We start from the raw sequence: 141,504 nt of genomic DNA on the forward strand, positions 1-141,504 counted from the left end.
GGGTAAAATGACTTTTGAGGCAGACTTGTCCCCCTAAACACTGCGGGACATCAACAGTAACGAAAAAGGAAGAATTTTATTTTTATTTTATTATTATTATTTTTTAAAATGTTTTTATTTATTTTTGAGACAGAGAGAGGCAGAGCATGAGCAGGGGAGGGGCAGAGGGAGAGGGAGACACAGAATCCGAAGCAGGCTCCAGGCTCTGAGCGGTCAGCACAGAGCCCGACGCGGGGCTCGAACTCACGGACCGTGAGATCATGACCTGAGCCGAAGCCGGACGCTCAACCGACTGAGCCACCCAGGCGCCCCAAAAGGAAGAATTTTAAAAAGGGAGTGGCACGTGTGGAAAACATGATTGTTGAGGTGGGGTTCATCTCTTCGCAATCAGTGCATGTATTTAAAAGTCCTCACATTTTAAAATCAGAAGCAGGTAGAATGCTTCTTCCCAGGAACTTCTTTTTGGTTCCAGGAGCTCTTTGCTGAGCAGCCAAGCGTGTGTTTGGGGCCGCGTGAGGGGTGTGTCTGGGGGACCTTCCCAGGGTCCCCAACACCCAATCCTGGAAGACCTACGTTTGTGGGAGGCGTGGGGGGTGCACAGCACTGGGCCTGGAGGGCTCTGGCTCTTGTCCTCTGTGTCTGGGCAGGTGCCCGAGGGTCCTGAAGAAACGTTTTCAGGTCCTCAGGGCTCCCCGTGGAGGGTCCTAGCTAATTCCTACCCCTTCCTAGGCTTTGCCTGTGGGCCTGGGACTGGGTGGATGAGCGCCCACCCGGCTGACCGTGTCGCCACCTGGTGGCCCCTTTCCCACATTGCAGCTATAATGGGAGCTAGCCCAGGTGGGAACTTGGGGGAGGCCGGGTCTCAGTGGAGGGAGCGGGCCGCATGTTAACAATACCTGAGAGCGGGGCCCTGATGGGGTGAGGTTAGCCAAGTGATAGGAACAAGGAAAGGGAATGTTAAGAGTTGAAGAAACCACTTGGAAAGAAAGCAGCACAAAAGCCCCCGGCAGGGGCGGGGCAGGAGAGGGGGCAGAAGAAATCGGACTGGGTGCCCCAGGGGGCCTCACGGTTTTGCTGGCCTCTCCTTCTCTCCTCACGACTTTAATTTTTTTTCTTAACGTGTATTTATTTTTGCGACAGAGAGAGACAGAGCATGAACGGGGGAGGGGCAGAGAGAGAGGGAGACACAGAATCCGAAACAGGTTCCAGGCTCTGAGCTGTCGGCACAGAGCCCGACGTGGGGCTCGAACTCACGGACCTCGAGATCATGACCGGAGCCGAAGTCGGACGCTTAACCGACCCAGCCACCCAGGAGCCCCGTCTCCTCACGACTTTAATAACAGCTGACATCTACAGGAGGCTCCCTGGGCACTAGATTCTCTTCTTAGCCTGTCGGTGTGCATTCACTCATTTAATTCTCAAGCGTGTTTCTAGGGTAGGTACCCCCTCACCCAGACTTTATCCACAAGGAGCTCGGGCACAGAGAGGTTCAGGGACATGCCCAAACTCGCACAGCTAAGTAGGAACTCAGGCAGCCTGACTCCAGGACACCTGTGTTCCTCTCTGTCCCCTCCTGCCTCTGAGGGCTGCTTTCCGAAGTTCACCACAAATTTTCCAAACAACTTTGGGAAGACGTCCCTAAGGTCCTCGCCTGGGAGACGTCCCCTGGGGAGGCAGCAGAGTGACAGGGAGCCCGCACCTTCAGAGGGAACGCTTGCTTTGAACCCCACCCCTGCCCTTGTCTGGCTTTAACTCTGCACCTGTTTGCAAACATGGAAACCCGGGAACCACGCACCAGCTCCGCAGGACCGCTTTGAGAAGTCAAGTTCATGCCCAGCAGGCCGTGGTGAGAGCCGACACGAATTGGGGACTATCACCATTTACACTAATTTTACATTATAGAACCCCACGACTGGATTTCTGGACTATTCACAAAGTCAGAGACTTATGCCGACTTTGGATCAAACTTGGGATTCATCCACGGATGTACCTGTTTATTGGGAAGAGATGAACCCTACCTCGCCCACCCTGGGCCCCGGCCAAGGCTATCTCATTCAGCGACTGTCTGAAGCGGCCGATGCAAATCTCCTCGGGCGGGCCTCCTGAGCGATTTTTATTCTTGACCTCACACCCCTTCTGACGGCTGGCATGGTCAAGTCCATTTGGCGGATGGGGCAGCGGAGGGTAAGAGAGGTGAGGTGGTTCGCCATAGTCACACAGCAGTGAGAGTCACGGTGGCATTTGAGAGGCTAACGCTCTGTGCTTCCTGAACCTCTGGGCACTTGGTAGGGACGGACGCAGAACCAGGAGACCCTCAGCCGGTGAGCCACTGGGGCGTTTTTAGGCCGGAGCAGAACCCCTGACCGGAAGCTGTGGGGCAGGGGACAACATGAAGGCATGCCCCGCCCCCGCCCAGAAACACCACAAACACACCCAAACGATAAAATAGCTTTTTTTTTTAATTCACTTTGATTTGGATCATTGGAAATGTCCAACAATAAATAAAACAGAGCAAAGGCTGAGGAAGGCGGACTCTGGCTAACTTCATTCCAAATGCATCCAGATTAGCGCTCGGCTACAAAACAAACACGAGGCGAGAGGGAAAAGAAAGCAAATTTTACGACGACGACGAGGAACCCAAGGAGCGGAAAGCGCTCGGGAAACTTTGGCTTGGACGTGAGTTCAGCGACGTGCTGACGCGGCTGGGGAGGGCGCTCGCCTCCGGGGGGGGGGGGCAGGGGGCGAGGTGGCAGGTTAGAGCTGGCATCGGGGTCACGGCCATCCGCAGGTGGACACAAATGGGAGTTCTGCCCAATGAGGGCGGCTGAGCCAGGGGGTCAAGTTCAACACCAGTGCAGGTCTCTGACGGGCTGAGAGGGAAAGTGGGGGGTGGGGTGGGCTGGACGCTTGTGGGAAGCACATTGCCGCTCGTCTAATGAGCAAGGAAGCTGCTAATGCCCAGATGCCAGCTGTGAACGCCACTGTGGGGGGGGGGGGTCTCTGCCCCTCCTGCCACAGCACCTTCTCTTCTCTGTGCCCCAGAGGCGGAGGTTCTTCAGGACGAGAAAGCGGAAAGCTGACTCCGTCTCCCAGACCACATGGCCTGTGGGCATGTCTGCTTCCAACCAGATGTCCGTGATGGACACAGTGCTAACCCCGAGCTCTGGGGGGCGGCAGGGGGGTGGCACAGGGGCAGCTGCTGGCTCCTGATGGCACGTGGCCAGCGGCCGGCCATCTGTCGCTGGACAGCGGCCACTCGGGGCTTGTCCTTCCCTGGAGGAAGCGTTTCTGGTGCTCCCCATGTGGGGGACGGTGAGCTCTTTTCCGTTTCCCGTTTTTGCGTTCGGGCTGCCTTGACAAGAACACTTAAAGCAGAGGTCACGGCTCGAAATACTCTCTGTGACTCCACTCCACCCTTGACCCAGACGCCCAGCCCTTCTTGCCCCCAGCACTTACAAGAATCGCCCTCCCCACCTTCTTGTCTGGCCTATTTTAAGTCCTGTTTCCTTGTATCTGGCTTCTCCCACTGAGCACAGCCCGTGGGGTTTGCCCGACGACACCCGCTGAAGCCAGAGTCTCAAAAGGCATGGGTTTAAGAACTTTCTTTGCTGCCCGATGGCTCTGGGGGCCAGACGCTACAAACCTGCCCTGCCTTGTGCCCTGACGGGGGGAGGGGGTAAGGGCAGGGGCTCCAGGGGGGCCTGTGGAAGCAGGTGCTGGTTTTGCAGGAGGTGACTCCTGGCTCACTGGGGGTTGGAGAGAGCGCCGAGATCTCTCTTCCTCCTCAGCCGCCATCTTTCTGGCTTTAGGCTCAGCACTGATGACTGCGGGTGGGGACACCTCTGCTCCATGCCTGGGGCCCGGGGCTGGCCTCCCAGGAGCCCTGTGCCTGGAGACCCGGCAGAGCCCTGGGCTGGGAGTCCAACAGTGAGTGGGGTGGACACTCGAGAGCCTCCTCTGGCTGGGGGTTTCTTGTTATCCCGCCCACAGCACGCTCAATGCTCTGTGGGAAACAGTCTTGCCCAATTCTCAGCCATCCTTACCCCGGGTAGAGACGCTAACTGGCTTAAGCCAATCAGCGCATTCGATCCCAGTCCCAATGATTGGAGCGCATTGGGTTTAGACCCCTTCGCCAAGCCAATGAACACAAACATGTGCTGGGGCACTGGGAGGAGCAAGGTTTCTCCCCCACTGGGGGGATGGCGGCAAAAGGCAGACACCAGGGCTTGCAGGGCCACCATGGGCAGCCTGGGGACGAGCCAGGTGGGGAGAAGGCAGAGGCCCACCCCCCATCACAGTTCTCTGAGATGCTGGATGGAACCCAGCTGGGAAAGCCCACCTCAGGATGTTTTAAACAGAGAGCCGACGATTTCCTGGTTTTGCTCAAAATGGTTGACTCGTGCTGTCACGATTGTTGGTTCACTTTTGCAAGTCGCTTCCCTTCCCTGGGTCCTGCTTTTCTGATCTGTTAAATGGGAAGGCAGGCGGGCTTGAACGGGCCTAGCGGGAGGGCGAGACGGCCAGGACCGGGCAGCCGGGCCGGACAGCCTGGGCCTCCTCCCCACGGGGACCTGTTCTGACTCAGCAACGCCCAGGAGCCGACTGCGCGCCCTGAACCTGTCACCCCTGTATGGACCCAGGAAGAGCTCGGGAGTTCACCCTGCTCCCTGTCTCAGTGGCCACGGTTCTCAAGGGCTGTCCCTGGGCTCAATCAGCCAATCGACAGATGCCTGCTCTAGTCTCTGAGCGTGGATGATCAAGATGACGACCTCACAGTGACTGATGAGCCTTCACCGGTCACAAGAGTCTCATGCTTTGGAGGACTTTAAAACAGGCACACGTCGTTTGTGTGTGTGTGTGTGTTTTTTTTTTTTTTTTTTATACATCACATTTTGGATTCTGAATCTCTGAGAATCTAATAAAGGCTAAGGAATCTCTCCCGGTGACGATGCTCATATGCACAGGCTTGGGGGGAGACAAACGCGGCATGCCATTTCTGGGGACCCCTGGGAACTGCCTAATACCACCTGCGGCCCCGGAGCTGACAACATGCTTCCTTCCCTGTTTGTAGAGGGAGAGGCTGCAGCCGGGAGAACGGGGCTTGCCAGAGAGCCACGAGAGCGCAGGAGACAGGCCCCGTGGCTTCCGAGACTGGCATGCCTCACGCTCCCCCAGGAAGCTGTCACGCCTCCTCAAGGTGGCATGGCCTGTTAGCAAACGCTCTCAACAGGAAAAGCGGTTTTTTCTGATTAAGGGTCAGTAACTAGAGCCAACAATCACTGTCCTCCTATACGTGTGACCCCACTCCCCACCCGGCCCCAAGGAAGTCCCGCTGGCTTTTGGAGATTCTTAGCCCGAGACTGAATCCAATCCACAATGACGAGGAAGGAAGGTGGGGCCGAAGGGAAGGAGGTACGGAGCGCCCCGCAAAGCTGCCAACCTGAAACCCTGGGATCGGCCCACCGGCAAGCCCCCAAGCCCTAGACGCCCCCCACCCCGAGTCTGAAGCTCCCCAAGAACCTAGATTCAAGCTCCCCCACTCCCCGGCTGCCAGGCGAAGCAAGAACAAGCTCAATTAAGCCGTCAGGACCAGCCACAGAGCCACAAAGTGCACACGACGTCAGCGGAGTTAAAAGAATCAATCAATAAATAATCAGGAAGGCTGAAGAGGAAAGATCAGAGCAGCCCGGGAGGGAGAGAATGAGGTATGTCTTCTCCCGCTCTGAAACTCATGTTCGTGGGATGGCCCTGCAGCCCTCAGGACACCGTGCAGGTGGCCAGCAGGGACGTGGCCCAGAGCGTGGGTTTCCTGGGGAAAGTGCCGGCTGGTGGAGGTTATACGCGTGGCCTTGGAAGGTCATGGGCGCCACATCCAACGGTCTGTGAATGTAAGCAAGAATGATGTTCCGCGGCTGACGCGCCTCTGGACAGCACTGCCCGTCATCCCAGCTCTGCTCCAACTCAGGCGCTGCCTCACGAAACTAGAAAAGATGCCCCCGAGCTACAGGGCAAGGGGGCGGCATTGCTGGGGCTCCCCTCTCCCGAGTCAAGGCTTTTGCCTTGTTTCGGCCAATGCGCGTGTTTCTCCCCAGACACAAAGGCACGCGGAAGTGGTCAGATCTACTCTCAGCCAGGGTTACAGCCACAAAGATCCATCGCTCCAGGGACGTCGGCTGGGGAAGAAGACATCTGCCGGGGCCTGAAACGCTCTGCCACGAGTCTATGAAGACCTTCGGGGCGGGGAGCCTCTCCGGCCACCGTAAATGAGCTTTGGGACGACAGCGGGGCGGCGGGGGGCGGGGGGTTGTCGAGCCGAGTGAGGGAGGGGCCGGGCATCGTGCAAAGAAAGGCGCCATCTTGCCCCCAGTGTCCACATGGTCCAACACGGCTCTGTCCTGAGGTCTTCCCTGGGTCCCCGGGCAGAGGAAAAGTCTCCGCCCATCCGTCCCGGAAAACTGTCCTTTCCTTTAGAACACAGAGTCCCAAGTATCTGCCCCCTCCCCAGAAGCCAAAGGGACCTCGGTGTTTGGAGACTGGACCCTCCCCCGCATCTCCCCACCTCCCTCCAGCTCCGGGACAGCAGTGAGGGGCCCTCTCCATCTAAGACCAGTTCTGAGACTTCCTTCGCAGACCCGGCGGGGCTCGGGGACCTTGCTGAGCAGACGCTGCCAAATGTTGGCTCGGGGGAGGCCGCGAGGGGCACCTGAACGCCCCCACCCCCGAGGCTGGCCCTCAAAGCTCCCAGGACAGAAGGGCCCCAGCGAGAGGCTGGGGCTGGACACAGAGAGGCGTGCCTCAGTTCTCCTTTGCAGCGTCATCTCCCCTTGAATATCCGGATTTTATTGATGGACGCCAAGGTGGCCGTCACGTTGGACTCAAAGTCTCCATCGTGCACCCCGGTCTTGCGAAAAGCCCCCGCCGATGGGTTGTTCTCCCAGTAGTGATGCCAGTTCCCCTTGCTGTCTGCCCCGAAGCCGTACAAGTCTACCTGCGGGGGCAAAGCAAAGGTCAGAACCAGACGGCAGGGCCACAGGTAAAACCTCTAAGAAGGGGAGCCTGCAGGCATCTCCCGAGTCTGTAAGCAATGCTTCCCAAGACTCCTAGAAACCCTTCTCCGTAGAACCCGTCCGGTTCCTTACTGGGACTCCCAGGGGCTCAGGGAAGCAAAAGCAAGTTCCGTAAAAGTCAAGTGTAACGCCAGAAGGCACGACGGGAGGCCAGCGCATGGGTGGCCCCGAGGGTGCCGGGGCAGGACAGCCTCTTCTCAGAGGGAGGCTCCTGGGACTGGGGAGGGGGAGTGGAGTTGCCAGCAGGGCTCCCAGCTCTGCCTGGCGGAGCCAGCGAGCGCCAAACCGCTATTCTGAGCCTCGCGTCCCTCATCCGGAAAATGGGCCAAGAAGAATGACCGTGTTGAGGCAGGTGGTAGGTGCTGAACTCTTTCTTCCCTGAGGCTAATATCCATGCGGTTCGGGAGCCCTCACTGGCCCGTGGCCAGGGGGGCCTTTCCCACACGTGACCAGCATTTACTGAGCACTTACTCTGTGCCAAGCACTGGGATAGATACATCAGAGTTCATCACCGGGGCCACCTGGGTGGATGCTGGGGAAATCAGGGACTCAGGAGTCAGGTCTCAGACCTTGGAGCCTGTGACTTACCACAAGCACCAGTGAGGGCGGGGGCTAACGTCAGGGCTCCCGCAGCACAGAGGACAGCAGGGCCAAGGACGCAAGGGATCTGAGATAGCAGGTGACACTTGAATTGGGTCTCGGGGGAGGCGTTGAAGATGTCCAGGAAGGAACATGCCCTCCAGGGAGAGGAAATGCTATCCGGGCTGCGGCAGCGGGGAGGGCAGAGTTGGGGGGTGGGGCCCCACCGGGGGCAGGAGACACCTCGGTGGCCAGCTGGCCAGCACAGCTTTCTTGTGAAGGCCAGCAGGACCACAGTGGCCCCGGGGCAGGAGGGAAGAGAAGGGAGTAGCATTTCTGAGGCAGCCGGGTGGAGGTGAGGACGGGAGGTGGCTTCTGGGAGAGACAGCCCAGGCTTCTGGCGACAGTGCGGGTTCACGGGGAGGGTGGTGACAGAACAGTCCCTCCCCCCTCCCCGGATGTCCCCCAGGATCCAGGTGGGGCAGGGGCGGGGACGGCTGCATGTGACATCTGATTGCCCCGCCTGACACAGGGCCAGGGAGGAAGAAGGGTGTAGGTGTTGTGGCCCCCCTGCTCCTCTGCCCGGGGTGGCAGTGAGCACCCCAAATCAACATGGCTTGGCGGACGGTCAGGCAGACCCACGAAGGGAAACACAACACGTGCTTGGCAAGATCACTGGTTCTCAGTGTCGGTGAAGAGTGGAAGCCCTGGGTGCCTGGTTTCCACCCTCAGAAATTCTGGCGAACACGGGCCCGGGCGTGGTCCGGGTGCTGGGATTTAGCTCTGGAGACGATTCTAAGAGCGGCCGGGATCGAGACCCCAGCTCTCCCCCGTTACGACCTGCTCCGTTATTCTGCCCCCAGATCCGAGCCTCCACCCACCAGCTGTGACTCGGCCTCCGGAGCCTGCACAGAGCGAGCCAGAACGCTTGTCCCTGCCAACGTTCTCGGGAATGCCCAGAGCGGGGAGATAAGGAACGGGAGCTTCTGGGAGAAGAGCTGCGTCGGGGCCCGGGTGAGGCCGGGGGTCGGCCTGACTGCAGACGCACTCCCGGACGCTCAGAGAAACGCGGAATGAGGGGCTCCCCCCGGGGTGGGGCGGCCTGGCAGGCACGGGGGGCGGGTGTACCTCATCGCAGACGTGCAGTGAGAAGATGACGGACAGAATGCCGGTGGATGGGTATCGCCCGTGGCCCTGCAGCCAGTTGTCAAAGACGTATTTGATGAAAGCCGGATGATAGATCAGGATCTGCGGGCAGAGGACAGGGCCCCTCGTGAGCACCTGCTGGGTGCCCCCCACGGTCGTGGCCGTGGGGGACAGAGCAGCTAACAGAGCCAGCAGCCCTGCCCTCGTGGGCCTTCCCTCCTAGTGGGAAGGACCGGCGGTGGCCTAACCACGGAGGCAGAGAGTGCTAGATAGAACACAACTATGGAGCTGTGGAGAGAAATGAAGCAGAAAGTCAATAAAGTACGGGGGTGGGGGTGGGGAGAAGGCTGGCTGAGAAGAGGACTTCCGGTAACATTCACATCAGGCCAGGGAGGTTGCAGGGAACAGCATGCGGCGGGGTCAGGGATGCCTGTGTCACGGGCAGGAAAACGCAGGGGCTGAGCCGCCCACCCGTCGAATGATCTCTGTGCCACGACATGACCCCACACGCTAGCTTTCCCTCTCCTCGTGTTATAGATGAGGAAACCGCGCTCAGAGAGCCTAGGTGATGTGCCCGGTGTCACACAGCCAGGGTGGCCAAGCTGGGAGGTGCCTGGAATCAGACCTGCCCTTGACTCCACCCCCACGGCTGCTTTGAGGACAGCGAAGGGGACGTCTCAGGCGGTAGAGGGAATGCATGTCCAGGAAGCCTAAGGCCAACCCCCGGGAATGGACTAGAACAGAGGACCGTGCAGGTCTCTGGTCATCAGTCAGCCAGGCCTCAAGGGACTGCCATCTCTGGGAGGCTTTCCCTTGTACCCACTGGGCCCACATAGGGCTCCCCCCATTCCCTGGGCGGTGCACCCGTGCAAATGGCAGGGGCTGGAGGCCCGGGTCCAGCCATACCACAAACTGGCTGTGTGTTCCTGAGCAAGTTACTCGACCTCTCTGATCTTGACCTCACCATCTGAAGAGGACAGCGTATGCAAAGGACCAGTGGGGTGGACACTTCACTTCTTCCATCCTTCCGCCCTTTGCCCACGTCTTGGCCAACCCCCCCTACCAGGGGCCCCCTGGGGACGATGGAGCTATGGAGGCAGGAGGGGAGGTCTGGCTTTGAGAAGCTCACGCCACACAGCGCTGGGTCTCAAAGAGCAGGCGGCATCAGCATCCCTGGAGGGCTGGTAAAAGCCCGGATCGCTGCCCCCTCCCCTCCTCTTAGAGTGTCTGATTCAGCAGGTCTGGGGTGGGTCTGAGTCTCTGCAGCTGTGACAGGACCCCAGTGACGCTGCTGGTCCGGGACCCCCACTCGGGGACACTTTCCCGGTGTTTGTGGAGCAGGGGAGCTGAGTGGGGGCTACGGCCTCCGCGGGCCCGGGGGGCCCAAGGGCTCTCTGCAGCCAGGCGCCGGCAGAGGGGGGAGGTGGTGCTCTCCAGCCTCGTACAGCTCCTTCGAAACGAGCCTGAGCTCAGAGGAGAAGGGGCCGAGTTCGACTCACCTTATTCTTTTTCACTTTGATCTTCGCGGGGACAGGGACGTAGGTGCTACAAGGGGAGAAAGAGCGGTTAATGCGGGGGCGGGGGGGGGGCAGGCTGCCTGCACGCAGCTCTGGCTGGGGGACACTGGAGAGGGAGGGAGGGATGAGGCCTCCCCGCCACAGCCCCGTCCCCCTGCAGCAGTGGCCACCTGTAGACACCAGAGGGCGCTCGTGGCTAATTCAGGAACTTTCAAACCCCCGCCTTTCCCCCAGAAAGGTGGGGGGCGGGGGGCGACTTTCTCCAAGTCCCCACACCACAGAGCGCAGCAGAGGCCAGAGCGCGCATTGCCACGGCTAGGGCGCTGGCCGATGAGCCCCACGAACGCCCCCTTTCCATCTGCAAGGTTACGTGTGCCCCAAGGTGAAGGTGTAAACGCCCCGCCACCCGGCCTCATGTCCCATCTAACGGGGACAGGGTGGGAGGGCAGCCGAGCCCAGGCCTGGCCCCCTCGCTCCTCCGCTGCTTGAGCCCACTTCCCTCAGCGCCCTCCTGGGAGGGCGGCCCCGGGCTTCCTGCACCCCAACCCGTCAGGCTTGCTGGCTGGTCCTCAGACAGGAGGCTTCTGGCCTTGAGGACAGTGAAACCACTTCCTTTAAGGAAGAGGGAGGGAGCTAGGAACCCGAGACTGGCTCTCAAGCTAGGACAGCATGCTCAGGGCAGGCCTCTGATCCCTCATTGGGGGAGGGGAGGGGAGGGGAGGGGAGGGGAGGGGAGGGGAGGGGCCTCTCCACCCCAGCCCCCCAGGGGACTCACTGAGAGATGGTGCCCGTGGTGGTGGCACTGACCACCCACTCCAGGTCGGTGGTCTTGAAGGGGACCAGGACCATGCTGACGTTCTCCCCCAGCTCCCTGAAGCTCTCGGGGTACACCAGATGGTGCGTGGTCTTGCTCCCGACGTCGGCCTCAAAGCCCGCTGTGGGGGCCTTGTTCATTCTGGGGGACAAGGGACAGAAGGTCGCGCGCCGCATCCCACGGGCACGGGTCAGCCTTAGCTCCACAAGCCTGTGATGCCACCTCTGGTGCCTCACCCTCCGTGGCTGGGCCCCAGCTTCCCGAGCTGGAAAAGGGACTCAAGTCGTTAAGACGCGGCGAAAAAGCTTGCGTTGTTCGTTGTTCGTTCTCTCTCAGTTTCTCTTTTACGACCTCACAGGAGCCTGACCATCGTCTCTGCTGATGACCTAGGAAGCACAAGGCACCACCCTGGCCCCTCAAGGCACCTCGTTAACACCTTAATGGTAATGCCAACCACGCCTGGGAGGCGTCCTGAGGCCCTATTTTCCGGTGGAAGAAACCCGAAGGCAAAGAATTTGTCTCAGGACACACAGCTTCCGGGTGGCAGGCTCCAAGTCAGGTTTGTCTGACCCGCTCCCCCTCACCACGAATATTCCTGCTGCACACCTGGCACACTGAGGCTCCCAGAAGCCAGGCGAGGGGTCTAAGGGCATAAACGCAGAGGCCACGGAAACGGGAGACTGTTCTAGAAGGCCCCTGGGGAGCAGCAGCCCCCTGCTGCCTGTCCTCGCTCTGAGGCGCTTGTGACCCCGGGGGGCCGAGCGCACAGTGTGGTGGAGATTATGACAAGAAACCCAGGATACACGTCTTCCTGGAGGATCTGCTTTTACTCGGTGACGGGGAAACGAATTGACATTAAAGACATGCGGTTTTATTACGGCCTCGACTGCAAAACGGGACTGAGCTTTCAAGATTAAACGGGAGTCTTCAAATAAACCTTGCCCTCTCGCCAGGCGTCTCCGTGCCAAGCTCCCGGCCCCGCTGGCTTCCTCCCGCGAGTCGTTTCCCATCTGGGCCCAGAGAGGCGCTGCTCGTCCGCTTCCCTCCCACGATGCATGGCTGGGGAAACTGAGGCCCGCGGGGGGCGGGGGGGGGTGCTGGGGTCCGCGGGGGAGCCCGGCCATGCCAGGACTGGGGTGTCTCGACCTCCTGACCCTGGGCCGAGGCGCCTCTAGTAGCTAAGGGGATGGGCGCTCACCTCAGCACGAAGTCGTGGCCGTCTATCTGAGGCCCGTACCAGGACTCCCTCAGGTTCCCGGAGTTGCCCACCACGGCACAGCGCCGGCAGCCCCCCGACTTCTTCTCCAGCAGGGGGTCCACGTTCCCAGGCACCACCTGGAACAGCTCCTTGATGGTATCGTTCAGGTTATTGGGTTGCTTCTCCCGCTGGAGCCTCTGCGGGCCGAGGACGGAAGGAGACAGGTCAGCCCAGCGGTGCTGCCTCTGGCCGCTGCTCAGTCAGCCGGCTGCTGGGCCCCCAGCGCCCCACGTGTGCTCGCTGGGCCCCGAGCCCCTCCCCGCTGTGCTCACTGGGCACCAAGCTGCCCCCTGTGCTCACTGGGCCCCTAGCTCCCCACTGTGCTCACTGGGCCCAGAGCTCCTCCCTGTGCTTACTGGACCCAGAGCTCCCCCCCTGTGCTCACTGGGCCCCAAGCCGCTCTCCGCTGTGCTCACTGGGCCCCAAGCTGCCCCCTGTGCTCACTGGGCCCCAAGCCCCTCCCTGCTGTGCTCACTGGGCCCGGAGCCCCTTCCCTCTGTGCTCACTGGGCCCCTAGCTCCCCCCTGTGCTCACTGGGCCCGGAGCTCCCCCCCCCCCCCCCCCGTGCTCACTGGGTCCCTCCCTGGCACCTTCCTTTTTGCTGGGCACCTGGAGACTGAGGAGGCTCGGACAGCTCTCTCCGGAAGCCCAGGAACCCCTCAGGGAGGTGGGAAAGATCACTCACTCATAGTCCGCAAATGTTTATTGAGCACCTACTGAGTGCGAGCTACTCTGCCAGCCACTGAGGCATTGAGACCCGGTAATATGAGAAAGCCACACGAGAGAAAGGTCAGGTGACCCTCCGTGCCCACCACCCCCGCCTCTGCTCCCTTCCTCCTCCTGACCACCCCCCACCCCCCACCCCCCAGGGACCACTGGGCTCCAGCAAGACTGAGAAACTAGCCCTTGGCTGGACGCGTCAAGGCCTCCGATGTCTGCCTAGCAAATCGCTTTCACCCTTTAAGACCAAGCTCGAGACTTCTGACTTCCTCACTCCTGGTCCTAAGGAGCAACCCATCGGACTCTGTCACCATGTCACTGTGTATATATCACACCACACTGGAACGTCGGTGAGAAGGATGTTCTGGGGCCCAGCCTGGTGGAACCACATGTCCCAAATCCAAACCAGGATTTGAACCCAGGCTTTTAGAAACCGAACGTAAAGTCTCTCCCACAACACGGCCCCTGTCTCAGACCCTTGGAACCCAGACCTCGGGAAAGCCCAGCCCCTGGGCTTGGGGGAGGTGGCTGCGGGGTGAGTGCCACCAGCCTCTCCCGGCTCCAGGCCCCGGGCAGTGACTGGGAAAGAAAGGAGGGGTTAGAGATTGCTTTGGCCGTTGTCCAGCACATTAGTGACAGGGCACATAGGGAGATTCAGAGGCACGCAGGCCCCCACCGCCCTGTGACGGAAGGAATCAGATCTCCGAAGGAGAGGCCCATCGGTAAGCCCAGATGACTCCTTTAGTTAAAACCCCCAGCCCGTCCTCCGCACCTGCCACGGGCGATAAGACCGGGACCGCTCAGCACACACCCCCCCTAGGAGGGTTATAATACATAAAACACAGAGAAAGAAAATAACATCCGTTGGTGAGGATATGGAGAAACTGGAACCCACATACGCCGTTGGCGGGGAAATGGGGTGGCCACCGCGCATAACAAACACAGACCTACCCCGTAAGTCCGCAATCCCATCCCAAAGCACGTCCTCAAAAGAACGGAGAGCAGGGTCACGAACAGACACCCTGCTGTTCACAGCGGCATGATTCACAGCAGCTGTAAAGCGGACGCAAGCCGAATGTCCACCGACAGGTGAACGGATAGGGCAGGTGTGGAACATCACTCGGGTCACAAAACAGAAGGAAATTTTGATAGACGCTACAGCATGGGGGGGGCCTTGGAAACCCATGCTTGGTGAAGTAAGCCGGACACAAGAAGACAAATACGGAGGGGTCAGATCCATAGCGACAGAAGGCAGAATGGTGGTTGCCCGGGGCCGGGGGACGAGGAAGAGGAGTTAGGGTTTAACAGGAGCAGGGTTTGGGGGACACGGTGAAGAAATGCTGGCTATAGGTGGTGGTGAGGGTTACACAACAGTGGGAATGTGCTTAAAGCCACTGAATTGTACGCTTACCTTATGGTTAAGGTAGTAAATACTGTTAGGTACATTTTAACACAGTAAAACAGAATAATCTCCAGGTTAAACACCTGCTTCTGATAAGATCTCCTGGGAAGCTCCCGAATCAAGGAGCCCGACTCAGTAGGGCTGGGCTGGGCCCAAGAACCTGCATTTCCAACCGCTCCCGGGCAATGCTGGGACAGGCAGAGGGCCCCAGCCAAGCTCTCCTTCAGGAGCCTCCATAAACGGCCCCACCCAGGAAGGGCCCCTCTGCGCCCAGCACCGCGAAGACACGCTCAGGACCAGCGTCCTCACGTTGTGTCATTACCTCGGGGGAGTCTGGCACAGTCTGTGGGATTCAGGGGTGACGTGGCATTCTTCAATCCAGCGCTCGGCAGTATTGACTGAGCACCTAGTATCTCACTTGTGTGCGTGCTTTGCCTCGGAGGCCCCGGGGCTTGAAGCCGGCAGGGGACGTGACTCGGGAGCACAGCACAGCATCCTCTTGAGCCCGGCTATTACTGACTTACTCATCATTCATGACTCATTGCAGGAAAAAAAAAAAGAAGTAAGTTCATTTTAAAAGGAACTCTCACATCCCCACCACAAAGGGACAGCAAGGATTACTTGGCCGGAGAAGAAGAAAAGAAGAAGAAGAAGAAAGTAATTGCAGAAAACAATGAAAACAAAATAACGTTATTTCATTTGGGCTCATTCGGTTGCTTGCCCCGGGCAAGATGCCCACCCTCCGTTAGAAGGAAAGCCGGCAGGGGTTGAAGTGCAAAAGGAAACATCGGGTCAGGTTCAAGTCCTCGCGACTGCAGACCCAGCGAGACAATGACAGCGGACTCCCTTCCTCGCTCTGAGATGCGCGATTCTGGAACCCTCGCGTCTGACGCCCTCGCATCACCTAGAATCACGCCGCTGGCCACGCACAGGCGGCACATGGCCCCACGTCAGCAACTCGGGGTCCGCTGCAGGGCTTTCCTGGCAGCGCTGGAGACCCCGAGGCCCCGAGAGGGGAAGGGGCCAGGCCCTTGGGCGCGTCAGCCGCACAGCCGGGAAGAACTTGGGGGAGGAAAGCCGGGCTGTGTTTCTGCAGGTTAGAATCCGAAATCACCCACCGGCCAGCTGGGTCAGTCGGGGCAGGGCACTCAGTGCTGCGTCCCTGCTCCTGTCCTCCTTGGGAAGGAACAGTCTGTCGCGTCTCCCTGCCTTTTGTAAGTAACAGGAAGGGTGCTACCAGGTGCTGACTTGTGCATCGGAGAGAACGTTGCATTCAAAGTTCACCCTCCCCCCCTCGCTCATCCTGAGGAGTTTCCCAGTATCCTTGTCTGCATCCAGTCCGTGCTCCGGAGGCACCTGCCAACTGTGGACGGGGAAACGCATGCGACTCAGGGCGGGGCCGGGAAGCAGAGGTCAAGTCCGGGATGCGTCCGCGAGGGGCGGGCGCTGTCCGCAGCGAGGGAGGGCCGGGCACGCCGGCTCCACTGTGGGACCCCCCTCGGCGGGCTGGGACAGGGAGGCGCACATCCTGGGCACACTCAGGCTCGGAGCACGGTCTGGGAGAGCCTCTCTCACTGCACGTGCCCTTGCACGTGATCCCACGGGGATCTTGGGGGCGTGAACCACAGCACAGACAGTCCAGCCTGGAGGCGTGATGTCTGGCCTTCTGTGCCCCCTGTCGCAAGCCCCCGTGTGTGTTGCAAAGAGGCACCTTCTCCTCCCATCCCTCCTTCCTTCTCCATCCAGTGAACCCTGCTCCTCCTTCCTGGTCCAGCCTGCCCTGCGGCACCTGGGAGGCCTCCCACGGCCTCCCACAACCCCCCACGATATTGGTCCTGGCCCTTATGCGTGTGCTGGGAACCTCGGGTCCCTCAGCACAGGCGTCGTGTGACCCGCAGCTGTTGTGGGCTTGTCTGTCCGGCCCCCTCGGCATCCGAGCCACAAGCACAGGCGTGACATTCGGTAGCCTGCTCCGTGTGCCTTTGCTATGCTTGCTGAATACGTGAATGTCCTCTACCAGGGTCGACACACGTTCACACACCCATGGGACCCATCGCTGCTGAGCCCCCATCGTGTGCTCGATGCCGTGTGGCGTGGGCAGGTTAGAGCAGGGACTTTTGCCGGACTTTGAAAGCCCATCATAGGTGGGGGCAAGCATTGTTTTTTTTGTTTTTTTCTTAAGTTTGTGTATTTATTTATTTATTTATTTAGAGGGAGAGGCAGAGAGAGAGCGAGCGAGACACAGAATCCCAAGCAGGTTCTGCACCTGAGGCAGAGCCTGAACTCTCGAACTGCAAGATCGAGACCTGAACCGCGAAACCAAGGGTCAGAAAGCTTAACCATCCTACGAGAAAGGTGATACGAGGCACCCATTTTACAGATGAGAAAACTGAGGTGCGGTGAGGTGGAGTGGGTTCCCCAGGGCCCCCCAAGGTATGAGTACCCGGGCCTGGCTCCAGGGCTTAGGCACTAGAATGTGATGCCACTGTGCCCCTCACCAGTGAGAAACGGAGGTTCAGATGACCTCCCGGGCTGTGGTGAAGTCGGGGGGCTGGAGGGCAGTGCCTGGAAAGCTTGGCCACGGTGGCGCTTGGCATTGGATGGGGGCTGCGATTATCAAGTGCACTGAGCACAATGATCGGGGCCGAATAGACGTCTCCTGTGGTTGGGGCAGGACCCCGGGCCCCACGGAGCGGGAGGGCCCAACACCGTGTGGCCTGTCTCAGGAGTGGAAATGTGGCCGGGACACAGGGTGCCTGGGACAGAGGCGGGAGGAGAAGGTCACCGGGCAGGCAGATGGGGGGCGGGCACCAAGCCGGGGGGGGACCCTGTGCGATTGCCCTGGTCTTCCTGCTCCCGTCGGGGCTACATCTGCCTTGTGTTTTTCACCTGCCGGGAGGCCCCTGAGGCCCACGGGGACCTTGAAGCTCAGAGACGCGGGACCCCACAGTTCTGGCCTCAGAGTCCCCCCGGCTCGGCTGGTCGGCCCCGGGCCCCGACATCACATCCTCCGCACTTTCCCAAAACCTCGGGGAAGGAGGGACGAAGGGTCTGTGGGCCCGGCTCCCCCACTGGTGGCTGAGTGGCCTCGCCTGGCTGGGTGCTCCCTGGGTACGGACCGAGCTGGAAGTGTCGACTCCAGCCGTCGGCTCCACGCCGGGCTCCGAGGGGTCTGGGACGCGGCGAGTGTGGGAGTCACACGGTGTGAGCCACCTTCCGCTGGTTCCCTGCCAGCCGAGTGCCCCGCAGCTGGGCTCTGACCGGGCTCACGACATTTTAAAGGCACGGGCTCTGTGGTTGGAGCCCTGGGTCTGGATCCATCAGGGACATCTTGCCCCGGCTGTCTGGGGGCCCACAAGCCCAGCCCTGACGCATCTTGGAATCCCTAAGCTGCTTTTGATTGCAAATATTCCGGGCCTCCACCCACAGAACAGGGGTGCCTGTCAGACGTCGTGTCCTGCATCTTCACTCCAGACATGTGGCCCGCATCCCGTCAAGGAACCCGGAAGCTCTAATGCCCGGCTCGTTGCTATCGATTTCTGTTCACCGGGGGCTCCCTCTTCCCAGCGCCCATCTCTTCCAAGTGGCCACCAGGGGCTGAGCTGCAGAAAAAGAAGGGCTGTGGATAAGAGCTGGGGGTGGGGACGTGGGAGGACAATTTGATAAAATGCTAACAGTCACTTGGAAAAATGTTCAGCCTTGATAAGCGCTGGGGGGGGGGGGGGGCGGAAAGCAAATTCATTATTACTTGCCCATTCAGCCAGCAAAATAAATAAATAAATAGAAATGTTAGCAGCTAGGGGCGCCTGGGTGGCTCAGTTGGTTGGGCGTCCGACTTCGGCTCAGGTCACGATCTCACGGTCCGTGAGTTCGAGCCCCGCGTCGGGCTCTGGGCTGACGGCTCAGAGCCTGGAGCCTGCTTCCGATTCTGTGTCTCCCTCTCTCTCTGCCCCTCCCCCATTCATGCTCTGTCTCTCTCTGTCTCAAAACTAATAAAATAAACATGAAAAAAAATTTTTTAAAAGAAATGTTAGCAGCTAATGTTTGCCGTGTCGTAGAGAACGTGGGCAAGGCGGCCGGTATAACCTCAGTCTGAGACTCGGCAACATGAAGAGGTTCACTCAAAAGCACTCTTGGTAAGACCTAGAACGTCAGGAGCAAAAGCCAGGGACCGTGACGCTACGCCCTGATTTCTAAGTCTAGAAGGCACAGAGCATGTTCTGTGAAGATACCTAGGGTATAGCGAGAAACTGGTGTGGTTTTCTTACACCTTTTTGTACATTCTGGGCTCGGCCCAGCCTGCGAATTTTAGAAGCTGCCCTCCCTGAGGGCCTTAGGGAAGGAGGTCGATGAATACCATCCTGGCTGTCCACTCTAGAAGTTCCCTGCCAGGGGCATCTGGTAACATCTGGAGACGTTTTGGTTCTCACAGCTGGGGGACGGGTGAGGCCGGCATTTAGTGGGTAGAGGCCAGGGACACTTGTGCCAAACGTCTTACGATGTGCTCGACAGTCCCAGAAACAAAGCGGTATCCAGGCTCAAGTGTCAAGAGTGTGAGGGCGAAACCCTGCCTGGCCAAGCTTTGGTCCACTGCCTCCTTTACTAGACTCTGGAATCTTCGAGGGGGTGTAGACCCTGCCTGCTCTGTTCTGTCACCTCCCGGGAACGCACCCCAGGTCCTGCACACTGATGTGATCAACACAGCTCAGTGAGTGAACCAAGGCTTGGCGCAGGCATTCCGGTTCACTTCTTCGGAGTCATTTCAGCCTCTTCTCAGCTGTCCAAATGGACCACAAGCTCCCGGAGTGCAAGAGGTGCTTAAAGAGGCGCGCCTGGGTGGCTCAGTCGGTTAAGCATCTGATTTTGGCTCAGGTCATGATCTCACAGCTTGTGAGCTCGAGCCCCATGTCGGGCTTTATGCTGTCAGCACAGACCCTGCTTCGGATCCTCTGTCTCCCTCTCTCTCTGCCTCTCCCCTGCCCCGTGCGCTCTCTCCCAAAAATAGACAAAAAACAAAAAACAAAAAAAAAAAAAAAGAAAGAAGAAAGAAAAAGAAAAAAGAGTTGCTGAAAGGGAAAGTCGGCTTCTTACAGGAAGCCCCCCCGGTTTTCTCAGCCTTCACTCAACTCCACTTCATAACAGGATACATGAAGGCCTTCATGAGCTAACGTCAATGGCCTCATGGCTCACACCCCACCCCCCCCATTTGCATTCGGATTTTAGCCAGGACGCTCTATGCCTCCAGCAGCCCCACCGGTCTTTCTCACGCCTCTAGGCCGATGCACCAAGCGGTCCCTCTGCCTGGAGAGCCCTTCCTCCGGTCCCCACCCGGACAACCTCTCTGAATCTTTTATGATGAGCGTGGCCACGGTCTCCTCCGACAGCCCCAGACCCAGGGTGGGGTTTGACGCCCCTCCTCTGCACCTGCGCATCTCCTGCGCTCCCTCCCAAGTACCGCTCTATCGCCCTGGCGTGCGGCTGTCCGTCTCCTCCCTCGCCACCCCCGCAACCCAAGAAAGGGAAGACTTTTCCATCTCCATATGCTGGCGCTTGGCATACAGGAAGTGCCCAAGGAATCTCCAAGGGAGGAATTATTTCTTACTCCCCTTCAATCCACTTTGGGGCTCAACACCCGGAATAACCTTTCAGACCACTAGACCGGATCGCGGACGCCCCTGGCTAAGCTCCACGGAGGCTCCCTGGTGCACACAGAACAAACCCGACGCCTCACCGTGGTGCCACCCACCTCCAGGCCAGCACACCCAGCGGGCGCCACCCCAGGGCCCCTGTGCTCGCTGCTGCTGTGACTCCGGCACGTTCTCCAGACCCTTCCGTGGCCGGCGCCTCCTCTACCTCTGGGGCTTAGCTCAAGTCCTGCTTCCTCAGAGACCTTCCCCGACAGCCGCATGATAGGATCCCCCTGGCCCTTGGCTTCTCTCACAAACCTCCTCTGGTCTTCCTCAGGACACCTCCCCCTGAGCTTGGCTTCTCCGTCTCGGATCTGTCTCTCTCGGCCAGAACAGAGTTCCAGGAGAGTAGGGACCGTGTCTCTTTTTTGCATCTCGGTATCTAGTGGGCAGAGCGGTGGCCCTGCACAAACGTTATGACCACGTCCCAGCTCCCGAACTTGTGAAGGGGCCCATGTGGAAAAGGGTCATGAACGAGCATCCTGGATTTAGAGGCCCCTGAACCAAGTAACAGGTGGCCTTAGAGAGAAAGGCAGAGAGAGAGAGACCAGAGACCCAGAGAGACCCAGAGGGGAGGGTCGCGTGAAGATGGCGGTTGAGCCTGGCGTGATGTGTCTGCTGTTTCAAACCACCCGGTTTGGGGCAGCCGTCTACGCAGACACAGGAAGCGAACGCAGAACGCTCTGCTCTGATCTACGCATCGCGGGTCCCCGTCCAATAGTTGTCGGGTGAATGAATGGGAGCCTGGCGGGGCCCCCCGGGGGCCCAGCCTCCGCCCAGTCCGGACCCACACCCAGTCCCCGGCTCTCACCAGCCACCAGCTGTAGGTGTCCTCCTCCAGGAGCGCGTTCTGGGCCGTGAGCAGCGGCTGCATGGACCGGTTGAACCTCTCATCAAACCAGGGCGAGACCCTCTGCTGCCCGATGCAGCGGGCGCACGTGCAGGGCCTGTGCGCATACTTCATGAACTTCTTGAAGTTCTCGGACAGCTCGACGACCATCTGCTTGGGGAACCAGGTGGTGGCCACCGTGGTGTGGGAGTAGTTCAGGAAGAAGGAGGTGAGGAAGATGAAGAGGACGAGGAGGGTAAGCACTTTGAGGGTCCTTTTCCTCACGGTCACCATTTCTGCTCTGTCCGGAAGGACGCCTCCCAGGGACGGGCTGGAGGAAATCACGCCCGGGAGTTGGGGGAGGGGGGGACGCGGAAGAAAAATCCCAGGGACGGAGGCTCGGTCACAAGGCGAGGCGGGGACTCCCAGGGGGACTGCGGCCGACTTCGCTCCCGCGGGCCAGCGGCCACCCCAGTGTGCCGGACATCACCCTGTGACGGCCGGCGGCTAAGTGACCACTCGGGGTGAGGTTGATTCCCCTCGCATATAATCTGTCTTTCCAGGAGATAAGCAGGCGGCTTGGTCAGCAGTCCTTAAACAGCCAATAGTGTCTCTCGAAGCTTTAATCAAACTTAATAATATGATTTCCGTTCCCATCCAAAGGGGTTGAGGGGCAATTAATCTTTGTGACAGATGCAGGGACTCTTGGAGGGGGGAGGGTGGTGAGGACCTCAAAGGAAGGGTCACGGTGCAGGAGAGAGGGAAGGTGTCTTTGCCACCGTCCTCCGGAAGGGATGATGTGTGCTGATACTTAATTACAACCCGGTCTTTCCCACGCTGTCACCATTAAGCAGCCTGCTTGACGAAGGCACTGAGGGCCGTCTGTCACCTGCACGGAAAAGGAGGAAGAAAACAGGGTGAAATCGCATTAGCTTGTTTTAAAAACCCATCTCTCTCTCCTCACCTCCTCCAGGATGAGCTCCGTGATCTCCCACTCTGTTGTCAAGCCAAGAGGTGGGAGGCTACGGAGGGTTTACTCCCCGTCTTGAGCCTCGGGGTGTGCCTGGGGATAACGGGATGTTGGCGCCTATTCCGCCAGGATGCTAAGGGACACAGAAGTTGCCCCCCCCCCCCCCGCCATCTCTCCTGCAGCCAGAGCCTTGTACATGTAAGCGTTCAACCGAAGTTTGTGAAATGAGTCAACGATGCACGAACAGCGCCAGGCACCCAAAGACTGCTACGTACGGGCTCCTTTCTCGCTCCTTCACTCTCCTTTGGATTCTGAATTCAACAACAATTCTACGCTTCCGCGCACCCTGGCATGCACCCTCTGCCGGTCAGCCTCAGCCCTATGAAGCAGGCTTTCGGTGGCCCAGGTTCAAGTTCTGGTTTACCAGCCCTGTGGTCTTGGGAAGTCCGTCAGTCTTCCCGGCCCTCAGTTTCCTCTTCTGTGAAATGGGAAAACAACACCTCCACTCAGAAGTGGTTAGAAAGGTAAGGTAAAATGCGACAGGCTGAGCTTCTGGGATCTGTTAGGTGATTGTTCAGCTTTCCTTCTCCTCTTTCCACGCACGATTGGATGAGGATTCTTGGACGATCCACTAAGAGCCGGACACGATGGTCGATCATTCCTGCGTACCTATCTCGTCCAAGAGTCCTCAAAGTGTACTGCCAGACAAACGGGGGTTCCCCGTTTTGTCCTCAGAATAAACAGGCTCAAGGAGACCGCATGGCCCTCCCCAGGTCATGGGGAAAGGAGGAAGCAGGTCCTGAATCCAAATCCACACCCCTCTGCTTCCACACGCGGGGAGGGGAGTTCCAGGATCAAGGACTCTGCTCGGGAAGCGATACGCTACCTGGCAACTGGTCTTCGGCTGGAAGGGTGTATCCGAAAGGGGGAGCAGATCTCATCAAAGGAAGCCAACAGGGACGCCTCGGATATGCATAGCACAAGTCCCCGGACGTCCCTGACCTTATGGCGGTCACACCTCTTCACTTGAGCTTGCTGACTCTGGTCTTTGCTTAGCATGTGTCCCCTGCCCCAGCCCCAATCTCCGTCGGGTCAGTTCCTCCCCATCCTCAATGTGTAGATGCCACAGGTGCATTTTTTTTCTAGGAAAGTAACGGTTGAAGGGCTATTGATTACTATAGAAAAAAGGGGGGGGGGCAAAAATCAGATTAAATCTATAGCGCATTCCTGGAGACATCCAGGGCTCCAATGTGCTACCGCCCTCTACGACCTTCCCGATCTTCAGCCCAGTGGGCAAGGGGACATCTTGATTTGCCCAGTGCACCACTTGTCACTGTTCAAAACAACCCCACTTGTCTTGGTAACCTACGGGTGTCCAGAATTGTCCCTTCCGCCCCCCCCCCCCCCCCCGCCCCGGCCGGCTCTTCCAGGAAGAAGCAGCTCTGTCACTTGAGTTAGATTAACCTGCTTACCGTCAAGGGCAGGCTCGGATTTGACTTGGCTGGCAGGGGATTCCCGGCCCTCTCGGTGCAGGGATGGATGGGTATGTGTGCTAAGTCCTCCAGTCAGACTGAAACCCCCTGACTTGCAGGAGGCGAAGAAACTTGATTTTGCTCTGGCTGTTTGATTTTTGGACATAAAAGTCAAGGTCGTGCCGGCCGGTTTAATGGCTCAAGCGGACGAAGCGAGGGCTGAGCAGGACCGGGGCAGGTGGTGCTGAACCTGGTCCAGCCTTACCTGCAGTCCACCCTCTGCCTTAACATCTGCGTGACATGAGACAGGTAACAAAGCCCCTTTATTTTGTAAAGCAGATTGCTTCTCGCTTGAAGCAGTGCGATTGATCCACAGGTCAGAGCTGTCCCTGCCTTTGGGCTCCTGCCCAGGCTGACCCCACTGTGCGGAAAGACCATCCCGCCCTGCTGGACTCCCACTCATTCTTCAGGGATCAGCTGGTGCTGACTCCTGGAAGGAGGCCTGCCTCCTCCTGGCAGGAGCAGCCTCCTCTCTGGCTTCCACAGCATCTGGCTCCACTCCGGGGGTCCTGTTTACTCATCTGTCTCCTCCCTGGGCCGGGAGCTCCACGAGGACGGGAACTCAGTCTCACTCACTGGTGGGTCCCCGTCACCTGGCACACACACACGGCACAAAAGGAACGCCGAAGCAGATGCCAGGAAAGACAAGGGCCAACCATCCAGAGGGGAGAGCTGGGCACAAAAGCACAGACGGAGAATCAGACGACGCTGATTCTCAACCAGGCTGTACCGCCCGTTTGCTGTGTGGCCGTGAACAAGTCACCTGCCCTCCCTGAACCGTTTCTTCAACTGGAAAATGGGGCTGGTATCACAGATTCTTTCCACTTTGCTGGGCTGTCACCCAGGCAAGGCTTGTCCAGTCATCTGCTCCACGCACTGCATGTTTTCTAGGGCTCTGCGATGCTCCAGGCTCTGGGATAGGTGGTTGGGACACATCAAGAAAGAGTGTAAGGTGGGAGGTTCCCAGGCAGATGCAAGGCCCTGGTGCCTTTGGGAGAAAGGAGGCTGGTCCACCCGGATCGATGTGGAGGAGAGGAACAGGCATGTGTGAGGGTGGGGTGGAGAGCACGGGGCTGTGGAAGCCACTAGAAAGGCTAAGTTTGCTCAGAGTGACATGGGGACCCGCCGACACCAAGGGCAGAGACAAGGTCACTCCAATAGAGGACTGTTGGACCGCACAGATCAAATAAAGTTCTGAATGAGCTGTCAGGGTCCCTACAAGGTCCTGGCTCCATGGGACAGATATTCATGCTCTGAGCTGATGCTGGGCTGGAGTGAGGGGGGGAACAGAGGGCAAGGCTGGGCTGCAGAAACAGGGGAACCACAACACCCTCCTCCCGTCCACTCGGCACGTCCCGGTAGCCGCATCTCCGAGGCCAGAGCGCTCGCCCGGATCCCATCCCAGCAGAGACCTTCTGTGCCAGCATCAGTGAGTGCCTTCCAAAGCCCTCACGTACACGGCAATGGAAAAGCGAGAACACCCTTCCACCCCTTCCCCAGCCCCGGGAAGAAACAAGGAAAGCGTGACTGCCCTGTACTCCAGTAAGTGACGCAGCCTGTGACACACGGGCGAAAGCCAGCCCTGCTCCCGGGAGCGGAACGCGGACCAAGATGCCACGGGCCTGAGACCTCCGCACGCGTGTGGCGAGGGAGGCCGGCCACACCTCCCCGGGGACACGGCCCCCTGGCCCGCCTGCAGAGTGACGGGCACTTCTCAGCCACGTGCTGGAGGACAAGCCCGCTCCCTTTAGTCGCACTTTGCAGATACCGCGTCTCTTACGAATTGGACAGTGGCATCCCTGTGCCTCGCCAGCCTATCGGTGCCGTTTCCCAACAGTGTTCGCTCACGTCGCATCTCTGCGTGACATTTTGGCCATCCTCGCGATATTTCAACCTTTTTCACTATTAGATTTGTGAAGATGGCCCGTGATCAGTGATTACGGTGGGCTGAAAGCTCAAATGAGGGTTAGCACTTTTTTTTTTTTTTAATTTTTTTTTTCAACGTTTATTTATTTTTGGGACAGAGAGAGACAGAGCATGAACGGGGGAGGGGCAGAGAGAGAGGGAGACACAGAATCGGAAACAGGCTCCAGGCTCTGAGCCATCAGCCCAGAGCCCGACGCGGGGCTCGAACTCCCGGACCGCGAGATCGTGACCTGGCTGAAGTCGGACGCTTAACCGACTGCGCCACCCAGGCGCCCGAGGGTTAGCACTTTTTAACAGAAAAGGATTTCTACGTTAAGGTATGCACCTTGATTTTTTAAGGCATAATGCTACTGCACACATAATAGACTCCCCCCGTGCAAGTATAACTCCTGTACGCTCCAGAAAACTCATTTGTATCCACTGGATCGTGCTGAACTGAACTCTCGAGATCCCCACGGTATGCCTGTACTGGAGGAAGCACGGAGAACGTGTATGTGACAGTCTAAACGGGTCACTGGCACCATGGTGACACATGTTAGCACCTTTTCAAGGATCCAGAAAGTCACGATTTCCCTCAAGAGGGTGCTGAGCAAGGATAAACCTCTCTGGCAACAGGGAGAGGCTGGCGATGACCAGCCACTGACAGATGAGCTGTTTTAAATGCTTGGAAAGCCTGGTGAATGAACCGCACGGGTTTCTGTTCCGTTCACCCCTGCCGCGGTGCACAGATCCCCCAAGGCTGGGATGCCCCCGGCTCTCCGCAAAGCTCCCGCAGGAGAGTTGCCAGTGAAATGACCAAGGGGGCGAGTTGATGGGTGGGTACATCAGCACGTCGCGTGAAGAAGTCAGTGCTGCCCTCCGTGTGGACCCCCTCCGTGTGGACCCCCCTCCGTGTGGATCCCCACACAACTGGGCCAAATGGATAATCATGCTTATTTTCCTGACATGGGAAACTGAGGCTCAGAGAAGGCAAGCGACTCGGCTAAGGTCACACGGAGAGATGGTGGCAGAGCCAGCACTCCGCCCCCACCTTCTGCTGCTCCTTCTAGATCTTTCTCTACAGCCACAGCTACTCCTCTATTTCATCAACACCTGCTCTCATCTTCGTTACTTCCTTTCTTGTCATTTCTTTGGGCTTGAAATCTGTTGTCTTTCCAATTTCTTGAGACACATACTACCTTGCCATGCCCTCTCCCTCTGCATCTAATGTCTTTGAATTAGGTATTGCATTCATTTCAGTTATTGTATTTTTCAGTTCTAGAATTTCCATCTGAGCCAAACTTTTATGGGTTCTTGTTTTCTTCAGGTGAGATTCCCCCTCTTGTCTATCATCCTGCAATTATTCACCACAGTTATTTTAAAGACCATCGTGTCTGTCCCTTGTGACATTTGGAGAACATGTGGGTCTACTTCTATTGTCTGTTTTCTCTCTTTATTTCTCTTCCATCATTTGGTTCTGTCTCCCGGCATGCCTGGTAACTGTGCATACTGTATGTGCCAAAAGCACAGAGGCCCTGGAACAGGCTGTCCTTATTCGGAGAGGAACGTGAGCAGGGACTTTGTTCCAGTTGGTGACTGGGATCAGTGGGGCCACACTCTAGTTTTCACAGTGACTGGTCATTTCTGGTTTGCCCTCACTCAGAGGCCCTTCTCAAAGGATAGCGGGGATGTCTACCGAGGCCCCTCCTCCTTGCCTGCTTCACCTCTGATTTCTGTCTCCCCTGCACTGTGAGGTTATCAAAAGCGGGGTCCAGCCTTTTAACCTCTTGGCTGCTGTTTTCGGCTTGGTTTCTCGGGGTCTGGTCCCATGCAACTGAAATACTGGTAAATGCCTTGGAAGGAAGAAAAGGTTCGGGACAATCCCTCTTTTCTCTCTGGTTCCTTTTGCTCTAGGTTCTTGGTCACTTAGGGCTGGGCTGACCTGGTGGTCCCGAGTTCCATTTTTAATTTAATTAGTTTTACTCCCAGCCTTGTGAGATGGCCCAACACGGAGCTGTTGTTCTCTGCTTGTCTCTGGAGCCTCCTACGAGCCAGCACGTCCCTCAGGCAGGAAGGCCACAGGATGTAAGACTCAAGCCCTTCTTCTTCCTTCTCTCTCGATCTTCCTCTCTCAAGTCCTGGCTGCCTTGGCTGCTCTCTTAACACCTTCAAAGAGCTGGATTTCTTTTTTTTTTTTTTAATGTTCATTTATATTTGGCAAGGGGGGCACAGAATCTGAAGCAGGCTTCAGGCTCCGAGCTGTCAGCATAGAACCCGATGCAGGGCTCAAACTCACGAGCTGTGAGATCACGACCTGGGCTGAAGTCAGACGCTTAACCGACTGAGCCACCCAGGTGCCCCTCAAAGAGCTGGATTTCTGTCTCAACCGGCTTTGATAGTCCTCGGTGGGAGAAATGGTCTACAAGCTTCCTCCACAGCTGCAAGTGGAGGCCACAGTCTTTCCTCTGCTTCTCTGATGCCTGGTGCCTGGCACAGCTTCCTGGGTGCATCAGGTGCTTGGCAAACCTGGAGGAGTGGGTGGGGCCCAAAGAAGCCCCAGAGGTGCCACACAGATTACATCGCCTCATACCAACGGGGTGGGCAGATGGACAGGTGAAGGGCCACGGCTGCCTCTCTCATCTGCCACCCCCTTCCCCGGCTCCGTCTGCTTTCACTTGGCCTCCGCACACACCAGCTTCAGGATGCACAGCGAGGAGGACTTCCCAGCTCAACCCGTCCCGAGAGTATGACGAGCGGTTACGGGGACTTAACGTCCACGAGGCTTTGGGTCATTGGAAACTGGCTCCCACTAACGTCCTGGCCTTCGGGGGTCCCGGCGGCTTCGCCTGGGGGCCCAGGGTGGCATGAAACAGGAACTAGCTGGTGAAGGGTCCCATCACTTCTAGCAAAGAAGATCCCTTCTCCCCTGTACTGCTACCCAGCCCCGGCCTGTTCACTGGACACTTGGAATCCACCTCGTCTGGTTCTGTGAGGCACCTGCTAGTGACCTATGGTCAACAGCTGTCGGAAGAACGACACGGACAGACCCGGGTTCGAATCCCGATTCCTTCCATTCCTGCTCGTGTGCTCTTGAGAATTCCTCCTATTCCTGGTCGTGTGCTCATGGGAAAGGCACTTCGTTGCTCTGATACTGGTTTCTGGATCCAAGAAGCAGGACTAATAGTGCCCACACAGGAGGGCTGTGGTAGATTTAAAAGGATGCACACAGAAGCGACCAGCCGGTCTCGCACAGAGGCGGTGCATTATAAACATCAATTCTCTGCCCTCCCTAAGGTTCAGGCCTTCATTTATTAAAAAAAAAAATCCGACAGAACCCCTGGCTTGCTCTCCTGGCAGGCTTATTTAAAAGAACAAATGAAATCGGGCATGAACAACCCCGGGGGCATCATGAAAAGGATGCTTCCAGCTTGCTGCATTCGTGACGCCCATTCCTTAAAGGGTTGCTCCCTATTCTACTGGCCACGACCCCCGAGGACCTGCAGGGAAGGGGTCCCAAAGCCACGAAGGGGATAACAGCCGGCAAAGTATATGGAGTCCACACAGCCCCAATTCTCTGTGCAAAGGTTAATCTGTAGAGCATCAACCTTGTCCACACGCGAGGGCATCCTGCTGTTTGCACGGCCCGCTAGGCTGGGTCCAGTCCACTGGAGCGAGGACTCTTTCCTCCCTCCTCAGTGTCCCCCCAGGGCCTGAAAGTTTGGGAACCACATTTCCCAGCTTCCCCTGCCTGTAGGGCTCCGGATGCGGTTGAGATTCGGGCCAGTAGTAGTTGGACGGGCAAAAGGGAGGCAGGACCATCCTCCTTCCCACAGGGATGGGTGCTGCTTCGCAGTCTGAACCTTGGGCCCCGAACCACCTGCCTCCCTCACTTCCGGGCTGCAGATTTTGCCTGACTTCCTGTAGTTTCCTGGCCTCTGGACCTCGGCCTGGAGGAGAAGGGCCAAAATACCCAAGGACTGGGCTCCTGTCACCTTTCCAGCAACTTTGCAAGCACCAGATCCCGCGAATCCAACCCGCCTGCTTAAAACTTCTGTCCGTCTTCCCCTATGGTGTGGGGATAAGCATGGAACCTACCTCTCAGGGCTGGACCGAGAAAAACAGGAGTCAGTGCAGGTCAATGGCTTAGAGCGGCGCCCAAGCACATCCCGAGTGCTCTCTGGACTTTAGGGTTTATTCCTTCAGCGGGTTCCGTTTTCTTGCACGGACTACACCCCACCTTACATCTCTGCCCCACTTCTTCTGACAGATGTAGAGGCTGAGCTCGCAGAGGGGAAATGACTCGTCCAATGACACAGGGCAATGGCACCAGAGCTCAGAGGAGAGCCAGGCCCCAGATTCCCAGACGTGCCTGGTTCCGGAGACAGAAGCGCTCTGTTCATGCAGCGGCGCTGGCGAAAGGAGCTCGGAAGGCGTTGCGGGCTGAGCCCAAGCAGGGAAAGAGCCAGCAGAGGCCCAGGTGGTCCAGCTGCTGCAACCAGGGGCGAGGCCCTGCAGGAACATCCGAACCTGAGCCCCTGGGACGGTGACCCCAGGGACATTACGTGGGCTGCCTGAGCTTCCAGTCTGCCGTCTGTAAACGGGGGGTAAAATGCAGCCCGGCCTCTGAGGTGGTTTAACAGGAAGGAGGCATTCTCTCTGCCGGACCCTATTCTAAGCAGGACGGCAGGTCAAACTGCCCGAGCCCACGACCCTCCTGCCGCCGGGACGGGGTATCATCTCCATCTTTCCGAGGCGGGAACAGAGGCTCGCAGCAGACAGGTCACCTGCCCCAGACCGTCCACTGGTGGGTGGTGAAGGGGCAGGCAGAGCCCGGCGGGTGGCGCCCAGGGGTCTGCCCTGCCCTGAGCCTGGTGTGGGGGGTGCAGGGGAGGGTGAGAGGCCCCGCCAGGCAGGGGAGAGAGCGAGACCTCCCTGCTTGTTTGGTTCTCTCCCTGGTGGGCTCACTCCAGCTCCTCTCCACCCACTCTGAGTCACCAACAAAGCTGGCAGCTGTATCCCCACAGCCCGGCCGGGCCTGGACTGGCCCCAAGCCTCTCCCCTCCCCTGGGGCAGGAAGGACCGACCAGCCAAGCTACAACCGTTCCCTGCACAAACTATCAGCCGGGAGGAACCGGGCCACGACGAGCGGAGGCCTGAGTGGTGGCCCCGGGCACGCAGAGGCAAATGGGGGTCATGACAGGCTCCCCGACACGCAGGGTAGGGTGTGGCTATTTCTCTCTTTGCGGAGTAAAAACCAGGCCCGATGAACCCGGCCAGCAACTGTGCTCACCTTGAGGCCTCTCTCCCCGCTCTGGGCTTCCCAGAGGACAGAGGACGATGGAGACACCCCCCCCCCCCCCACTCTGGGGCAGGAGCCCTGCAGTCCGGCAGTGACACTGAGTCACCTCAGGACTTCAGGCGAGTCCACATCCCTGGGCCTCAGTGCCCCGTCTGTACGACGGGACAATGATGCAGCCCCTGCACACCCCACACTCAGTGAAGAGAGAAAAAAAATAACGCACACGAGGTCAGCGTGGACAGCCACTTCCCAAAGGGACGGGTCGCCCCCACGTTACGAAAACGTTACCCAGAACGCTGAATATGTACCAGGGATCAGAATCGGTGCTAAGGGTTTAAGGATATAGAAAGCGTCCAGAATGATCCTGACCCTCAGTAAATGCCAGTCGTTACCAACATTAACATCAGGGAGATTTCACCCCGCCCTGGTGTCATCACACGTTTGAGAAACCAAACAAGCATGCGTTGTGAGGGGAGGGGTGGGGTTCAGATGGGGGGAGCGCCCTGTGCGGAGCAGACGCCTCACTCCGATTTGCACCCCGCCACCTGCCGTGCAGATCCCGTCTCCCCCTCGGATTCCCTTATGCAACAATAACTGGGCACAGGCCATGTGGCCGCAGCTCTGTTACGTGCCGGTCAAACCAACGGTTCGGGAAAGCCAGTGACCTTCATCCTCGCCCTCCTGGAACTTAACATTACAGAGTGGGGCGGAGGCTGCCATTACCAGGGAATCACCCAGGGAACTGTGAAAAGGGGTGGTGGTTCAACTCTGTGCGTCCGCTCAGCTAGGCCATGGCGCCCAGTTGCCCGGTCAAAACATGAGCCTCGGCGTCGTTGGGAGGGCGGTTTAGAGACGTGGCCGCCATCTATCATCAATTTGACTTTAAATAAAGAAGATCAGCCTCCAGAACGTGGTGGGCCTCATCTAATCAGTTGAAGGCCTTCAGTGCAAAAACGGAGGCTTCCCGGAGAAGGAATTTTGTCTCAAAGCTGCGACAGGGAGAGGCGCCTGGGTGGCTCAGTCAGTTGGGCATGCAGCTCTTGAGTTTTGGCTCAGGTCACGATCCCAGGGTCGTGGGACTGAGCCCTGCATAGGGGCTCAGTGCAGAGCGTGCCTGAGATTCTCTCTCTCTCTCCCTCTGCCCTTCTCCCCCACTCTTGCTCTAGACAAACAGACACACAAACAAATAAAGGAAGCCTGAGGCTTCCATGACAGATGGGTAACTAGGCAGAGAAGACAAGAGCCTCCGGACTGGGGAAGCTGCAGGTGCGAAAGGTGTCTCGGGGAGAGCAGGTGAGTCTGAAGGAACTGAAAGAGAGAAGGCCACGCAGAACAGAAACCCAGAGCGCAAGATGCAAAACGGAGCTGGAGGGCGGGCGTGGGCCGGGCCCAAGGGCTGGGGCGACATCCCGGGAGTCGCAGGAAGCCCCTGCAGGGTTTGACACAGTGAGGCTTCCAGACCAGGCTCAGGGAGGTCCAGGCTTGCCTAAGTCCCGCTGCAAGGAGGCCAAATCGGGGCTGACGGAACGGCCAGCCCCTTTTGGCCCTGCAGGCCAGGGAGCACAGAACGCGTGCCCCCAGGCCTTCTGGGGGTTCAGGCGCAGAGCTGGGCGTCCGGGCTTTCCCTCCAGATGTTTCTTCCACCTTCCCCACGTGTTTTGCGCCGGGGGGCGGGCCTTAGGGTCCGCATCTATGGGCTCCCACTCCGGCTGGCTTCCTGTGGGTTTGGCCCAGGGGAACGAACACAGGCAGGAGACTGGAGGGACAGGGGGCAGAGATTCGGGGCTCCGGCCCCTCCGTGCGTCCACCAGCTCTGTCTTGGGATCTCGGCAACACCTCCGTCCTTAACCTCTCCCCCACTCAGCCCTAGAGCTGGAAACCCCCCACTGTTTCCATCCCTGGGGACAGCACCGCCCTGTGGTCTCTCTACCCCAGACCACATCCTGGTAAATAACCTTTCCCTCAAGCCGCCCTCAGTGGCCCACGTGGAGTGCACTGCGTCCTGCTGGCAGGTGCAGCCCTCCCCACCCCGGCCGGTCCTGTACCAACAGCCCCAGGAGGTGCCCCATGGGCGGCCCTGCCCCCCACTTCTAGGAACAGCCCTGGCAACCTCAGAGGATTCGCGTGAAGGGCTGGTTGGGGCCAGCTGGATGCCCAGAGCCTTGGCAACCCTCCTACCTTGGGTGGCTGATCTTTCTGGAACCTTCCCAACCCCGTTCCCACTGCTGCCCGGGAGCTCACCCATTGGGAGGTCTTCTGCGGAGATGGCCTATGGCCAGGACAGAGCCAGAGCCCCCCGGGCTCCCCTCAGGCTCCAGGCTCCCCACATTCCAGGTCCCATTAGGGGGCACTCTAACACACCCAGGGCCCCAGGGGGCTCCCCAGCACTGCCTCCTCCAGGAAAATGCGGCTTCTGCAGGCCAGCCACAGGGCCAGGCCCCTCCAGCCCCAGGCTGCTCTAGGTGGTGACTGCAGCTTGCCCCCCGCCCATTCCGGAGCCCTTCTCTGCCAACGGGTCACCTGCCTCTCCCATCTGCCGGCCCCCCGACTTGTGTCACACCCCAACATCCGGCTCTCGGAGAGAATCCTCATTGTTTTGCCGTGGCCCCGGGGGTGTCTCCTCCGTATCTCGGGATTGGCTTGGCTGCCTCAGCTGCCTCTCTATCTTATCCACGCACAGTCGGCCCGGCCCGCAGCGTCGATATCTGACACGTTTTCCTGCTGGACCCCTGGCAAGGTGCCCAGCGGCTCTCTGGGGGCAGGTACCCTCCACTCCGCTTTGCAGGGGTGGGGGTAGTTAGGCTCTGAGACGCTAAGCTTTCCCAAGGCTGCACGGCTTCTTAGGGAAGCCAGGGTGTGAGAGAGGCCGTTCCGGGCCCTTTGGGGAAGGTACGACTATCAATACCATTTTGCAGACGGGACAGTTGAGGCCCTCGGCCTTAGGATACTGTCTCAAGGTCACAGGGCTAGGAAGGGCGGGGCTGACGCCCGAGGCCGCTCTTCTCTTCAGTGCTGCTCTGCCCAGCCTCTCACGGGGCCTCTTACCTGTGGGGACACCTGTACTTTACTGCCCACACCAGGGGGCCTGTCTCTCTTCACCTCCAGACGGCGAGGCCAGACTGGGATCCCGCACGTGGCAGTTCATACGTGTAACTCTCTGCTCCGCACGCCCAAGGGCCCCGGTGACTCGGAAGTGCTGGGCTGATGACAACCGGAGAAAGAAGGGAGGCTCCATGGAGGAGGCGTCCGCGGAGACCGAGGAGGGTGGAGAGGGTGGGGTCCCAAAAAGTGCACGGCGGCGGTGGTGATGATGGGGGCATCTCGCGCAGTTACGGAAATCAGGGTGCCCTTCTGAGTGGCTGCGGTGGGGGGGTAAGTCTTTTGGAATGTAGACTTGAGACAAAGGCATTGGGAGCCACTGATGGTTGGTGAGCAGCACACAGCAGTGATGCGACTGGCATATGGAAACGAGACTGCATGGGGTGCACACGGCGTCCCCTGGAGACTGAAGACGAGCCCTGTCTCTATCTTGGTGGCTTTGGAAGCTCATCTCCTTTGGGGCCTGAGTCTCCCCGCCCCTTCCCGCGCTGACTCGACGGTTCGCCCGGGTCCCCCACACCCAGGCGGTGCTGACAGGTCGAGAGAGCCCCCTTCTTGCGGATGGAAATCCTCCTCTCCTTACCCCTGGTACCTCTTGCCTGCTCCTTCGCTGGGGGGCGGCTGGAGGGGAAAACACAGATTCCTTGGAGCACAAACAGTGGTTCAGAATGGGACGTTTGGAGACGTGCCCGTGAGAAACACGATTAAGCGGGATTAGGGTCAGACGAGAAGCAGTGGATATATTTTCATATTTTCAGCAATGCAAATCCGCAAATCTTCTTATGCGTGTAGACTGAGCCGTGCTCAATTCAGAGTCTGAAGACAGCCACGCAACGTGCAGAGCATGTAACACGGTTGGGGCTGCACGTCGAGGCTCACGCCTGCCCCCAGAAAGAAAGAGATCTCCCCGATCTAGGTGGTGCAGAAGTCCCGACAAAGGAAAGACTATTCAGGACTCTGAGACCCCCGCCCCAGCCCCGCCTCGGGGGTCTGTCGCTGGTTCTAAAGGGCTCCTGGGTACCTGACAGGTGGAGTCCTGGCGGGTTTGGCGGGAAGGTTTAGACAGCTGACAGGTAGGTACCTTGAAGGGATAACTTTCCTCCTGGGCTCCGACTTCCAAGGAGAGATTTTTTTTAACTCTTAATGTGCAGGGGCATCACGAAGACTCCTGAAAGAGTTAAGGTGACGATCTCCAGTGACATCCAGAATGGGGATTCAGACTACAGGATAAACCCAGCGGCCAGTATGGCGAGAGGAGCCCAGCATCCACCGGGGTTCGGAGACGGGCAGGAGCCCTAGGCAAGCACGAGCCTGGCACGAACCATCCCCAGAAAACAAGGGTTGAGGGGTTTCAGGGTGGCCAGTGGGGTCACTGGGATACAGCTGTCCTGCCTCAGAGCCCCACCGGGGAGGAGAGGAAGGGCAGCTGTCATCAGGAAGGGCCACCCATTCAATTCCACAGCACGCTGGGCCCAAGTCATCTGTATGGGTCCCCCTACCCTGAGCCCGCACTGGGGGTTGGGGGGACATCTTGCCCCGTTGACAAGGGACTTCGGAGCAGCTCACGGGGAGGACTGGGAACACGGGTGCCTGCAGTAGGTGGGTGAGGATCACATCGTGGGCTGGAGGGCCTTCGGTGCAGCTGAAACCAGGCAGCACCGGTGAGGCTCAACGCAAGAGTCTAACGGCACTGGGCGGCCGGGGGCAGCAGAGGTCCAGAGAGCAGGGCACAGAGGCCGGGGGTGACCCGGCACACGGTGGGAAGGTGGAGGAGGCGTCCCCAGAGCCAGGAGCAGCCAGGGCAGGGGATGAGATACTAGCCTTGGCGTCCCGGAGCTGGTGAGTCGTGGAGAAATCCACACGAATGCAGGTCGGGAAGGAGGCCCGGACACCTGCTGCTGACGTCCACGACGTGTGCCGATAGCCGGTTGCACGTCTCTGCCGGGGCTCATTCAGTCTTCGCAACAGCCCGGCAGAGCGATGGTGTTTCACCTTGAAGGCTGAGGGCACGTGCTCAAGGGCAGCCGGCAAAGGCTGGGCTCCAGATCCGACCTGGACTCAAAGCCTGTGCTGTGCGTCCTGTGCCTGCCGCGATGCCACACCCTGTGGTGTTCGTATTTGAAACCGCGTAGGGAGATGCTGGGGACGGGGAACACCCAGCCGGCTCTCTCCTCTTGTCATCGCTTCCCGCCTCGCGTCATCGGCCATCATGAAGACGCCTCATCCTGTGGCACCTGTGGGCCACACGGGCACACACAGGTCAGGGGACCTACTCGGGGCCACTCACGTGGCCAACAGTGGGTGGAGCCAGAGACCTCAGGTCTAGATGCCACGTGGGAAGCAGCTCCAAGACCTGCTCAGCCGTGCGACCTCGGACAAGCCACTTGGCCGCGCTCAGCCATGCCCTGCCCTTGTGCGCAGAACCAAAACAGCAACAGCACATGCCTCACGGCTTCTCAGGGGGCGGCACGGGACAGTGAGGGGACGGCGGCCCCCACGGGGGCCGTTAGCCCATGTGGTCGCTGCTCTGTATTGACCCTCTAGAGAGCAGGCACCAACTTGGTGCCAAGGGCAGCTCGACAAGCTGGTCTGAGAGTTCTTTTCCTGTTAACTCACTGACTGCGTTCAGATGTCCATTTTGTGGATGAGAAAACGGAGGACCAGGGAGGTTAAGCCGCTTGGCCCAGAGTCGTACATTTCAGAAACGTGAAGCCCAAAGGTGACCCAAGCAAGCGCAGCCACAAACCCGGAGCTTTTCGAGCTAAGTATATACCCTTCAGGTGACAGAGCCCATCACCTCCCCTGAGGGTGCGTCCACACAGGCGGGGGGACTGTCTCCACTCCGGCCTACTCCCCCTGACCCCCCACAAGGTGCACACAGCTGCCACTCACCCTCTATCCATGGAGGAGGCAGGCAGGGCAGGAGAGAGGGGACGAGCGAGCCTCGCTGACCCACAGGACAGAGAACGCCCTTGCGGCCGGGGTGCCAGGTGGGCATTCAACACTGGGAGTCCCCCGCCCACCCCCCATCTGTGTCTCTGCTGAGTCCTGGGGGCGGGAGACTGCACGGCTCGTCCCCGGCTGCCCATCAAAGGGCTTCCCACTCAGAGAACACAGCACCTTTCCCAGCCCTTTCTTGTTCTGCCCAATTTGCTTTCAAACAGGTGTCCTTTCATCTCCTCCAGGGCAGCGGTGAGAGACGGATGTTGAAAAGGCTGGGGGCCATCCCGGGGTCTCAGGAAGACCAAGGCTGGATGGGGGGTGGGGGGGGGGGCCCGGCACGATTCTGGGCGTAGTGGAACATACACAGCACGGGGCAGGAATGGCGACCCAAAGTGCCAGCCCGCAGATTCTGCCAGCTGGGGGACCTCGGGAAGCCTTCCTTGCCTTGGTGTGTCTGCAGAGGGGCTGTCCCACAGGCTTCCGTTCATACTTGTCTTTGGCCTTCTGGGGTCCTGACCCTTTACACCTTCTCCTTCCCCGTCCCAGTGAGTGACCAACACTGTCCTTTACTGGGGAAGACAGTACCGGGTGGATTTTGCATCTGTGTGTGTGTGTGTGTGTGTGTGTGTGTATGTTGTGGACCACAGCTTCATAGCAAACATTTCTATGATCCATAGAGAAAAGGAATAATCATCAAAAACCTGGAAAGAGGAGCTATCACGATGGGTTTGCTTCCTCTTTGCTGTGTATCGGCATGTTATGGTTTCAAACCCACCCCCTTATGATTTCAGCAAAGCTCTTTTGACCTCAGGGTGGGTTGCCTTCCACCGAGAAAGCCGTGCCAGGACGCTGTCATTCACATCTGCTGGCCGTAAGCACGCGGGAGCTCACGCAGTGCCCAAGTTGCTGGGGGCTTGGCAATAAAAGCATAACGGAGCGGCGGCTATGACATGATGGGCATTTAAACTTCAAATACCAAAGGGACGCCTGGGTGGCTCAGTCGGTCAAGCGTCCGACTTCGGCTCAGGTCATGATCTCGCGGTTCATGAGTTCGAGCCCCGCGTCAGGCTCTGTGCTGACAGCTCGGAGCCTGGAGCCTGCTTCGGATTCCGTGTCTCCCTCTTTCTCTGCCCCTCCCCGGCTCACGCTCTGTCTCTCTGTCTCTTAAAAATAAACATTAAAAAAAAGAAGTATTAAACGTTAAATATCAAGAATTGCGAGGACTCACTGAGTGTTTGGTCCGGGCAAGGCTCCTCTTTGCTGACCTAAGGAACTCTCCGGAAATCTTGAGATACTTGCTCCTGCCTTGGCCGGGCCATTCCCAGTTGGCAGTGGCATTAACCCGGCAGCCGTCTCAGGAGGAGAAGGGACATCTGTTTCTGCCTTGGCGAGGCTTCTCCTCGTGGGCAGGGGTGCGAGCCACAGAGCTGTCCCTGGGCCACTACGGAGCAGCCCCTGGACCAGCTGTCCCTGGACCTATGGAGGAGCCCACCTCGCCTGTCAACACCGGTGCCCTCACCGCGAGCTACGTGCCCCGGCATCGATGGACCCAAGCCGGCAGCTGGTGCTTGGAAGGCCCGACTCCACAGACAAACCAGCTCCTAGCAAGGTGCACCTCAACTGAATTTGGACTCTATTCCTCCCATCGCCCCTGTGCCTGGAACAACAGTGTAATCCATCACTGGTTTGGAGTATGTTATTTCTTTAATGGCTTATTAAGAGACATCATCCTCTGTCCTACTGGCTTGTGAAATATTACTATTATAAATTAGAACTCCCTCAGTGAAGCCGTGTTAAATTATTGGCAGAGACAGTCTCAGTCTCTGAGCAGAACTTGCCTCGAATACAATATTCTTGCTAATGCAGATAATAAGCACATGGTCTTTAGGTTCAACTTCTATTTATGAGGCTCTCACAATGTGCCCAGATGCTAGTCTTCTCCCTCTTTTCCAGATAGGTAGCCAGGCCTGGCGAATAAGGGACTTCTGGTAAGCTTTGGCCTGGACCCGGCCCCAAGAACCTCCACTCCCTCCTGTTTTGGGAGCTCAGCATCTTGAGCATTGACCGAGCTATCATCCTGCCCCCAAATTCAGAAGGGGAAACTCTGGGCCCGGGTTCTGGGCAGAAGAGGTGTGAGATCTCTCCCATTCATAACAGGCCCTCGTCCACACCCAGGAGCCTCGCGGCGCCTGCCGCGATCCAAGCAACGATAACAGGCTAGCTGCTCAGTTAACGGGCGGCGATAAAAAGCAAACCCCGGACCAAACATGCTCTCCTGCTCCCCCATGCCCCTCGACGCCTGCGAGATCCTCCTAGAACTGGTCCTTGCCTACTTTCCGACCCCACTCTCCATGCCTTCCCTTTGCCCACTGTGCTCCCCAGCCCCGTGCCCCTTTGCAAGATGACAAGCCCAGGACCCGTGCACAGCCTGTGCGCCCTGTCCGGATGCTCCTCCCACAGACAGGACGACACCCACCACTTAACTCAGGATGCTGGGTCCCGTGTCAGCTCGTCAGAGAGACTCTCCCTGAACCTTCTGCACCCCTGAATCACGCCGTCTATCACCCTCTGCACCTCGCCCACCTCGGTTTTCCAATGTTACACGCTTATGGATAGCTGAAAAGGTTCTCCATGCAATTAGGGTCCTTGAGCTCAGACTCCGTTTTGTTCCCCGTCATGTTCCTGCGACAGCGATCTTACATCATCGTGAACGATCACCTGAAAGGTAGCTATTATCCCATTTTACAGATAATAAAACTGGGGCTAAAGGACACTGAACAGTTGCAATTTGCACAATCTCACAGTCAGTAGGTGTTAGACCTCGGGATCAAATCCAGACTTTTTCTGTGCCAACCTATTGTCAAGAGACACTCCTCCAAGGGTCTCGTGCATCCCCACACGTCTTACTGGGTGGGCTCAGAATGCAAAGCCCTGACCAGTCCTTTATCTGGATTGCTTTTCAGGGTTATGTTTGCAGCAACCAACTGCACGACCTGAGGTAGTCTGGGACCAAAAGAGGGCTTGCTTACCGTTTGCTACAAAATCCTGAACTTTATAACCAGTAAAATGCCCTTGTTAAGTGCCTCGTTGCCCACGAGCAACTTTCTGGCCACTTCCCTTCCCCCCAAATTCACATGAGACAAGGATGTGTCGGAAGGAAGGAACCAAAAGAAAACGGATTTGACTGAAGAAGGCTAAGCTGAATTCGGCGCAGGCATTGTGGAAAACAGATAACACTGACAGGTGAAAGTTGCTCACATGTTTACATCTTTGTGACCTTCAGAGTCAGCTCAGCCGTGAAGTGTCTGGAGTTCGACCGAACGAGGAAAGTGGTCAGGCTGAGCCCGAACGGTCACTGAGAGCACAGCCCATGTCTCATTTACTTCTGTATCTCTGGCACTGTACCCGTATGGGGGCCTGTTTCATGGGCCGAACGATAACAGCCTTGCTGGTCGACTCCCACGCTGACTGCTCGTCGGGGAGGAAGCAGGAAGGGCTGGGCTCTCTTACATACGGGAGTTTTTATTTTTATTTTTAAGTTTGTTCATTTATCTAGAGGGAGAGAGAGAGAGCGAGCGTGGGGGAGGCACAGAGAGGGAAAGGGAGAGGGGAAAATCCCAAGCAGGCTCCGGACTGTCAACACACAGCACAAGGTGGGACTCGATCCCACAAACTGTGAGACCATGATCTGAGCTGAAATCGAGAGTCAGATGCTTAACCGACTGAGCCACCCAGGCGCCCCCAAACGGGGGCTTGTTGAGCGTTCCTTCTGGGAAACTTTCAAGGAGTTCACAGGCCAGTAACCAGGCAGAACTGCTGTCTGATTATTCTTTTTCCAGCTGAATGAGCTTCAGTTAATGGAACACTTTAATAAGTCCTTCTGGGTCCCAGGGAAAGAGAGACGTTCCTCTGCTCCTAGAAATGAATTTCTAGTTCCACAGCCACAGGCCCCACACCAGAGAGAGGCGAGGACTGCTTGAGGCTCTTATCTGAATGCCCGAGGCAGGATCACCGAGGTCGTGCCCCCTGCACTGGGCATCCCTCTGCTGAGAGTTCCAGGCTCACAAAATCAAAAGGGAGCTGCTGGAAGGCTCTGTCCCGATGCCTGACTGCCGCCTGCCTCGGAGGCAAAGGCCTGTGGCATTTCAGGATCACAGAGGAACGGAGGGAGGGCCCTACCTCTCTGCTTCCTTTTCCGGGTGGGGAAAGCAAGGCTCAGGGACGTGACTTGTCCGAGGCTGTATAGGCGTCTGTGGTGGCAGCAAGACTTGAACTCGTGGCCCCTAACTCTCCAAACATGTCCCTCCTTCCAGCACACCCCACCCGTGAGCTGCTTCAGCAGGTGCCAGACAGGTGTCATTACCAACCAAGATGGCAGAAGAAGGGACCTCCGGGCGGGAATGGAAGCTGCCCAAGATTACAGCCTGCTGATGGCCGTGCCGGGCCACAGGTGGGTCTGCTTCTGCCCCCCCCCCATACCGAATACGAAGCTACTTCAAATGTCAACCAAGAATGAACTGTACAAAATGGGTTAAGGAATCAGATGAGTCATTTCCTATTAGATATACATTTTTCTTCTGCTCCACTCAATCCTGTTTGATTTCTTCTTCTTGTCTTTTTTCTTCTCTCTTTTTTTTTTTTTTTTTGCTACATAGCCATGACCCCCTACCTCACCCCTGCAGACACTTGGAGGTGACAGATGGAGGAGACAACAGAGACTAGTAGCTGTGTTGGTGGGAGGGTGGGGAGGCAAACATACGGAGGGTCGAAGAGTGTTCTGGTACAACAGTCACATTCCCTGCCCCAGGGCCTTTGCACCTGCCACCCTTCCTGCCCCGCCTAGAAAATTCTTAGCCTAGGGGCGCCTGGGTGGCGCAGTCGGTTAAGCGTCCGACTTCAGCCAGGTCACGATCTCGCGGTCCGTGAGTTCGAGCCCCGCGTCGGGCTCTGGGCTGATGGCTCAGAGCCTGGAGCCTGTTTCCGATTCTGTGTCTCCCTCTCTCTCTGCCCCTCACCCGTTCATGCTCTGTCTCTCTCTGTCCCAAAAATAAATAAACGTTGAAAATTCTTAGCCTAGAATCCACATAGCTTGCTCTCTGGCTGCATTCATGGTTCTGCCCACATGCCCTCCATGGAGGGGCCTTCCCTGATCCCCCTAAAATCGCATCGCTGTTAGTGCTCCCTTGCTCGGCTACATTTCCCTTTGCAGACTCAGTCACAAAATGACACTTCACTGTACACGGTATTCCTTCTCTATTTGTCTCTCTTCCCCCACTGGGGGGGGGGGGCAGGGACCTCACCTGCGTCCTTTACTGCTGTGTCCCCCATACTGAGAACAGCGGTGGGCCCTCAATATGTGTGGGCCGCACACAGGATGCAAAGTGCTCAGAGCTCAGCGAGCAGAGGTCCCTTTGGGTTTGTGTAGAGTGGGAGGTGGTGGGGGAGGGGGAGTTCTGGGTCATTTCTGGGCCTCAGTGTCCTCATATGGAAAATGGGATGGTGACAGTGACATCCTCAAGGCAGGGTGGCCCACGGATGGCCCAGGGCAAGTGTCCGGCTCAGGGCGGGTGCCCTCTCCGATCTGAGCTCTGTTGGCCCCGGACCGAGCAGACCAGTCACCTTCGGGGACGGGAGGCAGAGCTCCGCCTACAGACTTCCTCTGGCTTTTGCAAAAACAATAAAGCCAAAAATACTACAAAACCGCACTCTACATCTGTGCAGGCAGCGAGAGCTGTGGCGAGCAAGTGTGCATCCTGCCTCCTGGGGTCCTCTGTGGCGAGGCAGGATGTGGGGCTCACGGCATGGGAGGGGCACCCGGCCCTACCACGGGGCCCACGGGTCTGGTTCCCGGAGAGCCCGCGGCCTCAGAGTGACTTCCATGGAATACTGGGATGTCAGATGGAGGGGGGTTCGTTCCCCCCGGGAGTGCGTGTGACTCTGGATTTGTCCCAACCAGGGTACGCATGGAGGGTGGGGCTGTTTTCATCAAGTATCACCCCTTTCTCAGTCAGTCCCCTGCCCTGATGGGCTTTTCCTTGTCAACTCAGGAGCATAAGCGGCTGCATGAGCATCATCAAAGACTCATTGCCGCTCTGGCCAGAAACCACAAGGATCCCACTGTACGGATGGACAAACTGAGGCCCAGTGAAGGTAAAGGACTTGGCGAAATTCACCCAGTGCGACGTGGTGGAACCAGACCTAGAACCAGCTTTCTGGACTTCTGGACGAGGACGTTGGTGAGGTCGCGGTTTCCGGATTTTGTTTAAGCTAGAATCTTACCCGGGCAGAAACTAACTACTGAAGCAGATTTTCCAGTTGAGGGGGGCGGGCCCCAGCCCGGACGCTGGGGCCTCCCCACCACCCCGAAGATGGCTTGAAAACCAACATCACACCCACCTCTACCCCTACTCTAGAGTTTTCTCTGAGGACCTAGGAGACCAAATCAGGCGGTTCATCTGCGGTCACGTTACTAAGTGGGGCTTGTTCATTCTCAAAGATTTTTCAGAAGCAGGTTCTAGGAAACCTTCTGAACACAAGAGAGTGGGCCTCAAGGATGAGGAAACGGAGACGGGCACTCTTGGTGACGGGAGAGGGGGAGAGCGTGAGAAGTAGCAGGACCGGAAAGCGGAGATGGTCAGAATCACACTGAGGGTGCAGAAAAGGCTGGGGGAGGTTAGCCCTTGGCAATGCACCTGCTTGGATGTGGGATGAGGGTGCTGGGGGCCTGGGCTGGTGTCAGCCCGGTGCTGGACCCCACTTCCGCCACCTGTCCTGCCCTCCTTCCCACCGCGAAGTCAAGGATCGTACTTTCTGAATCACAAAGACACCTCCACGGTCAAAATGGTCTATAGGTACAGTCTGCACACGAAATGTAAGACATGCTTTATGACAGGGCGCAGAATGCATTTCTCAGGCCGCACGCGTTGGTGACTTGGGGCATTTAAACGTAGCGAGAAGGGGAAGCCCTTGGTTAAGCGGAACTTTCCAGTGATTCGATGAGCGTCCGGTTCCCTGAACACTGCCCCACCGCGCGGGATTAGAAAGGATCCCCTTCAAAATATCCTGTATGTCTGGAGGGCCTACTGTGCTCTGTAGGAGGCACCAGGAGAGTTACGACACTAACCAGGTCACAGGTCTCCCACCCTTGGCTGCCGGGGGACAACCATTTCAACGCAGTTTAAGACAGAGAAAGCAAGCAATTAACAGCACAGGCTCTGGAGTCACAGAGAGCTGGGCTCAAGTTCCAGCCACTCACCAGCTGTGCGATCTCGGGGGGAGTGCCTCAACCTCTCTGAGCCTCGGCTTCTTCATCTGAAAAACAGGAAAGAAAAGTACTCAGACTTACCGCAGGGAGAAGGCGGGAAGATCTCTCCAGACTGTGCCAGCAACAAGCTAAGCTCACACACCCAGAGTAAATAGGGAGTGCTATTCTGATGGCAGAGCCCTGTCAGGCCCACTGGTGGTGAAAGAGAAGAGTCACCAGCAGAGCGCGGGGTCAGAGCCGGGAGCACTGAGTGGGGAGGCTCTGTGCTCCAAAATGTAAACGAACGCTGTGCACTGCGCGGTCTCTGAGGCCGCTTCCTGCCCTAGATCGGAGACCAGGGGCCGGGGTGTGCCTAATTTGGACATGTCCTGTGCACCCGGCAGGGTCAGCTACTCCACACAACCTGTGCAACCTCACGGTTGCACGCGCAGTCCCCGAGGCAGCTCCGGCCTCCCGTCGGACCTGGGAGGAAACTGAGGCTCAGACACGCGGAGTGGCTTGGTGGGGCCACAGGAGCGGGGAGGGGCGGCGCGGGATTGGAAGCTATTGTTCCCCCATGACGGGAAGAGAGAGGCCCGTGCAGGTGGCACCTGCAACCGGGCTGGCGGCAAGTCCCGGCTCACGTGGGGGGCGGGGGGAGGAGGGTCTGACTCTGGAATGTTCTAACTGGCAGGAATCAGACAGCTGGGCATTTTGTAAAGGGAGAGGTTACTTGAATCTGAGACTCAGGAAGTATTATTGTTGTTCTGGCTTTTTTCCTAAGTGCTGGGGGGGGGAGGCTCCCAAAACAGTAATAAGGACAGAAGAAAATCCCGCCCCAGCTCTCCCCATGGTATTAATAATAAGCCCTCAGCTTGCAGTAGCTTCAGCCGCTCACTGTCGCGGCTCTCGTCACCTGTGAGGCATGCAAAATGCTTTCCCTCTGGGAATGGGGATGAAGAGAACTTTCTATAGCATTCCAATTTTAGTACGTGTGCCTGCCAAGGCAAGCAAGAAAAGAACTTTCGGAATAGTCAAGACCACCTGGGCTTGTTTCTCTCCCTCTCACCTGAACGCACCTGCGCCCGTGGATCTGAGCTCACTGACCTCTGCAGGTCAACAGTGGATGACCCAGAGGCCCATGGATGTTAATATTACAGAGCGGCCGCTCCGGCCAGCGGGAGTCAGTGTCCAGGATGGGCTGTCCTGCCTCTGTCTGACTCTCCATGGAAACAACATGAAAGGAAAATTTTTAGAAAGTACACAATAGTTTAATTCGAAGTAATTACTTTCTAGAATAAGCAGCGTGTGTTGTTTGCACCCTTTTTCCTGCCACAGGTCGGGGAGCACTGGGCGGGGGACATAGTCTTGCATAACTAACACTGGATGAGCTTCAAGGCCATCAGGGCAGCGGCTAGATGTGTATCTTTCAGTGAGTCACTTTTCCACCATGCCTCAGTTTCCTGATCTGTAAAGTGGGGAGAATGACAGTGTCTAGCTCCCGGCTTGCTTAAAAGATTAAGAAGGCCAACATATATGAAGTGTTTAAACTATGCCTGGCATACAGTAAGTCCTCTCTATGGGAAAAGCTGCCATCATCATAATCACCATCACCACCACCACCAACATCACCATCGCCATCATCACCACCATCAATATCATCTCCATCATCATCATCATATCTTCAACATCATCTTCACCATCACCATCATCATATCTTCATCACCATCATATCAACAGCAGTGGCATCACCATTATATCTTTATCATTATCATATCATTACCATCATCATATCACCATTACCATCACCATCACCATCACCATCATTACCACCATCACCTCCATCACCATCACCATCACCATCTCCATCAACATCATCATCACCATCACCATCTCCATCAACATCACCATCTCCAACAACATCATCATCATCAACAACATCACCATCAACATCATCATCACCATCACCATCTCCATCACCATCATCATCAACATCAACATCATCATCACCATCACCATCTCCATCAACATCACCATCTCCAACAACATCATCATCATCAACATCATCACTATCAACATCATCATCACCATCACCATCTCTATCAACATCATCATCAACATCAACATCAGCATCATCATCAACATCAACATCACCATCAACATCATCATCACCATCACCATCTCCATCACCATCAACATCACCATCATCACCACCACCATCTCCATCAACATCATCACCACTATCACCTCCATCAACATCACCATCACCATCTCCATCAACATATCATCAACATCAACGTCATCATCACCATCACTGTCACCATCTCCATCAACATCACTATCTCCATCAACATCATCATCAACATCAACAACATCACTATCAACATCATCATCACCATCACCATCTCCATCACCATCAACATCACCATCATCACCACCCCCATCTCCATCAACATCATCACCACTATCACCTCCATCAACATCACCATCACCATCTCCATCAACATCATCATCAACATCAACATCATCGCCATCAACATCATCATCACCATCACCATCACCATCACCATCACCATCTCCATCAACATCAACATCACCATCTCCATCAACATCATCATCACCATCATCACCACCATCACCTCCATCAACATCATCACCACTATCACCTCCATCAACATCATCATCACCATCTCCATCAACAACATCATCACCATCTCCATCAACATCATCACCATCAGCATCAGCATCGCCAACACTATCACCATCATCATCACCACTGCTCTCATCTCCATCACCATTCACCGTCACCATCTACTCTGGGCCAGATGCGACACATCTTATGGGAAGTGTCATTGATCCCGTTTCCCAGATGAGGAAATTGAGCCTGCGAGGGTCAACACACACAGACTTATTTGTTGTGCCAATAATTAATTAGCAGTGAGCTGGGAGGAGGCACATGGCACCATCTGCCCCAACACTGCTGAGCTGAGCTGAGCCACATCAAGCAGAGGACTTGGAAAGGCAGGCTGTCCCCATGTCCTTTGATCATTTTCTCCTTAGCTGGTGGATCCCTCTGTTAAACACACAGCCTCAGACACATGCCTCCCTAAGCAAGGCCACATATGTATTAGGAATAAGAGACAAACACGGAGTTTGGAGTGTTGCCACTGAATCCCAAGAGGAGACTCTGAGCCTGGTGGTTCTATGAATGGCTACTCAAGACAAATACCCAAACTCATAAACGAGACCCAGAAACTTCCCTGGACACAAAGCCGTGCGAGTGAGTTCTCTTGATGCCCATCCACATCCAGCCCTGTTGTGCAGGGTCATTATGGTGCTTTCCTGGTGGGGGACAGTATCTGTGGCAGGGGGCTTGGAGAATTACTGCCACTTGGGGGTTTACAACAGCATCTTTGTAAAAAGAATCTCTCGGAGTCAATTCCGGTTCTGAACATTGCCCAATTACCTTAGTGTAGGCACCAAAGGCCACAAGAAAATGAAAATCTACTGAGATTTTGCTGGAGAGAACTTGGGCCATTTTCTTATTTTTTGTTTGTTTGTTTAAATTCCAGTAGAGTTAGCACACAGCGTTATGTTGGTTCCAGGCATACAATACAGCGATTCAACAGTCCCATATATTACCCAGCGTGGTATTATCTACAGTAGCTAAGTTATGGAGGCAGCCTTAGTGTCCATCAACAGACGAACGGGTAAAGAAGACATGGTGTATCTATGCAATGGAATACTATTCGGCCATAAAAAAGGAGTGAAGTCTTGCCATTTGCAAAACATCCGTCTTGATGTGGTAGATCCCGGTTGGCATAAGACAAGGACGTGCCTCAAGCCACAGCAGGTAAGCAACACCCAGGGCTCCCCCAAACCTGGGGGGCTCCCATTAACTGCTTCCTGCTTCACCACAGGATGACAAAAAATGTCTTCTCTGAGCACCTAGTTTGTGCCAGGGAATTGGGACAGGTGACAAGGACATAAAGAAGAATGGAATGAGGAGTCACCACGGCAGAGAAATGCCCCATCAGTACAGTTTGGGCCAAGTGACAACCAAGCATGAATAGCAACCCGGCTCCTATTCAGCGCTTCCTTGTGAAGCCCTACCCGCCCCCTCACCCCCCGCCCCTGCCAACGGGGCTGTTATTTGGAGACAAGGCCTATAGGGAGGTAATTAAGGGGAGATGCGGTCATACGATTGGGGCCCTAGTCCCACAGACCAGCATCCTTGTAAGAAAAAGAAGAGACTAGGGGTGCCTGGGTGGCTCTGTCGGTTAAGCGTCCGACTTCGGCTCGGGTCGCGATCTCGCGGTCCGTGAGTTTGAGCCCCGCGTCGGGCTCTGTGCTGACCGCTCGGAGCCTGGAGCCCGTTTCGGATTCTGTGTCTCCCTCTCTCTCTGACCCTCCCCCGTTCATGCTCTGTCTCTCCCTGTCTCAAAAATAAATAAACGTTAAACAATTTAAAAAAAAAAAAAAAAAGAAAGAAAGACAAAGAAGAGACCCTGAAATGCACTCACAGGGCACGCGTAAAGAAAGACCAGCAAGGACACAGCAGAAAGATGGCCGTCTACAAGCTGGGAAGAGAAGTCTCACGAGACACCACTTTTGACGGCAACTCGATCTCGGACTTCTAGCCCAAGTGAGAAAGGGAAGATGAGTTTTCGTGGTTTACGACACCCAGCCGTAGGACTCTGTTATGGCAGCCCCAGGAGACTCACGCAGGCCCATTTTACAGATGAGGAAGCTGGGGCATGAGGAGGAGAAGTACCTTCCGGAAGGCCACCCAGCTACTAAATGGTAGAGCCAGGGGTCAGACCTATGCGTCTGGCTGCAGAGCCCAGCAGTTTACGGCCAACCGTGTTACACAAATACGTATTTCCTGCCTCCTCGGTCCCTACTTTCACTGTGAGAAGACTATACCTCCCCCCCGCTTTGATGTTCGGTTTCGTCAGCTCTCTTGCTTTGGCCACTGGGATGTCAACAGATAGGAAGTGTGCCATCTCTTGGCAGAAGGCTTAAGTGTGATTATGCGGGGGCACCTGGGTGGCGCAGTCGGTTGAGCGTCCGACTCTTGGTTTCAGCTCAGGTCACGGTCCCGGGGTCATGGGACCAAACCCCATGTTGGGCTCTGCACTGAGCATAAAGAATGCTTGATATTCTCTCTCCTTCTGCCCCTCTTCCCCACTTGTACTCTATCTCTCTCTAATAATAATAATAAATTTGATTATCTGTTTTTTTTTTCAGTTCTAGCATGAGTGTGGCACACCCTAGATAATGACTACCTTTGGCCCAGGCCTTAGAGAAAACTGAAGGAACATTGTTGAGCCACAGCCGGCCTGCAACGGACCCACAGTCTACTTGTAATGTGAACAAGAAATAAACATTTGTTGAAAGGAGATTTAGGGATTGCTTGTTATGCAGCAAAGCTGACACATGTAGGGCTCGGTGTGCAATTATTCTATCTGCAACCAACCAACATCCAATGTGTAAGAATGGAGTAGGAGCTCAGGAGATCTGACTTCCAGCACAGGCTCTGCCATTCGCCAGCTCTTTGGCATTCACTTCCCTGCGCCTCGGTTTCCTCAGTGGCAAAACGGGGATAATAATAGTACCGACATCCTGAGGTTGACGCAAAGAGTCTGCGAGAGAGGATATCAAGTCCTCAGCGTAGTGCCTGACCTAGGAAGGGCTCACTATGGTGGTCAAGGAGGATGCGTGTGATGTGTGAAAGCTAAAGAAACACGGCTGGGTTCAGATCAAGTGCTCCTTTTTCAGCGCATCCTTATGGCCAGCGCCCCCTTGGCCAGCCAATGTGGAGGTCTACGTTCTACCAGAGGACGCCCAGGGCCCGGTCCTCCTCAGGGAGGCAGCAGGAGGTTGGATAAGGAAGGAGCAGGGAGGCCCTTGGGTCTTGTGAAGGGGAAGCTGGGCTCTCTCCCAGGCCCAGAGTTGTTGGGGAAGCATGGGTTGGAAAGAAGGGTAGAAAGGTACCTTGAAGGGCTGGCTCCTTTTCTCTCACTCACAGATGAGAAACTAAGGCCCAGAAAGGGGAGTGTCTTCCCCAAGGTCATACAGCTGGTTTGCATCAGAACTTGGACCAGAACCTTGGTCTCCCGAGAGCAGTTCAGGCATCGTTCCACCGCCTCCTGCTCATTTAGGAAGAAATGAGACTCATTCCTCATGCCGGCTTGGAAGGCAAATGTCAAGTGTCTCTATCCTCGTGGGTGGATTTACCAAAACTCAACACTGATTCAACAAGCTTTCCTTTGAGTCACTTCAAAACACCCCCTTCTCTTTCTGGGAAAGTCAATCCTGTTCACAGATCCCGGATCCTGGAACAGGTGGTGAGGCCGTCAGCTGTGAATACATGGCAGGCCATACAACAGGAGTCGGTGGTTGCTAGAGTTGTTCTTTTGAGGGTGCCTGTTCATTGGTCTGTGTTCCCCCAAGCCTCGCAACAGGCAACAGACAACTGCCTGTCAAGAGCATGGGACCGGGTGCTCTATGTTAGAGAAGACACAGACTGTGCTGGGCAGGGAGGGCTTCAGGGAGGAGGCAGCCCTGGCCCCGGATCTAGAGAGATGGGAAGAATGTGACAAGGCACAAGAGGAAAGGAATTCCAGAGTCCTGTAGGGTCAAGTTTGGAAAGGGAGCAAGGAGAACTAACGTTTCACGTTTTTGCTTTTGTTTTTGTTTTTGTTTTGCGGGGGGCAGGGGGAGGGGAGGGCGGGAGGGCAGAGCTGACAATGAGTAAGAGTAGAAGAGGCCGTAATTGGAATTTTCAGGGAGGACAACTCAAGTGAGCTTCAGTTGATTCGTCTGAAAAATGGGGAAACTGAGGCCAACGGCATAGGCTCCTGGAGGGTAGCAAATGATGGAACACACGTGGAGTATCTCAGCGTAGTCACACAGGTGGTTTAGAGCTGCACCCCCAACACAGCAGCTCCTGTTGAGAGACAGTCCCTCATGGTCTCTTGTGCATCTATGTCTCTTAGAAGCAGAATTACCGGCAGCTTCTGTTCTGGGCTAGCTTTTCAAGGATGTATAGGGAATGGAAGGTAGGGGGAGGGTGTCCGTCTGGAGCAGTATCATAATGTTCCCCCCCCCCCAGGGGAAAAGTCGGGGAGGTTTGCTTGCAGCCCGTTCTAAAAGATCATGGTTCCTCATCCGCGAAGCAAAGCCAGGGGAAATGAGGCCAACATGAAGCTCAGGCTATGGGTTGTGCTGTGAGTAACAAAGTCCTTTGTCTCTGATCCAGGAAACTCATGTCTTCTGCCGGCATCTGGCATCCAGCTAAGGTCTTAGCTAGCAAGCAGAGTAACGCCTCCGGATCTCCTCAGTTCTTTACAGCCGCTGGCCACACGTGGCTACTTCTCCTTAAAACTAAATGAAATGTAAAATTTAGCTCCTCAGTTGTATTAGCCAAATATCCAGGACGCAACGGCCCCATGTGGTGGGTGGCTACTAGACTGGACAGTACAGATCTGGACCATTTCCATCGCCGGGAAAGTTCTCTTGGCGGGCCCTGGTCTAGTAGATAAGAGCACAGGGTTTGGGGTTCAATCCCTGATTCTACTACTTACTGGCCAGGAGCATTTGAGCAAGTTACTTCACCTCCTTGGGCCCCTCTTCCTCATCTGTAAGGCCAGAGACACAGGGCTGAGTTCACGGATTCTCGCAAGGATTTCACAAGATAACCCGTACAAAGTATACCCAGCCCGGGCCTACGGTGAGGGCTCCCTAACCAAGAGCTAACGTTTTCAGGTAGTGAGCGAATGCCAGTTGCCCCCCTTCACACCACAGTTGAGGGTGGTGGCAGGCAACATGAGGGAGGCGACGGAATAGGTGGGAAGGTGGCAAAACCCAGAGGGGCCTGGGAAGCCAGGCCCAGAGGCCTTGCCTTACGCCAGAGGCGAGTGGGAGCCTTAGAAGATTGTAGACAGAGGGATGCCTCTTCTCCCCCAGCCCAAGCTCACGGAGGCAGCGCAGAGAGAAGAGAGATCACAGGCTCTGGCCCAGAAGAGGGAGGTGACATTCTGCACCGCTGGCTGCAAGGCCTCGGGCCAGATGTTTTACCTCAAGAGCCAGGGCTTAGGCCGTGCAGACACCGGCATTATAAGACCCACGTCGCAGGGTTATCGAGAGAGTTAAGTGAGATGAGCCGTGCAAAGCTCCCGGTTTCTGGCACACAGTAGGGACACGAGGAAAAGAAAATCTTCTTCTCTGGGCTGGCCTAGAGGACAAGCAGGAAACCTGAGTGGCACCGAGGGGCAGGAGCTGGTAACCAAGAGATGCTGGGCTTTCCTTAGGTTGCAGATTACTCCCAGTGACCTCCGGAGTCCCTTCAGCTGGAAAGGCAGGTTTCAGGTTTTCATTTCTCAGCCAGGGTCGGGCTACTTGGACGGCTCTGTGTCCCCATAGAGCAGATGGTATTGGCACCAGCCTGAATGGCCATTCCCCCCTCAGCTGCTGTGACCGTTGGCTCCGGGGGATCAGCCCAGTTGGACGGGAGCTGCCCTCCCTGGGAGGCGACCACACCCTGGTCCCCTTCCCCCCGGGCAGCCCCCGGACAATGACGGAGGTGCCCAGGGTTACAGGATGCTGGCATCCTTTGGCTCAGTGTGGAACCCACCCTATTGTGGGCGCATTTTGTGCTCAGGGGTCCCATGGAGTCAGCTAAGGGTTGACTACGGCTGGAGGCACAGCCCTGCTCAGCTTCTCTCCCCCACCCTGCTCTGTCCTGTCCCCCTCACCGCCCCCCCTTCTCCTGGAGCACCTCCTTGGTAATCCACACACAGCCGAACGCCTGCCTCAGGCTCTGCTGGGAGGGAACGGAGATCCCTAAATAAAGCTGGCCTGAGCCACAACCGTCAGTAAGAGGAAGCTGCACGAGTGAAATGTTTTCAAGTTCAGAGAACTCTGCAAGAGCGAGGGATCTCTTCGGCAACCGCCTGGTCCAAACCCTTGGCTTCATAATGAGCAACCAGATGCCCTCGGTCATTTAGCGAAGACTCATCGGGGCCCAGAATGTGCCAGGCTCTGTTTTGGATGCTGGGGACTCAAGGGCGAACAGGGCAGCACCCCCCCCCCCTCTTCTTGAAGCTTCCGGATCACATCAAACAGCAGACCACAGCGAACACCACCGGGGCCCCCAGGCCAACGCCACCTTTCACGCCGGATTATTTCGACAAGTGCCAGCTCCACTTCCCACGCGGCTTCTCTGGGCTTTCATGTGAAGGCGCCCATCAGACACGAGGCCGATAAATATTTCATTGTCCTTCCATCTCATCCCACATCAAATGAAACGCGGCTGCGGGAGGCGTGGGGGAAGATCTGCTCAACTCGGAGACGAGTCGAGGCAAGAGGGTGGGTTTTCGAAGGGGCTCGCTGCTCTCTGAAGCGGGTTCTGCCGCTTGCCTGCCAGCCAGCCTGAAACCAGTACTGAAAGCCTCTGGGGCCTCAGTCTCTTCGTCCGGAAAATGGGCACGCCAGTAGCCATGACACAGAGGAATGAAGGCGGCTCGCAGACTCGGCACGCTGGGCACGGGTATCTGGTCTCATCACTACCGACCGTGTGTGTGCTTGGGCTTGGGGGGCGGGGTTCTCCTATGCCCAAGGAGGGGGGGGCGGGATGGAGTAGGAGTCTGAGGAGGCCAGCCCCCAGTTCCTTCTTCCGAAGTCCTCACACTGTGCAATTCTCCGTAACAACCACTGACTTTTCCACTAGGAATCTAAGTGATCGGTCACAGCGGACAGAGGGCAGAGGAGCGAAACCCTCGCCACTCTCCCTCTTTGAGTCTCCAGCGTTCTTACCCAGTGCCCGAATTAAATCCCTTCGATGCCCTTGCACATTTTGGCAGTAAATACTCATCTCAGGGGTTTTGAAAAGAGCAGCAAACACCTTCTGAAAATTCTCATCAAGCCGAGGCCCGCGAAGGATGGAGAGGCAAGGTTATCCGGGTGTGGGGCTTTCATTAGCGGTGTAGGGGGAGGGAGACGTGCAGGGAACCTCTAAGTCCCTGGGGAAACAGTGAACAAGAATATAATGGAAACACAGAAGGGCGACTGTGAACACCTACTAGGTACCTAGCAGGTAACGTTTACCAATTACTCACATGTGCACAGTTTCAAACGCTTTATGTGGATTAAGCCATTTCATCTTCCAAACAACCTAGTATTAGGGGCCTCGTGTCACTTCCTCTTTGGGCAAGCACAGAGAGGTGAAGTCACTCGTCCAAGGTCACATGGCCAGTAGATGGCAATGTCAGTACCTGAATCCAGAATGCCAGGCTCCAGGGCTGACGCTGATGGTGACACAGGACTTAAAAGTCGTCTCCCTTCCCCTGGGCTACAGACCACAGACCTTGTTACACGTAATCACGCCCATTTTTTTTTTTTTAGCTTTGAAAAAAATGTTTATTTATTTTGAGAGAGAGGGAGACAGAGCATGAGTAGGGGAGGGGCAGAGAGAGAGAGAGAGAGAGAGAGAGAATCCCAAACAGGCTCTGGACCATCAGCACAGAGCCCGAGGCAGAGCTCGGTCTCACGAACCGTGAGATCATGACCCGAGCCGAAATCAAGAGACTGACGCTTAACCGACTGAGCCACCGGGGCGCCCCGATCACTTGCATCCTTAAGGAGCATCCGTCAAGGTGCAGACAGGTAAAGGGTCTCCCTGTGAGCGCACTTGGAGACTCAAACCCAAGCGTCCTGTCCTCAGGGTGCCCTGAGGCCACCCAAGCCAAGGGTGGGCAGGGGAGGGAAGCTGGGAGGGAAGGAGGAGAAAAGCCACTGGACCCCGCAAATCCGGACAAGCAAATGCATCTCTCCACCGGCCCTTTGCAGAACCTGCTGGGGCTTTTGAGTTTTTAATTAAAAATTTTGACAGGCAAGCTGTCTCCTGCAGGCAGCGCTGGGTAGAAGAATCCCTACAAGAAAAGATCCGAAGACAAGTCTAGAGCAGTCTCCTCTGGCGTGGCGTAAAACCCACGTGTGATTCTTTACCGTCAGGCTGACAACTCAGTCCGTAGGAGGGTCGAGATCGGGGGGGGGGGGGGGGGGAGGAGAGGGAGCAAAGGGGACTCGTCGCGTCCGGGGAAGTTGGGGACCCTCGCTTGGGGTCCCATGGGGGCTACCCAGGACTAACTGGCTGAATGGACAGGAGTGTCCCCTGAGAACACACTTGAAAATCAAGGTCGGTGGTGAGAACAAAGGTCAGAGAGGAGGGCACAGGGCACACAGGGCACAGGAAACCCCTGGAGAGCCATCCTCCACTCTGGCCCACCCTGCTCGCGTCTCCATGCCTCTGGCCTTGACCCCGCCCTGTGCCTCGTCTATAGCGGGGGCCTCTCTCACTTCCCCCGGGGACTTGGGATGTCCAACGTGCAGATTCGGGCCAGGACGTCCAGGATGCCTTGTCTTGAACCAACTGCCAGAATGAATCACTCATGGGGCATTTTGCTCTTAACCACTTGTGAGTACTTTTTTCTTCTTCTAGTTTCCCCCCTTCACTTAACCTTGAAGTGGGCAAGTTCTCTGTCCCGCATAAAATTCCGTATTTACACAAAGGAAAAGATGGAGCATATTAGAAATGGAAACTTCCGTAAGGCAGCAGTTGGTGAACTACAGCCTGGCCCTCCATTCGTGTAAATAAAGTTTTATCGGAACACAGCCGTGCACGTTTATTTCCATATTGCGAGGGATGGCTTTTGTGTTACAATGACAGCTAAGGAGCAGTGACCGAACGGCTACGGCTCTCAAAGCCTAGAGTATTTACTGCCTGGCCCTTGAAAGAAAAAGCTGTCTATGGGATTAAATGCCCTGAACAACAGAGAAAAAATAAAGGCAAACCAGAAACATATTTGTGGCACCTGGCTGATCGTAATATATAAAGAGCTCTTACAAACTAAGAACACACACGCAGACACACGCACGCCTGGTTTTTAAAGTGGGGGAAGGATGAGAAAGGCAAAACAGCTCAGGAGAAATGCAAGTGACCCGTCAGCTACAAAGAGTAGCGAGCTCTAGTGCACGAACAATCAGAGTGATACAAATGACAGATGCCATTTCTTACGGCATTGGAATCTCAGGACTCAAGAACAAAGAACACGCCTGACCAAGCCCTAGTTCATTCTTCGTGTGACCCCCTCCTGCTCCCGGGCAACAGGGAATGTGTGTGTTTCGTTGTGGTTTCGGGGGTCACCGACTAGCTCAGGGCGCCCCCCCAGAGCCACATCCGCCGGCCCTCTATTGTGACCCCCGCAGGGCGCACAGGGCGGACGCGTGCTGTGGCAGAGAAGCGAATGGCCAGGGGTCAAGAAAGGAGGGACCACCTGTGGCTGCCCTTCTTCCTTCTAACAGCTGCCCAGTCTCCTTCTGGGGGGTCCCTGCCTCCCCCCCCCCCTCTGCCAGCTCCGTGGGACCGGAACCACACTGCCTTCTCACCGCAGAAGTGGAGGGATCCCGGGAGGCTCCTCAGACTCCTGGATTCTCAGGCAGTGAGACTCTGTCCTGCGGCAGGGACCTCTGGGCAAATGAATGAGGCTGGAAGGAATGGCGGGGGGCGGGGGGCCGTGTGGTCCTGCGATCTCAGGGCACAGGTGGACACACAGGGTCCAGACATGACACGGGTCTGTCTTGCTAAGACCCTCAAGGTCCGCCGGGTTCCTGGCCTTGCCAGTTCGGGGCTGTGGGCCTTGTCTTCAGTCCAAGCCCCACTCACACTTCACAGACCAGAGGATCCACCCCGCTTCCTTGATGTCTTTGGGGTGATCCTTCTCCCCAGCCCTACTGTGTTTTCTCCAGTTTCTGGACCTCTCTGTTCTCCTGCCCAGGCCTCAGTAGAAAGCTGTGCCTCAGAGGGTGGTGAGGAGCTCACCTTCCCGTGAGATGCCAGCCGGCTGGATCCTCCCTCCAGAGACCTCCCCTTGTTCCTGACAGTCCGTGGGTCACCTCTCTCTGCTTTGCCTTACACGTTCTCCCCTGATCTCTCTGTTCCAGTCCTGCCAACTCCATATCTGCTCTTGAAGTCCCCAAGTTCATTCCTGCCTCAGGGCCTTTGCACCTGCCGGATGCTCTGACTCCTCCCTAGCATTCCCACCCCAGCTCAAAAGGAATTTGAGGCCGAAAATAATTTACGTTTCTCTAGCCTTTTCCTTGGCAATCTGGACCCATCGGCTGGACTACACTCGCACGATAAATCGCTCTGGGACGTCAGCAGGGCAACAATTATTAAAATGGCCAGCCAGTGTCACAGTCGGGACGCGGTGAGCTAGAACGGGCTCATTACTCTCATAACTGCAAGCCCAGGTTCATTCTCCTAGGCCATGGGGCTGGCCACAGAGGAGAATAGACATCTCCCACTCCGTCCGAAACTTCACCTCTGAGGATGCCAGTTCAGGGAAAGGACATGTCCTTTGATCAGACTCCAGGCACTTGGTTGGAGAGACGCTTCAGGAGAGGCCAGAGACGTTCTCTGCACTCTCGGGGTTGAGTCTATTAGCTCAGCAAGCCTACAAACTACCCACAAACTGCCCTCCGCTCTGGTCATCAGTGGTACCTTACCGTTACTGCTCATTGGTGGGCCAGCACTGACCACTGACTGGCCCTGCTCAGAACGTGCCCCATGCCAAGCTCCGGGCCAAGTTTTTTTGCCAATACCGTTCCAGGATCGTCTCTGGCCGCACAGTGGCTGGACAGGTCCCTGCAGGCTCAGAAGGCCCAGGCCTACTCCAGACTCTGCCATCACAAAGCTGGGTGACTTAGAGAAAGTCCCTTTGCTTCTCTGGGCTTCAGTGCCTGCCCGGGGGAAAGGGTGGTGGGCAACATGCCAGCACTAAGCCTCAAAGGACCGTGCTTTACGTCCCTTGGGGTCACCACTCGAGGGGACCTTTGTCAAGTTCCCGAATTCTGAGCCTCAGTTTCCTAATCTGTCAAATCTTGTGTTAAATCACAGGGCATGGAAAGGGCTGCCTCCTGGCATGTTTTGTCTGTGCCTTACAGCAATCGACAAGACGTTGAATGAGCTGTCACTTATTTTTTAAGTTTACTCACTTACTGTGGGGACGGGAAGGAGCAGGGAGACAGGGAGAGAGAGAATCCCAAGCAGGCTCTGCACAGCCAGCACAGAGCCCGACACGGGGCTCAAGCCCACATCCCATACCGGGAGATCACGACCTGAGCTGAAGTCGATTCGGACGCTCGACAAACTCAGCCACTAGGGGTGCCCCTGAATTAGGTGTAACTTTAAAACAAAATTTTTTTAATGTTTATTTTTGAGAGAGAGAGAGAGAGAGAGAGACAGAGTGCAAGCAGGGGAGGAGCAGAGACAGAGGGAGATACAGAATCCGAAGCAGGCTCCAGGCTCCGAGCTGTCGGCACAGAGCCCGACGCGGGGCTCGAACGCACAAACCGCGAGATCATGACCCGAGCCGAAGCCGGACACTCAACCGACTGAGCCACCCAGGAACCCCTCGCTATAACTTTTAAAAATCAGAAAACCGTCCATAAAAATCTGGACCTCTGGCTTCCTCGGCAAGAGGACAAAAGATCCAGGATGCTGGCACTCCCGTTTCCCCGGGGCTAAGCAGTGGCCATCTCCTTTGGTCAGAACCTGGTCGGTGTGCCAGTTTGCCACAGACCCCACTACTCCCTACCGCTTACCCGGGCCTCTTTATCCATCGGTATTATCCACGTGGCCCCTGTGGACCTGGGAGACCGTGCCCCCAGGACCGGAGGTTCCAAAGGCCTCCTCGGCTCTTGCTTTCCATGACTTTCTTAATATTCACACGCAACCAGATGCCGCCCTGCCAGCCCCCAGGGAAGGGAGTAGAGGACTGCCAGCTTGAGGCTGGGTCCTCCGGGGCTGCCTCTCACGGCCCTGTGAAGGGAGAGGCCCTTGCCTTTGCCAGGATTCCAGTCCCCCGGTCAGTGGAAAGATGATAGCCCTTGAAATGCACCGGGCAGCCTTCAGGCCACGCAGAGCTCCTGCCACGGCCTCTATAATTACCTGCGGCGTGTAATAAAGCCCCATTGAGAAACCTTAGGAAGGAAGGCTTTTTCCCGGGTAATTTTCTGATCATAGAATTTCAGGGTTGGAAGGGACTTTAAAATGGCATCGAGACCAACCCATCATTACTGTCTTGCTGTTTGCCCAGCACTGTCGGGAGCTAAAAATATAAGATGCAGTGACAGCAGCCCCACCCTGGAGTCCTCTCAAGCTGTGGAGGCCAGTCGCGTCAACAGGTAATGACAATGCACCATCGCCAGGACTCTGATACCCAACAGCTACCAGGGACTCGGCTGTATGAGGTGCTAAACTGCGTGCAAATAATATCTCCGACTTCTCAAAAAAAAAAAAAACAAAAACAAAACTCTCCCGGGAGGTGCTGTTTTTAATACTTGGTTTGCAAGGGAGGACTCCGAGGCTCAGAGAGGCTAAGGCCCTCGGTGCAGGTTGCACAGCCTGTATAATGTTAGCACAGACCTTGATCCCAGCGGTGTGAGAGCCCCGGACTGGATTTGTAAACATGATCTCATCCTGCTTTTCTGGAAGCGTGAGGAGCAGAGAGAGGGGAGGCCGGAGACCAGAGCCTGCGGAAGGGTCAAGTGTCTATCTTTACTGTGAAGGACAAACAGAAGAGAGAGTGATCCTGGGGGCTGGGGGGTGGTGAGGGGCCGGGTCGAGGGCAAGGCAGGGACGGAAGTCAGGGTCCTCGCTAGCGATCCAAGAAATGCAAACGCAGACAGGACGAGGCAGCACTTGATGCCTCTGAGCCTGGCAGAAAATTAGCAGGCGCTGTGATGCCGAGCATCTCTGGTGCGTGCAGACACAGAGCCTCATGCCCAGCGAATGGGAAGGTGGGCGGGTCGGCCATTCTAGGGACCATCCACAGTCCTGGGGCAAGTCTCACACAAGCATGCTCTCGACCCCAGTCATTGATCTCCAGGGTGGGATTAGAGAGCTAACCAAAGTATGGAGGAAACCATTAAGCACATTCCAGAATGTTCTCGCATGTGTCACAGGGAGAAAACTTCCGGTTCATAGAAAAAACAAAAATGAGGAAAAAGTTTTTGTGATAACGTCAAGGTGTCAGGAGTCAGGAAACACACGGGACGATGACAGAAACAGCTCGTCGGGCGACCTGGGGCGTGTCCGGGATTGGAGGCCGGGCACATATTTAAGATTCCAAGAAGTGCGGGCGCCTGGGTGGCTCAGTCGGTTCAGCACCCAACTTCTGTCCAGGTTATGATCTCATGGTTCAGGAGTTTGAGCCCCGCGTCGGGCTCCGTGCTGATGGCTTGGAGCCCGGAGCCTGCTTCAGATTCTCTCTCTCTCAAAAATAAATACACATTGAAAAAAAAGAATCCAGCAAATGAATGTGGTCAAGTATTGTTGCTTCGGGACCTCTGAGAAGGTCTTTATAATCTCCCCCACTCACCATTGACTCATTCAGTACCTGGGTACTGAGCACCTGCTGTATGCCACGTAATGTAACGTTCCCTGCAGTGGGACCACAGCAGGGAAGGCTTGTGCACGAAGCAGCTTAGATCCCAGGTGCTCCAGGGAATCAGCAAAGAAGGGAAGGCATTCTGGGTCAGAAGTGCAGAGGCCAGTGGCGAAGACGGAAGACAGGGGCCCCGCAAGGAGCACGCACCATGGGGATGGGTGTGCTGAGCACGTTGTATGCTGAGCTCCGTCTTGCTGGGGGCAAACCTATTCCAGCATCACAGAACCTTCTGTGCACGGACACTTCTGCCTTCCAAGTGCTGCTAGTCATTCGAGCTTTAAGGAACTTAACCTGGATCATCACAGCTCCTAGAGCCTCTTCAAGAAAAGGTGTTGAGGGGCGCCTGGGTGGCGCAGTCGGTTAAGCGTCCGACTTCAGCCAGGTCACGATCTCACGGTCCGTGAGTTCGAGCCCCGCGTCAGGCTCTGGGCTGATGGCTCAGAGCCTGGAGCCTGTTTCCGATTCTGTGTCTCCCTCTCTCTCTGCCCCTCCCCCGTTCATGCTCTGTCTCTCTCTGTCCCAAAAATAAATTTTAAAAAAAAAAAAAAGAAAAGGTGTTGAGCCTGGCCCACCCGGTACCTTCCCCAGCAGTAGGGAGCGCATGGGTTCTGAACCCCTTTCCGGGGCAACGCGAGCCCCCTGCAGAGGCGGCTGTGTTCCCGTTAGCTCTGCCAGACATCAGCCTTCTGTCTGTGACAAAAGGCCATTCGTGTGGGGCATCAGAGGCCCCAAAAGCGTTCTTGTTTCAACTCTGTAATTCCCCTCCAGGAAATGGCTTGATGTGTACAAGTTTGTGCCCAAGAGGCTTATCCCCATGTTATTTTTTTTTTTAAATGTTAATGCTTATTCATTTTTGAGAGACAGAGAGAGACAGAGCATGAGTGGCGAAGGGGCAGAGAAAGGGAGACACAGAATCCGAAGCAGGCTCCAGGCTCCGAGCTGTCGGCACAGAGCCCGACGCGGGGCTCGAACTCACGAACCGTGAGATCGTGACCTGAGCCGAAGTCGGGTGCTTAACGGACTGAGCCACCCAGGCGCCCCACCAGGTTATTTTTAATAGCAAAATGCCAGAGAGTGCCAACGTGCTCCACATTAAAGAAACTATTAAGGGCAACCTCATATGTTCAAATACCCATTATATGACGGAAAAGTCTGCATCATTAATAACGTTCAAGAAGAATTCAAAATAACACAGGAAAACATCTGCCATGCTGTTAAATCGGACCAAAAAACAAACAAAAGAAACGATATCAGAATCAGAATTATAGTCTCAACAATACAGGAGCCAAAAATACAGGGAAAGGAAATACAATGTTAACGTAGGTACTTTCTGGAAAGAGGGCTCCATGAGTTATCTGCCCCCTTCCCTACCCTCGGGGCTATTACACTTTTCCCTATTTTCAGGATTTTCTTCCGTGGTCATGGCTACTTTCATAAGAGTACCAGAAACAAAACAAAACAAAATAAAACAAACCCTAAAAAATAATGGCACCTTTAAGACCTTCTCTAGCAGCCCAATGCTGGGCCTGGAGTCTCCCCAGAACCTTGACCTAGAGCTCTCCCAAGGGCTCGATTTAACAAGAAAGCCTCCCAGGGATTTGGGATTTCATTTCCAGAGGCTTAGGCCCAAAGCAAAGAAGGAAAAATAGGAAGCAATAAAGAACGCCGGCAAGGGATGGAAGGTAATGGGCGTGTGACAATGCAGACCCAGCAAAATTTTTTTAAATTAAAAAAGAATAAAAATAACACAAACGGCTCCCAGGATTGAGGGCACGGGGAGACTGTCCCCGACTCCCACGCTCCCCAGGGCTCTGTTCAGCCTCACACAGCCCAGCTGAAAAGCCTGTGGGTTGGTGGCACTAATCACTCAGTGCTCGTTGCTGAGGCATGCAGACAGGTCCCTCCCGGAGTCTGAAAGCTCTGACACAGGCTCACTGTGGCTGCATCTCCTTGTACCCTCCCTGCGGGAATGTATCACATCACGTACGGTATGTCATAGCCGAAGGTCTGGCTCAGAGAGGTCGTCCCACTTGCATGAGGCCACACAGCTGGTCGGGGGACAGAGCAGGAAATGGGACTCGCGCCTTCCGACCTGAAGCGCTCTACCCCACAGCACAGCTGACCCCGGATCCAAGCACCGGCATCCACAAGCCTGGGTTCGAGTCCTCGCCAGGAAGGCATTCAATGGCCACGCGCCTTGCTAGGCGGCCCCTGCTGGGAAACCAGGCTTCGTGTGCGAACCGGAGGTCCCCGGGTTCCAGCGTGGACACTGCTGGGAAATGGGCGTTACAGCAAAGAGACCGAGAGACCAGGAGGACGCCACTCAGGAGACCTGGCTCTGCTTCGAGATTTAGCAGAATGTTTCCACGCTGCCTTCTGGCCAAATAGAACCGGTTTCTGGCCAACTGTGCTCAGTGCCCGTCTGATTCCAAACAGATGGGTCTGTGCTGTGCCCCCCCTGCTCCATGGTCTCCCCCCCCTCCCGTCTTCCCCCCTTCTCCCCCCCACTCTGGGGCCTTCTGCTTCCGGCCAGACTAAAGGGGGGCTGCAACAGAGGGGGAGGATGGTGGGGCACAGCCCTTCCTGGGGGACCCTTGGCTCCTCCTAACACCACAGAGGAGGAGCCTGGAATCTAGACCTGCGTTAGCCAAAAGACTAACAGAGCCCGTCCCCCAGGCACGCCTCTGTCATAGCACGCGTCGGGTCACAACAACCCATACCGGTGCAAGACTGTTTCTCCCCACACACCAAGAGGCAGCAAGGCCTGGTGGGTGAGCGCGTGGAGTCAGGGCCAAGTCGCCGGAATCTGAATCTGGCTCTGACAAATCTTTGCCGGGACCCCTGGGCAAGGATCTCAGCATCTCTGTGCCCTTTCCCTCCTCTAAAGCAGGGATGGTGATGCTGAAACTGACACCTGCCTCCAAGCCGCATCTGGAGGGGCCAAGAGTTCACGCAGAGCACTTAGAAGAGACGGGCCATCGGCAAAGATCCTCGCGGCCAGACCCCTTCCCTGCTCCGTGTCAAATGCACAGTCTACTCTCGTGGGATTCCCGGGACCTCCCGAAGGCCTGCAGTGGGGCCAGCGCTGTCCCCAGGTAAGGCATCGCTGACCACTCAAAAAAATACCGCTCTTGAATGAGAGTTGAACACGTTTTGCTCATCCCAATTTTTCAGATGCAAATCTGTAGCACAGAGAGCTTAAGAACTTGTCCAAGGTCGCCCAGCCTGGAAGTGGCACAGCCGGGACGCAAACCCCGGGCCTGGGCTCCTGAGCTGACAGCTCTGTCCAGCCCTGGAGTCTCCTGGACACCAGACACCCCCACCCGTGCTGTTCACTCTGCCATCATTCATTCCCCAGCCAGCACCCAGGGTCCGGGTTCCTGTAGATTGTTCTAGAAGACAGAGTTGATGAAGACGTTAAGCCTCCCCACATCCAGAGCCAGCAAATCCCTGTGGAGGTCTCATTAAAGGGTCTGTCTAAGCATATAGTTGGCTTCAACCAGCTAATGTCTTCCTTTCCATTTTATTTACTTTTAATTTTTTTAACATTGATTTATTACTCAGACACAGAGAGAGACACAGCATGAGCAGGGGAGGGGCAGAGAGAGGGGGAGACACAGAATCGGAAGCGGGCTGCAGGCTCCGAGCTGTCAGCACAGAACCCGACGCGGGGCTCGAACGCACGAACCGCGAGATCACGGCCTGAGCCGGGGTCGGACTCTCAGCCGACTGAGCCACCCGGGCGCCCCTAATGTCTTCCTTTTTACCCAGACATCCGTCTCCAGAGAAAAAGGCATCCACCGAGGGGCCAGGAGCCTAATCGCTGTGGGTTCCTGATATATAATTCCGCGTCAGGGAGAAACGGAGAGAATACTGGGACTTCCGGGCACAGAGAAACCACTGTAAAAGCCTGCGATGACAGGGCAGGAACGAAAAAGGGAGCTGCCATGGCCCCCGGGGTGGAAACAGCCCGGCGTGGTTTCCTGGACTTGCAGCACTGCCCGGGATGAGGTCAGAGGTCAGAGGTCAGAGTGGTCACTCACAGGCGGTCGTGGGCTGAAGTTTGGCAGCTGAATGCCGTGGGCAGGCTGTGCTGCAGTTCCCCGGTGCAGACGGGCTGAAGGAGCTTCGGGAATAAGTGAGGAAGCGGAGACAGGAGGCCACATCTCCCGGGAACGGAGGCGCGGTGACGGGGTCGGGGCGGGGGCGGGGGGGGGGGGAACACTCGGACACATCACCACGCTCAGTTCTCAGAGCACCTCGGCCAACGTGGGCCATGCAGCCCCCAGTGCCAGATGAGAAAACACAAGGTCAGAGAGGCCAGCCGACTTGCCCAAGCCCCCCTGAGTACTGATTCTTGAACCCAGATCCGGCTGATCCCAGGCCCGGGACACGCATCTTGGCCAACTCAGGTGTGTGTTTGCACTGTCAGCCCCGGGAGAAGGGGCGGCTTCTTAGCCAAGGATGCGGTGAGAGGTTGTTTTACTCTAGGGGGAGGGAGGCACCTTGGCTCTGTTGACTTGCAGGTCAAAAGCCAAAGAAGGGGTTCGGACTTGTGGATAAAACACCGGATTAGAAATCGGATCACCCAGCTTTCAGTCTTGCCTCTACTACAAATGCTGTGTGATCGTGGGCAGATCGCTTCAGTTCTCTGTGCGGTGGTGTCAGCAGCGGGAGCGGCAGCTTGTTTGATCCACGTGGTTCCCTCTGCCCCTGGATTATGGGAGCTCGGGCGAGTTGCTTCTCCGTGACTCGGTCTGCCCCGAATAAAATGAGGATGATACTACCCAGGGCATAGGCTGGTATGACGATTAAATGAGATAGTGTGGGGGGGGGGGCCCACGGGGCTCTGCCTCAGTGTACGTGGGGACTCAAGGCCCACGCAGAGCCCGGGACAATCGCGGTGCGGGAAGGAAACAGCTCGCCCGCTGGTGGGGCTCACAGCTCGGTGCCGCCTTTCCAGGGACTAACAGCACATAGGAAGCTCTACCTGCCCGAACCCCCATCTCAGCTCTGCGGATAGGTCAATCCAGGGGGGCCCTGGTCCAAGGCTGGACAGATCTGTGGGTTTGTCCACTGCCTTCCAGAAGAGAGGCATTCCCAGATGTCAGGGTCTAGAGGGCTGAGTAGAATCCTCCTAGGGCGACCTCCAGAGGACTGTGTCCATCCCCACCCGGAGCTCAATAAAATCATTCCGGAAATAGTGCCCCTAGAGGAGGAGATTTAGTTGAGCGCCCGGGGCGGGGGAGGGGGGGCGGTTTAGACGCCTGGAGGGAAGGCGCGGGTCTAGCCCAGAGGACTAGACTCAGTACCTGTGACACAGTCATCCCCTGGCTCACCGACCCACTCGCGTATCCCAGCTGCCTGCCCTGTGCCGGGCACCGTGCTGGCCACTGAGGGTGCAAAGCTCCGTTCAACCCAACCTGCATTCCCAAAGAGCCCAGATCCAGCAGTGGCGGGGGGGGGGGGGGACACAAAAATCAGCATACGGTGCATCATACAGGCTAATCCAGCTGTTTCCCTCTTCAGCCTAGATGGAGTCAAGACCGAGGGTCAGTAAACCACAATCCCCGGGTCAAGCCTGGCTTCTGTTTTTGTAAACGAAGTCTTCCTGGAACACAACGATACCCCCCTTCACCTTACGCATTGCCTGCGGCTGCTTTTGCTCCACGACGGCAGACTCTGAACAGTCACACCAGAGACCATCTGGCCCACAAAGCCGAAAATATTTACTATCTGGCCCTTTAAAGATCAAATCTGCTGCCCCTGCAAGTGTGGGGCCGCATGAATCCTTCTGGGACGTTAGCCCCTCAGCCACCATGGTAAGAGGACAGTGTGCCACTGGGAACAGAGGGGCAGGGGCCAGCACTAAAGCAGATGGGGCATCAGCGAGTTTTCCACGGATGGCAGGAGCTGGGCAGACACACTTGCTGGGTGAAGAAATGGCGGGGGGCGGTGGGGGGGGGCTCTTGGCAGAGGAACGGCTCACGTGAGGACACATGGACCCTGCAGGTGCTGAGCTGGACGTACGTACGGGGCAGGTGGAGGGGGCAACAGGTGTTCGGGAACCAGGCACCAAAGCCTCTGGGGCAGGCCCTGAGCAGCCAGTCCCCATCCTGACGGACCAGAGCAGGCAGTGAAGCACTTCCCGGCTCTCCAGCCGCAGGGCAGGAAACGCACACGGAGTGCAGGCCACCCTTTCAGACGTGGACCCCGTCCTGCCCCATAGAATTTAGCATCTCGCAGGGGAATCCGACAGGCAAATGCCAGGCAACACGGGCTGAGCGCCCGGGAGGGGCCCGGGGAGAACGTGAGCGGGGTTCTGGAGCAGCTCCATTTGAAGACAGGATGAGAAGGGTCCCAGGGGACCCTAGCGGGTCCGATGTTAGGGGGTCGGTGGTGGTGCTCCTCAACAGAGGCAGGAGGTCATGAAATTCAGGACCACTTGGCCGGCAAACAACCGAAGGACCCAGCTGATGGGAAGACCAACGGGCAGGCAGATTAACTTGCGTCTGAAGTTGGGGGACAGGAGGCTAGAGGCCCGCGTGGGATGTCATGGGCGCCCAGAGGAGGGGTCCGGGCCCCGAGATGGGTACAGGAGTGGTTTCCCAGAGGAGGCAAGGTTGTGATTTGAATAGCTTAGGGAATTAGCCATAGGAGGTCACTGCGGTCCATTGAGAAGCACGGTGTCACAGTTGGAGATGTTGGTCACCCAAAGGCCAGGGAGGCCACTATGACGGGCCTTCCCGCTTCCTCCCTGACCATCTGCCAGCCCCTCACTCGCTCTGCAGGGGCTCCCCAGGGTGTCTGCCACTCAGATTCCCCAGGTATGCTTCTGCCCCCTTAGGGTTTGATGATGGCTGTCCCCCATGGGGACACATGGTGTCCCATGGTGTCCCATGGTGCCACATGGACAAGGCTCTCCCCTCCTCCAAGCCTCTGGAGCGTGGCCAGCCCCAGCCACCCTCTACCGGCAGCGTTCTGATGACTCCCTCTGAGCACTTCTCACCCTCCTGCGAACATGAGACTCCATTTCCCAACTTTGGAGTTTTATCAGAAGTCCCCTCCGCCACAAGGGATTGCTTGTTGACGGGGGCATTCCCAGCTCTCTGAAGCCCACCTGGCACGGGGAAGCATTCGGGTGGATACTTGTTAATTGAATTAATGAATGAGCCAGAGTGGGGAGCAGCAATCTGCACAGAAGCAGGTGGAAAAGGCTTCAGGGCGAAACCTCCCTGATGCCTTCACACAGGTGCGATGCAATGGGGACATAATCCAAGCCAACATTTTATCTTTTCATTTTTTTGAACCTACGCGCGTATTTCCAAAGGCTAACGGGATGCATATGCCTTTGTAAGGCTCACACCGTGAACTTCCAGAGAAAAGTATTTTGGGACAAGGCTCCCAGCATGCGAGGCACCCCCGACTGAGCACGGTGCTATCCATCAGGTACAGGCGGGGGCTTCAGGAAATCCCTGGGCCGGGAACTTCAGTCGCTTGCTTTGATTTCTGTCCTGCCCAGTGGCCAGATGTTTTCAATTGGGCGGCCAAATGAAGACGGTTGCGTCACCAGCAAACAGACGAAGAGAAAAGGAGGCGTAAAGTCAGAAGTCACCAAGCCCTCGCTCTGGTTTCCAGGCAAGCAAAGCAGAGGGGAGCAGCAGTCTGCCGGCCTCAGGGCTGCACAGCTGACCTCTCATCTGGGTCCTGCACTTATGGTTCTGCTCCGTGGGGCGCTCCCTGTGCCCAACCATGGCTGTGCCCAAAGGGTCCCTCACCCCGGTAAGGGTACCGGAATACCGCCTTAAGAAATGGCTGTGTTTAAAATTCCGATTCTTAGAAATGATGTGAAATGGGCGACTTTGGGGGCGCTTGGGTGGCTTGGTCAGTTATGTGTCGGACTTCGGCTCAGGTCACGATCTCACACTTTGTGAGTTCGAGCCCCGTATCACGCTCTGTGCTGACAGCTCAGGGCCTGGAACCTGCGTCGGATTCTGTGTCTTCCTCTCTCTCTGCCCCTCCCCCACTTGGGCTCTGTCTCTCTCTCAAAAATAAATCAACACTAAAGAAAAATTTGAAGTGTGTGACTTTTGTTGTAGTATCTTTAAAAATACTTTATTGGCTTCAGTATGTATATGATACGTGTTATATATAGTATACACACAAATGTATGCATGTTCATGTACAGAATATACATATATACACACATATAGCATGTATATGTATATGTGCACCAAGTTATATAGCACATGAAGCATTTAATATGTGCCTGGCACTGCTTAATTTCCATATCAATCCTATGAAATGGGTCCTATTGTCCTATTTTATAGAGGATGGAAGTGAGGCACAGAAAAGTCAAGGATCTTGTCTAAGGTCACTCAGCTGGTTCCAAGTGGACCTGGGATGTGAGAGCCCCCCTCCCATGGCAGCCTGCTTGAAAAGCTATACTCTTAACCTCTGCACCCACACTTCTCATATTATGTTCCCGGGACCGCTGGGGGTCACCGAGGCCCTTCCAGGGAGTTCATGATGCCAAACCATTTTCATAATAATATTAAGATGTCATTTCCTTTCCCTCTCTCACAAAGGTACAGGGGAGTTTCCCAGAGGTGAGTGACAGGGATTTTACCACAGATCAAATGCAGAAGCAGAGAGGAGAACCCAGCTGCTTTCGTTTAAGACACTGAAGAGAATTTGTAAAACCATAACAGTCTTCTCACTACTTTTCTGTTTTGGAAAGTAGTTGTTTTTCATATTTGTGTTACCATGCGATTAATTTATTATTGTTATTTTTTTATTTTATCTATGTATTTTTCTTTCTTTGAGAGAGAGAGAGATTGAGAGAGACACGGAGCGCAAGCAGGGGAGGGGCAGAGAAAGAGGGAGGCACAGAATCTGAAGGCAGCTCCAGGCTCTGAGCTGTCAGCACAGAGCCCGACGCGGGGCTCGAACTCATGAACCACGAGATCACGACCTGAGCTGAAGTCGGATGCTTCACCCACAGAGTGACCCAGGTGCCCCTATTATTGTTATTTTTAAATGAAGGAATACATATGAAAAGCACAGCTCAATTTTTAATAACCAACCTGGAACATATTAACAGACATTGGCCATGTTGGGACGCCTGGGTGGCTCAGTCGGTTAAGTGTCCGACTCTTGATCTTGGCTCAGGTCTTGATCTCATGGTTCACGGAATCGAGCCCCGCATCGGGCTTCCGTGCTGCCAGCTCAGGGCCTGCTTGGGATTCTCTCCCTCTCTCTCTGCCCCTCCCCTGCTTGTGCACTCTCTCAAAATAAATAAATAAAGACTTAAAAAAAAAAACAGATATAAGCCACGTAAACAAATGCTCTTTGGGACCATCAGTAGTGTTTAAGGAGTCCTTAATGAAAAGGAGTCTGAACACAGACAGCTTATGAACCATGGACCATGCCACGCTGCCCCACACCAGCATCCCGCAGGGTCCTGGGGAGGCTGCACTTGGCAGTTGGGACAGGCTGACCCTTCCTGCCCATGAAGGACTGTCCGTGCAGGATGTAGAGCAACCCGGGCCCCTACGTGCAAAATTCCCGAAGGCTCCCCCAGATGCTGTGACAGCCAATATGCCTCTTCCTGCTGTGGGTGCGTTCCCGTGCGTTCTTTGTCTTTCTTGACTATTTTTATTTCAGAGGGATGACTTTGGAGCCAGAGCTCTCTGGATTCCCAGGGGATTCTGGAATTCCGCCCACCCCCCCCCCCCCCCGGTTTCCACGGTATGTGGGCATGCTGTGCCCCTCCCAGGCCAATGGCACTCTGAGCTTCAAGACCCGTGGAACCTTCAAACCCTGGAGTTCCACAAATGTCCTGAAGTCCACGGTGCCCAGGAACCAGAGCAAAGGGTTTGCAGATGTCGCAGGTGCCTAGAATGTCAGGATCTCTGTGCAGCAGAAATACATTTCTCCCTGTGAATTACCGACACCCCAGTTTTACAAATGAATCAGGCACCTCACAAGCTCCAGTCCCACCTGCACATGGCCCAGAGCGCCCTCCCTTCCCCCATCATGGGGCACACTGCTCCCAAGAAAGGAGGGGCCCCAGGACCTGCTCTCTCTCCTACCAGAAGCAGGTTTCTCTGTCTGGACTTCCTGTCTCCTCATTTGCAACTCCTCCCCTCCCCCCTTCCTCCGGGACCTGGACGCAGAGCCCAGCCGAAAGGAGACCCCCTTGCCAACCCCAGACCCCATTCCTGCTGCCTCCAGGCCCTGGTTTTCCCTAGCCCCAGCAGGGATGGGCTTTCAGCTCTTGTCCCCCAGTCTGCCTTCCTCTCTTTGTTCCGAAACAAAGTCACAGCTGGTAACAGGTGGCAAACACATTTTCAGGATCTTTGTCCTGGGAACTTATCTGAAGAGCATAGTTCAAATGAAGGAAAATGCTAAAAGCATAAAGATGCTCACCGAAATATTATTTATAACCATGATGATGATAATGATATATTACATATATAATATACATACATATATATATATATATATACACACACACACATATATTATATGCATGTATTCTACAGAAATATGCAGTAACAGAAATGCTTGGGGCACCTGGGTGGCTTCCTCGGTTAAACGTCCGAATCTTGATTTCGGCCCAGGTCATGATCTCACAGTTCTTGAGATCAGCACGGAGCCTGCTTGGGATTCTGCCCCCCTCTGCCTCTCCCCCACTTGCACTCATGTGCGCACTCTCTCTAAATATAGATAAATAAACATTAAAACAAAAGAAATGGTGAAGCCATACAGTACTACCACTTGATGAAACACTACACAACCACACAATGCGACGATTGTTCGTGTCAACTCCAGAAGCGCCCCCTGAGAGACCCCCAACCCCATCCAATTATGGACGACGCAACAGGGAAGGACATGGCCCCTGCCCTCGAGGAGGTTCCAGTTAAGTGACTGTACATCTGCTGTGCTTTTGAAGTGCAGAGAGCCAATTCCACTCTATTCAACCAACAGAATGAACACATCCATCCCTCCTGCCCCAAAGCTTCCCCTTCCTTCTCTTTTCCTGATGGCCAATCTCCCAACACAGAGGACATTTTCAGTGCCCGCGAGGAAGTGCCTACGTGAAGACTGTTGAGCAACACGGTGGCATAGCCCTGGGACTTACACGGTCCGCAAGACGGTGCCTGCCAAATGGATTTCGGACAGGGTGGCTTTGGTTCCTCCCCACGTCCTCCTTCCTCCTCCCCATTACGCAGATCAGAAAGTACACTTGGCTATTGCAGCAGGTGTGTTTGCTTAACTTAACCTGAGGCATGCACATCTATAATCAGCAGCTCTTGGTGCTGGCACACAGGCTGAGCTGTAGGCAGCACAGAAATAGCGGCTAATCCCAAAGTTAAAGGACCACTGAGCCCCCAGATGTGACAGCCCTCATTTCCAGGACTCCGAAAGCTGGAAGCAGAAGTCACAAGAAGTGTGGAGGGCTGGTTGATCCCCGGGGGGTATTGAAGAAGAGAGAAATAATCCCCAAGGGCACCCACGCCTGTGAGTAGCCCAGAGGGTGGTCACCTAGCTGTACCACATGTTTTTCAAACCGGCAGCCGGGGCTGGTTCTGTGCGCCCGGCACAAGTGGTCCCCTGTGCCTGCCTTCACGCATCCATTCTCGGCCCTGCAGACACAGAGACGTGCCCGGCACGGGTGGCTTTTCAGTTAAGTCCCCGTGAAGAGCGAATCACAGTCCTGTTCCCCAAGGAGCTGCCAATCTAACGGGGAAAACACGCACAGGCCATGCAGGGCAGGCAATGTGGTCAAGACACATACAGGGGTATTCCTGGGGATCCAGGGGGAGGATGTGGGACAGGCTAGGGGGAAGGATTTCCAGAAGGGGTGACCCTTGAGTTCTGAAGAGGGAGGATTTAAACAAGAAGGTACAAAGTGGGGACGCCTGGGTGGCTCCGTCAATTAAGCATCCGACTTCGGCTCAGGTCATGATCTCACAGTCTGTGAGTTTGAGCCCCGCGGCAGGCTCTGTGCTGCCAGTTCAGAGCCTGGAGCCTGCTTCGGATTCTGTTATCCCCCTCTCTCCCTCTCTCTCTCTCTCTCTCTGCCCCTCGCCCATTCACACTCTCTCTCCGTCTCGCAAAATAAATAAATAAATAAATAAACGTTAAAAAATTAAAAAAAAAAAAAGAAGGTACAAAGAGAAGGGTGTTCTAAGTGGAGAGATGTGCATATGCAAACCGCGAGTTCCAAGTCCCGGAGGCTGCATGTAGAGTGAATTTATTTAGGATAAACATAGAATATATCTATACCTGCATACGTGTATCCATAGCCATAGCCACATCTGTGTCTACTATCTGTAGTTCAAGTACCTGACAACTAGCTTTTTCGATTGTGATGGCACCTGTTGTTAAGCTTTGATTGCCTAAACGCTTTAAAGACATCTGTCTCAAAGAAATGCAAGGCCAGCTACAGAACCTGATAGACAGCAGGCCGCCCCACCCATCAAGTTCCGCTTTTAGAAAGCCTTGGATGCCTATGTAACTGAAAGCTCCAGAGACCCCACTTTTCCCCTCCCGTGCCCTAATTCCTGCTTCTACGTTTTAAACTCATCAATAGGGGCGCCTGGGTGGCTCAGTCGCTTAAGTGTCCCACTTCGGCTCGGCTCAGGTCACGACCTCATGATCCGTGAGTTCGAGCCCCGCGTCGGGCTCTGTGCTGACAGCTCAGAGCCTGGAGCCCGTTTCAGATTCTGTGTCTCCCTCTCTCTCTGCCCCTCCCCTGTTCATGCTCTGTCTTTCTCTGTCTCAAAAATAAATAAACGTTAAAAAAAATTTAAAAATAAATAAATAAATAAATAAACTCATCAATAAAGACGAAAGCTGCACCAACGTAGTGCCCCACCCTCAACCCCAATAAAGGCAGAACTCCTTCTCTGTCCCTCTCTCTCCTGGTGACCTGGCCGTGTGGCCCCGGGCGGTGCTATGTACCCTCAAGCATCGGTAAATAATAAACCCTATTGTTTCCCAAGGTTTCCCCACAGTTGCTGCTGAAAGGTATTTGCAATCCTAACTAGAAGAGGGCCTGCCCGGCCACAACACTGACTCTGGTCAGGGGCAATGTCCCCGGGGGCTCACTAGGAGCAGCAGGGCCCAGGGGAGCGCCCCAGGCAGTCTGAAGGCTAAGACTGACACAGAACGGTACTTGACACACAGCACGGGCAGTTAGCACTGCTGTGTGTCCAGAAGGGTCTTAAGCGTTTTTACATGTATTAACATATTTAATGCTCGCATCACTGACATCTACTGCGTCCATTCTGCAGATGAGGAAATGCAGATCAAGACAGGTTAAGTGGCCTGCCCAACATGGTACAGTACGCACGTTAAGTGTGACTTAGACTGTCTTAACAGTCTACACTCGTGGGCTCCTGGGTGGCTCGGCAGGCCGAGCGTCCGACTTGGGCTCAGGTCATGATGTCAGGGTTATGAGTTCGAGCCCCACGTCGGGCTCTGTGCGGACAGCTCAGAGCCTGGAGCCTCCTTCGGATTCTGTGTCCGCCTCTCTCTCTGCCCCTCGCCTGCTTGTATTCTGCCTCTCTCAAGAATAAATAAACATTGAAAAAAAAACCATTCTAATACTCTTAGTAGTATTCTTGAAATTACTCTGTGGTTCACAGAAGGTGGGGTGGGGCAGTGATAAGGCCGGGGTCCCAGGTGGGGCCCGGGTCATGGTGAGCTGTGTCCTGCTGTGGAATTTGGACTCTGTCCCAGGGCCATTAGGGACGTGGACACTGAAAAGAGGGAGGACATGACTGAATGCCCTTTAGGAACAAAGGTTATTGGTGAATGCCCAAGTGTTTACCATCCGGGCGCGAGTGGAATAAACATCAGTCATTTGAGGCCAACTCAGTCTGGGGGCTTGGCTTCCAGAATCACATAGAAAACTTCCACGCATCTGGTGGCCCTCTTTCTTGTGGCACAAGTACTATCAAGGTCACGGGGCCTGGCCGCAGGGGTTACCCCAGAACGTCCACCCTCCCGTGGAAGAAATTCTGCCACAGCCTCACGGCTCACCCCGCTCTGGCTCAGCTATGAATAACCACAGACGTGAGGGGTCAGCACTGGTCACCAGGCACCGCGCCCCGCTTTGTGCGCACCCTCTTATCCCGATAGGCAGGTGGGTGCACCACTGTCTTCCTTACAAACGGGCATCCGGGTCACAGAGCCGGAGAGAGACAGACGGAGGAGGTGCCAGGCCCAGTCCACCCTGAGATCTATTCCAGTGAACCCTCGGAGCGTTCATATCCCTGTGGGGTCCACCTCGCCTGCCGGGCGGGACCCGCCGCATCTTCTCAAGAGAACGACCAGGCTCAGCGGGTAAAGGACCCGCGGCTGGCAGGTGCGGGGTCGCAGCGAGCTTGGGGTGAGGCTTGTGGCTTGTTGCTTCCCCCCTTCCAGCCTGGCTGTCGACCAGAACTGGATCTTTGAGTACCCAGGGAGGCCCATGCGCTGCTGCAACCACGCCGGTCTCAGCTGTGGGTGCCTGACCTTTCTAGAAGATACTAATGATGCCTGCAAAGTGCGCCTCCCTCGACAACTGTAAGGAGTGTGCGCTCCCAAGGCCAGAGGGTGTGTGGGTCCCCAGCTCCGTCTTACAAACGAGGTAACAGGTGCAGGGAGACACTGGTTCCAAGGGCACCAGGACCAGTGAGGGATCTATGGGGGCTGCGGGAAGATACGCCATGCAATGTGCTGGGAACAAGTGTGAGCAGAGGGAGAGAGCAGAAACTGGGTCTCAGCTCCTTACCGCCGCGTCTCTAGCGTCGGGCACTCAGAAACTACCTGCGAATGAGCCTGTCCAGGAAGGGCGGGGGGTGGTGGGGGGGAAGCTGAGAGGGAGTTTCAAGCACCGTTAACACGCAGTTAACGTCTACCCTCCTTTTCTCTGTGTTCCACCTCCGCACCTGCAATCAAGCCCTGTGACGTGTCTGTCGCTAAAGCTCCTTGCGTGCATCAATCCACAATCCACGAGTTCTGGGACCGTACTTTGGCCCTTCTCCTAACCTTGGCCACTCGGGCTGTCTCTGATGCGCTGCTATAAAGGACTCAGGCAGCGAGGATCACGGATGGACGGGCACCACAGCAAGTGGACTGGGCTCCAGAGGCCGACCACGTGGCTTGAAGGCCCAGCTCCCGCACCTGCTGGCAGCTGTGCATCCGCGGTTAAGTTACCCAGCCGCTCTGTGCCTCGGTCTGGTCCCATCTCTGGTGAAACAGAGCAGGGAGCCCCCAGGGTGGCTGTGGGGGGGTTAAACGTGTCAATGCGCAGGGCTCTTAGACGAGCACGTGACCCGCAGTCAGACCTTCCGGCAAACAGTCTGTCAGCACTTAACCTCGCGAAGTTCAGGTGATTCCTTAGAACACAGTCCTGGAAGTGGGATCATAAGGTAGACAGTCCCTTGTAGATGGCAAGGAAATTGCCTTTGAAAGTCTAAGAAGAGAAAGGTCTTTAGCCCTAATGGATTAGCCCAAGAACAAGGGCTTGGGGGACCTAAGGAGCCAGCCTTTCTGCCGAGCTCTGTCCAGCCTCCTGCTGTAAGGCACCCCCTGTGCTCCGGGCACCCCGGGAGAGAGAGCACTCTCACCCACGCCGCAGGAGGTCCCAGCCCCGGGAAGCTTCAGCCCCAGCCCCTGGCAGCACCCCACTTAGCTGGGGCTTGTCTTTCACTTGAAACTCGTAATTCGTATCGTTATTTCTCAAAGAGAACTCCCAAACTGTTTTAGCTTCAGGCCTCCCCACACTCCGAACTGAAAGTGTGCACACTCTTGACTTGTTCATTTGTCTGCTTCTCCCATGAAAGTCTTAATATCTCAAGGGACAGAGCTCTTGTCTTCCCCTTTTGTCCTCCCCCCCCACCCGTCACCCCGGCTGGGTGCTTGGCATAGTGCCAGGGACCCAGAGCCTCTGCTGCATGAATGAATGAATGAATGAATGAATGCATGCATGCATGCATGAACGAACGAACGCATGGATGAGAAGGAAGGAAAAACACAGCCTGAACCGAAACCTCTCTGCTAATTCTACTCACTCTGCTAGGACGCCCTCCTTAAAATCGTCGGGTACAAGGTGCTGGCCAGTCTTCAGAGGCTCAAAGCCAGGGGCCCCCGGGTCTCCTCTCTTCCGGGGGAACAGCCCCTGTTCCCCAGCCCTTGCTCTTCTCTTAAAGGTTATCAGCAATAGAAATTCCATCTGGGTCTCACTGCTGTCCGTATCTCTGACCACCAACACTGCCTCTTATCTAGTGAGGCTGCCTTCGCCTCCAGTCCGCCTCTGGGCCCGCTGATAACATTTATGTTTTTGGAGGAAATGCTTGAGTCCTGAGGGATAATGCCCACTTACATGGCTCTTCGAGCCTGAAAAGCTACACTGGAGCAAACGGGCCTGGCTTTCCAGAGCGAACGCCAGGGAGGAGTCCCCGTGGGTCCTCTGATCGGGGCCCTCCTCACCTTCACTGTTGTGCTCTCCTCTGGGCGGTGTCACTGGGTTCCACCGACAGCTCCTCCTGGACCAGCATCCTACACCCGTCCCCGCCTGTTCCCCCCCGCCCTGCCACCCGCATGGTTAGGTGCCTGCTTACTGCCAGTCTCTTCCTCTTCCCCACTCTCTGCTAGGACGTGAGCTCCCTTCGTCTGCCCAGGACAGCGCCTGGCACATAGAAAGAGCTCAGGAATTGTTGTTAACGCACACGCTATTCACAGTAGCATTCGTCAAATTCACAACCTACAATCGTCCTGCTGGAAGCTAGGGATACAAAAGCCTCTGAGCTTAAGCAACTGGGCCAGGAATACCCCTACTGCAAGACAGGAAATGCCCTCTCCCCCGGAGACGCCCACTTCCGCATTCACACCCTCAACCTGATCAAGGTCTTTGCAAGCCCAGGAGAGCAGCCACACAACACCCTTCCCCCCACGAAAACGCTCGTGCGCACATACACACAGTCCCCCACGGCTGCACGCTCCTGCACCCCATGTGCATCTCTGCACACCCTGTTGTGTGTTTCGCGACTCCATCAGGGACGCCGCCTGTGAACATTTCCTGGGGAGTGAAGGAAGTGACCACCACCGTGCCGTGGCCTTCCTGCTGCTCTGGGCATCAGCGGTCTTGGATCCACGGGGACGAACACTTGCCCCGCCTCTGGCTCGGCTTTTCATCCGAGGCAGCGGGGTCTCCCCCGGCCATCTGGTCCAGTGCCAACAGGCCAACAGGCAAACAGGCACCCGCTGTAAACTTGCCACATTTACCAGCCGTGTCGCTTTGCGTAAGTTAATTCTCCTTTCTCGTTTCCTCATCCGTACGTGGGCCACTGGGCTGTTATGAGCGGTCACGGTGAGGGAAGAGTTTGGAACAGGGCCTGATCCATAGTTTAATAAATGGGATGGTCTGTGGTATTGGCACTGGGCCTGGGTGACTGTTCAGCGTCAGGAAGACAGATGTGGATATCAAGAACGTTGTAGCCAGCATCTCCCGTGTGCGCTCGTGGTGTTTTTAATACATCAGTTGATTTAGAAACGATCTCGATGACGTACCTACGTATGGATATTCACATACATATGACGTATACGGGTGTATGTAAAGATGTGTATACACATGTCTATAAATACGGATGTGTGTATATGTATGACAAATCTATATGTATACACGTGCACGCACACACACACACACACACACACACACACACACTGCCCATTTCTCAGCTCTGCCTGCTCAGAGCGCCTAGAGGCAATGCTCCCTCAGTAGCAATGGACACATCTTGTGACCAGAGGATATTTCTAGATGCCATTCTCCACCGAAAGGATCCAAGGCTCCTTGACCAACTGCTGATTCCATCCTTAACCAACTGATAAAGCCAACAATGCAGGAATGGGACAGCCCAGCATCAGCCTTCCAATGTGAGGCCTTCAGGACACCCCACGAGCTCTGTGGGATGCCTGGCAAAAGCATACAATCTAAATCGGATCACGAGGGAGCATCAAACACTGAGGGAGAGTCTGAAAAATAATTGGCTTGAACATGTCAAAAATGTCACGAAATGTAAGACTAAGGAAGTTTTCCAAGAAGGACACATACCAAATGGGCTTTCTTTTGCTATGAAGGACCTCGCAGAGGGCAACTGCTGAAATCTGAATAAGGCCTAAGGATCAGATAATAGTAGCAAGTCAATGTTAAGTTTCTGCCTCAGTTGTATCGTCATTGTAAGAATTTTCTGATTTTAGGAAAAAATGGAGACAGGAAAGGATAGAACAAAAATAAGAAAATGTTAACACTTAAGGAATCCGAGTGAATGGTACCCGGGAATCTTTGGGGGCTGTTTTTTGCAACTTATCTGTAAATTTGCAATTATATCAAGACAAAGTAATTGAAAAAAAAGATCAATTGAAAGAATACCCTGGGTTCACATACTGAGAAAAAGTGAATATAGTGCTTAGCACAATAATCTGAAGCTCTTATAATATTATTGTTACCAGAACAGTGTACCCAGCACACAATAAGCTGAAAATGGATAGATGATATTATCACTGTCAATATCATCACCATCACCCCTGTTATCCCTGATGTGCTTGATACTAACTACACAAAACTCAATACCTTTTCTTACTGTGACTTCTAATTACTTCATATCTGCATTCAACTCCATCGTCTGAAGGTCCGTTATGGAAACACCCGTTTCAGGTGCTTCCAGCCCTCACCTGCAACGGTGCGGAGTTTGAAGACCAACCGAGAGAAGAGAGGTAGGGCCCATGCAGATCTACACGTACGGACACATATCAATTCAATCTTTTGCCATCGTCCGAATCTCTGCTTTGTTCTTGCTGGTTCCTGGGCAACCCAAGGTCGACTAAGCCCAGCTCCTAAAGACACAACCTAGGGCCTTTGCCTATAGACCTCCTGGATACCTAGAGTTTCTTTTCTGTTCCCTCTTCAGACCCATCCGTAAACACTGGGCATCTCAGTGACTGGGCCTCTTATTCTGCACTGCACTGCCTTATTCATAAGAGGAACCTCCTGTTGTACCCCCAGTCCTGACCCATCCAAGATGGCGGGACTATTGCCAAGTCCAAGCTTGGGGAGACCCAAGGGTCTTCTGTGCTCAGACCATTTCTGGGATGTGAGAAGGTCCCAATCATCGTTAATGTGTGTAACACGTTCTTTAAAAGTAAACCCACAGTCCTTTCCCTGTCATCTTTTGTCCCCATCACTCCTCATTCTCTCAAGACTCACAGAAACCATACCTTTAGCTCATTTTCCTCCTCTCTCCGTTTCTCACCTCCCTTGCCCCTATCTTCAGCCTATGGAGACACTATGGCCACTGCCTCTTCCCCTTTTCAGGAGACCCCATACTGTGTCTGACCTTCCCACGACCACAGAAAGGCTCATATTTGTATCAACCTATTTGTATATATAAAACCGATAAATCCTAAGGTCCAAGTGGCTTAGTTTTTACATGGAATTATATACAGCAACCACAGGCTGGCTGCCCAAAGAAATTTTGAAAGCAATTCCATGTTTATAGACAAGGCAGGTAGACACAGATATAGACGTCCTCACCAATAATCATATAGGACAGCCACACACGCACACATACATGCACCAACCTTCCTTCTTCCATGGTGGTTGCCACGATATCCAAGCTGAGTTACACACTGGCAGATCGAAGAGTGACAGCCCAGGGCAGGGCGATCAAAGTTTCCCCAAGCCCGCCTTCCTCACCGATGGAAACGTTCTCAATGTGCACGGTCCAAAATGGTAGCCATGGGTCACATGTGGCTACTGGGCACTTGAAATGTGGTCAGTGTTGAGTGAGGGCTGAATTTTTAATTTTGTTTCATTTTAATGCATGAACATTTAAATAGCTGTATATGGAGTGGCTACCTGTGGACAGCTTAACTCTAGTCCAGGGCCTGGCACGTTTTTTCCATTAAGGACCAGACTAAATATTTCAGGCTCTCAGGCCACACAGCCTCTGTCACCGCTGCTGGTGTGCTGTGACAGCAACCACAGACATACTTGAACAGAGGAGTGTGGCTGGGTACCCATAAAACTTTATTTACAAAAAATGGCCAGGCCAGTTTTGTCCTGTGGGTCATAGTTGTTTGCTGATGCCCGCTCCAGCACAGCGTCATTCCAGACCTTCTTTGAGATGGCAGGCATTGGCCATACGAGGCTGTTCCCAATCCGGTTTTTAAGTACTTGCTTAATGAAAACACAGAAGGCTTTCCTTTCAAGAAAAAGAGGTCACTTGACATCCTAACGGTCCTACATTTTTCCCTTTAGGAGAAAGCCTTCCCTCTTAACGGAATGTCCCCGGGGACGGCAGGCCAAATTATAAAGAGATCAAGACAAGACATCTCTCCTCCGCGACTCAAGATTATTCTACGGAAGAACCCAGAAAAGACAGTACCTCTCACTCGTGCAAGGGGAAGAGGGCAGTCATTTACCTAAGTATGCCCAGGGAAGGTCCACTTCCGGTCCTGGCCACAAAGCTCAAAACGTTTGCTCGCCACAGCCCCTGGCGATGATGATCACTTCTGGCATTTCCGGGTCAGAAAGGTGGCGTCTGAAAACGGTCCCAACTGGAAGGGAAGAGGAAGAGGAGAAAAGCTGAAGTCATTTTTGACATTTTGCTCATTCGTGGTCTTTTGAAAATGACTCAGGACCATTAAAAGGCATTCGCCCAATGCCCCACACACACCCACCCAGTGATTTATACACCAAGTATTTTTTTGAAAGAAACACCTATCCCGTTCAGTGCACACAGCCAAGCACCAGAGACAGAAAGGTGAGTAAACCATAGTCCACACCTTTAAGAAGCTCAGGTTGGTGGAGAGGACAGAAAAACAAATAAGCATCTCATGGCAACACGATACAAGGACGTGAATGATATTTGGCAGAGCGAAGGGAGAAATGACCAACCCAGTAGGAGGCCAGATGGATGGTTTCAGCTGCTCCTTGCTCAAGTGAAACGCCTTTTGGCAAAAAGAAAAGGGTTGGGCAAAGGGTCTCTGAGGAAGACGATAAAAGAAAAATGTATCTGAGATCAGGGCTAGGATGCACCGGGGAGGCCGGGTGGGAGATCGTTTGGGAAGACCTCACCCTTGAGTAAGAACAGAGACCCTCAGTTGAGTTCCTACTGTGCCCCAAGCACTGAGAGATGTACCGACCACACGTTGTCTCACGAAATCCCTGGGGTGGTCTCCAGGATCATTCCCATTCAATGGATGGGCAGCTGGAGCTGGGAGAGCTCCTGGGAGCAACCCTGAGCAAGATGACAAAGGCAGTAAGGGGTAGAGAGCGGCCCCCAAGGGGACACCCCCATTCTGTCTGGTTCTACTGTCCTCGTCTTAGCCGCCAGGACAGGTGCGTACGTTAACGGCCCCTCCCATTTGCTCCGGCCACCGTGTACGCACGCTCCTTTGCAGAGTGGTTTTGCTCCCTCTCCCCACGTGAATTGAGGTCCACTTCTCCACCCTCTGAATCCGAACTTGGCCATGTCACTTGCTTTAGCCAGTGAGCCAGTAACAAAAGACAAAAGGCTTCAAAGGCGCTTGTGCCCAAAACTTCCCCTTCCTCGCTGCTAGGAATCACTCTGGGGCCACACTGGCCCCTGAGCTGGTCCCCTGGAGGAGGACAAACACCATGGGAGAGGCCCCAGGCATGCCAGCCAGCCCGGCTGCCCCCCCTTCCCCCCAGTGCGTGGACCACGTCACTGAGTCCCAGCCAAGCTGCTAGGACCACAAGGAGCATCCAATCAACCCACAGATTCAGGAGAGATAACAAGTGTTTGCTGTTTAAGGCACTAAGGTTTGGAGCTGCTTGTTACGCAGGGAAAGCTCACCGATGCAATCACTAAGTAAGCTTTACACTGCCGGCAACGGTCATAAAACACGATCAACTTGCAACTTACAAAGACAGGTCAATGGGGGATGGGCATTGAGGAGGGCACTTGTTGGGATGAACACTGGGGTGGCTATATGTGAGAGACGAATCACTGAACTCTACTCCTGAAATCACTATTACACTATATGTTGACTAACTTGGGTTTCATCTTTTTTTTTTTTAACCATCACGATAATAAAACGAAAGATCGGCCTGTGTGGGTGATTGCCCAGAGAGGAGGAGGGCCAGAACTAAGGCAGGGCTGTGGGATAAAGGAGATATGGGAGGTTCAAGAGCTATTTTAGATGTAAGGTCAGCAGGATTTAGTTACAGACCGACCCACGATTTGTCTAAAGGCGCCTGGTGTTGCCAATAAATAGATTCTATTTGGAGCTCGCTGAGGGGGCGGGATGTGGCCACAGACGACACGCGAAGTGGCCCGAGCCACAGCAGTTGGGGCTCAGTGTCAGAGCAAATGCAAGCGCCCGGGATGGAACTTTCTTTTCAGTCCCTGTTGTCTGAAAGAAGAATTCAGGTGAGCTGCTCACCGCCCCAGCCTCCCGACTGGACCTGCCTTTCCCACCTCCTCTGATGCCTTTCCCTGCTCTTGGCAGCCCCCGGAGGGATCCGTGTAAATTGCAACCCCGACCTTCCTCCCTCCCATCACCAGCTGGCACTGTCCTCTTTCCCTCTGTGCTGTCCACACGCTCTTTGGATTTCAGTATCGACGGCCTTTCCCAGGGACAGCTTTGCCGGCCACCTCGAAGAGGCCAGGCCCCGCCACTGCCCAGAATTCCCTGCGCTCCCAAACGGCATGCGCCACTGGCCTGATAACTCCCTGGGGTCACAGGCGTGCCCGTGCTACGTGTCATTCCGCCACCACCACCTGGCACGCGGCTTACCGCGTGGGACAAAGTCAGTTCCTGTTTCCTGAGTGAGAGAACGAACAGAAACACTCACGTGTCACCCGTCCGAGATGTTTTCTTTAACGTACTCCCTTCCACACTCCAGGCTGGGGTAGCCACCTTGCCGCCGGGCACCCGCGGCTTGCTGTGCCTACCTTCATTCGTTTGCGCGGGATTCCTGGCCCCGACCTGGCGAGCTTGCAACTGCGCGGCTTTTCCAAACTACAGCTGTCCCCCAGGTGTCGCCCACCTTCCGTGGCCACCGTTTCTCAGCTCCTGACACACAACTGGGGCGCTAAGCGCGCAGAGAAGGTAACTACCCCACTCTGCACCTGCTGGTCCCAGGGAGCAGCCTAGCTATTGTGCACGGAGATTCTCCTGGCCTTTGCTTTTCAACACGCGCCCCGAAAACCTCTTCCGAGGTGGCTCTCTTCCCGCAGCACCCTGCCCTCCTGCATCTCCCTACGTTCCACGTGCTTCCCTACCCTTCCACGTGCTTCCCTACCCTTCCTCTCCCAGGCCTTCGCCTTTTCATTTCTATCCATCCAACTGGTAGCCGCTCCCGGCCCAGGCCCTCAGAAGCCAAATGCTGGGTTTAAACCAGGAGATCTGGAAGCAAGAAGCACGTCCACCAACTCTACCTGCTACGTGGGAGATGAGGGCCCATAAGTCATTCCTTCTTTACCCCTAACAGAGCATCACCATCGGCGAGCCCCCTGACGTTCTTTTTGACGTTCCTTCCCATCATGCAATAGAACACGATACATCTCGTCAGGGGGTTTTGTTCTCTGATTTTGTTTCTTGGCGGAGCAGAGGAGGGGGCTGGAGGCAAAACTCGGCATCACCCCTGGAGGAGTGCGGCCGGTTCGCTTAATAAAGCACGGCTTTCTCCTCCACGCGAGAAGTGATGATCCGGATAACTGTGAACGCTGGGCCCCTCTGAGTAATAGTGCTGCCCTTTGAAGGTACAGGAGTCTGTTCCCAGAGGCCGGTGGCCATGTCATACTCCAAAATAATGTGCCTTGCTGCCGGAGGTGCGACAGACCAGGAGAGGCGGGTCAAGCCAGGCTGCGTGACTGTAGACAAACGGCCTTTCTCTGAGCCTTAGTTTGCTCCTTAGTAAAACGGACACCGCACCTGCTTCCACTACTTTGCAAGGCTCTACTGCGAAACAAGCGGACAAAAACCAACACGAAATCGTTTTAACAACAACGGCAATGAAGTAAAACTCGCAGTAGTGAGAGCCTCCGAGACCACTTGTAATGGCTCACGGGCACTTTCCCAAACTAAGCCCTGTGTTCGTTCTCCAATGCTCTGCTGATCTTCACAAGGATGTCATGTGAACTATTATTTGCATCATTTTGCGGATGAGTACCTGGCGGCTTGAAGAGGCTAAGCAACTCGTTCAAGGCCGCCGTCAAGACTGGAGGCCGAGTGATAAACCAATTCCTACCCTGCCTAGCACGGCGTACTTCACGATGGTACTCACTGAGCCTCGGGTGCGCCCGTCGAGCTCGCTGCTCGGCCCTGGCAGGGACCACAGCACACTCTTGGGTTCTGCCCGTGAGGAGCCCGCCCAGTGGGGAGGGGTGCGGGCACACAGCCGGCAGCCGCGCCACCCTGCACCCCAGGGGGAGCCTGTCAGTGCACAAGTGGGTGGTTTCTTAATCCGAGTTCCTGTCCGGAACACGATGATCACGACCGTGGAGAGTGAGATGAACACAGAGACGGGCAGATCTGTCTGCCACGGGGACGGGCGACCCAGATGTAGGCAGGTGCAGGGACGGATCAGAAGCTGGGCAGTGAGATGACCCAGAAATGCCTGGAGTAGGAGCGGGGTACCCAGAGCAGGGCTGCTGGCCAGCTGGGAGCAGGGTGCAGGGCAGGGGAGCCACGGGTGCCTGGGCCGGCTCCAGGGTAGAGGAGTTGAGCGGCCCCTTCCTGAGGCAGCCGTGTCCCCCCTCTCGGGCTGGCGGGCTGGCAGGAAGGGCACTGTACCCGGCAGGAAGTACACACGCTTGTCCTGGGAGGGCTGTCCTCTCATGCGTCCCCTCCCCCTCTGACAGGGCTTCAGCTGGGGGCGGTTTCTCCGACCCAGTGGATTTCTGAATTCGGAGGCCAGGCGCTGGTCTGGCAGCTTCGGGGAGACGTTATGATTACCGACAGCGAATGGATGGATGTGGACGACGAGGCCAGCAGCGGGCTAAGCAGCCTGTGCGCATGATTTCATTCGGTCTGCGCAGCAGTCCTCTGGTGGCCGGGGGCAGGCTGACCCCCATTTCAAAGATGTGGAAACTGACGCTCTGAAAGCATTAGGTCGTTTGCCCAAGGCCGCAGGTTCTGCAAGGGGCAGAGGTGCAATTCAAAGTCAGGGTCGCCTCGTACACAGACCCGTCTCCTCGCCTTCTGGCCAGGCTGGGCTCTAGAAGGTCGTCTCCCCACCTCACACCCCACAGATGTGTAAGTTGGCGGGGGGGGGGGTGCTGGGGCGGCTCACTGGCCTGCACCTCTGCTCTGGGCTCCCTAACATCATCAGTGGCGCCCAGCTCTGCAGCGGCTTCAGCTTCTGGTTCCCAGCACCGAGTTCAGTCTGTTCTCCAAGCCCAGAGAAATAAAGACGTGGGAACTTCTCACCCGAGGCAAACACCCCAAACACGGCTGGCCGTCACTCCCGCGAGCACCCGGCCGCTCCCTCCCATCCGCCGCGAGCCTCAGTCTGTTGGTTTTCCAACAACGCAGGTCTGGCTACACCTCTTTCTAGAAGCAGGTAAAGAAGCCTGGGTCGTACCTCACTATGAAAAATTGAAGGTTGCTCAGAACCCCCAAACCGTAATCTTCCCATTTTCCTCTCTTACAACCCGCTTCCTCCAAGCACACGAAGGGGGGTGGTGCCCTGCTTCCATCTCGGGGTTCCTCCATGAGGTCCCCTGGGCGCTGGCTCTCTCCACCCTCACTGCCACTGTCACCAGATCCCACCGTCTTCCAGCTTCAAGACTGTCTGTTCTCTGGGGCCTTCCCCCATGCCCCGTCGTCTCCTGTTCTGTTGAGCCCAACTCCCAGCCAGGAAGATGGGTGGTGCGGCCACAGAGCACCAGTGGGAAGACTGAGGCTCGGACATGGAAGTCACCTGCCCCAGTCTCAGAGATGACAAACGGTGGCCCCCACACTCTGCCCCGGAGCCTGTGTTCTCCTGGCCCTCGCCGCCCCCTCCGGCCCTAGGCCTTCCCGGAGGCGTCCCCTCGGCCTTCCTCGCTGGGGAACCTGAATTCACCTTCAGAGCAGGGAGACAGACGCTGGAGGCCTAGCAGCCTCCTCTGGGCCTCCCGGCTTCTCTGTACTGCCCAGAATCGCGCTCAGATCTAGGAGGGATTGTGAAATAAGACGCCTGGGTCTGTTTTCCAGGCAACCGCGGCCTAATTAGGGAGGCACAACTATGTACTTTTGAACAACAGTTTGTGGACGAGGGGAAAGAAGGAGGGCGGGGGTGGGGAGGAGAAAGCAAAAGGGAAGGAAGTGAAGAAAGCAAAGTTGTGCTGACCATGGAAACCTTGAGCCAGAGGACAGGGCTGGCGTCACTCAGAGTCTGTCCGAGCTGAATGTGACCTGGAGTGCCACCATTAACCGTCCTATTTATAGCCCTTTGAAATATGGCTTGGTGAAGTGGGGGGGAGAGGGGGGCTTTGTTCTTTTGGCCTCTTATCTGATTCTTCAGAACAAAGGGAAGGGAAGGGAGGTGGGGGGCAGGTTGGCAGGGGTGTGTGAGTGCGGGCGGTCAGACCAGACACACTGGACCCAGGAAACGTCCGCCATGTGGGTGTGTCACAGCAGGATCTGGCGACGAGAGATTGGGGGGGGGGGTGTAACAGCCCCCCCCCAACCCCCGCTCGACTCAACCTGGGGGACCTTAGGCCCAACGGCCAACTTTAATGAACCTCAGCTTTCCCAACTGTCAAAACACTGATAACAATAATGACCGCAGAGCCCTGGTTAGAACGTTAAATGAGCCCGAAATGTCCAGAACGCGGTATTTCCTGAGCAGAAACTCCGGAGGGATAAAAGGGCAGACGGCCGCCAGAATTCACAAAATGCAACCCAGCCTTGCTCAGAGGGAGGTCTAGAGGAGCCCGTGGGCAGGGGTGGTCTGGGAGGCTGTGGTGTAAGCACTGTGCCAACAGAGCAGCAGAGAGGGCTTGGCGCAGGGGGTCACGTAGGAGACCCGGCCGCTGGGGTCCCTGGCTGCTGGCCTGGGGAGGACAAGGGAGGCTCGCTCTCTAGGACACCCCGAGCTTCCCAAGTCGGGCAGAAACCCAGCGGTAAAGGCAGGACTTGGCAGCTGTGAACTGCGGGCTGGCTTCTCGCCCCGGCTTTGCCCGCTAACGGGCTGAGGAATCACACAGGTTGGCCCTCTGTCTGCTTAGCTGTGAAGTAGGGGGCAGGGAATATCTAAAATGTCATGTCAAAGTCTTAGGTGCCTCCAGGGTCCAGTGCCACCCCCAAGCTTCATAAGCCCAGACCACTTCTCAGCCTTAAATTCGGACAGCCCCAGAGCTGCACCCTGTCACCTCCTCCAGGAAGCCCTCCACGGCTGGAAGGTCTGTGTGGCAAAGAGCTTCCTAATCCATAGAGGTGACCAGAGAGCAAAGGGTCACTGTGTGGGGCACGGATCTCGCCTATCGCTAGCGGTGTTCGAGCAGACGCAGAACAACTACAGGGGAAGGTGGAAGGGAGGAAACAATTTTCTACACTTGAACAAGGATCATGACGACCAAAGCAAGCACTTCGAGGGGGCACTCTGCAGGGCACCGTTCTAAACACTAAGTACCAACTCATTTAGTGCTCGTTTAGTACCTACTGGGAGGTGGGTACTATTACCCATATTTTATTGATGAGGAATGGAGGCACAGAGAGGTTAGGCAACTCGCTCAAGGTCACACAGCTAAGACGCGGCAGAGCCAGTACCTTTATTGAGCGAATCAATGAATGACTCAGTAGATGAATAATTGAAATCTTGGAATAGGGGAAGGTTAAACAAGGGCACTGCTAAGCCTCTTTGCAAATGCTGGGATTTTACAATTCCTTCTTGTTTCATGCTCTATAAACGTGCAACGTCTGTAATGTGTTATCATTCAATCTACTCAAACACACCTTCCTCCCCCCCCACCCCCCTGGCTCCGGAACCCGTCACAGCTTCTGACACTGTGGCTCCTGCTCAGAGAAAAGGAGAAACCTCCTTTACTTCACCCCAGGGCAGATTCCCAACGATGCGGAGATATTCTGCTCTTCAAAGCTATGTCCGGGGCCAGTAAATTCTTTCACCTTGTTCGGACGTTTGGCCTGGTAGAGGCATCAGTTTAATTTGTATGATCCTAGAGTTCACAGATCGTTTTTGCTTGGTTCAGTTTGTTCCCTGTCATAGGTAGAGACAGAAAAACTACGTCGGAACCAATTCTTCAAACCACTCCGAAAGGCGTGATTTTCATTGGAAATTTCTGGTAGGTGGGGGAGCACCACCTCGCTGGCTTCTAATCTCCCTTTTTCATTTTACTTTCCTTTTTTTTTTGCCGGAAGACTGAGGCCTCAAATCTAAGATTTTGCTTTAGCAACAACCAGGAATACCCCCCACAAGGACATTCTTGTTTGTGGCCGCTCGTCCGTTTCCCAAGCAAAGGTCTTTATTCATCAGACTCTCCACCAGGTGGTAGGATTAACGGTGTTTTCGAGGCAGAGCAACAGCAGACCTTTCTCTCCATTGTGAAGATGTTATTAAAAGGGAATTTTCCAGTGTTGCAACAGCAACTTCTACTAATCATTTTACTTGGAGCAGGTCGCTCAAAGCCACCTGCCTGGGGAGCTGGGTGGGTCTGCATGCCTGGTGACAAGCTTCATATTAAGCCTTCCTGCTGCTCACAGCCCTGTCTCCGACCCCCGCGGGCTCCCAGACCTTCCTCAATCCCCAGGCACCATGGGGATCTCAGAATTCAATGTATGAGTACAACCCAAAGGAAGGGTGCTTGCCATCAGCAACACAGGGTCCGACACGGAGGCAGAAAAATCCAGCAAGTCTATCAAGGTTAGCTCGATAAACCCATCCAGCCGGCACCAAATGGTGAAGCAGGGAAAAAACCTTGGAGCCCCACCCGTTGGGACACAGCGTGCAGAGGACAATCAGGACCGCCCTCCCGCCAAAGAAGAGGCCACGGAACCTGGGTCCCTTTGCCGTGGCCATTGGGTGGGATGGCACGCAGCTTGGGTGGGCTTGGGGACAGATGTCCGTGCGATGTGCTCTATATCTGCACCTCTGAGGGAGTCTATTTCTACCCTTGCCGGCCCCCCGATGTAGAGACACCAGACGATCCTGGGAATTACACAACACGAGGCCTGAGATCTTGGGCTTCGGACAGAAACGGAGCAGTTAGGAATTGCCACTTTTCTAGCTGTGGGACTTCGGGCAAGCGGCTTCACTTCGCGGAGCCTCAGTGTCCACATCTGTAAAACGGGAGTAGGGGGGAAATACAAGCAGTGACTTTACGGGGCTGCTTTATAAAGACAAGGAAAGCAGTATCAAAGGAAGGGTCAAGTCGCTGATGACAAGTTTGCATCCTGGCCCCGCCAACGTGGAGGAGCTGATGGCAGACCCCGGGCACGTGGGAACCCGAGGGATCTGCCTTTGCTCACATGCCCTTGTGTCGACCAGGCCACCGGACTCATCTGAACCATTCAAGGTGGGAGGGGCGGGGGTGGGGGCGGTGAGCGGTGGGCTGAGTTAGATGAGTGAGGGGGCAGCCAGGCCACTGTCTGGTGCTGTTGTGTGTCGGAGGCGTGGGCTTGTGCCTTCCCAGGAGCGACCCACTTTGCACGTCGGTAACTGCGGGCACACGGGAGATCTGCCTGCAGAGACCGTGTGACCTTGGGTCAGTCACTTCCTCTGCAACCTGGGCAGGACCCTAACCCCAGGGTAGCAGCTAGAGGAGCTGCAGTGGAGTCCAAATAAGGTCAGGGCTGCAGATGCCAATGGCTGTGAACGCAGAGGTCAGGGGTTTCAAGAGGTATTTCAGCTCCCACACCGCTAGCAGCTCTCTTAGCCCGTTACCGCAATAGCGCAATAAAGAAGGGGAGGGGGAACAAGGCCCCGCATCACTGGGCCAAGCGATTCGCGGGATTTATTTTGGGCTCCAGTCTAGTCTTCCAAGGAAAGAGGTTTTCTTTTCTTCTTTCCTTTTCTTTTCTTTCCACCGAGCCTTTTATTTCTGAAAAGGTAAATGCCCAATTAGATGGATTTTCGTCTTTCATGGAACGAATGTCCTTTCCTGCTCACCTCTGAATGACTGAGGCTGTTGAAGTTGTTATTTTTTATTCTCTTAAGGGCTCCAGAATCAGACTTGGTTAGAGAACTTCTAAATATTTTACAGGAGAAAAAAATATGTACACACATACACATACGCAGAGTCAGAAGAACATCCCCGGATGTTTTTGGAAGGAAAAAACTTTTAAGATAAAAACATGCAAACAGTATTATCTGAATATCACATAGGCTTAAAAGGACAGGAGGAATCACCACCAACCCCAAAACCACACGTCTGAACCCTGACCCTTGTGCACAAAAGCTAACATTTGTTGAGTGACTCTTTGATTTTTCACATCAACTCTACGGAGTATCATCCCCACGACAGAAGAGGAAACTGAGACCCAGACAAGGTAAGTAACATGATCCTTGAGAAGTAAGTGATAAGCCTCAGACCAAAACCCTAATTCTGAGGCTACTCTGCTTCTTTCAAAGATGCTACGGAAGTCCTAAAGGTCTTCATAATAATATCTTGCACTTAAAAAAAAAAAAGTGTATTTATTCTTGAGAGAGAGACAAAGAGAACAGGAAACAGAGAGAAGGAGACACAGAATCTGAAGCGGGGTCTGGGACACGGGGCTTGAACTCACGAACCTTGGGATCGTGATAAGCCAAAGTCGGGTGCTTAACCCACTAAGCCACCTAGGTGCCCCAAAAGTATCTTACACTTGATTCTTTTATCTTACTAGGGGAATAGAGAACAAGGGTTAAAAGCCCGGCTTGCCCCAGAGGTAGGGCCTGGAGTAAGGGAGTTCCCCTCCTGCCTCCGGCTTCTGTCCTTTGGGAATCCTGTGACCACCCCCGCCCCCGGCTGCTGTAGAATCAAATGAGAAGGCAGGTGAGTGCAAGATCACCCTCCGGGGCGGTCCTGCTTCTGAGAGGCCCCAGTAAGGAACTCTCTGGCCTCTGGCTGCTGGCTGGGCTCAGCTCCTGGTGCCCCAAGGATTGTGGAAGGCAGGCAGGACTCAGCAAGATGGCAGTGTTATCTCCCAGGCTCTTCCCTGCCAGGTTGAGGAGAGAGGCTTTCTTCAGAGGCTTCTAGCAGCTCCTATGCCACACTCCCAGTGCCCCTCACCCATCCCTCCATCTGCCTCTTGGGGGGCGAGGCGGGTGGGTAGGAGACGGTGGGGGGTGGTAACTGGGCTCAGGTAAACCCGCCACTCAGTTTATGAGTGCGTGTTTGCTATTGGGACCCAGAATGCTTCTCTGTTCAAAATACCTGCCGCTGTACTGGGCACACCCTAAGTGCTTACTAAAAAGCAGATGGGACTCTATTTATTATCAATAAGGCAAGTTCAAGGCTTCCTGCTGGGGGCACCTCCCAACTGTCCCACGCAGGGTGGGAATTCTAGACGGCCATCTACCAGTTGAGGCAACGGGAGACTCCAAGAGGTCCGGTGATGGACCTAAGTCCTCGGCCGGGAACCAGTGGTATGGGATAAGGCCCAGGAGCTAGGAGTCCTGAGTCCTAGGCCAGGGGTTGCCCTGCCTGGATCCACTTGACTCTGTAAGAAATATCCTGACACCAAAGTCCTGTCTCTAACACTCGTCCCAGCGTTAACCCCGACAGACCGAGTCCACTCGGCGTGTGTTCAACTTTGACACAGGACGCACCTGTCGCTGAGCCTGTCAGGCCACGCAGGAAGGGCTCAGGGCACGGCGCACCCCCACCCGTGCACTTCCCCACCGCCCTCCCCCCACCCCACCCCATATTCCAGCTCCTGGTAATTCCCCGTGTCAAGCCCTAGGGATAAAAAAAACTTTCAGTTTTTTTTTTTTTTTTTATTTTCACAACCCACAGGAATGAGAAAAGCACGCTGTTCCTGTAACCTCATCGTCTGGCCTTGCTTCTTCCAATGGGGGCTATTAACAAACCGTTTAACATCAACACCAGCCTTGTACGTCAAGTGTTTTTCCATGAGCTTTCCAGAACTTTCCGCCTTCAGTCAACTCCTTTATTTCCCAAGTGCTCTGTTTGAATTCGGTGCCTCCAGAAAGCAGCACCTCCTGTGCTCACCCGCCCGCACAGGCTCTTAGCTGGGGCATCAGGCACTCTTCCATGCGGGATCTTTAATCCTCACCGTGCGTCCTGAGATAACCCACCTGCACTTGAACCCTAGCCCCCGAGGTGCAGGGCCTGCCTGAGCTCACACAATTAGATGTGGTCATGTGCCTGAAAACCTGGGCACCGTCCCCCACCTGCCTGCCACGCCTTTTAAAACCCCCTCTCTCGACGCAGCCATGGAATTCTGACATCAAGTTTAAGGACAAGGATGAGAAATAAAGCACAGAATTGTATTTTCTTGAAGCGAAAGCAAAGCAGCTACTTTCTATCTGACAGGCCATCACTGCAGTGCCCGTAACCCTTGGAAGATCTCAATTCAGGGACCTGCATTCTGGCTGAGCGGCAATGATGAATCCCACCCAAGCAAACCAGAAATCGACACCTACTGCAGGAACGGGGCCCGATCACTGAAGCCCTGAAATCCCAGCTCCCTCACCTCTGCAGAACCACGCAGAACAGACCTACATCCGGCCTGTTATTTTATTTTACTTCACTTTTCTTGGGCTCACCAGGCGCACACCATGTTAATTAGATACCAGTTCTAGGCAGGCAAGAAACTACCTTCGCTCTCCTGCGGTGTGACTTCCCTAGTTATTCGGGCTTTGGCTCCCCAGTGAATTCTTCCCTGTGGGTCCCGCAAGGCACAGGAATCCCCTCCCTTCTCTGTCCCAGCCCTCCCTCGGCACATGCGTGCTCCCGCCCCGTGCAAACCATACTGCCACAAACTCTTCAAGTGCACCCGTGCGCCTCCCCGCCACGCGGTGACCTCTGGGGGATGGTAACAAGGGTCGATCAGAGTTCTTACAACTCTCTATTTCCAGCATCTTGCATGGTGAGTAGAACACAGTTAAGTTCCTAATAAATGTTGGATCAACGGAAATCAAAACAATCCACCCAACAAGACCCAAGAAACAGTCAAACCTCAGGCTTCCCAAGGAATGTTGGGTTTCCAAGAGGGAAACAAGGACTTCAGTGCAGGGAAAAGAATGGGGGTAGGGGGAAGGGAAAACACAGGGCACTCACCTATTTGGAGTTTATGAGACCAACTGGTGTTCTAGATCAGCTCTGTCACTCGGGGTCCCCTGATTTCCCCTCTGGGCTTCAGTATTTTTGAAATAATATGAAAATATTGAACAAAATGACTTCTATGAACATCTTCAGCTCGAGTGGGAACCCTATTGGTCCTGGTGAAGTCACCAGGTCCCTGTTTGCAATACACATCATCGGGGCTCCCTCAAAATGCCACCTCGGCTCTGCCCAGTTTCAGACCCCGGAGTCTGAAACTTCTGGGGCGTCTCTCAATGTCCGGTGCTGAGAATTGCTGACAAATGACTTCACCAAGCGGGCGTGGGCTCTGGGAGTCTGGAGCACTCGCAGTGAGTAAGGAGGCGTCATTGCACGGGGTGGCCCTGTTGTCTGTGATGCCAGGAATGCCCGGAAAGTTCTGAGGACGGTGCTGGAGCAAAAAACAAGTAGGGCACAGGCTGTCTTCATGAAGAAAGCCTTTAACGGCCCCAAGGCCATGTCAGCAGAACTCCAAGCCTCTCATTTTGCAGAGAGTGAAACTGAGACCAGAGCCTGGAACAGACGGGTGCCAAATTACAAAGCAATTGCGCACTGGCTCTGGGACTTCCTCTGGGGCCCAAGGTTGGGCTCCTGTGCCCAAATTAGAGAAGAGCGCTCTCAGAGCCTTGGGTCTGCAAGGGGGGAGCGAAGGTTACACGTGTGGTCCACAACTTAACAAAGGGCATGTGAGCCTTATTCTAGAATTCTCTGTGACCAGGCCAGCTCTTCCACGGGAGGGTGGTGCTTGTCCTTTGTGTATATAGGATTTATTGGGAAGCAGGATAAGGAGATCACTGGTGGATTTGTTTTACTTTACTTTGGTTGCTTTTCATGGTGTGGGAGGGAGCCTGGGGAGAGGGTTAAGGTCTAGATCCCGTAAGGCAAAGCCCTGTCCAAATATAACTCCTCTGAGTCAGCAGCTTGCCACACACAGCAAGGGACTCAAGCTAGGTGAGCTGACCAGGAGGTTCAAAGGCACCCCTTCCTGGGGGCAGAGGGTGCGGCTGAGAACTTGCCCCCAGGAGATATCCTGGCCTAGGGGTTGCTTGGTGCAGAGGGGAGACAGAGCCCCTCACATCCCTGAGGCTCCAGGATCTGCAAGGACCCCTCGCTGACAGGCCCAAAGACGGACCCACCCCACCATACCTAGGGGACCAAAAGCTCCAGACAGCCGATTCTGTGGAAGTCCCTGACGTCAGAGGGTTGCTGGTATGTCCAGCCGGGGGAATGCCTAGCCTGCCCCCGGAAAGGGAACACAGGCCTGAGGTCAGCAAGCAGGCTACTCAGAGCCACACTGAGCAGAATCCACACCCCTTAAGAAAAAAACAAAACAAAACAAAAAAACCCTCTGCCATTTCTTCTGGCAACACTTCCTGTTTGCTCCGTCAGCCAAGGGCTCAAGAGGCCTCTGCAGGCCTGCCCACCCAGTGAGGTGAGGGGAAGATCCTGCTCCGGCCCAGGCCCTCGCCTTGCCCTGGTGGTAAAGCCTAGACTGGCAAAATGCAGGGACAGTACATTGCCAGGCTTGTGGAGGTGTTCAAAGGCAGAGGAAGGGGCCCCCTACTCGCTCTGTTATTTATTTGTTCAGCAAAACTAAATATTTTGGAAGATGGGATTCCTCTCCCCAGACTTTGAGTCACCGTATGTGGATATGCATATGTAGTGTGAATGCGTGAATGCGTATATCCACACGTGCACACGTATTCGCACAATTTTATGTAACTCTGTGCAACACATTTGTAAAGTAATAGTGATGACCCCATTTTACAGATATGAAAACTGAGATTCTGGGAGCTCCACGTCTCAGGCTCGAAGGTCAGAGACGGAGATGATGAAAGACCTGGGATCTACGGGGAGGGTGGGAGTGTGCTGGAATGGTGAACTCTGGTCGATCTTTCCAGCCAACTGCGGGATTTTAGAAAACAGCCAGGCCATGGCTTTGGGGGAAGGAAGAAGAGGTGCAGGAAGGTACCTCCAAGGAGCCCAGGCAAGGTGCGGTCACTGGCGCCCCTTCCCCACCTCGGACACAAGCAGCAGTCTCCGTAGCAGCCTGCAGGGGGCAGTGCGCCTTGCCTTTTGCGAACCGCCTGGGCGCCCTTACGCAGCTCTAGGGAAGGAACACCAGGCGGCTCCGCCCTCAGCTTCTAAACAGCCCAGTTTTGAACCCCGCGCGTAGTAGGTGCTCAAGGCACGCCTAGAGGCCGAAAGGCCTTGGTTAGGGGGATGAACGTAAATTCGGTGGTAGAAATGGGGAGGAGAGGCGAGAAGGGGACATTCCGGCCCCTGCCAGCGCATTTCCATCTAGAGGCCTTTTCAAACAGCCTTAGTCCCTACTGTGTGTCAGGCGCGGTGGCTACCGCTCCTGGACAACCTCGTTCTCTGCTAATCTCCTTCTCCCCCCACTCCTCCACCCCTCCCCCTCCCCCCAGCCAAACACACACGCTCAGCCTTAGCGGCGGTGGGCGCTCGCTGTCTCCCTAGGGGACATCTCGGCCCAAATCCGCGTGGCGAGGGGACCCGCGAGAGTGGTGAGCCAGAAGGAGCCAGGAGTCCCTAGAGGTGGGACACGTGAGAGCCAGGCGGTTGCCTGATGCGGCCCCTCGGCAAAGTGGTCGCTGCCCTCAGGGACGAAGCCGGTTCCCTCTGCGGGACACACAGAGCCCGTGAGACGCAGTGACCCGCCCAGCCCCCACCACTCGCGCACTTCTGGGCGCGCACGTGTCCGCCCGCCGAGCGCCCCCACCGAGCCCTGCGAGTGGCAGGCGCTGGCCGAGACCTTCGGGTAGCAGGCTGGAAGGACTCCGGGCTCCAGCCGCCGATCGGAACCCAGACGCTGCAGACGCCGGTCCCCAGAGACCGGGCCGCGGGGCACGTTGAAGGCAGCCCGGGCGCAGCCTCAACCCCCATCTCAAGTTCAGCCGCGCTTCCTCCCGCAAGGTCACGCTCAAACACACTCAGGCTCAGCGAAAAGGAGGAGCTCAAAGTTGCGCCACGGTCCGGATTCCGAATCTAGCCGTAGCCCCATCCGGGCGCTCCGCCCCAGGGTCACCGCTGCCCTGGCCCTGCGCTCTCCCAAACAGCGGCCCCTGACCCGCGCAGGTCACACACCCACGAGACGCAGACAAGTTGCTAACTTTTGTCAGATTTTTTCGCTGCAGCTGCGGCGCCTAACGGGGTTGGGGCGGACTCCGGAGTTTCGAGTTGCCACCCCCACCACCCCCGCCACGCTCCCCTGCGCCCACCCAATACCTCCCTGCCCACCACGCCACGTCCAGCTGCCGCGTCCCGGGCGCCAACTTCTCCGTCGTCTCCGGAGTAACGTGGGCCGGCTGCGTCCCCGGGGGCGACGGCCAACTCCCGGATGTGCTCCTGCTCGCAGCGGATTTGGACGCTCGATCCGTACACTGTCCCGCCGCAGCTCGACCGGATCACCGGCGGCCTCGGCGGGCCCCCGCGCCCCTCGCTCCACTCGAAAGCCCCGGAGCCAGCCACCCCGAGGGGACTCATCCCACCAGCGGCCCCGCTGGCCGCTTCGCCCTCTGGCGGCCCGGACCAGGGAGATTCCAGCCTGGCGCCGGTGCAATGTCACTGGGGCCACCCCGGGGACCGCTGCCCCAGACCTGGCGCAGGCTCCCCGCTGAGGTCCCAGCAGCTCTTCCAATAACGGCAAAAGATCCCGGAGCCCCGGCCTCCTCCCGGACCTCCTCCCTCTCCCGAAGACCCCGGTGTCGCCGTGGCTAAGGAAGGGGGGGGGGGGGCTCTCCCTACGCGTGTCTTCCCCTGGGCGCCCGGGGTCTACAGTCCCACTTCCACTGTCAAGCCCTCCTAGACCCCTCCCGACCACTTCTGTTCCCGGCTCCGGGCAACCGCCCCTCCACTTGGAGAACACACTCGAAACTGCCCCAACTCCGGCGGACGCAGCCCCTCGCTCACCCCGGCCGCGCTGGGCTCAGCGCGCTCACTCACCGCAGCCGGAGACACGCTGGAGTTTCGGCGGCTTTGGAGATGAGGGGCTCCGGGGAGACTAAAGGGGGGGTTGTCCCGAGCACTGGCCCCCTTCCCGGCTCACATCGCGCCGTCCTCCTCTCCCTCCTCCTCCTCCTCGCCCTCCCTGTCCTCCTCTTCCTCCTCCCTCTGGTCTTTGTCTTTGCAAAGTGTCGAAACTGTCTGGCATAGTGGAGCTCCGCCGGCGGAGGCTGGAGCCGGGGAAGCGGGGAGGCGGGGTGAGGATGGGAGCGGTCTCGGGAACACCTTCCCCCGGGTGTAACGGGAGGGGCCGGCGGGCGGCCGGGGAGGGGCCGCTTCCCTGGCCGGCCGGGGCCGGGAGCGGGGCGCGCCGGAGCGGGGCGGGCGCCTGGGCTGCGCGCGGCCCTCCCCTTCCTCCGCCCAGTGCCCGCCCCCCGGGCCCGCTCCCCCCCCACCTCCTCCCGCGCCCCCTCCGCCCGCTCTCGGCTCGGCTTTCGGCTCGCTCGGGGCTTCCTGCGAGCTCCGGAGCCACGTGGACCGCAGCCGGCTCGGCGGAGGCCAGGCTGGGGAGACGCCGGAGGCGGCGCGGGGACCGGATCGCCGCCCCGGGAGGGCTCTGCGGGGACAGCTCCGCGACACTCCGCGCCGCCGCCGCCGCCGCCGCCGCTGCCCACGGGCTGGAAAGACTAGGGAAGAATCGCCCGGAGACCCGTGGGGTCAACCCCGGGGAGGAGGCGACGGGCGCCCACCCAGAGGACGTGGCGGTGTCCTGAAGAGCCCAAGTCGGCCGCACCGTAGCACAGAAGGGGCCGGCCGACACCCTGTTGGTGACCGGGCAAAGCCATGGACTTCCTTTAAGGGCGCGGGACTCGAGGTGGGATTGAGGGAGGGGGAGGGGAGGAGCGCGGCGGGGCTGGGGCCCTGGTAAGGCCCGAGCCTGGGCCCCGTTCCGAGCCGCAGAACGGCCACCGCGGCGCGGTCCCCGCCCCGGCTTGCCTGCCCGCCGCAGTTTTTTCCTCCCAGATGCGGAGGCTGCACCGCGGTCCAGGGCAGGGTGAGCGCCAGGCAGCGGGACGCCAGGCAGGGGCAGGTCCCACGGCGACCTGGGACTGGGGCTTCTGGGACCGGACCCCCTGTGGGACTCAGGTTTGTGGGGCTTTTGCCGTTTCTCCTTTATAGGGAAGTGAGGGCAGTGGAGACTTCTTGCTCAGTGACGGACTTGACAGTCTTAGAGACTAAATGCTGGACGTCAGGTTTAAGAGGCATTAAAAACGTGTGATTGTACAGCTTTTATCCCCTTACGGGGATTTTACCTCCTTTGTAACTTCTCTGAGCAATGCTCAGAGGACAGAGGCGCAGCGTGGCCTAAGGGGCGCTTAATTCTTCTGGCTTCCATTTCTTCCCTTGGAGAGGTCAGCCTTTTGCAGTGGAGATAGCTCCCTAGCACGTCATTCATCAGAGTGTGCTTCAGACCAGGGGCTGGATGGGACTTAATGCTTCCAGTCTTGTCTTGCACCTACTGGATGTGTGATCTTAGGCTGGTTACAGAATCTAAGCTTAGGTAGCCCTGTGCCTCAGTTTCCTCTTCTGTGAAAATGGGACTGATTGCTGTCTATCCCATAAGGTTGTTCTAATAAACGAGTGAATCCATCCATGTCGAACGGTTACAACTAAGCTTATCATATAGTAAGTACCCAGTGAAAGTTGGCTTTCATGGATGCTGGGCCCTCTGGCCGGGGCCCTTACTCGCAATGGGGGGTGGGGGGGGAGGATGGGTAAAGGGTGGTCCAGGAGACTTTTCAGCCTTGGAGGAGGAAAAGGGAGCTATTCAGAGCATAGAGAAGTAGAAAAGGAGCAGGTTGAAAAACAGGAGGAGGAGAGAGTGCGGAAATTCACCACTAGAAAATTAAAGAATTCGCAATTAAGACTGCGTCATTTTATCCTAGGTGAATCTGGAGAGACGACCAGATTGAGCCAGTAAGTGGCCCCCAAACCTCCAGCTGCTGGTTCTCCTTTGCAGCCAAGAACCAAAGACAGCTCTTAATTTCAGCCCTAGGTCCTTGGCAGTTCCCGCCGGTGACTCCACAGTAAAATGGAAATTCCTAATTAAGTGACTCTGTGGTGAAGCATGCATATATCATCACCTTATCTAGAAAAAGATTTCCATCAGCTGCACCTTTTCCCGCTCTCGGTCTCGGAGGGGTTAACCCGGCCAGGCTTTTTCTCGCCCGCCTCAGTTGTGTTGCAATGTTATTTCTTAACCAGGTGACAGACAGGGCCTCTCCCCCTCTCGGGTTTGTCCTCTATTCCATGGAGGCAGCACTTGCGAGGCTTTCGGGGAGCCCACATCCTCCGGGGCTATGTGTCAGGGGTGTGTGTGAGGGCATTCCTCGTTGTCATCCCGAGTGTCTCCTAACATGCCCTGCCTAGTACAGCCGCCATAGTCATTACTGGGAGTGTCTGCACAGTGAGTCCCCCCAGGGAGCCCTGACATTGATGTAATGCTCACCCCCCTCCCGCCCCCGTGTGTTCAGAGCAACTGCAAAGCTCTCGGTAATAATGGTGAAGGAAATTGATTTCATCCTCTCCCCGCCCCCTTTCTTCACACATCAGAAAGGAGGGATCCTAATGGGCCCTGATGCTGTCTGGGTGATTGGGCAGAAAAGGGCAGCCCGGCTTGTCAGCGGTGAGTTCGGAGCTGCTGGGCACGTGGCCGTTTGTTTTGGGCAGGGTTTTACTTACCACGGTTTTGGGGCCCCAACTTCCCTTACGATAAAAAGAGGTAATAGGGGGATGTACTGAGAGAAGCCGGAAGGAGAGACACAGCCAGGCTTCCTGGCTCTGGCTCTGTCCCTCTTTCCCTCCCTCCGCTTTCTCTCCCTGCTCTTGCCCCCTCTCCGCTCTGTTCCATCCCTGCCCACGGTCTCCTTCTGCTAAGTCCTAGGGTCTGCCCTGAACTGTTCCTGGTGTCTGCGGCCCCAGCCCCTGTACGGCGGGGCAGCTGTCAAAACAGTCCTTGTTCCACAGTTTCACTTTCCGCTGTTCATCTCTTCCGGATTTTCGTTTTTCCAGAAGAGGAATCTGACTGGCAGGCTTCACCGGGTCCTGGGTCAACAGCCCAGCGGTGAATGGGCTGCCCAGGCAGCAAGTGCCCACCTGAAGAGTAAGCACGTGGAAGGAGAGCTACACGTTTTGCATTACGGGGACTGCAGGACTCCTAACGCTTAAGCCCCCTTCCAGTTCTGAGAATCTTGGGGGCATTTGAGTCAGCAGAACTGTTTCGCAGAATCACAACGCTTTACACTATTCACACACGTTAGACCCAACATCCATGCGAAGGCAGCTGATTAATCTTGTCCAATCGCGACCGCACTAATCTCTTTGCCAGAATTTGGCTCAGGAATACATAGATTTAATCCCTGTTTGAATCAAGAAGACAAAGAAATATATTTGTGTTTTCTAGGAAAAGAGGCCTTAAGACTAAGGCCTGGGAAGCTTCTCTTTATTTCCAACTGGACGTGAACAGGAAGGTGTTTTTAACTCAAGTTTCTCTGGACGACATCTTGTACCCATGAGGGGAGACAAACTGAAGCTAAGTAGATCCAGAGCCCTGATCACACCGTACCTGAAGCCTAGATCTAGACTTTCTGTTGTATTAGAACAATTATTTTGTTTAAGCCACTTTAGGTCATGGTTCTGTTACTTGCTGCCAGATGCTTGAGAACCATACGCAGCTACAGCCAGGTTCCTTTCTCCCCCAAAGTCCCTTCACTGCCCCCAAGGCATTCCCAAGCTCAGAACCCTTAAATCTTCAATGGCTGCCATTGTCTAAGGATGCCAATCCAAACTTCTGAGCCTAGAGATCCAGAGGTCTAATGCAAGGCCTGGGATGAGGGAACTCTGCTTCTTAGCACTGATCACTGTATCGTCAGAGTTTTTGCCGTTCTGGGCTGCAGGACCCTTAAAGAACCATGCCTCCTCCACATCGTAGACACTGGGTCCAGCCCTCCTGGATGCTACCATAACAAATTACCGCGAGCCGGGGGCCCCCACACAGCAGACGTGTATTTTCTCACAGCTCAGGAGGCCAGAAGTCTGAAATCAAAGTTTCCGCTGGATGGGCTCCTGTTGGGAGCTCTGAGCGAGAATCTGGCCTGTGCCTTTCTCCCAGCTTCTGGTGGCTCCTGGCAATCTTCGGCCTTCCTTGGCTTGTAGATGATCCCTTCACATGGCTCTGTGTGTGTGTGTGTGTGTGCGCGCGCGTGTGTGCGTGTGTGCGTGTGTGTGTGAGTGCGTGCCTCCTCCTTTTGTAAGGACAGCAGTCACTGGGCACTTGGGGCCCACCTTAATTCACCACATACTGTGCTAAATGCTGGGGACGTGGAGGTGGGCACAACACGGTCCCCGCCCACCAGGAGCCCACAGTTTGGCAGGGGACTGACCATGCTTGAGATTTCACCATGTTGGGGCAGCGCTGTGACAGGCTAACAGGTGGGTGTAGTGAGGTCACTTAGAGGATGCTGGTTCACAAACCCGGGAGCATTTGGAGTGTAGTCTGAAACTGACCGCATGCACAGAAGACAGGGAGAGACCGAAGACAGAGGCGGGTCATCCCACGTTGGTAAGTGGCAAGTTGAATAAGCAAGAGAACTTACTTTATAAGCCTGATCTTGAGTGCCTCAAGATGAATAGATACCCGAACCCACCTCCTAGAATCTTAAAAGTTTAGAGAGAGGCCTTTGTGAGGTTCGGTCATATACGCCGTTGAGGCGGTTTCCCCAACACCTGTCCCTGAAGACGGCTCCCTCTGTGGGAACAGGGTGTGGGAGAGACTGCATGTACATTCCCAGGACAGGGGAGGGGCAGAAGGCCCTCCACTTCCCCGGGGTCAGCTCTCGGGTCAGCCGGCAGTCACGTCTTCCTGATGACCTCCTCCACCGGAGGGCAGCTCCTGGGGGACAGGTGTCCTGGGATCTCAGGGAGAACTAGGTGAGAGCAGGGGGGTGGGTGCGGTGTGCAGGAGGCGTGAGCCCATCTGGTTCACGTACCACCTGCTAAGCCGGGTGGAACAGACTGTGGACTTCGCTCTGGATGCTGGCAGAGGCTCGGAGACTTCACACACCGGGCAGAGAGGCAACGGGGACGCGGCGACATTTGCATGCTGGCCAGACCACTCGGGCAGCCTCGGGAGGCCGGCGCTGGGGTGTCCAGACTGGAGGGCATGTTCGTTCCGGGAATCCAGCAGAGGCCAGGGGTCTGACCTGAGGAAGGAGCAGAAGTGAGACATCTGGGCAGGCATCACCCGTCTTTCATGGCGAGGCCGGCAGAAGCATGATAGGTTGACAGAAAAACCTTTGATCCCCGAAGGCCTCACAACGGGTTCAGGGTTGGTAACATCTTCCCTCAGATCCCTTGTTTTGTGAGGGAGAACGTTTAACCATGCTCAGCCCGGTTTCTCAAAGGTACCATAGTGAGATTGTTTTTATTAAAAGAAAAAAAAAGTGACTAACGTTTGTTTATTTTTGAGAGCAAGCGAGACAGAGTGCAAGTGGGGGAGGGGCAGACGGAGAGGGAGACACAGAGTCCGAAGCAGGCTCCGGGTCCTGAGCTGTCAGCACAGAGCCAGACACGGGGCTCGAACTCACGAACCGCGAGATCATGACCTGAGCTGAAGTTGGACGCTTAACCGACTGAGCCACCCAGGCGCCCTGAGATTTTTTTTTATTATTATTTGTAACCCAACTGCAAAAATAATTGACACTCAGGGGATGGTGGCCATCTCTAAACTACGGCACCTCGGACTGCGGGAGGAGAAAGGAGCCGTTTTCACATGTCCCATTTCGGTTTTTTGCGGGACTTTTCACTTGCCGCTGACTCTGGTTACCAACCCTGCGTAACACAACATCCCCAGAACTAGAGGCATGAGACGGCCGTTCCTGCCTGCGTTTGATCATGGGTTCTGGGGGTGAGGAATTTGGATGGAACCCCGCAGGGTGGGCTTATCTCTGCCCCACGTGTCTGGGAAGCTGAGAGTACCTTGAATGGCCGAGGCTGGAGTCCGGAGGCTTCTTCACTCGTGGGTCTGGGATCGGGGATGAGTTGACTTGAAGACGAAACTCAGTCCGCCAGAGCACCTCCACGTGGCCATAGAGGCTAGATGTTGAGACGGAGCATCCCAGGGGAACGGGGTAGAAGCCATATGCCCTTTATGACCTCGCTTCCGAAGTAACATAGCCTCATCTTTGTGCTCTGCGCTCCCCGTCACGAGCCCGTGCAGACACAAGGGAGGGGATGGGGTGCAGGCGTTGGCAGGCTGCAGGCTGTAGTATGTTCAGGACTGGGTTGCAGGACTAGATTCACAGACAACGGGTGGTGGTGGGGACCTGGTGTGGATGAGGTCACCTGGGGATGTTGTAGAAAATGAAGAGGGACAAGGTCGGAGCCCCGAGGACGTGGTGATGGTCAATAAATGGTTATGGAATAAATCAATCATTCAAGAACGTAACTATAGGTAACTCCCCCCCCCCCCCACCCCAGGTCAGCGGCTCTTCATTCTGGCCTCAAGCAGGAGAAGGATCATGGCTATGTCTCCAATTACCTCCTGGAGCCAGACAAGGAACCCGTAAGGTCTATTTCTCCAAGTTCACTGCCTACAAGGATGACTCCAGGAGGCTTATTCTAAGCTCAGATTCCTGGGTCCTAATCCCAGAGACTCGAAATTCACTTGCCTTGCAGTGGGGTCCAGGAATCTGCCTTTTGAAACAGCTTCCTTCCGTAATACAGCTACAAGGACCGCGTGGACAGCACCCCGCTCAGCCGCTCAACCATAAATTCCAAAGGGACCAGGGACAAAGTCTTCCTGATAGGATGTTCTGGCCCCGAGTCCCGGCTCTTGCGACTTTGCAGCCACCTGACTTTGGACAGTTTCCTTTTTCTGGCCTCAACTTTCTTGTCTGTACGCTCAGGAGGTTGAGTTAGAGCAATGTTTTCAAACTGGGCTCTGTCATACCTCAGGGGATTGCACCTTGGCTACCCACCTCCATTAATCCATTTAGCAAATATTCGTGGCCCGGGTGGACACCGGGGATGTTACAGGATCAGCGATTAATTATCATGATGGGCGTTCTTTCCAAAGAAGTGCAACAAAGGGTAAGAGGGCGCTCACAAAGATGGCTTACGTTGTGCGTGTCCTTCCGCTTGAATTGCCGTTTGGACAAACTGTTCCCGGGATTGAAACTGCTGGCTTAGATCATCTTAAGGGTCCTTGAGGCAGGAAACTTTTTGTTCTGTGATGTTTCTTCGATGATTTTATTTCTGAGCAACGTCAAAACAAGCAGAATGCAATTACTGGGTGTGAAATCCGTCAGGGCCCCCCAGGTTAACCCTTTCGTTCTGGAAAAGAAACTTCAGGCTCTTTAGAAGGTTTTCTGACAGTGAAGAACCAGCACCTTAACCTGGGAAACTGAGTGAAAGCAGACTGGGAAGCTGCAAAGCAGCCGTGCCTCCTTGTGGGGGAAACAGCAGGCGGGGGCGGGGGCGGGGGGCTCTGGACCCACGAGCCTTCCGGGTTTTGTCTGCAGAATGGGCAGATGGTACCTGGCCCCCAGAGTTGTTTTAAGGAGACAGATTATATATACAAAATTAGCAGCTCGGTGCCAGATACTTAGTAAGCATTCAATAAATGATGGCCATTATTAATTTAAGTATCTTTCTTATGCATATTATACTTGTCAACATTCCTGCAAATGTTTTATAGATGAGAATGGAAAAGTACTCAGGACGGGAGCTGCCAAATATCAGGGTTCTGCCAGGCCAACTGCATCTCTGGGGGAAGAAAGCCCTGTAATTCCCTCTTCTTGAAACTACATGCCCGTGGTGGCGGCCTTGAAATTCTGAGTGTCCCTCTGCCCCATGCCCGCCCCACAGCGCCGCCCCCCCCCCCCCATAGGAGAGCAAGTTACTTTTCTCAGTAGATAGCAAGCCAATATCCAAATTTGGGATAGGTTTCCACATTGAGGTAGAATAAAGATGATAGCCGTAAATGTTGCGGAGAAATTATAAAGAAGCCCTGAAATCATTCCTTTGTATTTTTTGTAGTTGAACGCCCTAACTTTCCTTGAGACCAAACATGCGTGCATCTTTTATTCTCTCTCTGGCTGGATCCTTAAAACAGTACAGAGACTGAACACGGTTGGGAACACCTCTATCACTTAGTTTATGGGGTGCGACTCCCCGGCTGAGCTTGGGGAAAACATGTGGCCACAGCTTCCTTATGTCTAAACTGAGGATAACGATAGACTTCACCCTCTAGGATAAATAGGGTGGTTATTAGCCATGCACACAGTAAGTGCACAGTACGTTAACTATTGTTATTTTCGTGTGTATTGATTTACTCGGTATTTTGGTACTCACTTATGTATTTTCAACTACAGACTCATAAAATATAAATTAATGTTAGCTTCTTGCATTTAACGATCTGCATTTAATGATTCTGGGGGCAGCCCAATCTACCGTGGCGTTGGGTTGGGAGCTATAGCCTCAGCTTTAAGAGATATGACACCTGCTACCGATTTGGGGCATCCATTTGGTAAAATCACGTAAATCACTTGGGGTGCCCTAGGACTGTGGTCTACAACCGGACACGGGAGAAGGCAGAATTCCATCGGGCAGTCAAATAGCTGACTGGTGAAGAATCCCCTCCAGGGGGGAAGGATCCAGAATTTCACCTACGCAAATCAGGCAGTAGTATCTAGCAGTTAGGATTAGGTTCGACAGCGGAAAACCCCCAATCACAGTGGCTTCACTGGGTAGAAGTTAGTTTTTCCCTTTCCTAAGTCCTGGCACACAAGGTTGGTGTAGCATTGTACAGGGTCAGGGACGCAGGCTCAGCCAGCTCGTTGCTTCACCGTAGAGCACACCATCCTCCCCAACTTGATTTCCTGGTCCAAGCTGGCTGCCCCAGCTCCAGACATCAAATCTTTATTCCAGGCATCCAGAAGGAGATAAGAACATGCCCTTTCCCTTTAAGTTCATTCTACAGATTGTCCCCAGGACTTCCACTTCCGTCTCCCAGCTGCCTAGCTGCAGGGGACACTGGTAAACGTAGTCCTTATATTGGGACACACACTGTGCGACACACGTATTCTGGGACAATTAGCAGTCTGTGCTGCCAGGTGAGAAGAGGTTAGATCGTTCAACTTAGATCCAGGGGCAAGAGCGCAGAAACTAATCTCAGGTGCACAGTGTGGGCTTGGAGTTGCTTGTTGCCATAGCGACTAGAAAAGCCTGAACCTGCCAACTGTCGTGAAGAAGAAAAAAAAAAAATCGTCCTTGTCCCTCAGCCCCTGTGCTCTGGCCAGAAATCTCTGGTCGATAATTTCATAAGTTTAGGTCGGGACTTGCTTGTGATGTTAAAACAACTTGTTTCTTCTCCTGGTGCCGAACACTTCTGCCCTGGCAAAGTTCAGAATGTATTCTGCGGAGTGAAGAGAAAGGAAATCCCAGAAGTCAAGTCTGGGGGGAAATCAGCATATGGCGGGTATTTGAAGTATGTGGTATAATTAAAAAAAAGAAAAAGGTTTTGATACATTAGAGTCAGATTAGTCTGATCATGCCAATTAAAATGTAACTGAGCAGTGAGGTAATTTAGACTTGTAAATTTTCATTGGGAAAGTTTTTTGTTGTTTTTGTTTTTTTTTAATTAGAAAGTGTGCCAAGTTTGACTGTTCGGAAGAATCCGAGAGTCTCACCCTTGGTTATAAGTTGAATTACTGCTTCACTAGATGTTTCAAATACTTAGGCAGGCTTTTGTCACATCGGTTGAAGCAATGGAGAGGATTTGACGAACCCAGTTGTTATCTGGGCCCATTGTGTGAAGTTATTTAGGGTTCTCTAAACGAGACTCCTTGAAAGTAGCTGTTAAAATACAGTTTATGTTAAAAGAGACTTAGAAGTTGAATTGAAAGATCTAAGGAAAAATGGGTTTTTTACTGATTTTCATATTAAAACATTTTTAAAAACTCAAATAGTTTTCAATTGTGCAAACGTTGTCTCGTAACAATAATAGAATAATAATAATAATCAAAACCTCCAAATACAACTTCCACTTTTTCCCATTTTTATTTATTTGTGTACAAAATAGAAGGGCTCTGGGGAGCCTGGGTGGCCCAATCGGTTAAACCTCTGACTCTTCGTTTCAGCTCAGGTCACGATCTCACTACTTGTGGGTTCGAGTTCCACGTTGGGCTCTGTGCTGGCAGTGTGGAGCCTGCTTGGCATTCTCTCTTTGCCCTTCCCCTGCTCACTCTCTCTCTCTCTCTCTCTCAAAAATAAATAAACTTAATTTTTTAAAAACTTTTTGGTATTTAAAAAAATTTTTTTTTATGTTTTTATTTATTTTTGAGACAGAGGGAGACAGAACATAAGCAGGGGAGGGGCAGAGAGAGAGAGGGAGACACAGCCTCCGAAGCAGGCTCCAGGCTCCGAGCTGTCGGCACAGTCCCGACGCCGGGCTCGAACTCAAGAACCGCGAGATCATGACTGGAGCCGAAGTCGGCCGCTTAACCGACTGAGCCACCCAGGCGCCCCCTCTTTAAGAAAAATTTTAAACCCAAAGCAAAGATGCCTCTGTCCAAAACTTCTGGGAAAGAAGTAGCCACGCGCAAACCAGGGCTGGGCACCCACCACGTGCAAGGTGCCTGTGACCTGGCGGAGGGAGAGACACACGCGTGAGCTCTGATCCCAACGCGTTCCTTTCCTTACCTAGACCCTGCGTCAGAGCGCGCCCACCAATCCACCCCTCACACCTCTGTCCCAGACCCCTGGGAGGCTGTCACCCTTTCAACCATGAGCCGTCGAGCACGCGGAAAGACGCCCATTCAATCATCCGTTTCTGGGAAGGCATCCAGCCCTTCAGCCACATCTTGAACAGCCAAGCTTTGATCTCTACAGTCCCACTTTTTCCCTAGACCCGGACTTTGTGGTGGGGCTTCCAGACAACCCAAGTTTGCGTACTGACAGTCACTCCGTCACCGTGCACAAGTCACTTAGCCTCTCTGAGCCTTCTCTTTCTCGTCGGTAAATACAGGGAACTCACCATAACTTCACAGACCTCTTGTGAGGCTTAATTACGGCATGATTTATATAAATTTGAAGACCATTTATATGTAAGATCTTAAGACCTTCCCTGACCCACAACCAATGCTGGATTCACATTAGTGCCCGGGGTCTCTTTAGAAAATGGAGGGCCAGAACTGGCCAAGCCCTTTATTAATTCAAACCGTTCATTTTATTTTCTCTGTGGTTCAGAGAAACTCCCTGACTTCCTCAGAGTCCTGCAGGCAAAGTCAAGGGAGAGCCGTTCATTGACTGGTATATTTAATAAATTGCGTAAATGATACTTACAACGTATCAGACGCTGCTGTAAGGTGGTTGACAAATATCAGTACTCTTTTTTTAAGTTTATTTATTTATTTTGAGAAAGAGCGAGAGAGAGATGGGGGGAGGGAGGAGGCTGAGAGAGAAAGAGAGAGAGAGAGAGAGAGAGAGAGAGAGAGAGAGAGAGAGAAAGAATCCCAAGAAGGCTCCACACTGTCAGCACAGAGCCCAACCTGGGGGTCGATCTCATGAACCATGAGATCATGACCTGAGCGGAAATCAAGAGTCAGACACTTAAGCCACTGAGCCAGCCACCCAGGCACCCCATGGGCAAATATCAGTACTCTTAATATTTGCAGACCCCTGTGAGGTCAGAATTATTTTCATCTGCAGTTTCCAGATGAGGAAACTGAAGGTTCGGAGGCTTGTAACTGACGAGAGAGGTGCGCAAACCCAGGGCGGCCGGCTGCAAAGTCTGTGCAAGGAAGCACTGTGTCCGCTCCTGGAATGTGCGTGATCCTTCTTTAACACTCACCCACTGCCAAGGGCACCCCCTCTCCCCCTCTCTCTGTCACACCCTGCCTCCTCCTGCCTTGTAGCTATCCTAATTAATAACAATGAGAGCGAAATCACTTTCTCTTCGAATCCCACCGAGCAAAGGCTGAGGAAAAGCTTGCTCGTTATTACGTTACTCTAGGAGAGAAATTTCCAAAGAAGCTGGAGAGAGAAAAGGGGAGGCGAGTTGGGAGGGAGTGGAACACAGTGGGGGGTATGTGACGGGGAAGGGGGCACCACTTGGTATTGTTTTATCACCAGGACCGTCTCTAAGAGGCTCGGAACTGCTGCACCAGGGAGCAGACTGGGGGGCGGGGGGGGGGGAGGGAGGGGAGCGAGTTCACTGGCTTCCTTCCACTTCTCATCCATCGCAGGTCTGGCCTCATGGGTCATCCACTCACCAGCACTTCCTGGGCCAAGGATGCTGGTCATCCCCGGGCTCTAGGAATTCCACCTCGGAAGCAGCAGAGACGCCGGGAGAAGCTTGTCATGGTGGGAGGGGCTGAGCTGGCGTGGGAACGCATGGAGGGTTCCAGGGTGCGGAGAGGGAGGCTCTGAGGAGCTGGGCTGTGTGCTGGGGGGGGCGGGGGGAGGGTGTCTGATACACCTGCCCAGCAGGTGTCGAATCCTCTTGACGTCCAGATCCGGCCAGGACTTCTGCGTCTGTCGTATTTTCCTCATTCCTATTTATCCTTAAGCTAATTGTCTCTGTAATTTGGGGCAGGTCTCTTAATTTCTATTGCTTTTCCATTTAGTAAATGGGATATTATGAATATCAGATCAGCTAATGAACAGACAGGGCACGCATCCAAGATTACACAACGGCTGATGGGAGAGCAAAAAGAAATATCTAGCTTTTGCAGCGATGTCGGGGTGCTTTTCAAACAACACTGGAGAGGAAGAAACTTTTAACCATCTGGAAGCCAGCCACGGAGAAAAAGCCCCGTGCAGACTCCATGGGAGCCATCTGTAAATGGCTGACATCAGGGCCACACCGCTGGACATGTAGACTCATGGAGGGTCAAGAAAGTGAGTTCTCCTCATTCCCTGACTTCTGAGTGGTCAAAGAAGGTTTCGTGCTCAATTTATAAACAATGCCCCTGCCTCAAGATGGCATCCGTAGCTGACAAATACTTCCCTTCTTTACCCGATGGCGACACAGATCAACGAAGCACTGAAGGCATTTGATCATTTTGAAAAAGTACAAGATACAAATAATGAACATGTATTAAGCCACTCTCAGGTACCAGAAACTGTGCTAGGTGCCGCATCTCCAGTAGAATTGTTAACATAAATTATGCGTTTCTGCCATTCAGGGCACAGCTCAACGCAGGGTAACCTGTGCGGCTCCCTGGGTCCCTCCAGCAGCCCTGGGAGATGGGAACTGGTATGAAATGGACACCGGTTTTGTCTATTTCACAGACGAGAAAAACGCGGCTCAGGGAAGTTAAGTAACTCGCCCCATGTCACACAGGCCTGTGGCTGTACAGGTGATACTGTGCACTTCTCTCTCCTCGATGCTAGGTGATGCTGAGCTTGACCCGCATTTGGCCCCCCGGGGTCTGCCAAGCTGCCAAGCTGGGATCTTGCCTGGAAGATAAAGTGCAAACTCTGTGTGGAATGTTCTACCCAGCCGACCTCCCCACCCCTACTGACCCCTTCCCACCCTATGCCCTTCTGCTGGTGCCAGGGAAAATGCACTGCAAACCCGATCTGCTACATTCTAGTTCTCTGACCTTGAACGAGTTACCGTCACCTCTGGGTCTCTGTGTCCTTATCTGCAGGCTTAGGGGAAGAAACTCTTCCTTCACAAGGGTCTTAGGAGGGACGCTACACATTGTGTGGGAAACGCGTCAATGCCAGGAACATAGACGAGTTCAGTTAATGCCCATTTTCTTCCCTTCCGCCTTCTGAACTTCTGAACTTCAGCTGAGATCAGTTTGCAACATGAACCAGGCGCCGCCCAGCAGATACCTCCTGTCCCTCCCTCACTTTGCAAGAGCCTGGGGAGGGTGCACGCTGTGTTATATTTATCAGAGTATGTGTCTCTCCTCCCACTGGGTTATGCGAGGGGGGAGCTTATGGGTCCACCTGTTCCTAAGTGCCCTGGGCGCCGCTCAGGGTCTCGGACAAGGGCAGGGGCTTCGAGGATAAATGCCTGTTGCATAAACGAGGGAACAATGCAATCCTGTCTTTTCGGGTGCATAGCAGGGGCGCAGTACTGACTTGGCAACTTGGGATTTGACTTGGTTAGACCTGTGTGTGCCTGTTTGGATCTCCAGGGGAACACAGCGGAGAGGGATTATCTTCTAGCCTTTCTGCAGGCCGCTCAATTCAGCCAGCATTTTCCCCTGCAATAAACACAGAAGTGGGGAAAAGGCAAAGAAAGACGGCCGCTCGAAGAGCGCGCGGCTCTGCCCTCATTTCTGGGCTCATCATGCCGGTTCTTCCAAATCCCTGCACAAATTAGCCACTCGAGAGGCATTTTTTAATGAATACACATTTGTCTGTGTCCTTTGCCCAGACTCACAAGGCAGCAGAAAAAGGAGGCAGGCAGGCTCCAAGATCAAAGAAATTTCGGGTGCTTGCCTTCTACATTCTCCCCCGCCCCCAGTCTTACATAGATGTAAACACACAGGTACCCGCACACACGCTGTATTTTCCAGGTTTAAGAGGCAGCAATGTCAAGTAACTAGCATGGAAATAGTAGACCTGCCCCTCCTTCCCGCTGGGGTTTAAAATAGTTTCATGACTGCTTCGCCGGGTCTGCAAGGGAACATTTCACACCACCAGGAGGGACCCGCCCAAGCTCCCCCGCCCCCCAGCATAGAGGCCTGCCAGCCCCACTGGAGACAAGTGGGGCCCGGGAGGTTCCCAGACGCAGTCCACGCTGATGCACCTGCAGCCGGCCAGTTGTTCAGGTCATCAGCACACAAAGGCACCCGCTGCAATTAGTGTCACACGCAGGCTAAGCAGGGCTGGGAGTGGAGGGGCGGGGGGCGGGGCAAGGGGCAGACAGGACGGGAGGTGGATTCACCGCCGCCTCCTCCTCCGTGGTGACCAAGGGTTTGCAGAGCATCGCACCTAATCTGCGCTACCAACCCATTAATCATCCCTCAGGAGTAGCCTGAGGGTGAAATCGCCGAGGCCCCTGGAAGGCCCATGGCGGAAAGACACAGAAGGAACGTTTGCCCTTATATAGGGCACGACTTCTGCAAAGTGCACCGACCTCCCGCGTAAAGCTCAGTGACCTTGTACACGCAGTGCATCTCCGTCCAGAAGGGGCCGCACCCGGGCACATCCCGGTCTCCGCGTGCTTGATGTAAATATTCCCTTGCCCCCAAAATACACTGCCCCCAGCTCGAAACGTACAAGGATTGAAAAAAGACCTTTGAAATGTAGCACTCTGTTGGAAAATAGATGTTGACTAGAAAATTGCCCCAATTTATTGCTGCTTTTGCCGCTATTTTTTTCCACCGGGTACCTACTGGATATCATCATCAATAATATGATGACCATTTGTAAAGCATTTGGGAAACTCCTACCACAGGGAACTGTGTTTCCAAGAAGTTATGAAGACACGGGGCCATCCTGCAGCCCCGCCTTCGACGCCCCTCCGTCTAAGTTCTGCATTTCGAGATATGCCCTCAGAGACTGCAGGCCTCAGAGGAAAGACTGCCAAACCCGAGGGTCAGTTCTCCAGATTTTACCACCACCGAGTCACCTGGCCCGCCTCGAGAGCCTTGGGACCCCCGTCTGTAAAACCCCAGGAATGGTATTTGCTTTCTCTTTCTCTGTGCTTTAAAGGTAAAGATGGCTCTCTCTTCAAGACCACTCAGACCTGGGTCCCTCCAAATCCTCAGACACAGTCGGGACGTTGCTAGCTTACATGGAGTCTCTATGCAATTAGAGACTGATGGGTGAGTACAACCCCACCCCTCAGGGAAATGGGTGATCCCTTTTCGAGAAGGAAATTCCCCCTTGATTTTGACAGGTCTAGTCTTGCCGCAGAGAACACATTTGGCCAGAGGAGGGTGATTTGGATTTCAGCCTCTGCTCATCTTTTTTTTTTGTGCAGTGCACAACCTATGGAACCGTATGCTCTGGCAGCCTAACAGGTCTCTCCTTGGTTGACCCAGACCTTTTGCACTCCTGGCTTAGCTGACTTCGGCCCTCCTTGCCAGGGCCTCAAGCCTGGATCTCCCCAACTCCTTCGGGCTGTTGAGTGGATCCTTGGCATTTGAGGATTTTCCTTTCTTGGTTTTGACTCTTGTCAAATCAATGCAGAAGGTTCACAGTAAAGAGATCGGTTTAGAGAAGCGGGGCGTTTAGTGCAGGAATAGCCACTCATTAGCTTTGTGGTCCTGGTCCGATTCTTTAAGCTTTCCAAGCCCCCATTTGCTCATCAGTAAAACAGGATGATGATGGGTGTTTCGCTGGGTCTGTTGACTGGGAAGATTAAGCAAGACCATCTGGGAAGGCCCCTGGACACATAGGACACACTTGATAAGGCGGATGTTCCCAGGACTGTTCTCTGATCCAGGTCAGCAAACTTTTCTCAAATTCTCTAAAAAAAAAATGTTTTTTTATGTTTATTTATTTTTGAGAGAGAGCACAAACAGGGGACGAGCAGAGAGAAAGGGGGACAGAGGATCCGAAGCAGGCCTCCACCCTGTCAGCACAGAGCCCATTGTGGGCCTCGAACTCCTGAACCGTGAGATCATGACCTGAGCCAAAGCTGGACACTTAACCACTGAGCCACCCAGGCACCCCTGCTTTTTAAGTTTTCAGTTAACCTTTCTCGAATTTTACACAGGAAAACATGATTGGGTATGTGATTGTTTGTGTTTTAAATACTGGAAGATTCGTGACATTTGTCGGCTCTGTCCCTCGATGACGTACTCTAGACTCAAAATACAGCTCCCTTTTATTGAGTGTACATGACAGGCCTGGGATCCAGTATTCTACTTACATTTAATTTAACTCCTAGAAGTCGGATCATCCCCACTTTATGGATGAGGTCAGGGGAACTCAGAGGGGTAAGTAAATTTACCCAACGTCACCCAGCAAATAAGAGGCAGAACAGGATCCTGTCTCAGTTCTGACTGACCCTAGAGCCCTGGGTTTTTAGTGCCGTTCTCTTCTGACCCCCACCTTCCCTCGTTGACTCCTTGGGTCCCATCCTGGGTCCTGAGCTGCCAGCTCTCCCCAGCCCCACCCCCACCATGGAGAGGGGAGGAAGAGTCTGCTCAGTATTAGCTGCGTATGTTCTGAGCCGGGTGCCTCCTTTCTCCCAGCATTCTTTAAACGCAGTGAGGTTGGGAAAGAAGGTCTGGAAAGGACCACAGTCAAGTCCAGAAAAGCCTCAAAGAACAGAAGGCAGGAAGGACTCAGCCAGTGCTGGATCCCATAGTTGCTTACTAGAGTATCGGGGCGGGACACGGCTCTGTTATCTCTGAGATGAGGGCAGGAGCCAAGGCCACCGTGGGGTCACCAGAGACAGGGAGGGAGACTCATCTGAGTTGTTGCGTAAGCGTCCACGTAGTCTAGGATCAAGGTAAGTCAGAAACTCAAATAAACCAGTGAAAGCAGAAACAAGAGGGGCGGTTTTACATAATATATGTCAGAAATGGTAACGAGATAAATACATCACCAGAAATGCAATATTGATCTCATTGAGAGCGCGGAACATTTTGTCTTGCCAAAGGTTCTGAGGTCAGCCGTTGGCTGATAAAGCAGTTATAAGCTTTTCCGGCCACATGATATTTTGAAAACTCTGGACCTGTCTGTGGCTGGACCAGGAGGCCGAGCCTAGTTATGACAACTCGAGCTATTATCCTTATTTCTAACAGTAAAACTTCTTCTTGGAAGTCTGAAACGATAGCCCTAGACAGATGTTTCCCAAACTGTTATGTACGGACAGATCACCCAGGGGTCTGGTGAAAAACACGGCTGCTCAGCCAGCAGGTCTGGGGCAGGGTCTGAGACGCCGCGTTTCAGACCAGCTCCCAGGGGGTGCCGATGCGGCCGGACCTCTGGACCCTGGACCTCGCTCCAAGTAGCGAGGCTCTCTGCGCCACATCCCACGTGCACAGCTGGCCCTGACTTAAAGTGACCTCTAGGCTTCACGTAGGGTCACTCTGTGACTGTGTTCATAGCTGAGTCACAGCAGAAAGAGCCCCACGCTAGGGAGCAGGACGTGAGCGTCCACATGTAGTCTGTTTCTTGTCTGTAACGGGCTCTTTGGCAAATTGTCTTCGCTCTGAGAGTCTCCGTTTCCTCACGTGTGAAGGAGAAAAAAATAAACCTTCCACAGAAAGGCTGGAAGAGGTAAATGAGGTCACGTGTGTAAAGACACTCAGCACGTGCATACATGTATCTGAGCCTGAAACTATTCTCACAGGCCAGCCCTCACTCCAAGTACCCTCAGGGTGCCCCCCGCCCGGAGTGCCCACGGTGGAGTGTGGGCTTCAGGCTTGAGAGTTTGGAAAGCAGGGTTTTTTTCTTTTTTCTTTTCTTTTTTCTTTTCTTTTCCTTTTTTTTTTCTCTTTTCTTTCATTTTCTTTTTCCTTTTTCTTTTCCTTTTCTTCTTCTTTCCTTTCCTTTTCTTTTATCTTTTCTTTTCTCTTTTTTTCTTTTTCTTTCCTTTCCTTTCCTTTCCTTTTTTCTTTTCTTTTCTTTTCTTTCTTTCTTTCTTTCTTTCTTTCTTTCTTTCTTTCTTTCAAGTGTATTTATTTATTTTGAGGGGGAGAGCACATGAGCAGGGGAGGGACAGAGAATCCCAAGCAGGCTCCCCACTGTGAGAAATGAGATGACCCATTTTCAGAAATACCAAATAAAAGCTGTGCTGTCTAGTTAACAATAGGTTCACAACCTGAATGGAAATATGTAAGACCCCCCCCCCCACCTTCCCCCCCCTCCCCCCCCACCAATGGAGTCCCAAACCCTTGGACACTTTGCTTCTTGGTTCTTCTTCCCCTTTCTGTTTCTCAGGCTGATTTTTGCAGGCTTTGCAATGAGCATGGGCCAAAGAACTGAAGTCTCTGTGTCACCACAAGAAATGTACACGTGTTCCAGTCAGACTGCTTTTTGCCTTATGTAAGCGTAGGTGACTTTCGGGTCAGGCTGTAACCTTTGTAGTACTCGGCCAATGAGAAATCGGGGGAGGGACTTACCTCTGTAGTACTCAGCCAGTGAGGAACCAGGGGAGGGACTTCCCGCTACAGTACTCAGCCAATGAGAAATCAGGGGAGGGACTTGCCTGCTAGAAGACAAATTGCCTGCTGTAACTGCCCAGGGTGAGCCTGTCAGTCAGACACCCACTCGCTCTTGCAAGATGTTGATTAAAGCCTCGCTTCCCTCTGCTCCGAGTCTCTGCGTCCTTCCTTTGATTGTGTCAGTGGGCGTATTTCTCACACCACTGACAGTGCTTAGCCCAATTCGGGCCTCGAACTCACTAACCGTGAGGTCATGACCTAAGCCTACATCAAGTCTCCCCGAGTTGGAGCCCCGTGTGGAGGCCAAAAGTTGGACACTTGGGGCGCCTGGGTGGCGCAGTCGGTTAAGCGTCCGACTTCAGCCAGATCACGATCTCGCGGTCCGGGAGTTCGAGCCCCGCGTCGGGCTCTGGGCTGATGGCTCAGAGCCTGGAGCCTGTTTCCGATTCTGTGTCTCCCTCTCTCTCTGCCCCTCCCCCATTCCTGCTCTGTCTCTCTCTGTCTCAAAAATAAATAAACGTTGAAAAAAAAAATTTAATAAAAAAAATAAAAAATAAAAAAATAAAAAAATAAAAATAAATAAATAAAAAAGTTGGACACTTAACTGACTGAGCCACCCAGGCACCCCTGGAAAAGCAACTTCTTTTCCAACATCTGTTCTCACTCTGGCCGCAGCTTGGATGTCCCTCTCTCCCTTTCTTCCTCTCCTGCCCCTCCCCTCCCTTGCTGTCACCATCTCCCCAGTTGGTTGCCCCAGTTCCTTGCTCTGTTTGAAGGTCCCCTCGTGTTGGGGTGGGGCCTTTCCAAACCCCTCTTGCGGAACAGGCCTTCAGGCAGCTACAGCTAAGCCCCATGTGGCCGTTCCAGCTGTGCAGAGAGGAAGGAGACTACCACAGGGCCTCCACCCCTGACCTTGAACTGCCCTTCACAGGCCTCGCTCATTGGTGGCTTCCCACTGCCTCCTGACCTGGTTCATTTCACCTCAAGTGCAAGCATCTCTCACTGCCCCTGGGAAAGCTGCCAGCGTGCAGCGGGAGGGCCCTCGATGGCCTGCTAGAGGACCAGGGCTTCACATCACCCCTGGGGACGTCACAAGCACCAGCAACAAAAGAAAGCATTGAGTGCACTTCTTCCAATGCAAAACTGTGCATGAAAGGACATGATCAACAAAGCCAAAAGACAACGCACAGAATGGGGCAAATATCTGCAAACCATCTATCTGATGAGGGTCTGGTCTCCAAAAGAGAGAGAGGATTTTTGCAACGTAACATATGAGAAAAGACAAACAGCACAATTAGAAAGTGGGCAAAGCATATGAATCGCTGTTTCTTTAAAAAAAAAAAAAAGGGTACACAAATGGCGAATGCGCACATGAACAGGTGCTCAGTGGCATCAGGTGTTTGGGAAATGCAGTTAAAAATCCCAATGAAATACCGCTTTACACCCATTAGGATGATGATAAAAATTAAAAAAAAAAAAAAAAAGGAAAGTGGCAAGTGTTGATAAGCATATGGAGAAACCGGAACCCTTTGGACCTTGCTGGTGGGAATGCAAAAAGGTACACATGGGATTGGTACATGACCCAGCAATTCAGCTCTTAGGTAGAGGTTCAAAAGCAAGGATTCAAACCAATGCTTATACGTGAATATTTGTAGCAGCATTATGTTTTTTAAGTTTATTTATTTATTTTTTTGAGAGAGGGAGAATGAGCAGGGGAAGGGCGGAGAGAGGGACTCCCGAGCAGGCTCTGCACGCTCAGTGCAGAGCTGGACGCGGGGCTCGATCCCATGAACTGTGAGATCGTGACCCGAGCCGAAATCAAGAGTCGGAGGCTTCATCGACTGAGCCACCCAGGCGCCCCTATAACAGCATTACCCACAATGACCAAAAGACGGACGCAACCAGACCCGTGTCAGTAGATGAGCGGCTGAACAAATCGTGGCATGCGCACACAGCGGAGTATCGGTCGGCCACAGAGAGGTTCTGACACCTGGTACCACATGGATAAGTCTGGAAAACAATACGTGAAGTGAAAGTTTGACTCCATGTATATGAACTATCTGGAGCAGGGAAATGCATTCGTGCGGAACCCAGATGGGAAGTTGCCAAGAATGAGGGGAGGAAGAAGTAAGGAGTAACTGTTTAATGGGTAAGAGATTTTAGTTTGTGTGGGAAAGATGTTTTGGAGCCAGACAGAGGTGGTGACGGCACAAGGTTGTGAATGCAGTAAACATCACTGAATTGTCCATTTTAAACAACACCGTCACTTGTGTAGTATGTGAATTTCACTTCCATGGAAGAAAATGTATCAGAAAAACTAAAAGGTAGCAATAAATGTTCCTTCTTCACTAAAAACAAAACAAAACAACACACAAAAAGCCCTAACGGTGTGGCTCTGGGTAGGTCCCTTCGTTTCTCTGCGCCCGTATTCTCTCTCTAGTCTGTAAAATGGAAGGACATCCACCTCCCAAGGGAACTACTTTGAAATGCATCTCATATCGGATGCCGTGCATTTTTGTTTAAGTAAGAAAATAAAAGATGTCACGTGCACATTTCATTTCCGTCGGAGGCCAACCCTATCTATGCTTCTCTTCATTTTCCTGTCTTGTAAACTCGCTCCTGCTCCCTATCTCATACAAAGCCACTTCGTCACCCTCTCCCTGACATTTGTTCTTTGGGTTCTCCCCAACGTGACATCTTAGCCTGTTATCGTAAATCCCCAGAAGGAGGAGACCATGCCCATGTTTAACCCCTCCCAGCACCTCGGTGCCCGGCCCGGCCCGGCCCCAACCACATGATAACCCCACCAGCGTCTGTCGTGTGGTACTTCCGGTAGTAAGCTGGGTTCTAGGCTAAGCCCTTTATCCACGCGGTATTTTAGTAAACGCTTGCAACAATGCTGTGAGGTAATTATCGCTGTGCCCATTTTGCAGAGGGGAAGGAAGGCAGGTGGAGGAGGCGGGTGGCTTCTCCAAGGCCACCGAGCTGACGGGTGACAGCCTGGGATGTGTGTGAAGATCCGTTCCGATTAGACCGGAGTCCTCAGTGCCTAGACGACATCATAGGACTTTCAAAACGCTTGCTGGGCTGGGTTTGACTTGCTGCCCGACTGGGTGTGAGCTTTGAGAGCACGTTGGCAGGAAAGGAAGACGGTGAGGTGACACGAAAAGGCATTCCCCTGACAGTCGAGAGACGTGTACCTTCGTCCAAGCTTTGCTATTTTTCTCCCCGGACCTCACTTTTCCTGTCTGTTCAGTGGGAGACCTGGATTGGCCCTTCAGTCACTGTAATGCTGTGAGTGCCCACAGGAGACTCGTTATGGACGAATGAGAGCTTCAAGCTGCCTTCGATGCTCTCGGAGCGCCTCGTATTTTTGTCCCCCAAGGGAAAGCTGTAGAGAGTCGTTCCACTCTCTGAGAGGCGGCCCACTTCCGTGAGGTCACCTCACAGGTTGTCAGACAAGACAAGGGGAAGCCCCTGGCGTTCCCTGAGCACCTGCCCCTGTGGCACGTGAACTCCACGATAGTCCCGGGTGGCAGGAACTGTGCGTTCACGTGACAGGCGAGACAGCTGTGGCTCGGAGCGGGGCGGTGACTGTCCCAACCCGACTTCTGAGAAGACCCAGCTTTGCCGGAATCCCAGACTCTATGTTTTACTCTGTGGCAGCTTGTGGTGGGGCGGGCTCAGCTCCACGGTGGTGCCGGGGGTGGGGAAGGGGCACCATGCGGGGGAACGGTTCTAGAATGCATTGTTGGGGAGGACGGTGACGGTGGCGGGGGGCGGGGGGGGCTTTTGCCGGCCGGCTGTAACGACACCCCACCTCCTCGGCTCCTCGCCGACTGCCCTCGGCTTTGACCAAGGGGACAGGGCCAGTCACTGCTCAGCTCACTGATATTTCGGCTGAGACCCAAGCATATTTGCGGACAGAGCGATGTGAGCAGAGGGGGACGGGGGGCACCCAGGCAATCCCACCAGGAGAAGAGGAGGAGATCCAGAAGCCAGCTCGACCCCGCAGCGACCGATACCCTGGCCCTACCCTGGACCAATTGGGCCTGAATCTGAGCACGGGCATCTTGGTTTACTCTCCACGCGTGAGTGTGCCGCGCGGCCGAACTTTGAGAACCACTGGTTTCGTACCAGCTGACCTTCGCAGAGACCTTCCAAGGACAAGGCTTCTTCCTCTCATTTTGAGAGGTCTGCCTGCGACAAGCACCGATGCTCTTGCCCTGTGGGGGCGGGTTTAGGGCCTGATGAGGACGCTGGGAGACACGGTGGCCAAGTGGCGGGAGAGGCGGTTTGCCACCGGGGCGGGCACGGAGCTGGGCTCGGTCACAGTACGCAAGAGGTGGCCCCAGAGCTCCTGCTCGGACAGGCGGGCGTCGTGCCAGCTGCAGGCGAATGGAGAGGGATGGAAGCTTCGCTTCTGCAGGATTCCCTCGCGTCAGGGGCGCCCGGGGGGGCTCAGTCGGTTTAGCGTCCGACTTCAGCTCAGGTCACGGTCTCACGGTTCGTGAATTCGAGCCCCGCGTCGGGCTCCGTGCTGACAGCTCAGAGCCTGGAGCCTGCTTCGGATTCTGTGTCTCCCTCTCTGTCTCTGCCCCTGTCCCACTCTCTCTCAAAAATAAAAATAAACATTAAACTTTTTTGTAAAAAAATCCTAGCTCCTGGATTTGCACCTGAGAATTGGTTAAAAGTACAAATTGTTGGGCCCAGCCCCAGAGCTACCGAATCAGAATCCTGGGTCATGGGGTCTGCAGTCTGTGGTTTAACGGCCCTCCGCCTGCTCCCATGTGACAGCTAGGAGGCTAGGTCTTTGACCTGGGTCATGGGACACAAGCCCCCCTTGAGCATCAGCTTCCTTAATCGTACGATGCAGCAGAGAATCCAGACTCCACAGGATGAAATAAAACCATGCGCAAAAAGAGCTCGGAGAATTACCTGGAAAACAGTAACCACCATCACAACACATTTAGTATTTTTTGCCCTTTGCTACATGGTTAATCTAGATAATCTCATTTGACCCTCCCACCAGCCCTACGGTTTGCCTCATTTTACAGGCAAAGAAATGAGGGACAGAGGCCCAGGACGCCGCCTAAGGGCGATCTAGCTCTAGGGACCCCGCGCTGAACCCCTACCCCCCACCGCAGTCACTGGGCGGGCCACTGGAGAAAGTGAGACTGAGCCAGGGTAAGGATATGGAGTCTCCCGGACCACCACCTCTCCACTCCAGGTAGGACGGAGAAGGATGAAATAGAAACTTCTATTTGCGATGACTTCTATCCGATACGTGACACTTTTATATGGAAGACGAGTGACGGAAGAAACAGAGAAGCAGGTTGGAGGCGGGGCTGAAAGTCTGGCTCATCTCCATCGCGGCAAGAAAAACGTGAAAGATTTATGTAAAAATGTGTCAATCCTGTGCCCCGACAGGTGTCAGAGCCGACAGGCCAACGAAAGCCTCCTAGGAGGGTGTGAACTGAACCAGAAGAGGCGGCTGAGGCCTGAGGAGGAGCTGGGGTGGGGAGACAGGCAGACCCGGAAGCAGTGGGGGGTCTTTCCCCTCTGCCCCTTGCTGCTGTGTGACCCTGGGCTAGTGCCTTGGCCTCTCTGAGCATCACGGCCTCATCCCCACAGAGTGTAAAGCATTGCTTGGGTGTTTTCTCACTGAATTCTCACCAGCCCCACAGGCACTGCTAGCCTGGCTCCCATCCTTGGGGTGTGTACCTGCCTATGTGTGTGGACGTGTGTGTGCATGTAAGTGTGTGTGTGTGCATGTGTGTGTGTGTGTGTGTTGCTTTTTGACTTGGCATACCTTTTAAAACCCACCAAACATGGCAATGATTGCTCCATGCCATGAGGTCCTTACTCAGCTCTGTTTGCCCTCGCCAGGGTCCCCACACCTCCACGCTTCTCCCTGGGACCGTTTGCTTCTAACCCAAAGAATGGTCATTATCCGGTATTTCCTTGTCTTCGGGCTTCTCTGAAAAATTCCATTTTCATTTTTCAAAATCGATTTCTACTGCCCATGTAGAATTCTAGTTGGTGATTTCTTCTGGAATTTGAGGGTGTCATTCCATTGTCTTCTGGCTTGCATCATTTTTGTTGAAAGGTCAGCTGTAAGCCATACTGCTGTTCCTTTGAAAGAAATGTTTGTCCTTCGTTCCTTCGTTCCTTTGTTCCTTCCTTCCTTCCTTCCTTCCTTCCTTCCTTCCTTCCCTCCTCCCTTCCTTCCTTCCTTCCCTCCTACCCCCGCCCTTCCTCCCTCTTTCCCTCCTTCCATTCTTCCCTTTTCCCTCCCTTCCTCCCGCCTTCCCACCTTTATCTCCCTCTCTTTTCTCCCTTCTCTCTTTCTTTAAATAATAAAGTATCCACAAACACACAGAAAATGTATTCACCCTAAGTATACATATGACGGAATGAACTCTCACATAGTGAGTGAACTTTCACATACCCGCAGAATCTGCAAACAGGTAAAGAAGCAGGTCATGGTCAGCTCTTCTGGAAGCTTTCCTGCCATATCACTTCCACTAACTACTCTCCACCGATGTCCCAACACCCGCTTGCAATGTTTCTGGGCTTTGTATAGATGGAATCATGCGTGCCCGTGCCTGCTCTCGTCTCCGGCTTCCTTTTCAACATGATGTTTGTGAGATTCCTCTGTGCTGTCGTGTGTAGTCATAGAGGCTGTGCTCTCAGTGCCGTGTCATATTGCATGGGAGGAAGGTGCCACCATTCATGTACTTATTCATTCTACCGTGGTTGGGATCTGGGTGACTCCCAGTGATGAGCAGTGTTTCCATGAGTATTCAAGCATGTGTCTGGGTAAACATATCCCGGAGTGGAGTTGCTTCACTAAGGGATAGGCACGTGTTCTACGTTTGTAGATGTTGCCAGGCCAAGAGCTCCAACTGCTCCATACCTCCTGACGACTAATAACTTTGCCTTTTACATTTTAGCCACTCGAGAGGGTGTTACACCATGCTTTGAGCTCACTGTTGACACCCTCGATGAGCTGTTCGGGCCACCGCAGACGAAACCAGAGAGGTAAGGATGTGAGCCACGGCAGGAAGGAGGCACCTAATAGTGATAGATCCTGAGGTCAGATAGAGCATTATTGTTTCCATTTTGCAGATGATGAAAGTGAGACCCAAAATGCCGAAGCGACTTACCCAAGGACACACAGCCAGTAGAAGACAGGAATTGGATTCGCCCGAGATTTGTCTGACTCCTAGACGCTCCCCCTGCCACAAACAAGCAAACAGACAAACAGGCGGGGCACTTTGCTATTCCCCCTCACTTCTGGGGTGCCTTGCTCCCTATTCATCCTGGCCTCCCCTGCATGCCTCTAGGATCTTGGCCCTGGCCCTCGCTTCTCTGGGCAAAACTACCAGCGAAGGCGAGTGAGTAACCGGAATGTGGTTCTCTATTCGTCCTCATTCTGACTTGAAGATCCACAGAGGGTGGCTCAGAAAGGCGAGGTGACTCCTCTGGGCTCTTGCCGCTAAGGGGCGGCCAAGCAGACTCCTGGGCTAATAAGCTTCCTGCCACCCACCTCACTGCCTCGGTGGCGTCCAGGGCAGAGCTGACAGAAGGAGAAGGTGAGTTTCTGTTTTGTTTTCGTGGCACGAAATCGTGTTTGTGTTGTGCCGTAAAGTGAACAGTGTTTCCAAATGGTGTATGTGCGTGCGTGTGCAGGAAAACGCTCGTGCAGGCTCGCGGGGAGGGCTTTATCAAGGCCCCGGCCTGGAGGGCGATACTGTACGTCTCGAAGAATGCAAGTTTGCCTTGTTCAGGAAATGCCTTGTTCAGGAAACCCCAATGCCTGGGATTCCTGGAATATGAGGAAATGCGTTTACGGTTTAGTCCTAGCTCCTGGGTATGACCCAGAAACGGGGGCGGGAAGAGGCACCTGGCTTGCGAGGGGTCACATCTATTCACCGAACATTCACTGAGTGCCTGATGTTCGCCAGGCGTTGAGCTGGGTGTGGGGGTAACGAAGCTACGCAAGACATGGTCCCGGTCTTCACAGAGATTTCGAGAAACAAACACCAGTGTTTGTACCGACCGTTCTGTGTGACGGGGGCTCTGACTGTACAAGCAAGGTGGAGACGCCACGAGGACTGGGTCTTGCCTTTCCTGTCCCCACTGTGTCCCTTGCATCTGGTACAGTTGCAGGCACGTGGACGTGACATGGGGTGAGCGTGAGGGTGGGACTGATTTTACTCAAGAAATCACAGAGGTAGAGCTTAGCTAATATTAGAAGCTGGGTACCTGTGCCCTTGTTTGTTCATTTTTCATTCATTGTTCATCTCCTCAGGTGTTAACTGAGCCATGAGCTCTTGTGATGGTCATGGTACAGGAGGAAGGAGGATGAGTAGCAGCTAAACTGCCACGTCACTTGGAACACGCTCCACCAGGGTCAAAGTCGGCTCCGGAAGAGGAAGGGAGCGTGTGCGTCTTCCCCGAGAAGGTAGCGCTTGAAGTGACCTTGCAGGGCAAATGGAAGTCTCCAGAGGCTCGAAGGAGCTGGCGTGAGTATGTTAGCAAGAATCTGGGGCCATTACAATGCAACTTTCCAAATCGTCTACCACGAGGCTCCCGATCTCGGTAGAACTGACCATACGTCACCGTGCAAGCGTGTGTATGAACGTACTTTACAGACTGCGAAGCACCCTGGACGACCCCCCAGGAGGCTAAGCAGCGTGATAGTAACTCGACTGTTGGTACATTTGGGCACCACAAGTCCACAGCAGGCGTTGGCTTTGGGTGGACCCATTAACACCCTTGACACCACCGTCGTACAAAGACCTTTGGTGAACGATACTTCTGGCCAGTGCACTCGAGGGACATGAGGCCTTAGAGCTTCCATAATCATTGGGTTTTGTAGTCATTGTTTTACTCACTTATTCATTCATTCATTCGTTCATTCGTTCATCCTTATGTAGCAATGGGTCTCTTCCTTCGTAAGAACCTCAGGTAGCCTTCATACGTAAACCAACCAACGTGGAATTATTCTGATGGAAGGTAAAAAGGGGAAACCTGGCCAGAAACCCACCCCACTTCCTCTACCTCGAGCCCCCCTGCAGGATCCGTGGTGCTTCAGGACTTCCAAGGAACGCAATTGGAAAACTTCCCCCGGAATGTAGCAAGTAAGATCCAAAGAGAGCAAGGACTGGTCTACGACCCGAGCAAGAGTCTTTCCATGAAAGCACCCGGGAAACCCAGCCTCACAACAGGCAAGGATAGAAACCGTAGCCCAGAGAGGTTGACTGAGGCCCCATCCATTGCTAACTTCGGAGGGCAGACCTTCTCTGGACACTTGCTGCTCCCTGACTGCCATGCCAGCTTGGATACAGTCGGTAGAAAGGGCACAGACGTGGGGAACAGAGCAATGAGCCTTTAACCCTGCTCCTGTTATGTGATAATCACACAATCTTGGGAAACACATATGCTTCTCTGGGGCTCAGTTCTCTCACCGGTGAAATGGACGCATATTGAGAGGAGTCAATAAAACAATGTATGTCAAGCACCGATCCCATGGCTGGCACCGTGCTGGTCTTTGCTAAAGTGGGTCTTTGCTAAATGCTGTTTCTTTCTTCCTCTTTGCACCAAACTTTTTATGAGAGATATTTTCACTCGACCCTGCAGTTTTGGGCTTGTCAAAAATTGATTAGGCGCAGGCATCCCTGCGGCCACAGAGCAACATTCTTCTTTCTCAAATCATCAACCTTTAAAAAGAGTCACCCTTTTAAATGGACCCAAATGACCCTGGGGCTGCTATCCTTGTCTCCAGCCTCTGGATTCTGCGAGGGGAGGGTTGGAAATCACCTGGAACAAGAATAACGAGATGGGCCAGGAACAAACCGCAGAAAATCTTCCAAAAAACCCATTGCCCTCTTAGCTGGAACTGTGTTCTGGAAGGAAAACCGGGCCTGGAGAACAATACGCAGCTTTTTTCATGGTAAGGAAGCGGTCAAGCAGGAGGAGAAGGTTTTGGAAACTCTAAAGAGACGCCGGTTTAACAGCTTGGTTTTGTCCTGCTCGTGACCCGTCATTGAGAACTCTGAACAAGGGTGGAGACAGGCGGCTCAGCATCGCCTTGTGCGGGTGGCCGCGGGGAGGTGGGGCTGGAGGCGGAGGGAGCGGCCAGATCATGGCGGCTCTTGGAAGCTCAGCTGACAGCCGGCCCTTTACTCTCTGTCTCTTGGGAGTTATCGGAGGGCTTTGGCAAGAGCATGATAACGCCCGCCATCTACTTTGGAATCAGCATGAAGGAGGTGGCGGAGAATGTGCTTACAGGGGCAAACCAGGGGCAGGGAAGTTGCTCAGGGGACATCAGAAAGAGCCTGACCTAAAGGAGGGGGAGCTGGATCCTCCCAGGGGCAGGGGGACTGGAACCATGGAGTTGGGCGAGAGTGGGGGATTCATTTCATTTGGGCAGAATGAGGGAGGTGTGAGGCAGGCCCTGGGGTCTGACTGCATGGTTGCAGGGAACCTGGGGCCATTCTATGGAGGACGGAGAAGGCAGGAGCTGGGTCCTGGTGCTGTGTCCTCTCCGGTCCCCCAAATCCCTCTTGACTTGGATGGAAGCACTGAGCCTAAATCCCAGAAGGTTGGCTTCACGTCTGTTGCCTGTTGGAAGGCAGAATAAATGGCATCCAGGGTCACAGAGAATGTGATTCAGAGTTTTGTTAGAACTCTGAACTTACCAGCTCCTAATATATCAGAGTTGACCTTCAGAGGCCATCTTCACGAAAGAACCAAGAAGGGAGTGTTCACGTGTTCAGACGTTGGGCCTGTGGGACTAGCCCCCAGAGTCACCTCTGTCACTGCATCCCTTGTGATGATGGGCTCACTATTTAATCTCCCTTCCTGGTTCCTCATCCATAAAGTGGGGAAGCTGCCCCCTGTCAGCAGGAAGGTCATGACGATTAGACAAGATGGTGGGCACGACATGTTTAAGGCCGTGGTAGGCTCTTCTGAGCTCAGAAAATATTTCTTCTTTCTAATCAGTTATTGTGGTGATTAGATTTCTACCCCATCCCTCCTCACTGGGGAAACTTAGAGGGAAGAGGAAGTGGCTTTTTCAAAGCCAAGCAGCTACTCAGTGGAAGAGTGAGGTCCGAGTCTTAGGTCATGGGGCCCCTTTGGGTATCCTCCCCAACACCAGCTCCCTTCTTCCAGATCTCAGGGTCGAAAGGGCCCCAAAGAAGCCCAGTGGGCAGTGGCAAATCCTTGGGTGGCTTCTGGGATTTGTGCGCTTGAGTTTCTCCGTGGCATTTCAGAGCAGTGAATAGAAGCCAACCACATTCACCATGGGCTTGACCAAGAGGTGGTCGAGGCCAGTGCCGAGTCTGGCTTTTCAAGGCCCTTCTACAAACACGGCCGGTCACCAAAAGGGAGAGATAGGTTTAACTCCCTATCTTATTGACACAGTGATAATAGCCACTTCAATCAATATTCCCTCATTAGTCAACACATATCAGCGGTTGGTCAACTCAGATTCAGCCAGTTTAACCAGAGTTTCTTGAGCTCCTACTGCGAGTGGATGGAGTGCTGGGTGCTTTCCCACGTTCGCCCTCACTGAGGCCTCACTTCCTCCAACCGGGTGGGGGGATGGCCATCTTACAGCCGAGGCAGCTGAGTCGCAGAATAGTTTTCAGAGTTGAGCGGACATGCGGCGTGGCCGGGACGGGAAGGCGGGAGCTTTGGTGTCTGGTGTCCTTTTCCACTACAGTGAATGTGCCTTCCCAACAGAACGGACTGGTCACTCAAGCTGTGTTGATTTTACCCCAACCTGGCAATCCTTTCCGACACGGTGCTTCCGTAGCCGTTGCCGTGAGTGACCTGCACCCGTTTAGTCGAATTGTGGTCAGGCTGGTTGCGCCCGGGAAGGCACAGGAATGTCGACGACCTCACTTCTTCCAGGACCGGTCAGGAATGGAAACAACACAAATCGGGGCAAAAACTCCCCCTTGCTGCATCTGAACCGTCAGGGATGTGCCAGTTGGGTTCTCTAGGAAGACAAGAGAGGACCAAGGCAAGATGACTTGGGGCATATTAGAATGAGCCATTAGTAGCAGTCAAGTCCTGTGGGGGGCACAAAGTTCAGTGGATTGGGTGGAGCTGAGCTGGGTTCTGATCCCATTTCTGGCACCTCATAAGTGGGAGAGCTCTGACACCAGTGTTGGGATCCTGACGCCCACGTCTTCACTTCCGCACCCGACAAAAGCTTTCGGGGACTGTGGCGAGGATTACAAACGATGCCTCTGCTGGGTTCTAAACCATATTCACACTCAACGCTTAACCTCAGACACCAGGCACAGAGCTATGTGGTCGAAAACGTGGCTTCCCGAGCCGGGCTGCTTGGAGTCAAGTCCGGGCCGCGACCTTGAAGCACTGCATTTGATCGAAGTCTCAGAGCCCTAACCAGAAGATAGGGGTAGTAATGGCCCTCGCTTCGCGGGTAATTCTGAGAATTAAACCTATGCAAACGCAGCTCAGCCTGAGAGCAGATGCCAAGAGACCTGGTAGAGGGAGGAGGTGCGGTACCGGGGGCATCCAGAAGTTTCCGACAAGAATCAAGTCCTATTAACCTAAAACACCAGCGTCACACGGATCTGGCTCAATTCGTGCTGCACAGGGTTGCCACAAAAGAAAGGATTCAGGCCCCAGAAAGTGCTTCAACTCTGAAAATCTCAACACATATAAGGTAAGGTCGGAGTTGATGGTTGTGGCCCTGGGTGTGGCTGTTCGATCCTGAGCATCTTCTGGCCTCTGAGACCATCCTGGCACATGAAGAAAGCCATCCGTGTGGCGTACGGGTGGGTTTCCTGGGTGTTTGTGGAGCTGTTTAAGCGTCTGTCGGTGGGGGGCAGGGGGGTGCTGGTTTCCTAAGACCCCGGGCTCCCCCACACTTGATGGGAGCGAGACTCCAGTACGTTTTAGCTGCTCCCACGTGTGCAAACGATATGCACCTGTGGGCCATGCTTGGCCAAGTTCACTGCTTCACCAATGCTCACTGATATTATCATCTGCCAAGGGAATCCCAGATGGCACTTACCCTTTCCTGGGAAGGCGCGCACACACACACACACACACACACACACGTGGTTATCTGTTTGCAATATTCTTCGTCTAGCATTTTTAGTATTTCAGCTTGCCATGCTTTGAAGAAGAAATGGAAACTCAACCACCTCCAGGATATATTTTCTCCCCCTCTCTCCAAATTTCTGCACTGGCACGATTTCCTTCGGTGCAAGTGGAAGTCAAATCACGTTCCCCTTGGGTGGTCATTCTGAGAGTTGCCAGTTTCCTGGGAGAAAAGATGAGGAGGGGTTGATTCTTCGAGGCTTCTGCCTCCACAGAGACACTCTTGAACATCAACAGCCTCCAGCTTCGAGCCTGGAGCCCGGCCTGGGCCGCACGCGGCCACCCATCCTGTGCCTTCCTCATGGTGGCTGCGGCCCAGACATAGTCTCTTCCCCTAAATATTCTACCCATACAGCTACAGGGGCCTCGGACACACTGCCCCTTGAATGTCTGGTCTTGCCCAGGCCATTCTGTGTGTCAGGGACAGTCTCTCCCCCGCGTCTGCTCACGTGCCTCCTGGACACCGAGCAGAGTGTCTCCTGTCCTTGCTCCCTGGGACCCACCCTCGGGACTCTGATCAGAGCACCTGACTTTCCTCTTGGCGCACCACATCACCCCCATGCTGGTCCCCTGGGCTGCCGCTGCCCGGGCGTAAAAGTCCAAGTCCTTGCCGTGGCTCCCATCCCACCTCCTCTGATGTGCTTTTCAGCCACCGACACCAGGGGCCAGGGGACGTCCGCTGCCCCTCAAGGCTGTCAGCCGGGTCCGGCCTCAGTGCTTCGGACACATTCTTCCCTCCGACCCCGGGCATTCCCTTGGCTCAGTCCTTGGCAACCTCCGCCTCTGCACAGTGTCGTCTCCTCCTCTGGGGACCTTCCCAGACAATCCTTTCAATTTGGCGACTGCAGCCCCTCTCCCAGACCATCCTTGGTTTATTTTGCTCCCAAGCATTTTACTTCCGGCACCTGCCCCGTGCGTTTTACCCATTTGCGAGCTTGCCGAGGGCATGGAGCTCTCCCGATGCTGCCCCGATGCTGCCTCCGCTCCCAGAGCAGCGCCTGGCTCACGACGTTCCTTAAGGGATGTTCTGGAGAGAATGCGGTGTGGAGAGGGCTGGTGCGGCCCATTCCCTGTTCCTCACACTCTCGGGCTGGCACGTTTCCTCCGCCTGCCCAGGCAGCACCTTGTACCCCGCTGGAGGCAGGGATTGGCCCAGGGAGAGTCAGTCAGCCCAGGAGCTGCAAGGAGGAAGCTCTTCGCTTCTCTGGAATTGCTGAACTGATTTGGGAGCTCCCAGCTACGAGAAGCCATTTTCTGTTACTTCAGGTGAGGTGCCCAAGGAGGAGCTTATGACAAAGCCAAGCCCAAAGGTGGCGAGAATCCTGCCTCAGGGCCTTTGAACTGGCTTTTCTTTCTGCTAACTCCTCTGGGTCCATCCAGACCTGAATCTCTACCTCTGGCCCATGAAACCCCTCTTCTTTTTCTTTTTCTTTTTCTTTTTCTTTTTTTTTTTAAAGCCAATGTGACTTGGGATTAGAAAGAGTCCTGACTAATTTCGGTTAAAATGCTCCCCCCACCCCACACCTGCCCCGGGAAGCTCTTCTGCGGCTCCTGGGAGCTGCTTTTTCTCCTCTCTTGTCCTGCACTTTGCGTCCTTCTCCACGAAGGCTCTCGTGCTGTGTTGTGATGTGTTAGCCGCCTATCTCACCCCCGACCAGTTTGGGCATTCTTTGAGGGCAGGACCATGTGACTCCTTCTTAGACATTCCACACCAAAACAAACATAAACAAGGATGTGTTGAATAAACACTTGGATGAGTAAAACAGCTTGTGGCTTTCCCCTGGTGAGTTTCATTTAAGGCTTCATCTGTTTTCAGACACATCTGACCCAAGCACCTTGAGCCTCTGCAGACCTCTCCATATCGATGTCTTTCTTTTTATTTTTTAAATTATTTTGATGTTTGTTTGTTTTTGAGAGAGAGAGAGACAGAGCATGAGTGGGGGAGAGGCAGAGAGAGAGGGAGGCACAGAATCCGAAGCAGGCTCCAGGCTCGGAGCTGTCAGCACAGAGCCCGACGCGGGGCTCGAACTCACAAGCCGTGAGATCATGACCTGAGCCGAAGTCAGACACTCAACCGACTGAGCCACCCAGGCGCCCCTCCATATTGATGTCTTTCTGTGGGGTGTGTGTGTGTGTGTGTGTGTGTGACTTCTCCAACAGCTGATCCATGAGCAAGCTGATGGGCTGCTTTCTTCTCTCCCAGACACCAGCCTATGTCACCCAGGGAAGTGACATTTCAAACAGATGAAGTTCAGCAAACGGAGCCCTGCAGCAAATTAGAAATTCCTTTTGATTAGAAAATACCTTTCATTTCAAACACGTAGACTCAAAGAGTTTATGTTTCTAACAACTGCTTCATAGGCTGAATTTGATTTTGTGGAATGAAAGGAAAACTGGGGGTGGGGAGTAATTGCTTGATATTTGTCCTCATGGTCAAAGTGCTCATTAGCGGGGGATGTTTGGGGTGGGGTAGGCGGGAGCGAGAAAGGCATCCATTCCTGACTCGGGGGGGGGGTGCCTCAAGCCCCTAAATTACAGATCGGGGAGCAAGCAGAGCGATGGGGGAGGTGGTCTTGTTTTGACAAAAAATGATGGGCAGCTCCTGGCCTGGAAGCCGCCTGTGCTGCTGCGTTTCCCCAGGATTCTACGTGCAGAAAGAACCCTGTTACCCATCTCCAGTAACAGGCATCTCAGATCCCAGCCCAGCCCAGCAAGGGGCACAAGAATATCAACAGCCTCCAGCAGAACTGGAAATTAAGTCATGCCAGGAGCAGATCTCAGGGTGAGGGCATCCTACACTCCTTGCTGAATTGTTCCTCCGGGGGAAACAGGCAACGAACAGCATCCTCAGTCCCCACCCTCCCAGGCAGGGAGCAGCCTCAGGCCTCCACCCCCATTTGCCCTGTGCCTAGAAAAATCAAAAGCACTCTTTCTAAGACTTCCGGCACAGGGGATGGTGCAAAGGCTCTAGGATCCCCCACCCCCTTCACTGGGATCTGAAGACGGGGTCCCCCTCTGGGCTCCGCCGCCCACTTAGTGCTTTCTTGGAAAAGTCCTGAGGCTCCTTGACCCTGGTCAGTGGAACGCTGCCCTGGCAGGTGGCCTCTGAGACCCCTGCCAGCATGATGAGGTCATCATGCCCTGTGCGATTTCCCTCTATCGCAACTGACTCGTCTAAAAATTAGAGTTCTTGTCAGCCACAGGGGGAGATAACGGATCCCGAATCAGCTGAATGTGTAGCAAGAGAAGCTGTCTTGTCCAGGCTGTCTCTGGGAGTGCCTGTGACCTGTTCAACTGTAAACGTGGTGAGCGTTGGCCTCGTGTGCCCGAAGCCCCAGGGATTGTGGCGGGACTCACCCGCATTAGCTCCTGGACCCTGCCACTCCTAATTGGTTCCCTAGCAGCCATCAGTCTCCTGCTGCAAATCCTTCTTGGCCACTGCTATTGCAGTTGACTTATATTTGACTTACCAACACCTGCCGTAGCTGGCTGCAGCCTGCCTCTAACCTTGCTTCATTTCTAGCCACGTTCCCTGCATCCCTGTCCAGGACCCATTCTGCTTATCCAGGCATCTGCACCTAACACCCAATGGTCTTTTGACTTGGGCCGCCATTTTTCCTCTTCACCGGTCAACGAACTCTTACTCATCCCGCAAGAGCCAGTTCAAATATCCTGTTCTCTAGGATGTTCTTTCGGATCTCTCCAGACACACCGAACACACTTGACTTACGTTTTCCCCGCATCTTTGCTAATAGTCATCTGCCTGTCTCATCCCCAGTCCCCACTGAGCCTCCACCCATCTCCAAATGGTTCCGAATTCCCCTGACAAATAGGTACTGAAAAAAACTTGGCACTGAGATAAACGTAGGCTCAGAAACGATTGGTCCCTCTCCCAGAGCAATAGGCAAATAGATGGTCACGGCGCGGTGTGGACAGGGCTGGGGTGGAGGAGAGCGCCGAAGTTAGCGGGAGCACGGAGCACCCCACTCATCGAACCGCAAACCCATGCTTCAACACCATCAGTCTTCCCATTAGACTTGAGTTCTCGTGGCTAGGGGCCTGGCTAATCATCTTAGTACCCCAGCTCTTGTTAGCTGGCGGGGACACTCAGGCTCTTGAGTGTCCTGCCAGATGGAGTTGTCAAAGAACCCACACAGCAGCCCAGGCAGCCAAAGGAAATGGTTTCTCACAATAAGCGTGGGACTCCGGATTCGGGTAATGGTTACAGGTACTCCCGTATTGACTCCTGGTACAGTTTTTTTCTTAATGTTTATCTACGTATTTTTGAGAGAGCACGGGGGAGGAGCAGAGAGAGAGAGAGAGAGAGAGAGAGAGAATCCGAAGCAGGCTACACACTGTCAGCACAGAGCCTGACACAGGGCTCGAACTCATGAAGGGTGAGATCACGACCTGAGCTGAGATCAAGAGTCGGGCGCTCAACCGACGGAGCCACCCAGGTCCCCCCTCCTGATACCGTTTTCCATAGCCACCGTTATTGAGCCACTACAGCTGGTCATGCACACTTATCGGTGCAAGTGGTTGGTTGCTGCCATTCCTGCTCACTCTGGGGACCGTGTGGGTTTAACTGTTACTGTTTTTCCGCCGGGTCTGTCCCGGTGCTTATCACAGAACCTTGCATTTAGCAGGGCTTCCCCAGTGTCTGCCAGGCCGTGGGTGGAAGGGAAGGGCAGCTCAGGGTTGGGGCACGGGCTTGGGTGTGGGGGGTGATGGTTGCTCACAGGTCCTCTCTGCTGATGCACGGCAGCAAAGAGCCGGGATGAGTTGATGATGGTTAGACAAACTTCTTCAATGTCCTGACAAACACGCAGCAGACGATGAGGGCCAGAGTAGGGGTAGGGCTGAGGCAGCAACGGGGTCCCCACTTGATCGAGCTAATTTGCACCTCCCTTGAGGCGCTGCATCCCAGAAGCCACACCTGTGCCCAGTTCAGAGTCCGATCATGCGTCCCCATGTATTCTAAATCTGCACTGGAAATAATGCATGTGTGCATGTTTCTATAATTTATTTCTACTAACTAGACATAGAGTATTTGCATCTACTGAAAATATATTGTTTTCTTAAATTATAGATGGTGTATTTACAACGAGCACATATAAATGGTGAGCGCGTGTTATAAATACAGAATTCCGTCTGCTAACATTTATTTATCAGCTGGGTGCTGTGTGCCAAGCTCTGCACCAAGCACCCTGCCTTCCTTCTTCCATTTCATCCGCACAGCTATCCCGTGAAGCACTTACCGCGCAGCGGTTTTTAACTGGCTCTTTTTAAACAGAACCTTTTTTTTTTAAACTTTTTTTAACTTTTATTTATTTTTGAGAGACAGAGAGAGACAGAGCATGAGCGGAGGAAGGGGTAGAGAGAGGGGGAGACACAGGATCCAAAGCAGGCTCTAGGCTCCGCGCTGTCAGCCCAGAGCCCGTTGCAGGCCTCGAACTTGTGAACCGTGAGATCCTGACCTGAGCCCAAGTTGGACGCTGACCGACTGAGCCACCCAGGAGCCCCTAAACAGTACCTTTTTTAAATTTTTAAAAAAAATTTTTTTTTCCCAATGTTTATTTATTTTGGGGACAGAGAGAGACAGAGCATGAACGGGGGAGGGGCAGAGAGAGAGGGAGACACAGAATCGGAAACAGGCTCCAGGCTCTGAGCCATCAGCCCAGAGCCTGACGCGGGGCTCGAACTCCCGGACCGCGAGATCGTGACCTGGCTGAAGTCGGACGCTTAACCGACTGCGCCACCCAGGCGCCCCAACAGTACCTTTTTTAAAAAATAAAATATTCTATGGAAACTCCAATCTACAGAAAAGGTGAAAGTTTGCTGTGTGGTTGCAGGGGACCCAGTGACCTGCTCAGCCTTCCCACCCCGCCATGCACAGAAGGAAGACACAAGCGTGTGGGCCACTCAGACTAGAAGTTCATTGCTTGCCAGATGTGTGATTCGAGGTCAGGGGCTTAGATCTCAGGGTGCCAGCTTCCTTACCCCTTGTACTTACAAAACGTTCATTGTGACAATGAAATGAGATAATGTATTTCATTTATTTATTAACTTTTAACTTTTTTAAATGTTTTATTTATTTTTGAGAGACAGACAGAGACAGAGCATGAGTGGAGGAGGGGCAGAGAGAGAGAGAGAGAGAGAGAGAGAGAATCCTAAGCAGGCTCCACGCCGTCAGCATAGAGCCTGACGTGGTGCTCGATCTCACAACCGTGAGATCTTGACCTGAGCCAAAATCAAGAGTTGGATGCTTACCTGACGGAACCACCCTGAGATAATGTATCTTAAAAAAAAAAAAAAAAAAGAAGAGGAAACCCTAACTCAGTGCCTTGCACCGAGCGGATGCGAAATGCTTAGGGTCTGAGTTTTATCCCGTCTTAAGTCGGGTTCTCTAGAAGTAGACCCTGGCATAATTCGTGTGAAAGTGGTGTAGTTGGAAGTGTTTGCGCAAAATCATCGTGAGGAAGTTGGCGTGGGGAGGGCAAGAGGTGAAGCGAGGCTGCGGTGTCAGGCAAAATCCCACATGTGGGGAAATAGGTTCTACATACGTCACTGGGTTAGGAAAAAGCTGGGGGCGGAAAGCCGTCGCCACGGGACAAAAACGCCCAACGTCAGCTAGCGCGGTATTGTAACAGATCACAAGTAACTTGTTATATCGCCTGCTGGAAATTACTGTTCACCTGGCACCAATGTACTTTGATTACAAACGCCACTTGCCCCCCAGGCCCTTGGCTTCTTACCCACACAAGTTAATGATTACTGTCGGGTTGTTTTCTCCACCTTCACATGTGTAAGATCTTGTTTCCTTCACGTTCACCACGTGCGTGAGATCTCGAGAGCTCAATAAATACAGAGATGAAACCCCTGTTTGGGGCTCTTGTCTGCTCCCGGACATTAGCCTCCCTCGTATTCAATTCTGCATCTGCTCTCTTGCTGGACAAGAGAGGACTCCAGGCTCACAGTCTGCGACACCCTCAGGGGGTGACTTTTGCTCAACCCTGCTGGGCAGTTTTGGGGGCCGGGGCGGGTCATGACTTCAGACGGGTCCTCTCCAGGGGCCTAGGGAGCTGGGGGTATTGATATTCCTGCATCCATCAAGTCGAGGCTGCTCCCAGGCACCCTGCTTCCGGCACTGGCCAAGAAAGCAGGCTCCTGCTGCCTCAGGGCAGCCCTTCAGTGAAGTGACGGAGTGACAAAGGTGCCGTTAGGAGCAAAACTTCCTGGAGATCAGACGCTTTGGAGTGGCAAGGTTCTCAGGGGTATGGAAGGAGAATCCTAATATGTACAGTGGTAGCTGTAGAATCCTCATATGTGATGGTCTGTCTGTAAGAGATACTGGCACAGGTTAGAGGAGGGTTTTATTCAGCACTTGTGCCTTTGCTGGCCCAAGTCAAAGGGTAAAGGACAATCAGCCCTTGTATCCTGCCAGCTCTCCCCTTGGGCGTCTGAAATTTCCTTCCCGGGGAGGCTGCCCTGGCAAAAGATGGGAGATTTAGTTCTTCTGCAGAACAGAGCTCCTCGGGGTCCTGGAGACATACGTGTGCTTTCAGCTGTAGCTTAGAACCGCGAGGGGGTACATTTTCTTTTTTTTTTATTAAAAGAAAATTTTTAATGTTTATTTATTTTTTACAGAGAGAGAGAGAGAGAGACAGAGCACGAGCCGGGGAGGGGCAGAGAGAGACACACACACAGAATCCGAAGCAGGCTCCAGGCTCCGAGCTGTCAGCACCGAGCCCGACGCGGGGCTCGAACTCACAGACCGCGAGATCAGGACCTGAGCCGAAGTCGGACGCTCAACCGACGGAGCCACCCAGGCGGCCCAACGAGGGGGTACATTTTCAAAGTAGGTGTGCCTACGGGACAGCGATGGAACCACGCTGGGGAGCCGTGCACCCTGAGACGGGGCTTTCTTGAGGACAACTCCATGCTCGGTCCTTGGATCCGCATGACAGCCAGCTCCAAGGGACAACCTGCTCTTCTTGTCCCCATTTTTGTAGACCCTGAGGCTGAGAGAAGTTGTGTAACTTCCCTGAGGTCTCAGAGCTACTCAAAGGCAGCACAAGAACTCCAGGACTGATGTTTTGGACTTTGCTTCACCATCCTGCCCTTCAATTAACCTAAGCGATCCGGGAGCCCGGAGAGAGGCTTTAACATTGCTAATTGGAAGGAGGCTGTGGAGATATTACCCAACCCGGAGAATGCACTCTGGGATCTCCAGGTGCTGCCCTCGGACCTTGTCCAGCTGCCAAGCCTGGAAGCAAATGAAACTTCAAGGAAGGATGGTCTCTTTTGTCCACTGAATTAACCTATGTCAACTTATTTCCCACTAAATTCCGAGCTGCGGTGTAGAAACTCTAATTAACACTCAGAAGCAAGGATGCGTCCAATGGGAATGTTCCAAGAACAAGTGAAGATAAGCATGTCCTCCAAACCCATCCCTAATACTAATGAGCCTCACAAGTTCTCCAAGGGGCTTTCTGTTAATTTAGAACCTGGTGATGAGCTCTGTCTCTGCCTAGCCTCAGAGATCAAGGACACACATCTTTTCATCTCCATTATTAGTGTCACGCCAGTGGTCAAAGGGGCCCTCAGAGCCATCAGTGGCTCCCTGTTGACCGGGTGGAAGTCCTTCGCAAAGTAACTATGCCAAGTTTGCTCCCCCCCATTCCAGTCGGACGTAATGGGGTTAGTTGTGGGGCCCCTGGACCCACGTGTGGATGACATTGCCACACTCTAGTAACGTCCTTGACCTCAGATGGAAATGTACATTCTCAAGGCTTGTGCACAAGCATGTGGGGTCGGCAGTTGGGAAACTAAAAATCCCCCTCCAGATGTACCCCAGTTGTTCCCCGTGGAGTTTGTTGTTACTTCTCTGTCCCTCCGTTCCCTTAGTTGTAAAATAGGAACTCAATCCTTATAACAACCTTATCTCCCGGATGAAGTAAACGAGTGAAAGCCCATGAAACACTTAGGAGAGTGCCTGACACATATAAACATAAAGAGATAATGTCAGCCCTTCGTGTTTAGGTTTCCCCACCTTTGTGATTTCATGTCCCACTGACCTTCCTGCAGGGACCTTGCCCTACATCTATGCACCAGGGCATACAAAGAGTCACAGCTCTTCGACCATGGCGGTCACCTTCTCAGCGGTCTCCTCTGTCATCTCTCACCTACATTCCCCTGGGTTCATGCTTTGCGGTAACCAGTGCTCCTTGCTGATCCTGGAACACACAGGAATGTGCTGCTGTCTCAGGATCTTTGCCCCTGCCTCCCTCTCCTCCTCTTAGAACCTTCTTCACTGCATTTTTTTCGGCTCTAAGTTGCTTGCTTCATTCGACCAACTGACGTGTGTCCACAGGAGGGGACAGGGTGACAAGGAGACTCAAAACCATGACTAAAAATAGCAGTTGAAGAGCAGGGGCAGTTTAACCCAGGGAACAGGCAGCTGGGGATGGGGAGAAGGACTGACACGGGAATTGTCAAGCTCCTTGGGGGCTTTCGTGTGGATAAAGAGCAGATTTGCTTCGTGAGGCTACCTGAGAAAACCAGGATGAAGGACTAGAAGGAGACGTACCTTTCAGCGTAGGCTCAGGGAGAACATTCCCCCATGCCAGTTTGTAAATTGGCCCCAAACACAAAGGGCGGGGAGAAACTGAGAAAGAGGCAGGCCACTCCAGATCGGTAGGAGGCGGGTCTAATAAACAAGGGAACTTATATGCGAGGCTCGTCCTGGGCACTGCAAGATAGGGTCTCGGCACCCGCCAGAATCTTAAGTGGGCAGAGAGGCCTGAACAGGGTTCAGGCACGTGTACCATCCAGATGGTGTCAACATCACCTTCCTCTCTTAAGACTGCGTCCTTGGAACAGCTGCCACTATGGGAACGTGGAGGGGAGGGCAGAGGGCACATTCCAAGGATGGGGAAGGAGTGAGGAGTCTCTGACTGCCCGGGGCCAGCTCACAGATCAACCTTCCCTACGACCTTCCAACACCCCATCAGAACTGTCCAGAGCTGAATGAACAATCTCAGGAGTGTTGCAAATGGAAGCCAAAGGACCACCAGGCAAGAGGATCCAGTATTTCATCTGGAGACCGGTGTGGTATTGACTCTGCAAAAATTCTGAACTGTCCTTGTTCCTGGGCCTTGTGTCCCTAGAAGCCCCGGGTGAGAACATAAATGACCGTGGCCGGGGGAGTAACTTCATTAGCCCGTGATCAGACATCTCATCTTTGTGTGCTAATGAGACCGGGGGAGTGTGAATGTAGACTCCTTTGTTCTCGAAAACACTCGGTCCTCCTACACTCATTAAACTGAGGTAGAAATATTTGGCTTCCGGGTTCTCAGAACAGTTCATGACACAGAAAAATTTCCGATGGAGGGTGCCATGTCGACCTCTCCTTGTCTGCCATGGGCTCCGTGGCACTTTGCACATAGATTTACCCTAGCAGGGCCCAAGATCTTGTACAGATGTGCTTGACTTCTCCGAAAAAAAAAAAAAAATAATAATAAGTTTCTTATATAGAGAGTTCAGGTCTTAGTTAGTTTTGTATCCTTAGTCGAGTCCAGTGTGAGCATGTGTGTGTGTTGTGGGGAGAAGCTGCGGTAAAATGTACCATCCAGCCCAGGTCAGCAGGACACGAACCCTCAAGGACTCGCATCACTCTTGCCCAAAAGGGTCCTTCACCAAACTCTTTCTTATCTTCTTTCTGACCTTGAATCACCTTTTGGTGATGCTGCTGATGCTGTGAATTGGGGTGTTCACTATTTGATTTTATATTATTTTATTTTATTTGATATTATTTCTTTTTTGACGTTTATTTAATTTTGAAAGACGCAGGGTGTAAGTGGGGAAGGGGCAGAGAGAGAAGGGGACAGAGCATCCACACTGTCAGCGCGGAGCCTGACGCAGGGCTCGATCTCACAGACCTTGAGATCACTCTCTGAGCGGAGAGCGAGAGTCGGACCCTTAACTGGCTGAGCCGCCCAGGTGCCTCTTTGCTCTTCATTTTAAAAGAACAAAAAAATAGGCCTGGTTCCTGGGGGGGGGGGGCACTCTGACTTTGGCAAGGGTCTGACTCTGTCCCCAGAGAAGGGCTGGCCATGCAGGGCGGGGTGGCTCTGATGGGCACGCGGCTGATCTTGGGGCCTTGCTGCCCCAGAGGGCCTGTGTGTTTGGGGTGAGGGAGTTCTGGAGAGCCGGACCCCCGAGAGCTGTACTAACACGGTGATCTGCCCACGACGGAGCGCGGCCTCCTGCGGAGAGAGGCCGTCTCCCTCTGCGTGTGAGGACCCTCTGCCACCTCAGGGCATCAGCAGGTGTCCCGGGGCCGCTTGCTCTGTGCCGAGCGGCAGAAGAGGGTGCCCGCAGTGGCCCAAGAAGCTGGTGGTTCGAGCCAGAGAGTCTGGG

The 141,504-nt window shown here is 54.5% G+C and overlaps 1 protein-coding gene and 2 long non-coding RNA genes across 6 annotated transcripts; 2 read left to right on the forward strand and 1 right to left on the reverse strand.

Moving 5' to 3' along the window:
- Positions 1-2,436: 2,436 nt before the first annotated feature.
- On the reverse strand, positions 2,437-98,147 carry ST3GAL1 (ST3 beta-galactoside alpha-2,3-sialyltransferase 1). 3 transcript variants are annotated; one of them, XM_043601830.1, is made up of 9 exons: positions 97,784-98,147; positions 81,003-81,137; positions 44,023-44,078; positions 21,002-21,908; positions 12,322-12,518; positions 11,085-11,264; positions 10,292-10,337; positions 8,775-8,894; positions 2,437-6,988 (listed from the first exon to the last, which is right to left on the reverse strand). In XM_043601830.1, exons 4-9 carry the CDS (start codon positions 21,311-21,313, stop codon positions 6,815-6,817), a joined length of 1,029 nt encoding a protein of 342 aa, XP_043457765.1. In that variant the 5' UTR covers positions 21,314-21,908; positions 44,023-44,078; positions 81,003-81,137; positions 97,784-98,147; the 3' UTR covers positions 2,437-6,814. The 3 variants fall into 3 exon arrangements, with proteins under 3 accessions (XP_043457765.1, XP_043457767.1, XP_043457768.1); XM_043601832.1 differs by lacking the exons at positions 81,003-81,137; positions 97,784-98,147 and adding an exon at positions 44,174-44,297; XM_043601833.1 differs by lacking the exons at positions 44,023-44,078; positions 81,003-81,137; positions 97,784-98,147 and adding an exon at positions 23,462-23,868.
- A 90-nt stretch (positions 98,148-98,237) lies between these two features.
- Positions 98,238-103,274, forward strand: LOC122495839. 2 transcript variants are annotated; one of them, XR_006300622.1, is made up of 3 exons: positions 98,238-98,929; positions 99,730-99,760; positions 101,247-103,274. It is a non-coding gene; the product is annotated as an uncharacterized LOC122495839 (long non-coding RNA). The 2 variants fall into 2 exon arrangements; XR_006300623.1 differs by lacking the exons at positions 98,238-98,929; positions 99,730-99,760 and adding an exon at positions 99,767-100,946.
- A 160-nt stretch (positions 103,275-103,434) lies between these two features.
- Positions 103,435-106,250, forward strand: LOC122495838. Its single transcript, XR_006300621.1, has 2 exons — positions 103,435-103,748; positions 104,321-106,250. It is a non-coding gene; the product is annotated as an uncharacterized LOC122495838 (long non-coding RNA).
- The last annotated feature ends 35,254 nt before the right edge of the window (positions 106,251-141,504 follow it).

The sequence above is a fragment of the Prionailurus bengalensis genome, chromosome F2 (assembly GCF_016509475.1).
Source record: "Prionailurus bengalensis isolate Pbe53 chromosome F2, Fcat_Pben_1.1_paternal_pri, whole genome shotgun sequence".
NCBI lineage: Eukaryota > Metazoa > Chordata > Mammalia > Carnivora > Felidae > Prionailurus > Prionailurus bengalensis.

Coding starts and splice junctions, on each gene's coding strand:
- ST3GAL1 (XM_043601830.1), bottom strand. CDS start 21,313: ATGGTGACCGTGAGGAAAAGGACCCTCAAAGTGCTTACCCTCCTCGTC. Junction 8,895..10,291: donor TCAAAGTGAAAAAGAATAAG/GTGAGTCGAACT, acceptor CTCTGCCCGCAG/ATCCTGATCTATCATCCGGC. Junction 6,989..8,774: donor CACTGCACGTCTGCGATGAG/GTACACCCGCCC, acceptor TTGCCCCCGCAG/GTAGACTTGTACGGCTTCGG.